The sequence below is a fragment of the Cyprinus carpio genome, chromosome A4, assembly GCF_018340385.1.
Source record: "Cyprinus carpio isolate SPL01 chromosome A4, ASM1834038v1, whole genome shotgun sequence".
NCBI lineage: Eukaryota > Metazoa > Chordata > Actinopteri > Cypriniformes > Cyprinidae > Cyprinus > Cyprinus carpio.
In genome coordinates, this window is record NC_056575.1 from 12771220 (window position 1) to 12915398 (window position 144179).

The window sequence follows — 144179 nt, forward strand, 5'->3', positions numbered from 1 at the left end:
CTGTCCATACATTGCACTTGAAAAAGAAGATATTATGGCTCTTGTTGGTGAATTAAATATATTTTTTGGAATATATTCTTTTTTGTATCTGTCAAAATAGTACAAGATTAGGCTAATTCAATATACAATATGTGATATCAAATTAGGGTTAGCACAAATGTAATCTAAATGTAATCCAAAAGTAATCAGATTACGTTACCAAAAATGTGTAATCTAAGAGATTATATTACTGACTACAAATTTTGTCATGTAATCTGTAATCAGTAACTGATTACAATTCATAAGTAATCTACCCAGCTCTGTATATATATATACACACACACACATATATACACACACATATACGTATGTGATGTATGAAAATGTTGCTCTGAATTTTTGCAAACTACATAGGTTTGTCAACAAATTAGACTTAACTAATCTTGTGCCTTGTAGGCTACATAATGTTTGTGTTTTTATTTTGAATGAATTGTAAATTGTTAGTGACATATGCTAGTAAATGATGGTGTATTCTGAAGTGATGTAAGGTCTGAAATCACAGGTTAGACAGCAGCCAGCATCTGAACATATCATCAGTGGATGAAGCACTGGAGTACAAGTATACAAGACCATTATTTTTCGTCTGCAGAAAACCATATTGCCAGAACCCTTCCATTATGTTTCTGGGAAGTGAAAGATACCAGTCATCCTGTTTTTTTTTTTTTTTTTTGTTTTTTTTTTCTTCCAGTTCCAGTTCTGATCAGTCTTAAACGGATAATACCTTTGCAGCAAACGTTCATCATGGTAGAGAACGGTTGAATGGTTTTGTTTTTTATTGGACTGACAGAAAATGCTGAAATGAGTCACAAAACATTCAAGTGGCAAAAACTGGCTTCTTGGGAGCCCTTGCATGGCAATCCAATTTATTAAACTACAGATGCTCGGTTATACAAAACTGCACCACTTTTAATTAAGGCTTTTAAGTTGACACTTGGCCACCCAAACCCACCCTCTTTCCACCCTTGCCCCGCCGCTCATTATAATCAGACGAAGTACTGCACCTCTGTCTCAATCCTGGTCCTCACAAGAAAGGTTTTTTGTTTTATTTTTTTATTCAGTTTTTTTTCTTCCCTCAAAACATAAAAAGCATCAAGGCATTTGCTTGCAGCAGTCAGAACAACACACGACTCGTAATGTTAACCTGTGTCCGCTGCTGCTCGGACACTCCCCAGGAGTCGTGTTCTTCACTTTACACAGTGCAAATCCTCAAAGCACTCATAAACAATTCATTATGTGTACATACCGCATGCTGCACCCTGTAAAGAGTCATTCCGATGTTTAAAGAGATCAGTATCAGATGCTACAACTGCTTTACAGAGTGCATTCGGCTCCTTTACGAACACTCTTTATGATTGCACTTGATGTACAATTTTTTTTTTTTAATCAATTCTTCTCATTTTTTCTCGCTTTACACAAAGTCCCCACACCCCCACATTCAGTTAATCCAACAGTAACGAAGACAGAAAACAGGGCAAATTATTACAAAGTCAAAACGGTCACTAACAGACATCTTTTCCTCACTCTTTACTGACAGGATCCAATATTTGGTTTTCATATCCTCAGTTTACACCAGATGCATCAGCAAGCAAGGGGAGAAGGGTTCAGTTTGAGTATATTGTTTGTACATTTTGTTGTTCCTGTGTATTAAAAAACCCAATTCTTTAAAATATAGTGTATATATATGTCCTCCATTTAATCAGGATCAACTTTGTCAAGCGGGATTTGACTATTTAATACCACACAAAACAAAAACACCAAATTCATACTAAAACTAAATCTAAAAACCCACACACGTACGTTTTGAATACCCCTTTTTGAAAAAAAGCCTGCTGTACAAAGTTCTTCGTCAACAAAACAAAGAAACCCGGCATGGCGTATGAGATCGTGGAAATGAATCCTCAGGAAAAATAAAGAAAAAAGAGACACAAAAAAGATATTAACACATATTTGAAGGCAACATCTGAGGCTAAGGACAATGATAAGTGACAGAAAAAAAAAAAATTATACTTTTTGAACTTTTTACATGTACATCACTGTATCCACAGGTATTTCCTACTGTAAAACCCATCAATAGATGTTGTGAATATAACATCTCCATTCAGCAAAAATCTAGTCATTTTATAAAAGAGAAAAAAGGCAAACAAAGATGAACAAATCATGTTTAGAATAAAAGCAAAACAAAAGTTACAAAATATTCATCAACAAAAAAGAAAAAAAAGGAGTGAAAGTTAGCTGTAAGAATGGTTTATATAGGAGTTCTTTGGACTTCCTCTCCTCTCTGGCTAAAATAGTGGTGCTTATAAATATCATTGTAATTGCCATGGCAACGTGCACAGCCTGGTTAGACATTCCCTCCTTACATTTACAACGGTGACTGTCTCCGTTAGCGATAACACTGCATGTAGGCTCTGTATTTTTTAAAATTCGTTTTGTCTAGCTCTGTATTCGTTGACTCATTTCGTTTTTTTTTTATTTAGTTGCATACAGTTAGAATATATATTTATATATTTATATGTAAAAATCTCTTTCTCGCGACATTGGAAAGTGATGATGGTTATCTATGTGCAAAAAACTGTCCTGGTACTGTAGCCTTGAATCCATTGGTTGGTTGGTTGGTTGGTTGGTTTGTTAAAGGGGCATCACCACATAGGAAAGTCCATTCGATGTTAAGTTTTAGTAACGTCGGAATGCTGGCACTGCTGAAAGACAGCAGTAAATCAGACCTGCAGGAAGACAGGAAGAAGAAAAAAAAAGGGTGGAATACTTTTAGATCTAAACATAAACAAAACCCATTACAGCTACAATAACCAAAACCTAAAAAAAAAAAAAAAGGGCTTTAGAACATTGATTGTGATGAGCTGTCAATCATTTCTGCTCAGCCAATCATAATTGAGAGCCTACCTGGCTCAGAGCAAAAGAACAGCTGTATATTAGAGCAGCTGGCAGGTAGACTTTTTGCGGGCCTTTCCAGGTACTGGAGTTTTCCTGTTGATTTGCCGGACCAGGTCATAGAAGATCTGCAGTCACACACAAAAAGCAATTGTCAGTGAATTCATACATGTGCCATCAGAATTCACCATTTTCATGTTTGGTAGTCAACCTCCATAACGGTTTCAACATGAAATCACTGACATTTTCGCTATTCAATGCATATTATGCAAAGTCATTTTACAGTTTAGACTATTATTTATAAAATAAAAACAAAACACAACCCATCCAAAATAATAAACCTGTCATATAGAGACCATGATCAAGTGACCCACATTTTTCATTAATTTCCCAATTGACCGAAAGATAAAATCAATGGCTGTCCTGCATTTGTGTAACTCAAATATGTAACATTCCTGAAGTAAAACAGCTTTCATGTTTTTATCTGAGGCTTTTCAGTTGTAATAACATTTACTATGATTCACCATGACACACCCCTACTAACCAATCTGAGTTAACTTCATACTAATTTTATTTGCATGCCTAATGATACATGGAAACCACATGTTGTTTGCTTTGTGGCAATAGAATAAGAATTATAACAAAAATGAAGCCAACTCAGACTCATCTTTTACAAATGAATGTAATGTATCTACTTGGCTCCCGAAATGGGTCGAGTACTATTGCCCTAGACTGAAACAGAGAGAAATCACTCAGTCGGAGGTGTGGACACTTCCTCACACAGATGTTCAGCTCCCAGAGGGAAAAATCAATCAGTTCCACACAACATCTGCAGCGTTTACACAATGACCAGAGAAAAACTATTGTAGCAGACAGAAACACAATGGCATGTTTGCTACTGATGTTAAACAACACTGGTAATAAAGCAGGATTTGTAATATTTCTGCTACCATGTGTTGTGCAGAGAGGCAGATTTGGGATGTGAGTTGAGAAGGATAAGCTCATAATCCATTCTTTGCTATACATAACAACGGATGATCTCAGTAACACCAGATAAACAAATTCAGAAGTACAGGATGCACCTTACTAAAAGGTATTGACAATCAGCACAAAGTAACAAACATGTGCAGTCTAACAGAGCAAATGGACTTGCCTAAATCCCTTCAACTCAATAAATGGCTTTTTTCTTTCATTCTTTGAATGGAAAACTGATAAACATAAAGATATAGATGCAAATCAAAGTCAGAGAGAGAGCCGTGCCAGCACCAAATTTCCTTTCTTATTCTGTAAATTACTGTCTAATTGTTTTTTGGTATTGTCTTGTCCATAAAAACTTAACTTTTATGCAATTAACGCAACTAAAATGTTGAAAATGTATTTTAATCCACCAATGAAAACAGGATCAACTGTTTTTGAATAATAATCTGGAACATGCTGAATAAAGAGATGTAAATCAAATTACCTAAAGAAATGAAATTAAATAAACATTTATTTTATATTTTACATTTATACCTTTATATTTTACTTAAAAAGTCACCACAATCACTCTTTGAACACACATATCTGTTTTTAGTTTTTTCACAATAGTAAAGTAAATCAGTTATTTTGAACTAAAATATTTAAAGATGTGCCATTTCCAACTGCTATTAATTGTATAGTGGTTATTAGTGGATTTTTTGTCATTTTGGGCTTTAAAAATAAGAAAAAGCCCCTGCTGGATCTTGTGACTGAGAAGAAACATGATAGCTGGTGAAAACTAAATCGCTCTGGCTGCATTAACTCAGAGTGATGAATCACTTCGACTGTGGTCAATCGCAACTGAAGTTCCTCATTATCTTATTGAAAGAGCTCCTACCGAAGATCCATTAAATCAGTATCTGGATTTCGCTTATGGGAGAGTCTGAGACTTTAATGATGTCTGCACTTTGACACAAGTAAATTAATAATCCCGGAGCAATGCCCAAGTGTGATAAAAAAAAAAGCTGAAGACTTCAAATCATCACCTTCTGCCCTCCGGTAACCTCTAATAAACTACAAGACTGACTCCAGACCAGTACAGGGCTCTCATATAACTCAGCTTGTAAGGAGAACTAAGTGAACACCAGTCATTCTGCTATAACCAACTGGATTTTCTAACTGACTGAACTCAAAGCAGCTCTATGTCATGTACGTAGGCAGAGTCGTGCTGCTCACAAAAGGAAGCTCTGTGTCCGACTGTTGCAGCTGACTGCCTGCTTCGCTAATGTGTGACTATGCTTTCTCGGAGAGATATCACTGGCTGACAATGGCACCGTTCTGAGACCTCAGCAGAGAAGAGCAGCTCCATGGTGATGCCAGAAGACAACCAAAGCCTGACCCCAACTGAAAAGACTGGGAAAAGGATCATGCCCATGCACAGCCTACTGAATGTAGCTTTACCTAAGATTAAAAAAACACCACTCTAGATTCACCTCTCAATTCCCGGATTTAAATATTTGAAATATTAAGACCGCAATAATGCAAAAACGTATATAAGAGGATTCTGCAGTAAACAAGTTACAGTAAGAAAAACAGATCTGTGTGTTCAGTGATCATGGTAATAAAAATAATTACATATTAGTCATAAACTAAAATATAAAACACTGCAAATTTCATTTTTTACATTAATTACATTACATTATTTGTATTTTTTTTTTAGGTTTATTAGATTTGTGACTTTTTGTAGCATAACAGGTAAAGAAAGGCCTTATTTTCCATCTCATGCTCACCTCATTGACGTTAATCTTGGACTTTGCAGAGGACTCCAGGAAAGCACAGCTGTTCCACTGACGGGCGAGATTCTGGCCCTGTTCCTTCCCGACCACCCTCTCGTCTTCCAGATCACACTTATTACCCACCAGGATCATCGGCACCTGAAAAAACAAAACAAACAAAAAAAACACTTCGATTGAGTTTTCTGATTTTCAGAGTCATTTAAGGGTCTCTTATAGAAATCAAGTGATAATACAATGGTTTAGGGATTAGAACAAATAAGTCATTGTCTGTTTGAGAAGAAGTGACAATTCATTTGCATTTTCAGCACACCACTAAGAAGTAATAAAGCAACTGATTAGATTATAATAAAAAAAACAACAACAGTTAAAAAAATAATCACCATTTCCATCAATCCCAATCATCTCTACATCTATTTAACCAATTAGAGGCATTAGCAGAAACTGTGTTGCTATATAAGCAGAAATCATTCTTAGGGGGCCACAGTTGTCGTGATTTCTTAACCGAAAAAGATACTGCATGTTAAAAGAGGGAGGGGAAAAAAAAGAGATGGACGAAACCCCTTTGGTCATTTTGAGGCTCTAGATGCATTCATATTTGCATACAACTCCATAAATGCAGCTAAAAACTCCCACACAACTCTCAGTTTTTCAACCGAGAGTCCAGATATGATAGCAGAAGTGAAACTAGGAGACACAGCATTTGCATTTATTTTCAGCAGATACTTTCAAACCAACAAGGAAACTGACATGTTGCGTAAACAAAAACCAAAGCCAGTAGCCCAGGCAGAATAAATAACTGAAACGTCCTGTGTTAAATCAGCTGAGCTGAGGAAGTGGACAGATACAGTGCGGGTCAACTGAGGTCGTCACACTATCATCTTTCTCAGAAACCGTTTAGAACGAGTTCTCACAAACACACACACCTTTCACACGGATTTACTTCCTCTCAACAAACTTGGCCGCAATTCAATACAAGCCTAGTGACAAAAGACACTATATCTTAAGGGAAGTTCTCATGTACTATAGTTATTTTTGCAATAGGAAGCCAATCATTTTCAATTCAAGTTGTTAATTCTGAGTGAGTATGATTATGATTGAGTATGATTAATGTTAGTTTCATATGGTTTTGATAACAAACAAAAAAACATATCATTATGCCCATTAGCGACCTCCAGCGATAACACTTCTAGAACATTTCTGTAATCAAAATAAACATTACGTAAACTGACAAAAAGAGAAAAACTCTGTTCTTATGTCAACAAAGACGAGCCTCTTGACAGCTGAAAGGTCACCCTTATTGACGATGGCAAGCATGAGGGCTCAGGGTGGGTGTGAGAAACCACAGGGTGAGATGAAAGCTAAAGGTAGGGCAGCAGACTCACGTCATCTGTGTCTTTGACCCGCAGAATCTGTTCCCTCAAGTCCTGCAGATCATTGAAGGTGGACTGTGCTGTTATGGAGTATACTAGTGCAAAGCCCTGGCCGTTCTTCATGTACAGGTCCCTCATAGCTGTGAATTGTTCCTGAGTGGGAGAGAAAGAGGAGGTGAAGTGAGGAAGAGAAGTGTTCAGATAGCGTATGGAGCGAAAATGCTTCAAAACATTCATAGTGAGCACAGAGCACTTTTTTGTGAAGTATTACTGTCGAAACATGAATAGTTTTTTTTTTTTTTTTTGTGGTTCTGAATGAACTTTGAGTCAGATATGAGCTGAACGTCAAGTGACCTGATAAGGTGTGAAGTTAATAAGGCCAGAGGCACAGCGGAAGTACAACTTTGTATAGTAGTGTGTTGAATGTGGTCAGAGCTTCTAAAACCCGTTGAGACTAAAGATGGCTGTCAAAGGTAACATGTGATATGTCTAGTAAAGGATGGCTACGGAGGAGAAATAATGATTTTTCTCTTTAGAGGACACAATAGTGTCTCATTAAATGTGCTAGCGAGTGGGCACGAGCTCAGGATTTGTGGGGGAGAAATCCACACAAACAAACTCAAAGAATTGTATAGTCTTTCTTTCTTCCATGAAGATATTTTTAGAATGTTTTGATCCTTTTTGGAGCTTGAAAGCTGCTGGTAACAATTTACTTTGATTACAAGAAAAAGAGCAGCATGAACATTCTTCGAAACCTCTGCTTTTGTGTTCTACAGATTAAACAAAGTCATATAGGCTCAATATGAAGGTGAGTGGATGTTCATTTGAACTATCCCATTAACAGCCGTAATACTTGTGTATGGCATTTGCAGGTTGTTCAACATTACACAACAAGTCATTGACTTTGTGGTTTCAACTCACTCACTTTCAGGATTCAATTGAGATTATGTTTTGGAGTCTAATTTTTGCAAATAGCACTAGATTAAATATCCATTTCAGAGCAAGTGCCAGTCCTACTGTACAAAAACTGTAGCCAATTTGTAGTTCACAACTCTGACAGGAATATTCTCAGCTTTTTTGGCTCCGTTTCATTTGACCGTGGCTCCATTCTGGGGCAGAGAGCCCAAGGACAACATTCACCATCTGTCACCACAACTCAAGAGCTGTAAAACAGGGGCTTGTGGAACTGGAAATATGTCCTTATCCCCCATAGGGGCTGAAATCGCTCTCTAATCTCCTGCACCTGTATGAGACGAGGATGACCATGCACACACTTACTTATCATTTAACTTTCAGATGGGGGAGACCGGGGTGCAAATGTAACACACTTAGCTGTGCTATGGTCAAGACACACAATCAGCACAGCACGCCGCTCACAAATGTGATTGATTTACATTGTGAGAAATTTTCAACAACTACAAAAAAATCTGAATTCAAACCATCCATTTAATCTCCAGGTTGATGGTTAGAAGTTAACACGGATGACTTACTGTATACTGATGCTGGCAGCTACCATACAAGATTATATCTTGGCTGTGACGTCAGGGGACATTTAAACACCAGTTGCTTTTAATGACTGGCTTGAAAAATCACTGAAGCTTTAAAATACATAGAAGCATGTATTACCGTTCCGGCAGTGTCCAGAATTTCCAACATACACTGCTGTCCATCCACCTCCACTTGCTGCAAAGACAGAGAAACAACAGAAAATCAATAACAAACTGACTTGCATCAGAAAACAGCCTTTATGGGGGTTTATTACACACAAAGACTATTCCACTCACTTTCAGACTGCAACACCATTTTGCCTTCATTTTTGTGACATCATTTGAATATCAAAATGGTTATATGTGCTTTCATGTACAGATTTTATTATTATAGATTATAAAAATAATGGTTCTCCAGTTTGCGTACATTGGAACCCAAAAAGTACACATAAGAAACATGTAAAATTCATGCAACTTAAGCATTTAAAAATGATCAAATATACGGGGCCAAACTATCCCAACTGATAGAGATTCTGTCATGATATACCCGCACTGCAAAAAAAAAAATATCTGATATAAGCAGAAATCTATATTATACACAGCAGACTGTGTCACAGATGGGTGTTTCCAGTTCATTGATTATAGACAGCTTCATTGATTATAATGGAAGCCATTTAGTTTTCCTTCAAAGCGCTGCACCATTTGGGGCTTGTGTAACTGTAGGTTGTTTAACAATTTGGGAAATAAATATAGAATTGAACTGATGTGCAGCTGTATATTGTTATATTATTATTATTTATTTCATGTGAGGGTGAAAGATTTTCCCACATAGGTTTCATAACTGGCTCAAGTTGGTTACAGAAAACTGCTTGGTTTAAAACTACTTCTGTGTGAGCTGTGCTTTAAACAGCATTGCAATACTAACAATAGACAATGGATCTTTTTGGTCTGTGAAATTTTGCAGAAATTTCAATAATGTGACCACACCTAGATACAGTATAAAGTGTCCGAATTGCAACTGTGGGATATAAAATGACTTTATTTGTCGTAACAGAAAACATTTACACATTGTGAGATAAGAGGTAGCAAATGTGAGATGTCAAATCATAGTCTCTATTACTTCTTTGCTTTTTCAGTCCAACTATAAATTGCAGTATGGCTTACTTCATGGTTCCTACTAAAAAAACCATACAGACTATATTTGGATAAGTTGTTTTTATGTGTTACTGTACAGAATGTGCTGGGCTAGGAAAAGGTCAGAAAACAATAAATTGGGTTTCGAGTCTGGAAACTATTAAAAATACACTGGTTTGACAACTTGTGCACAATAAAAATGATGCAGAACTTGCCTTTCTGTATGAGTCTTCTATTGTGGGGTCATACTTTTCCACAAAGATCCCTTGGACAAACTGAACAGTCTGGGGAGCGAGAGAGAAGGAAGAGAGGGAAAAACAAAGAGAAAAGACCATGTCCATTAAATGTTACGATACTCAAACATGAGCATGTTGACACAGTGCAAAATGACTTTCACTTCCAGGGGCTGACGGGGAATTCCATTTGAAAGGCTCCTAGTGGTTTTGCATCTGCTCATGACATAAACAAGCCACTGCATGTCATTATCGCTCTCCTTGCCGCGTAGTTGCTTGTATGAAAAGGGCAATGGCCACTTCACATAGAAAAAGACTAGAGTGAAACCTACACTCGCTGGTCAAGGATCAGAAAGCATTCCGATGTTGCGGGGGTAGCGGTTACCTAGCAGTTAACTACCGCTGTAAATATAGAACGATTTATAGATGACAACCAGGGGTTGGGAGAAAATCGCAGGGGTTTGAAGAACAATTGTGTTGAAACAAAAGGCTGAATTAAAGGCGATCGGCTCTGCAGTGACTTCATAGGAAGTGCAGGGGCGGCGGAGAGTATGAAAATCACGTGGCGCTGCCCACAGGTGCGGGGGCTTCAGGGCCTCTGTAGCTCGGGTGACCTTTGATCATCCTCTTTGATTCGCACTTCACCCAGCCTGGATTCATTAATGAGAGCTCTGTTTGGACAGGGATCCACATACAGGCATAAACAACAGAAAACCATTAAGATGCTGATCAACTGTGAGAGGAAGACAATAGCCTGATGAGAGTGAGAGGAGAAGACTGAGCAAAGGCAGGTGATGTCAGTCACGAGGTACGAGTGATCTCATTGTATGAGCACTCGTCACATACAGCAGGCTTTGTCCTGGTGAACGAGAGATCATTTGTTTACCTAATGCCTCTGTGTAAATGAAAAGAATCAAGCTAAATAAACAAGAGCCTCGATGAGTGAAGAAATAATCATGAATTTAGATTAGTGCCTGTGTGCTGTGAAATTATGGGCAGCTAATGCGGTCTCTTGTAAAAATCTGTTGAGATGAGACTAGTTAACAGAAAAGATTAGAGAGGATCTTAAAAGGATAGTTCATCCAAATTGCATATTCTGTCAAGACGTTCATTTTGTGTGTGTGTGTGTGTGTGTGTGTGTGTGTCTGGATCTATTGATTAATTTCAAAAATAAGTAAAAAGATAAATTGATGAGTAAAATATATAAACAGCAATAAATAAATGAGTGCATAAATGCATACATAAAAATGAATTCATTGACTTGAATATACCTCTTACAGGATGAGAATGCTTTTAATGTCTGAATGATGATATTTTTATTATGTGTGACGAGGTGGCATAAATATAAAAAAACTGTCCTTATTATAAAAAAAAACACCTTTAAAAACCCATTAATTTATATTATATAAAAACCTTGGTGGTTTGACATAATAGTTTATTACTATTTCTTACAAAAATAATGGCTTCAGTGCTTATATATATTTGAAAAAATAATATCAAGGTCATGTGGTGCAACCAACATGCAGACACGTGTAAAAAAAAGAAAAAAAGTCAACAGAAAATTATAACAAAGACGACTTCTAAAAGCCCTCAATAAGTCAAGAAGTCTCTTAAAGTTCTCTTAAGCCAAGGTTAGTTCAGGCTGTAAAATGTCATGTGCTATGTCAATGAAAGAATAAATGAATGAATTAAAAAAATATATATACATGTGTAAAATTCAAATGCTTTTTGCATTTTAAAAAGTAGTGAAAAAAATTATGCCGATTAATGTGCAAGCATGTCTCAGAAGTGAATGCCAAAGAAACACACAAACACCTTGTTCTCTTTACTCAAAAAGTGACGTGACATACAGCCAAGTATGGTGACCCATACTCAGAATTCGTGCTCTGCATTTAACCCCATCCAAAGTGCACACACACAGCAGTGAACACACACCCGGAGCAGTGGGCAGCCATTTATGCTGCGGCGCCCAGGGCGCAGTTGGGGGGTCGGTGCCTTGCTCAAGGGCAACTCAGTCATGGTATTGCCGGGCCGAGACTCAAACCCACAACCTTAGGTTTAGGAGTCAAACTCTCTAACCACTAGGTCACGACTTCCCCGTGAAGAGTATGTTGTTTTTACTAGTTTTCTGCTTAGCTATAAATCCACAAAGAATGTTTTTTTGCAAACCGAGGATTCAATCTGAGAATCCCAGTGGCAGTTATGATATCTTTGCATATGCAGTGAATCATCTCTTACTATTCCTGTGGTCTTCCTCACACTTCATCAGCCCTATGCACCTCAAGGCTGTTGCTGGGCCACATTGTGCATGTGTGCCTGTTTCAGAAGAGGGTTAGGGCATGAAGTCAGCGGTGAGGACGCCCGAGGTTTGTGAGCGGCCCAGGAGAGGTGATGTGTGCTGATGCAGCGGAGTTGAACTGATGTGCTTGAGACAGACCAGACCATGTGCACGAGTGTCAGCTGGCACATATGCTCTGAAGTCTTTTATCCTGCAGCTATGTTCCTCTTTCTCTCTGGCTGGTTTACACTAGTGCCTCTCTAATGCATGCACACACACACACACACACACACACACACACACACACACACACACACACATATCCTGGCTCCATTCCTTACAGCAGCTCTGAACTACGACCTACTCCACACACATACACACACACACACACACACACACACACACACAGAGAGAGAGGGCTAAAAATATTCCATATATGGAGAGAGATGTGGAAAAAAGGAATGTAAATTCGTGGAGGCCACTGATTACAATGTTCCACTAAAGAGCAGTGAGGATGTGTGAACGAGAGGAGTGTGTGTGTGTGTGTGTGTGTGTGTGTGTGTGTGTGTGTGTGTGTGTGTGTGTGTGTGCATTGCTCTGCTCTCAACGATTAGATCAAATGCACACAGGCATGCTCAGAATGCTGATATTTCAGCAGTCACTTCAAGTAAAAGCAACAAATATTGTGGAGATGATGGGTATCAAAGGATTAGTAAAGGTCATGCTTATTATTTTTTTTTTTTTGCTTATATTCTGTTATGATTAATAAACAGAAGGGTTTTGTTATTGCATTACACTACTTATTTGGGTATTGTGTCAAGTCCTTAAAGTACAGGGCATTTTATCATCTGAAAAAAAAAAAAAAAATTAGCTCTATATATACATATATGTGTGTGTATGTGTGTGTGTGTATACAGACTTGTACATAGTGTGTAAAAAATATTATGTGTGAGACTATAATGACTGCATTTTGTTAATAATTATTTTTAAATAAAAAAAAATATAATAAAACAAGAACATAAATCTTGTTTTTCATTTTTATTGTCCAAGGAAATTAAGAAAAATATTACCTGGAAATATAAGTTACGTTCTAGCCACTATCAGAGTAAATGTTAGATGTATAAACATAGCATTAAGTCACTTTCAATTTAATTCAAATTTATTTGTAAACCACTTCACAATAAATCCTTCCAAACAAACTTAAAAAAATGTATTGTTAAAAATAAATTAAACACACTGCCGTAAGGCTTTTTTGTAAGATTTTTTTTTTTTTAAAAAGACTTTATTTGTTGCACCATTATACATATCTTTAATATAATTTTTGATCAATTTAATGCTTCCTTGCTGAATAAAAGTTTACAAAAAAAATAAAATTAAAAATGAAACATGAACATTAGCATATCTTAAGTTGGCATGTTAACTTTAACGGCCCAGAAAAATTGTAAAATATTTGTATTTTCTCTCAAATTATCCATAGACCGCCTAGCACCCGCTTGCGAGCCGCTGAACCTAGTTTGAAAACTGTGTCTCTGATGTTAAGTTTGAAATGCGAATGAGATTTGAGGTGAAAGCTGGCTTTTGTTTTTAGGCTATCGATGAGTAACAACACATTAGCATGTGCAGCCTCTCTCAGACACACAGAAGTCAGCAGCACAATGGCCATCTGAGTGGATCCGCTCCTGCCTGCAGGCAGATGGGCTCTCTGTGTTAGCTCTGGCAATCCATCATTACAGCTCAAGCTGACCCTGTTGCTCCTGTCCCCCCCCGGACTACCACAACTCATCTGACAGATAAACTTACACGGTGTTGCTTGGTGATGCGACAGTTTCTCAAAGCAGACGGATCGAGTCAATGTTTGAGAACTGCCCAACTCGCTTTTGTTTTAGTTGCTGTAGTCAAGGGTGCAGTACAAGCATGTACACATACAAACCAGTAACCTCTAAACAAGAACGCAGAAATCAAACTCCATGGTGAGTCCACACCATCGGGCCATATGTCAACCCCATTACTTCCCATATAGCTACTGACTGACCACAGTGTGATTTCTTCCTGTGCTGTAACTGTGTAAATTGAGCCTACGCTAAATCACACTAATAGCTGTGCATTTCCATTGCAGAACTGTCTAAGAGCCCAAAATCACCAAAATATTGTTCTAGAAGTAAATGTCATTTAAATGTCATTTGATACATTCATTTGTAGTGATAAAGTATAACTTTTCCAAGTGGACCAACCATGGATTTTGATGATGAATAATAGTATTAAAAAATGTATTTAAAATGCAAGTGCATTAAAATGTTTACCATTGAGATCACATTTATCATATTTTATTTAGGAAACATGCATTAAATTGATCAAACGTTAAAGATATTTATAAAGGTACAAAAGATTCCCCATTTCAAATAAATAATATTCTTTTGAACTTTCTATTCATTAATCAATTATGAGAATAAAATGTATTAACAGTTTCCACAAAATTATTAAGCAACATAACTTTAGTCATTAAATGAATAATTGCATTTTTGTGTATTTCTGAATAAATTAATAGAAAAAAAGAAGTGTCATGATATTGAGCCTAAAATATGAGCCACTGGTGTCAGCAAACAGAATTAATGCAGGTTCCCTTAACACTTCCCCATCTACCATTGGTTGGCCCAACAGGAAGCCCCACCTCAAACTCACAGCATTAGTTGAGCCAGTGTTGCTGTGTGCATCTAGTCGAACAAACTCAAACTCAAGTGAATATCAATTTGAATACATAATATAGCATTCCTTAAAAGACGAGTAGCTCATTCATTCCTATAAGCCATGCATTTGTCTTTTCTGAAGATTTGCGGGGCCACTTATAAAATGCCTGGCCATTGTTGCAGTCTATACAGCTCTATTACAGGACACCAGGCTGACCCCACACAGTAATGATCTAATTTTACAGACCTGTCTCTTTCCCCCTGTCTGCATGGAGCAGGACAGGAACTTAATGTGAATGCACTTACAACACAATTAACTCTGCATGGCCATTTCATCCAGACCCATCCATAGTGGCCCAATTAGAGTTAATGGACAATAAAAGTCTACTCTGAGAGGGAAGAGGATGGAGCCGGACGGTTCTCACACCCTGTGGCACACATACAGCCAATGGGCTCTTTGTTGAGCCCTGAGGTGAGTGGGTCGGGCCATTGTGGCTGCTCTCCAATGGGTGAGCCATTTGAGTTCACTGGGATGGAACAAATTAGGTCAAAGTGGTGTCAGCGGGACGTACGGTATTACATGTGGTGTACTAGCGTCCTAATGAGCTAAGGAAGCAAACAGTGACCTCAATCATAAGATACAATTCATGAGGAAACCGCTCTGTTTTTAAACTTCAGGCTAAATGTGGAAACTTAAAGCCAATAGCATGCAGCAAAAATTTTCCACAGGGTTTTGTCGTTTTTGACCCACTGTAATTTTTGAAGAAGAGCTGCCGAAATACTTGTGGTTTCAAAATGCTTTTATGACATATATTATGCTGACTGAAAAGCAAATGCCAATGTACTGAGGCACAGTCATTTTGCTGTATCCGTGACTCAGCTATGTGGTTTTTGAGTGGCTCAGAAAGGGCACCGCAACCGGCCACAGGCCAGTTTGGTTCTCACAACCTTTATCGACCTGACTGAGGACAGATGTTCTCCAGAGATGATACTTGGTTGGACGGAGCAGAGCAGCGGCTCTTTCAAATGGGGAAACCAGTTTCTCTGCACTTTTTCCAAATATTGGATGTAATTTGTTATATATGTTGAGGGGGATTCCTAAAATGGAGAGGCCGTAAAAGACAAGACAAATTATTTTTTACAAAAAAAAGTAGTGCCCTATGAAATCCTTTTTATTTTTTCCCAAATTCTGTTTCATTATTTCAAAATTCCATTTTTTTAATGTTTACATTTTTCTGGATTCCACTTTTTTCCATTTAAACTTTTCTAGACTCTGTTTTAATGCTTAAATTAAAAAATATGAATAAAAAAATTAACTGAAATCATGAATCTTACACAGGATAACAGCAATTCATATTAAAAAAAATATTTTCTTTTTTCTTTTTCAGAAATACTGTGTTGTGTTATTAAATTTTTCTGGTGAATAAATCCTGGTAAATATTCCTTAAAAATATTTTTAATAATAATATTTTTATTATTAGTAGTAGTACTATCATTACATTTATCAGTATATTTCTCTCACAGTTTCTTCAAGTTAAACCAAACTGTTATTTTGATGGGTTGCTTTGTGGACCTTTAAGTTTCTGTTTGATATGACAGATTGTAAAATGCTCATGAAGTGACTATCAGATTTTGTTCATGCGTTCATGTACTCATATATTGAGGTGGCAGAGGCTACACAGTAGTGTGTAGTAAACGAAGCAGCACGTCTGCACCATTCATTCACACAGAGACACGCAGAACATGACGGATTCATGTTTAAATAGTATTTTTGCGGCTTAATATTTCACAGACACTAGTCCATATCACATTTTGATTTAAGTGTACTGACCTACGTTTGACTTATTCATCCAAAATTTGGCAAATTATTTGACATTACACTTTATACAGTAAATTCCATTTATATGACTGGATTCCGTGATTCTGTCCCCATTTCAGAAACTACAGGGCCCTATAAAAGAAAATAGGGTCCAAAACAACACAGGACCCCAATGAATTCTTAAAAAAAAAAACATTTTATGTTTGGAATGATCACAGAATTGTCAGGTAGACTTTAAACGTCTAAACCAATGACAAATAAAGATTTTCACTAAACTATCTTGGCTAAAATAATTTGTTAACAATATTATCACAATATCTATAGAAATCCTGGGGGGGAGGGAGCTGCCAAATAATCAAACTCATCTTTGACTTTATTTTGTTTTCTCTTTTTTTAGCCAATGAATCACACTCAAAATACAAGTGAAGTGAAGCAGAGAGAGAGATAGTAACCATAACTGTACAAAAAGGAATTACCGGTGATCAGCACTTCCTCCAGACAGGGATGTCTATCACCCTGCCTTTTTTTATGGAATCTAAAAAACTCCCACTCTGATGAGCAAACTTTTTTCAGGGTCAGCCAGTGTGTCTCGCCCATATCATCATCTCTGACATGATTTCTAACTACACACCGGGTCATCGTCTCTTTTCCACTTTAAAACAAGTGCCAACTGGCATTAAGTTGCTGTACTGTCACCTACTATGTTGAAATGTCAACAATATAGTTACAGCCACTGGATTATTTGTGATATTATCATACACATATTATTAACACAATATCAGCCTTTCATTTTTAAATTTAAAGGGGTCATATGATGTTGCTAAAAAGAACATTATGTTGTATATTTGGTGTAATGAAATGTGTTTATGTGGTTTAAGGTTAAAAAAAAACATTTTCCACATACTGTACATTATTGTTTCTCCTCTCTGGGTTATAATGACTTATACTGTGTTTTTATGCATTGCATCGAGCCTCGTAAACATAAAACAATGTCTGCATTTTTGATCTTTTGATATACAAACATGAAAATTGTATTTATGTAGAGAACGAAACGGCATGAAAAACTTACCAGCGCAGACTTGCCGACACCTCCTGATCCGAGGACTACTAATTTGTATTCACGCATTGTGCAGTGTGTCCGCTAACTACCTGAAGAAGAAACAGGAGAAAAAGATAAGTCTACATTTTGTCAGTCAGAATTTCATATAAGCAGCTAAGCTACTCAAAGGAAAATCAATACGGTTTTAATTAGTTGACTTTCTATAAAACTTTTAACACAACAAAAAGTTCATGAAAAGTACACTGTAGCACTTCAATGCATAACCTGAAGCTGAGAGCCGTAGTCAATCAAGCAACAAAAGGATTTAGACCTGTGGTCTGCCCTCAAGTTCTGAACTATCAAAAGGCCACCAGCGTGAAATTGCTATAAAGCCAAGTATCTAATCAGAACTGCACCCTTGCAAGACTCCTGCCCACTCATTAATTAGAAGTTTCCTTTGACATCACAATTATGTGTCAACTTCAGCTTTTGCGTTTATCACACCTCAAAAAGCTCATCCATCATTTGACACGTAAGGGTGCGCTGCCCACGAAGGTGTTTGGTTTGAGGTCTTGTAGTTGTGCATTCATGCCATTTCCTCTTTTGCAAGAAGAGAGTGGAACAAGAGCGGTGTGGTGGGGTTGACACAGATCTCAGATAAATGACACACATCATGCACACACACACAGATGTGAACTGCTCCACACCCTGTCTCTTGAGTCCTTCTGTCTCTCTCATGCAACACTCAGAGTAATAAAATTACTTACAGAGACATAGTATGTGAATGTGCAGTGGCTTGGGTCAAAAAAACACTTTATGTGCACAAAAGTTATGAATGCATGGTCCATGCACTGCAAGTGTGCTTTTTCAAAAGCTTTACGTGAACCTAACTAAGCCAGGCCTTCATTAGTCGATTCCCCCAAAAGGATAAACACTGTATACGAATTTTCAAAACAGTCTGCCATTGGTTGACCACACAGATAACTCCACCCCAAAGTGATGCTATTAGGGTCTAACTAGTTTGAAATAGTTTGCTCCATAAGAATCTCGTCAAAGTATTCTTGATCTAAAAAAACGGACAGTTTATGATAACATTCTCTATAGCGCCACTTGTGGCAACCATGAGAAACTGTACTTCGATTACATTATAAACTGAGTTTGAGTTTCAGAACACAACAACACACAAAATCAAGCTTGCATTTTTGGGTTCACCTGACCTCATTCGTTTCTTAAGGGGTGTTCACTTAAGACCCATGCACCTAAAAACAGTTTAACACAATTGATTAGAAACATAAAGCAGAGGTCATGGGACACGTTTATAAAACGCTGCTCAAAAACAGTGTGAAACACCTAAAATATAATAATCAACTTCATACAACAATAAAATAATATGAAATACTATCTATCTAAATATATAAATAAAATTCCAAACATCTGTCCATTTCATTTCCCTCATTCCAGCCAGGCTTGAGACCACAGAGCAATGAGTTTACAGGGGAAAACAGGAGGCCCATATCAGATCCAGCATGCTGGGTTTTAGTGGCCATGACGGCTGAATCTGGAGCCAGACTGACTGTGAGACCACGCTCTGATAAAAGAGATTACCACTTACTCACATCTAATGCAATAGACACGAGGGTATCTGAGCACTGCCCCAACCCACTGCACTCCCTTTCAGCAACAGATCAGTGCCAGCAGCTCCGTGCTGAAGAACAAATCCTCCGCTGTCATCGAATGCTCCGCTTTCCATTTACATTGGCAAAGTATAGAGGGAATGGGAGACAGAGCAGAAGGGAGAGGAGAATTGTGTGGAAAACATAAAATGTGTGAGAAATGTGAGGGTGACAGAATAAGACGCTCTATCAAATTGGAATATGCTGCATAAATGGAAAACATCTTTTAAACGGACGTATCAGTGCATGTGTCAGTCAAGAATGGATTCAGCACAGACGTGTGAAAGCAAATATAAAGGTGAATGTAACCTCTGAAGAGCTAATTCTTCTTCACATATGGTTCATATACACGATTAATGACTCTCACAGTTGGTAGCTGAAATAAGACCAACAAAGCCTAGAAGTAGCAAAAACAACAGCGGTTGATTAGGTCAAATTGATTATCTATGTGTGTCTTAACAAGAGTCTGAATTGGTCTCTTTTGAACAGAAATACACATTTTCTCAGGGAAAAGTCTGATTAGATCTTCACATATGCACTCCACATATGCTTCTGGTTGTCAATTAAGTCCTCAGTCACCAGGGGTTTACAGGCTTACATCACAGAAGCAGAGGAATCTGGGTTTGTGGGAATGAGACATCGCTGTGTGAAATCATCTTTATTGCAGCATTCAGGGCCATTCTGGAACATGTTCTGAATTGGTAATAGATGCGAGGGATTGAATGTGTGTGTGTGCGTGCATGTCTGCAGAAGTAATTTCATTATAAACCCACAATATTTTATTTAACACAAGAAGACCCAAGATAGTTTTCTTGCAGCGGCTATTATTTGATATTAACCAAAAAATGTGAAGAAAATGATCCTTTAGAGTGAGTCTACAAAATTTTGGGCCCCTTTTAAAGGGGACATTGGATGCCCATTTTCCACAAGTTGGTATGGTTGATATTTAGGGTCTCCATGAAATGTCTGTTACATCCTTTGTTAAAATTCCTCAATGGTTGTGTAAAACAACACCCTTTTTACTTGGTCAAAACAACTGTTCACAGCTACCCGTTTTGGTGCATGTCTCTTTAAATCATAATGAGCTACCGCTCACCTCACACCTCTCTTCCATGGGCCCTGTCGACACAAGACATGAATATATCCGCACATGGCTCTGAGCTGGTCTTTCTGAAATACCTAGCTATTCATGTAGAAATCAGCTGGAAATTGAAACAGCTGGCTGGATGACACAGTTTCAGACTCAACGTAATGGTCTGGCATTATTTGTACGACCTTTACCTGCTGCAAGGACTTTTGTTAATGAGAATTACAGCTTGAGTCATAAAATGCAAAACATTACTCAGGAAAAACAGTGGTAATACTGTATCTCAGTGCATCACACAAACGTTAAGGGCTGCCAAGGCCTGTGGTCAGTGTCACAATGACTGTGGGAGTTGGAGGTGTGTAGCTGAGCAGTTCTCGATGGTCATATTTAAGCAAGATTGCGGTGCACGTGACAGGGTGGATTATGACAGGAAATCGTACTTGATTTCTCAAACCATCCTCCTTTGACACACCACGCCTCTTCTGAGCTATAAAGCCAAGTGATGACAAGCTCAGCTCAAAATATCTCAGAGACTCCGAAGAAGACACAGGGTTGAAACAAATGTGTGACTTCAATCTTCTGTATGTGTGACCAAGCGGAAGACATGCAGCGTGACCCAAACTCAACCTGACCTCTGATGCACCCAAACCAAACACGATTCAGTAAGAAAGCCACTGAGTCATCTTAAAGCTGTTCTGATGGGAATCTTCACAAGATTCGAGAGTTTCCTAACACATCTGCTCTACAGCTTGTTAAAAAATTTACAGGCACATTGCGCTGCACAAGCCATTGCGCCTGTGACGTGATCTCTCTCCTAAAATGCTTCCCCTATAGTAATTAACCAAGCAAGATCACTTGATGCTGTGTAAGACGATTTTCATAGTGATGAAGAATCCAAAACAGAGCAAGCACGCTTCGGATCTTCCTCTCAAGGATGACTAAGGTCTGGAGTTTCTGCATGCTAATGACCTAGATAAACTTTTGACATCAAAACCTCTTTTGATGTCAACTTTAAAAGGAAAAAGTTCTTAAATGTACTAAATTTATATCTTTATTCACATCTTTAAAAGAGTTTTAAATGTTAGGATTACAATATTATAGTTAGCTGAAGTAAAGTACAACAGAAGGCCTTTAGGCTAGGTAAACAAGTGTATAGACGTGCATGTGAGAGTTTGTAAGTGAGAGGAAGTTCAAAGCTATATGTAAATGTGTTTATCCGTGTGGTTTGACAGCATTTTATGTGTGTTATGTTTACGCCCAAGTTAAGTACGCTTAAGTGGGCCACCTACACATACTTAAGCTGAGACCCGGTTTTATCCCAAACAAAGTTAAAGGAGCAGTTCACCCAAAAATTACAACTCATCATTAATTCATCCATACTCATTCCAAATCCATAACCATTCATCTTTGAGACACAAGAGCCATATCACGAGCTAATGTTATGCTCGATCCATATGGATTCGTTTCCGAAGTACAAAAACAAAAGAAGAATGAAAGTCTAACAGCGCAGAGCCAATCATCTCTTCCTCTTTACTAGTTATAAAGAGTAAAAATGGCATGTCTCAGTAGTTGGGCTTTTCTTCTCTGCATCGGTCTAATGCTGGGAAGTCAAAAACTAAAAGGAAACATTTCAGAGAAATCAGGAGCAGAACAGAAGGAAGTGCTCTCAAGGGCTTCAAAAGAGGTCCAGTGAAGCCACTTATCGTTTGGGCACCTGTCAGCTACAGACAAAAGCTGAGTAATATCTTAAGCGAGAGCTCTAAATGACGAAGAGAGAGAGGTCTTTCCGCCCATGTTTTGGCAAACCGTTCCTTCGGTCTGACTATATTACACACAGGGACAGTGGAGGACGAGCAGCACTTGGGCTAATGGCTGAGCAGGCTGTATTTGCTCAGCCTCAGGTTGTCCTCAAAAAAAGGTCAAGAGGGTGAGAGAGTCTCAGCAGCACCACAGCGAAAGTGATTCAGTGGTGAGTAGTTTCTGTCTCTAAGACCCTCAAACGTGGTGTTGAGCTACTTAAAGCCATGAAAAGGCCTTTGAGGATAAGCACAGCCTTCTGTTTAGATTCACACACAAGCTTGATAAAGAAAGGGTCCCAGCACATACATGAAACCAGGTCTCAAGACACCACTTAAATACTTAAATAAAAAAAATAAAAAAAGAATACGATTCAGGTCTCATCCAGCTGGAAAGCAGCATGTCATACTGTATTCTGAAGCTGTACTGTGTATATAATAGTGCATATAATCAATATTACGATTATGGCTTCCACACAGAAAATGTGTTAAAACAATCACGTAGAAATACTCCAAAATGCATACATAACAGAAGCAGGCATACATACAAAAAACAACAAGCAGGCAAACATACAAGTGTATATAATATATATACAAAATATATATATAGTGTATATATATATATATATATATATATATATATATGTATATATATATATAATATTTACTTTTCAACTGCAATTGCAGCTCTACAATGGGACATAATCATCAAAATAACACCAAAAACATTTTAATGGTACATTAACAGTATTATTTGAAATAAGTATTCAACGGCAATTGCAGCTCTAGTAAATAACGACCTTTTTCTGTGCAAGTTAAAGTGCTGGAACGCAAGGGGTTGGTCATCTAGAGAAGTCATTTTAATAGAGTTCAATTATCTTTTGACAAAAAGAGCATTTGGATCTCTGAATTAATCTGCAGAATGCTGTAAACACAAAATACAATGTATGCAGATAATATCTCTGCTATGCTTTGTTTATGACCTACAAAGCACTTGCATAACAATTCGTACTTCTTCATTTAAGATCTTTGCAAAGAGACTGTCGTTTTGGTTTATGATTATCGTACATGCTGTTAAAGGCGTGTTATCACGTATAAGGTCTGTTAAACCACACAGAAGGATAAAGAAAATGGAGAAAAGGGCTTATAGTCATCCTTCAGACATCAGCGTCTAACAGACAAGTGACAAATCAGCCTATTTGACCGTTGTTTTTGTGTGCTAAGGTAAGGGAGACTGAAATGTGCAACGGAACAAATCAACAGTCTTGCCCTCAACTTGCTGGCCATCCGTCAGGGCCAGATTCAGCTAAACGCTGGAGACTGTGCTGGAAAGACATGTATCAGCGTTACAACATGCTGCTGTTAGCCTTCTTTTAAAGCTGGCACACAAACCTTCTGGCAGCTGAGCACAAGAGGTTTATAAAGCAGAGCACAGGCCATCTGAAAGGGTGTGAAGCGCACAACAGAGGAAAAAAAGAGTGTTAAATGGAAGAAAAGAGTGATATTTAAAATTTGCTGATTAGGTCTTGTGACCATTACAGATGCTCTTCTTTAAGGAATATTTTACAAAAAATATGACTATATTGAAAATTCTGTCATCATCTCATCATGCTCCAAAAAAACAATATTCCATAATTACCATCAAACAAAAAAAGAAAATATAACAAAAACAATATAAAAACACAAACACCTAAAAATAACAAAAATAATCAACTAAAATAATGCTTTTATGTGAGGAACAAACATCAATAATAAAATAATAAATTATCATCAAACACACAAATACAAAAAGGAACCAAGACAAATAAAATAGTTTTAATACAAAAAATGGCCAGTATTACAATTCCGTATTATTCCACTATTTCATCTAATGGCTGAAAAACAACAGACTATGTATTAAAAGACCATAGTGAGTTCACTATGACATCAAACATAATCTACTAAAACAAACAAATAGTATTTTAATAATTTGCATGACACTGTACAGATATTCTGTGCATTTGAGTTTTTGGGTGAACTATCCTTTCATGAAGAACCTGTCAAAAAAATCTTCTTTAAAAAAAACATCAGCATTTAGGTTTGGGAACAACATTTGGGTAAACTATCCTTTCATGAAGAACCTGTCACATGACACATATAAAAAGTCACAAGATAAACATAACACAACATAAGGAAGATATCAAAAGCTCATTGCCATAGGAAGTGCAAAGGTCATGGACATGGAGTACATGAAGCAGATTACAAACCGAAAATGACTAACCAGCAGTGGAATAAGAGAAGAACCAGTTTATCTCCACTCGAAAGATGGTGGAATCTTTTGCCCGGAGGCAGGCTTAGGTGTAAACACAAACTGACAGGCTACAGACACCGGGGGATTGAGCGATAACAAAAATCTAGCAAACAGTCGACAAGCATCAGTAGTGCTGGATTTGACACTATGACACCGTTTCAACAGATCTAATGGCTGAATCCGAGTTTAACGAGACTAACACTACAAGACTACTGCTGCCTTGATGTCATGTTGGCATGATTGTATTTACTACATAAGTGCACACAACAGCAACACAACAAGTCATAATTACCAGTGGGAAACTGAAAATCTGGGCTTGAGTAAGAATCATGGCACAAGCAAATTGGCATTGGTCATAACATGTTGTAATGGTTAATATTCACTGCAAAGTTTAGATAAGAAGTTTGTGTTTTGTTGATGAAAAACAGCCATAAAGCTTGCTGAAAAATGTTTCCTATCATTTTCTTTGGTTGCACCAGAATGATGAAATAACAGCTTAAGCATCAAATTCTTCATTTAGTTGCACTAGCTTAAAAAAATGTTGTAAAGTAAAAATGTTGTAAAGTGGGGTTGGTTTTGGCTTTTATGTGTACCAAGGCTGCTTTTATTAAATCAAAAATAGAGTAAAAACTGTAATAATGTGAAATATTATTATATTTTAAAATAATTATATATTTCTACTTACTAAAATGTAATTTATTCCTGTAATGGAAAGCTGAATTTTAAGAAGTCATTACTCCAGTCTTTAGTCACATGATCTTTCAGAGATTTGGTTCATTATTAGAGTTATTATTATTAATGAATGAAATTATGATGAAAACAGTTGTGCTAGGTATTTATACACACTTACATATATATGTGTGTGTGTGCGTGCGTGTTCGGAACTTAGCCCCGCCCACTGGGAAATCCCATTGGTCCAAAACCCTGCCCTGTACAGCTGTATATCAATCATCAAATATGTTTCAAGTTCCTGTGACGTTGTTATTATCGCAGGATTTTGCTTTCAGTGTAGTATGAAACGTGTCATGTTGCGCCTTCTTAGGAACATGATGTTACAGATTTTTATTGCAAGTGTAAAATATTCTAACTTAAGCTGCATTGCAATGTCTCGTGATGTTGCTAAACAGGTTTCCATTTGTGAAATGCATCGCCTGACATTTGTTACACAGTGCAGAGTGATGCAACAGCTTTTGCATAGCAGTGTAAGGAAGCAGACATGAGCCGCGTTTCCACCGCTGGAATTTTACTCAGGAACTCTTTGGGCTGGTACTCGGTGTGTTTCCACTGCAGGAACCAGGATCTAAATAAAGTTCTGGATAAAAAAAATACCCCTCAGAAAGCCACTGCTCGCGAGGTAGTACTTTTTCAAAGGTCCGGAAGTTTTGGGGGTGGGACTTGGTCGCTAAACTTGCTGATTGGTTGAGTTCACGCATAGTTCCTGGGGAAAAATTTCCTGGTACAATTGTTCCGGGTAATTTCGGTGGAAACGCGGCAATGCAAACACACACGGTGACTCACAGCACAAATTATTGCAAGTTGGATGAGACATCGGCAAATCTCCGGATTTCATTGAGACAGGCCACAGAACACAAAACAGTGTCCTAAAGCAGGGTTAGCGATAGCATTAAAGCTCAAGCTAAGCCTGATAACTCCCTGGAAACGCCATCAACTCTGATCCTGAATCAATATCATCCTGGCTGGAACTCTCTTTTTCTCATTGCCCCTGCATCAATGGCTCAGGTTAGTCCATTTATATCAGCACCACTGTTCCATTTTTGTCTGACTTCTCCTCTCTCGTTTCTTGCCCCTTCAGAGGGTAGCCAATTAGTCAAAGTGAATCCCCACTGGGAAGAGGTACAATTAGTACGCCCATTTAAACAAACTCGTCCGCATCTCCACTGCCAAGTTGCACATGAACATAAAAAGACCCCCTTCTGTGCCATCCGGAGCCATTAACCCTCTCGTCCGCTCTCATAAAGGGTTACAGAACGCCCATTTAATGAAAGTCGGGTGGGCCCAGCTGTTAAACCAACACAGCTGCTTCACCCCAGGTGCGATGGCACTGCCTCTAGAGTGCCCTAGAAATCACAGTCATCAAGCAAAAAGAAGTGTCATATAATATCATGTAACATGCGCTTTTGAAAGCCACTGATAAGAAAAAGGAAGGAGAGAGTGACAATAGAGAAAGAGGGTTGGCAGCAGCGCAGGTACACTCCACAGCCACAAAATGTTTCCAATTAACAAATTATCTCCACTTCACAGCACAAAACCAATCCCACTGAAGTGTACAGGCTTTCTATGAAGGGAGCACATTGGTTAAAGGCCAGAAACATACTTTAAGCAAGCATTAAAACGTAAATATGAATGCTCATCCAACACATTGCAGGATTGTGATCCTGTTGTCCATAATAGGGTCACTGACAATTTACAATTAACTGAAAATGAACAAATTTAATTACTTAAAAATGTCACATGATGTGTGTCCTTAGACCTTATGTTTTTCTTAGACCTTAAATACATATGAATGTAAACATAGTTGAAAAAAAATAAAAATGCACTACAGTTCAAAAGTTTGGGGTCAGTATTTTTTTTCCCCTAAAGAACGTCATAGTTTTCCATAAAAAAAAAAAAAAAATTCTGTTCTTTCCATTCATCAAAGAAAAGAATCCTGAAAAAAATGTATCATGGTTACCACAGAAATATTAACTAACACAAAATCTTGAGCACCAAAATAAATAAATAAATAAAGAAAATTTAGCTTTGCCATCACAGGAATAAATTAATTTAAATATATATTACAACAAAAAATGGTCATTTTAATTAATAAAATAATTATTTGATCAAATAATTTTTTAAGTGTATTTTTAAAATGTCTTTTTTTTATATATTTTAACAAAACTACCAACTAAATATTATGATATTTATTTTATTTTTTTTTACCATTTTTGCCTTTATGATGAAAGGACAGGATGTTGACAGGAAGTAAAGTGGGGGAAAGAGAAAGGGGGGGAACTGGGTTGGGAGACTGGGTCTGGAAAGGTCCACGAGCTGGGACTCGAACTCAGGACGCCCGAAGCACTACGGTACTATGTCAGCCCACAAGGCTATCATCGCCAACATGCTAATTGCTATTTTTCCTTCTTTACAATTTCAGCAGTTAGCATGCATAGCTCAAACATTTGCGTTCACATACTTTCAGGATGTTTTACAAACAACCGTCACATGACAAGTCCAGGGCCATACAGACTCTCAGAACATCTTTAACTTGGATCATGAGTCTCAATGCAATGCGATCCAATGTGAAAGCGAAAGGATGAACAGAAACAAGCAAATCACTCACCTTGTACCTTCCCCATTAAAGACAAGAATCCAAGGTTGTGTCTATCACCTAAAAAAGGTCAGTCTCTGATTTCTGGTTCTGTGAAGACAGAGGTCATGACCTCTACAGCCCCGCTGGTGCTTTTAAAATGGGAATAGAGATGCAAAATCAACTGAACACTTTGGAACTAAATGGTATGGGTCAAGCCTGGTGTCAGAGAGAGATAATGCGCTCTGCTCATTCAGACAGAAACATATGGTTCAACGCTATGGGGTTTAGGGGAGTTTCAATGACCTGCGGCCCCATCACCCCATTCCCAGGACTCACCTCAACCTCTCACCCATCATTTGTCATTTCTCAATGAGGCACGATCAGGACACAGAGATCCTGGCATGATTCCCCGAGCCAGAGAGAAGAGGGGGAGGAATACACAGTATCCATAAATCATATGCAATGACAGGAAGATCTCTGACATCTATGACTCACAAATACTAAAACCCAAGAAGGGATGGTAATTTAACCCATGCACTGATGCAACATGTGCATTTAAAATTACTGTACTGTTGTAGCTTGTAGCAGTTTTAATGCGACTACTGTAGGGTTAGTTTGACATGTATTTTGTATTGCACATTTTTGTCTGGATTTATTAATGAGTTTAAAATACATTTAAAATGTGTTTCATAAATACAATGTCTTGACTACAGATATTTTATGATGAACATGTTAAATATTTTTGGGGGTGTAAAGTCAAAGGTGTCAGGGTGTTACCTTGTACCATAAATAAAGAAGAAAATAAAGGATGGATTCTGGATAAGAACTCTCTTTTCATAGTTATTCTTTGTTAAAATATTCATATTTGAAGAGAGAGAGAGAAAAAAAAAAGTCTGCCAAAACAGCAACTTGGTGCAATCAGTGTAGTTATTGTTAACTAAAATGATTCAAAATTGTATTGGATAATTAAAATAAGGCTGAAATAAAATAAAATTAAATTAAATAATAGATTAAAAATGTTAAAAACTGAAATTAATTAAAGCTTTGAAAACTAAAATAAAAAACTTTTTAGTTGAAGCACTAAAACTCAGTTTTGTGAAGAAAAAAAAGAAAGATAAATAAACAAAAAAAAAATGAAAAGCAAAGAATTACTCAAAAGTAAATTAAAATGAAAACTGAAAATATACAAATAAAATCTAATTCGATGTATTAATAATAATAATAATATAATAGTATATAGTTACACCGGGTGAAAACAACATGGAGAAACATCCAGGAAAAAACAAAAACAAAAACCAGACTCTCATGTTTATTAACTCATAACATCCTTGATATGATCTTTTTACGACAAGGCAGTGTTAGTTCAGGTTGTAAAGCGTCATGTGGTACATTCAGCTTGAACTGTATCTTTATCAGTCTCTGCTGGAGAGCTCTCATCGAAACTGAATGACTTGCATTTGCTTTATTGATGCAAATCGCTGTCAGTGCACATGCCCCAACCACTTCCCAGACTCCGTTCTTAAAAAAAAAAAATCTTTCTGATGACAGGGAATAACTCCAAACAGTCTAACAGGATTAAGGCACCAACAACTCATTGTTTGTGGACACCAGCAGCAGATGATTGAACAAGCTATGCTGGAAGTCACAATAATGAGCACAGAATCATGGACCCAAAGGCAAAATCATTTCCCGAACATGTTGCTTCAGATTCTAATAATGTGTGTTCAGCTCCAGAAAAACTTACAACCAAAAGACACATACCGAGTCATGGAGAGATACTGCTTTCAGTCTGACTGGATCAGATGTTAAATTACCATAAAAAAAGCACTTCACAGAAACGAACGTTTCCCAGGAGACATAAGGTCTAGAATTCCGATTATACCTGAAATAAGTCAGTTATCATATGGTTTTCTCCATGACTTAGCAGGGTTTCTGGCCACAAGATGATTTGAGGACTAAGTTCACTCCTCTGTCATTACTCAGATGGCATTTGTGAACATGGGTAATGTCAAAACGCACACCTCTAATGGGAGAATAATCCATTATAGGCAAATAAAAACCCACACTCATTAACCCAAATGAACCTGAACCACAGAGCAATGAATCCTCTCAGCTTACGTGTTATTAATTGATGCAATACAATGAGAGAGGCCACTATATGAGAACAAGACACGCTGGCAATAATAAACACCCAATTTATCACCCAACGCATACTTGTGTGTTCCAAGTAAGGCAGGGAAATATATATATATATAAAATATTTACAATATATTCACAATGATTTTGTTGCTGATATATAAGTAAACAACATCATGAATAATTGCTGTGACTTCAATGCTCATTAGTATGAGAGAGCTAAAAAAAAAGTCTGTTTTCACGTTTTCCAGGCTGTCCATTTCAATGAATCGATTGATTTAATGATTCATTTGCGTCATCACTCAAAAACTTGATTTTTTATGTTTTTTTTCATTAGCCAAACGCAATCAGAACAAATGTCTGCATTAATCACAAGAACATTATTACATAAACTGCCGCATTTAATTGAATTTGGTCAATGTATACAAGAATTTATCAACATTATGATTGATGTTTCATGAACAAGGCCCATAACCGTTTGGCCAAAATAGTAATTCATATTATCAAAGAAACAAATAAAAATACAGTAATTAACACATCTTTTCCAATCAAATACACCACTGTTCAAAAAGTCCTAGTTGCAACAGCGGCAATATTCAGCTGGTGTTTAATAAGATCCATGACCTCAAGGGTTCGAAATTCACAAAAGCTACTTTTAGCTTCTTTAAAAGCAGCAGCATTAAAGATAACCACTGAGCTAGATCTCCTTCGAACTCTGAAACATCCGAGACAACAAGCAATTAGCACACTATCTGCACTTCATTATGAAATGTGCTTCTGATGGATCTCAGCCACACGGTTGAACCCCCCCCCACGAGAAAGTCACAGCATTCACACAAAGCAAAGATAAACAAGCTAATGATGCCTACTGCACAAATCCCATTCCTGGAGAAAAGTAAACGTAAGAGTTCTTTACAACCACATAGACTGACAGTTAACAAGACACAGTCCAGATTCAGCTGATTATAGACCCTCTCCAATCCAGTGCAACGTGAGCACTTCCTGCTGCAGTTAAATCAAAGCAGGCCAGGAGGCAGGGCGGAACAATGGCTGAGAAGCTGCGTTTCTTTCTCTTCTCTTCTGCGTGTGGAATGTGGTTGTTTACACAGGCCGCTCGGCCAACCCGCTATCTTGTATCAAACGGTCCCTGAGCCCGAAGAGGAAGACCAGAGGGAATGGAATTGTGCTCACTGTAATTCCAAATTGGAATGTAGTGCAGGGGCGCTTCTTTTTTGTCCCGGGCTGGTACTCTGCAAGCAGTGATTTGGAGAGAGGTGCAGCGAGACCACCCCCCACCCCCCAAAACGTGAGCCTGGGCGTTGCCATTTCTGGCCTGAGGAAGCACTGAAATGCTTGAGAATGTTCTGGCTGTTTTTCCATCACACCAGAAATAACATCAATGCAAATACAGGGTGTTTGAACTGGAAAGGACTTGACTGTGAAACATTTCTATAGCTAAAGTATGTGACTCCAGTTGGGAAAATGGATAAAAATACATGTTCCTCTTGAGAACGGGTGTTCGAGTGAGTAAAAATAGTGAGAGAAAAAGATAAAAAGAGTACCATTGTTGGATTAAACCATTCAGTTCCGCATTATGAGGTCATTCTACGGGTGGATGAACTGTGTGTCATTCAGTAAAGTCACCCTTCATTCAGCTAACCATGTAGTTATGTAGAAATGAACAACAGCTGTCCACAAATGTACACATTAAAAACATCTATTCTATGCCACATAATGATGTAATAGATATAACAGACGTAATAGATACAACAGAAGTAAATTCTAGAACTAAAAATCTGTGGTGATTCTTTAAAAGTGCCACTAATAACTGCAGAAGTCAGCATGAAATGGAAATTTCCGCCCTGTTTATTTGTTAAATGCATTTTATTGATCCCATGTGAACCATTTATCCAGGTTTCCTTTTTTCCAGCTTGTAATCAAAAAGAATTACATCTTGTAATTAAATCAAAATGTCTTAACTCGATCTTCCATGACAGATTCTCCAATCATTTAGTCAGCTTAAACTCTACCATTTCTTACAATCAACTACAAGCTTACATTAATATCTGCCTCCAACCAATCAATAACCACTAGATAGAACCATTTTACTCACAGCATGGAAGAACAGATTGGTTGCTAGTCACATTACACCACAACTTTAAAATGTGGCTAATTGCAAACACTCTCCATGTTACTGATCGATTCTATTACCAGAACAAAGAAGGGAGTAGAACTGGCATCATATTTACAAGAACATTTAGCTAACTAAAATCACACCTTCCGACAATTTGCCAAAATATAATCATTTTTAGTGACCCAAACTGCTGAGCTTCATCCCCTTGTCACATTTTTATAAATTTTAATAGCGCTTTAACAGTGCACAGATAAGCAAGTAACAGAATATCTGAACTTTCTCATCCACTCTGGAGATGTTCATGTCTCTACATGCTCTCTGGAGGGAAGATGTCTTCGTTCAGATGTTTTACACTCACCCTAGATAGAGACTGAAGTGCTGCCACAGCTTACTTACATGCAGTCATCAGCAAGCCAATGCTCAGCACTAACAAGTCTGGGCATCAACAGTAATACAGAGTACCTATTAGTGAACACAACCCTACAATAAGGCTCCAGTGGTCCTCGCATTCTCGGGGAGATGAATACAATCATTAATGATTGCTGCATAAATTATTCAAAAACAAAAAAGGGACATAAAGATGCATTATCTAGTTTTAAATGTCATGTGCACTAATTAGGGCTGTCATTAAATTAAAAAAAACTGACCTGTTGCTGCAGTGCTTCCTTACTCATACTAATATAATCCATTCATTTCAATTTTCAGAAACCACAAAGAATACAACAAAACAGTTATAATGTCAAAACGAATGAATGCATTCATAAGTACACATGATATTAAAATAACTTGGCCTTCCCTTTGAACACAAACACACCCAAAAGAACAATATTATTTAGTGAGACTATACTCAAGACTATACGTAACATGACGCTATAGATTTTTGTGTTGAGAAACTTGCGCATTACATTTCAGACCCCTTCTTTAAGCCCCTAACCAAAAGCATGGGGTTGCCAGATGTGAAACACACATGCCGTTACACACCCACTAGAGCATTTGCTCTTACACTCCTGACGGCCTCATGCAGGAGAACAAAAAAAAGGTAGTGGTTTGGCGTAAGAAACTAAATACACACACATACACACTCGATCAACAGAGGGCGGGGAAAGCAGCAGCTGGTCTGAGGTCGATTTAAGGGCTTCATCTGAGCCTGACAGGAGAAGTTGCACTTCACGTTTTTTTTGACGTGGACGAGGGGAGCCAGGAAGCTCTTGCTGGTTGTGATTAGGCAGCAGGCCCTTCCATCTCCCAAGCCTCCCTGCAGCGACGGAAACCAGATAGCAGCGCCTAATAAACCACAAGCTGCGCCCTCTCAGAATCAAGGGGCGGCCCCATGCAACCGCTGTCTTGTGTCTTTATAAGGAAACTCACAGTCACTGATGTGTGATGTCAGCAGTCCAAAGCACAAATCAGATAACGCGTCTGCAGTCAACAGGCAGCTTTTATGGTTCATCTCCCGCGAGATGCACAGTAAGCTTGAGTGTGCTTTAAAAGGGACACATTCTACATTCTTACATAGCATTTCTTGTTCCCTGAAGTCCACTTATAATGTTAGTTAAGGTTTCTGAGACCAATAACTGCATTTGTTTAGCTTTACCTGATCATTTTAAACCCTGTCTGACCCAGTTTTAAATAATACCTTTAAGAGATCAATATGCAACTGGCTCACCTGCACTCCACTCTTAAAAATAATAATTATTGCCATCGGATGGAATTTAAACATCAGAAAATTAGAGGAGGGCGCCATTTAGGCCAAAAATTAAAACACTCACATAGAAAAATAAATCCATATATGGGCTTGGCAGACTGGAGCATCCCGTTTCCATGATATATCCCCTTAAAAATCCTCTGCAAGAACAAAATAGTCTGCAATGCTTCTGGATAGTAAAGAAATTGACACAGTAGCGAGAGGAGTGGGGGATTTAGGTTGTGGTTATTGTGTTTATTTTTCCCATTCCAGACTGCAAGAGCAGATCTATGAGTCTTTACCTTACCAACAGCTCTTGGCTGCAGGCCAGGCTGTCTAACACACTGACCTACAGAGTGTGTGACTGAAGACGGGGGGGGGGGGGGGGGGGGGCACAAGAGGAGGAGAAAGAGGGAGACAAAGACAATGTGTGGTGAACAATAAACAGGGAACGCTAGCACATTATTTCTCTGCACCGGTCTGTTCTTTTTGCTTTAATCTTTCTGACATACACGGGCATGCGTGTGTGAGCAGAATGCCAAACATAGCAGAGCGTGTGCATGCTCGACTCCCGCAGGTGATGTCATCAGAGGGGACATGACCACACATGAGACAGGAGCTGATTCACCGCCAGCATCTCTAGGTTCTTTGCATAAGAAAGCTTTCGTGAGTACTGATCACTCATCTGCTCTCGGATCTGGAACCCTGAAACCTGAATCCGCTCAGAAATTAGATGAACTCGGTAAGTGGATATGCTCCTGGAGGACTGGCACGCTCTACAAAACCCAGCCATCATGAGAAGAGCATGACGGCAACACAAATGATGCAAGATGGTGTGTAGGCCTATGTGGTGTGTTTGTGGATGAGGGAGAAAGACTTTAATGAGTTTTTAATGTCCGTACTGAAATTAGTCTCCTTAAGTTTCAAATGAAATGCTCAGGCTAATGGAGGCTTTATACATTAGCTTGCATTTCACACAACATTTCTCCCTTTACTCTTTTTTTTTTTTTTTTTTAAAGAGACAGTTGAACAAATGAACGTTTTGTCATTATTTACACCCCCTCACATTGATACAAGCCAGTATGAGTTTCTTCAGTGAAACACAAAACGAGAAGTTTAGCAGAATCATTCATATTGCCGTTTTGCATACAATGAGAGTTGATAAGGACTGTTAATAAGCATTGTTTTTTTTTTCTATGTAAACATGCACTAGACATGTCTTTTCTCATCTTTTGCAAGAAAAAAAAATGTGGTGCTCAAATTAAAATCTGTGAATTATATATATATATATAAATATAATAAAAATCATTTGAATTACCTCTTTTAGTCATTTTTGAAACTCCACAGAATCAGTGTGTGGAAAGAGCAGTCTGAACATTCTGCTAAACATCTACTTCTGTTACAGGTTTGGAAAAACATAAAGATGAGAAAATAATGACAGAATATTTATTTTTGGGTGAACAAAATTATTTTAAGCCCTTTTGAACATCCCAGCAAAAAGCTATGTGATGTTTATTAAAAATGTATCTGCATTTTAGCTTACTAGTATCACTGAGTCTCTAGACACAGTTTAAGATATCTGTCAGATATCTAAGTGCTTGTAGCTAAATCAAGTACTGGACAGAGGCTTATAAGAACACCACTCTACTCTCAGTTCCCTCTCTAGAGAAACTGTGTTAACAGCTTAAACCATTGTCACATACTGCAGGTGAACTGCAATGCCTCACAAAAGCAGCACAGCAAAAGGAAATGAACAAAGTCTCCATAAAATAAACACTGCAGCTGTGAGGAGGATGTGTGATATTAAGGATCTGGAAACACACCCACCTAATCTATGAACACGCCCACTTTGTCGCATAACACAAAGACCACAGCCACACTGCATCTCAGCACACAGACCACACCCACCCAATAGCAGACCCATCAGGCCACACCCCCATGTTAGAACCCAGGCCACGCCCACACCATCTCAAGGGACACAAAATACCCACCTCATTCCAGGAGACTGACATTCTTCAGTGGCATTTCCCTCCACTCTGATTAAGTGAACACCCACTGTGCAAGATGATGAAAAGATGCTGTCCAAGGCAGATGAAGAGGATTGAACTTTAATTCTACCCTGTCTGCCTGTTCCAACGGGGGAGATACTGCTGAAGAACTGTAAGACACACCACACTACCAAACAAACAACCTAAACTAAAAAAAAAAACAAAACAAAAAAAACAACAAAAACAAAAACCACCTAAAAATACCAAAATAAAAAAAATACACGTGAAACATCCAGTTAGTGGCACTAAAAGCAGTTTTATCTAAAACAAATGACAGCGAATCTGCCCAATGCTTTATTACATTGGTTGTTATACTTATCACAACAGTTCGGAAATTAATGGCAAAATTAATGGCGCAAACGTTTTAAAGCTATTTGAAAATAATGCACCACCTACACTAAACCCTGCCCTAAACCTACCAGATAGTGTTAAAAAAAAAAAAAAAAACACACACACACATTTGCTAAAGCAGCCATTTTTGCTTGTTCTTTCCTTTTTAGCATGTTTTATGCTTTACTGGACTCATACTCGAACTTGGGATGGAACGGTTCAACTTACGTTTCGGTTTGTATCACGTTTCGGTTTCGGTACCATTCGGTATGTGCTATGTTTAAGGGAAAACTATACTGTCAAATAAGAATAAAGAAAATAAGAATAATCCAACTACAAGCAACAGCACAAATAAATACAATAAATAAAGATACAAATAAAATAAACAGTGATTTTCAGGTCTAACATTAGTTTTTAGGTATAGAAATTGAATAAAGTAATGAAATGTAAAACTGCATTGCATTTTTGACTGTATCAATTTAATCTTTATTAAAGTTACAAAAGCTATTCAATCAAGAGCAGTGAGTGATTTATTTGTTGTTGCTGTTTGATTAATATTAAGAATGCTGTACCAGGTGAGCTATCGAGCAAGTTTACCACATCAGAAAAACTATACATATGGATCTGGTTATGCGATGCAAATATCAAATTGTGTTACTTTATAAATCATGCACTATGGTAAAAGTGTTTCGAAGTCATAACATAGTATGTGAAAATAAGTCCTTTATCTGCCCCTGTAATCATATTTCATGTGAAAAGGAATCATTTTTGTTGATGTCTTAATATCAATATAGTGTTAATTTTTAGCTGAAAACTGCAGTGAATTGTGAATACTGTAAATTTGGTAAATTTGTGGAGTTCTGCAATAACGTATGTAGAGACACATTTTTCCAGTGTGCGCATGTTGAAAATATTGGCACCTAAAACATCTTTCTCAATGGCTGTTAGAAAGTTTGAAATAAAACATGATAAACTGGAAGGAAAAAAACAGATAAACCTTACTAGGAACTTATGGGGATTTCCACACTCAACTCGTGGAGACTGAGAGTAACCCCTTAGTTCCCTAGTGTGCTTTAACCATTATGCTTTGACAATGAAACAAGAGAAGCATGTTCCAGAAGTTCCCAAAAACAACTTAATCAATTATGCGCCACTAATAATGAGATACTGAGATGATTCAGTGCTCAGCAGCCAATCAGAAGTAGAGATCTGGAGAGACCTACAGAACTCCACTTGACACTTAGTAGCAATACACCTCATCATGGTCTTTTTCAAGACAGATCTATGCCTAGAAAAAGGTAAGTGAAAACTATCAATCAGGTTAATACTGAAAAAATGTACAGTCCGCACTCTGCTCAGTAAAGTGTTGAGCAATCAATAAATGAATTAGCTGAAAAATGACACCATTTACGACAAACCAAGAGACGTCATTAGAGAATACGCATCAACAGGTCAATTCTGAAAAGTGGGTGGAACTCATAAGCTTGACTTCTGAATATTAATTAGCTGATTTAGCATTCACCAGTAGTACTTGCTTAAAGACAGGTAAGTCTGTGCTAGCACACAGTAGGCAACTTCTAAATGGAATCGTTGCATGTGGCCAGCTACAATTTGTTTGTCAAACGATGGTCAAAAGAACAAAAACAATTGAAAGGGCAGAAGAAAATATAAGTGTTCCCTCCAATTTTAATGGATGTTCTGCCCTGAAACATCAGTAAAAATCCACACCCAAAGGGAAATCCCTCAGCAAAATGAAGTGTTGTGTCAGCTATTGCATATAAAAGTGCAGTAATAAACAGCAATCATTAAGCTAATTATGGTCAAAATGCAGGTCCAAATCAATTACATTTATGGCCCCAGGAAGATGGATAATTAAACTGTAATTGCTTCCTGTTTGAATATATCAAGCTAAGAAAAACAACGTTTATAGCAAACAAAGTCATTTAGTCAATTCCAGTGCAAATGGAATTAGGAGGACAGCAGAGGAAAGACAGTCGGCCTGCCGGGATTGCTCGTGCCTACTGGTGCCTGGCGGCTTTCTTTTCTCGGAGCTGAACAGACTGCTGGGATCTGCAGGGGTGGTTAGCTTTGCTATTCTGAGGAGCATGGAGAGAAGCACCACGTTCTCCCACGGGATTCATCGGAGGGAGTCTGAACATGTCAATCCATAGAAAATTCAACTGATATTTCGGCAAGTGGGAGGTAAAACGTGGCGTGCGGCATTGTACAAATAGGTGAAAACTCATATGAAAATATGTGTGCGTCCCCGCATCCGAGAATAAACGAACTTCCCACTCATTAGATCTGAAAAAAACGCCTCAAAAAACAAAAAAGATTAGATTTCAAAACAAAAGAAAATCAAATGCAAAAACAAAAAATAATAAAAAAAACAATAATTCACCAGATACACACAGATGATACATGAGAGCTCTACAGTAGTGGGCTATACACAGTCCCTGAGTCTATCTGAAGATGTTGGGATTAATTTAAAATCCACAGAGCTGTTTAAGGACGTCTAATTGAGAGCCACACAAAACAACAACTGGCCTGAGCTGACAGCTACAAATCAGAGCAGCAGACTGGATTAACCCAACAACAAATCTACAAGTGTATGGCTTTCTAGATATCTATAATCAAGCCCACATTTTAAAGAGAACTGCTGCTATAAAATGTAATGTTGCTGTAACAAAACAAAGGCCCAACATAAAAAAAAAGTTTACATTTCATACAATTATAGACATTTTTTATACATACACACACACACACACACACACACACATATATAAAAATAAAAAAATGATAAAACAATCAACATCATCACAAAAATATAAAAATAACCAATACAAAAAAATTATAGTATAAGAAAATTATTAAAAAAAAATTCTAATTACACATTTTATATAGTTTAAGTTAAAATATATATTTTTGTATTATTAAAATATAAAATTATAGTAATTTTTTTAAATGACTATATATGAATAATAAAAATTTTTGAGAGTATTTATAATCCACTTTCATAATCCAAATTTATAATCCACTTGGGACACGACAAACTCAAAATGAATGTCTATGGATGTTGCACTGCATCTTTGAGTTTTGTGACAAGAAACTTTTATACTTTTTTATTGTTTAAACTGGCTAAAAGTCATCTCTTACACAGTCTAAAATCATATCTCAATATCCTGCGTTCTGATTTTCTCTTCCTGTTATTTAAAGTGAAGTGTGTCATTTCTGCACCACTAGCTTCTCCAGAATTGAAAAATGCTGCCACTTCTAAGTACTTCACTAATGCTATCATGTCTCTATGACTTGAATTTTTCAGTTTACTTCATTAAAAGGGTTGTAGTTAGCTGAGAACTCCATGAAGACTCTATTAAACCGTCCTTCAACATGGGAATTCTTCAACCCCTTCCTTACCAGATTTTAAATTTCCCACAATCTATTACTTTAATGAGGTTGTGTATACACGGCTCTATGACTCTATACCATGACCTGTAACCCCATAAACACAGGAGGCCCAAAGCCTGACCTCTGACCCTGATTTAGCTCTGGTCTCCTCCACATATGTCTATATCCACTGTGATCAAGGGGTCCTTGGGATCCTATAAGCTGGTCTTTATGTGCCAGGTTCCATTAAAGTGTTTCCCATGTCCCTGAAGACAAGCGCCCAAACGAAACCCATCAGGTGATCATACGGTCCGTGTTATCTTTTTCTCTGCAGTGGGTTCCTTTGAGCAAAATCTCTTCACTACGCTGCCATAAATAAAACACACTCTTGAAGCTTTCGTAGGTTTTCCTGTAGGAGTTACTTCTCTCAGTAAAGTGGTAACACACAAACATAACGCGCATTTTGATGTCTGTTTAAACATTAAGGCTAACTCGCAGCATTTCTAGAAAAGTGTGCAGCAGAAAGCAAAGATTTAGTGTATGTACTTCTAAGAGGTATAGGCCAAATCTAAGAGAATCCTAAAAGACAGAGGAAAAAAAAAAGGCATTTTTACTACTATGAACCAATTAATCAGACAATATATGATCACTAACATTGTCACTTTTTTTTTTGTGAATTTTGATGAAAACATTGAGTGAAGAAAAAGTCAATTACAATCATATTATGTATATATAAGCATTCTATCATTCAATTTGGTTCTAAAATTGGGATGAACAATATATACAAGTATCATATTGTTTATTGTATGATATTCAAGATTTTTTTTTTAAATATCGATGCTGAATATACATTTTCCTTATTTTTCCATTACATTGCCTTTGTCATCATCTGACACAAACTTAAATTTAATTGTTAAAAACTAATCGTTTAATTATATTGTTAAATTCCATTTGTCATAGTGTACCTTATAATATTGTGATGCCTAAAATCACTTGATTTTAGTTTGTTTTATTGTTTAGACAGACAAAATATTGTAGAATTTTTAACATCGTCCATAATATATAATTAGCAAAAGAGTAACATATGATAATGACAACAGCAGGAAGTTGTGTGGCCACTTAACAGGCTATGCCAAGTTTATGAAAGATAAATGCATGTTTAATTGCATTTGGAACCAGTCAGTAAAAACGGCCACAAGTATATCCGCCATGAAGTGAAACATCCCCATGCAGAATTGAACTCCAGTAGAGTTGTGGCAGATAAGGCTACAGGTGAGAGATACGCCAGACTTGGCTAAACTCAGAGCCGAAGGTGCTGTTGCAGTCAGGATGGAGCCAATAACCAGCCAGCAATGTTATTATCACCTCAGCTAGCAGCCGGCTACAGATGCACTACCAAAGCTCCAGTGAATTTAGCATGGCAAACTCATGGCCTGCAGTAAATCTGTGTCAAAGCAACACAGTCTGGTGGTAATGACTACATAAACTGGTCTCTTGTCTATAATTAACACAAACCACAGCAGGACTGAAAACAAACACCGTATTTGTTGTGTTTTTAACACGGCACTTTTTCTAACTCAAATCTTGATGAAAGCATGTAATCATCTCTAGAAACAAGCACAGCGCCGTAACATCAGAGACAGACTGAAATAAAACGTATAATAACATAGTATCTAACAGTAGTCTGGTTCAAAAGAAATCTAATTGGGTCAAATTATCTATCAGAACTTATAGGCTTACTAATACACACAAGGCTTATTATGAGCAATGTTTATGAATGAGACAACACTGCTGATGATCAAGAATGTAAAGGTTTAAAATGCTAGTATGTTAAACCTTTTGATCTGAGCAACAGCAGCATGAAAAAACAAGGTGAAAAGATTCAGTGACCCCGGGGCTCACGTAACAGATAGAAAAGGCTTTTGTTTTGATAAATGATGCCGTTTTAACTGGAACTGTCAAAATCTGTGTTGAATCTCAACATGTTATTTGCAAGTCAATCAACTCACCTAGGTTACAGGTTGTCAAGGAGAACCAGTGAAAACAAACACGGAGTAGCAATCACGGGTTCATGATCATGACGTTTCCTTCTTCCTACTCTGCTGAGAAAGCATCTAAAATGATTTACCAAACTGAACATTTGCTCTTTGTCTCACATCCTCTTAACCATTGCGTTCTCAATTTCTGGTCGCAGAAACAGAAAATGAAAATTCTGTCACCGTTTACTCACCCTCATGTCATTCTCCAAAACCTATATTCGTTCTTTCGCTGACCAGAAAAAGAGATGAGAGGCAGGATGTTCACGCTGCTCTTTTTCATACAATAACAGTGAATGGTAACCAAGCTTCAAAAATGAAAAAAAAAAAAAAGCACCATGAAAGCAAAACAGCAGTTCATACACTAAAAATAAATGTTCCAAAAGCGTGTTTAAGCAACGATGCAACAGAAGAACCACTTTAGTTCTCCAAAGAACCTTTTGTTTGAAGAACATTTTTAATACATATATATATAAATCATTTTGTGGAATCTAATGTTCTATGGATGTTAAAGGTTCTTCATTGAACCACAGATGTCAATACAGAACCTTTCTGACCAGTATGATCCATGCACTAAAGTAAACTACCTCTCATAGCTCTTAAATCTCATTTGTGACCCTGTACCAAAAAACCAGTTATAAGGGTCGATTTTTTCGAAATAGAGATTTGTTCATCATCTGAAAGTTGAATAAATAAGCTTTCCATTGATGTGTGGTTTATTAGGATCTGACAATATTTGGCTGAGATACAACTATTTGAAAATCTGAAATCTGAGGGTGCAAAAAAAAAAATCTAAATATTGAGAAAATTGCCTTTAAAGTAGTCCAAGTGAAGTTCTTAGCAATGCATATTACTAATCAAAAATTAAGTTTAATATATTTTCAGTAGGAAATTTACTAAATATCTTCCTGGAACATGATCTTTACTTAATGTCCTAATGATTTTTGGCATAAAAGAAAAATCTATAATTTTGACCCATACAATGTATTTTTGGCTATTGCTACAAATAGCAATATTGTGGTCCAGGGTCACATTTATGCAATTTAAATAATCACATATTCAATATTTATTCAATATACAACCTGGTGTGATGTTACTTTTTCTCATTTTTGGAGATTGACAAGTTTGTCATTTTTGGTCACCATTCACTTTCTTTGGATGTTAAAGAACAGTGTGAACATTCTGCAAAACATCTCCATTTGTTTTTCTCAGAAGAAAGTCATACGGGTTTGAGTGACTAACTACGAACTATTCCTTTAACACATAAACAAAGAGATCTGCACTGGCATTTACACCGAGGCAGAATTTCTGATCTAGTTACACTAAACTACAAGGCAACTGATGCCCTGAACAATTACGAACACTGGCTCAAAGAGCAGGGGTGTTAAACATCCCCTGTCAAAACAATGTCAATAAGACTAAGGCAATGGCATGATTTCTATTGCTATACCAGTAAGCTGCTTAGAGACTGGAAAACAACAAGTCGGGAGGCAGATTATGGAAGGAAAAGGAGCAACGGGAGACGAGATCAATGAAAACTCAGCCCAACCTCTAGTGTCAAATGTCAACACATGGCAGGGCATCTGACGTCTGACTGACTACAGCATACAGACCCCAGGGATGTGCTTACACACACATTATTCTCTGGAGAGAAATGAGAAATATCGCTTCATGAATTTTTGTGTGTGTCAATGTCTCAAATACCTCAATAGTAAAAACGCCACCAAAGCTGGGAATCAGTTCATGAGTTTTTTCAAACTGTACATTGCAATGCTCAAAATCACTCCTTTTAATTAGATTTTTACTCTTTTGGTAAAAACAATTGTGCCATGAAATGTAAAATAAATAAATAAATAATTTTAAATTGATACTTTATCAATGTAATGCATCCTTGCTGAATAAAAGTAGCATTTTCTTTCAAGAAATAAAAAAAAACATATTAGTGACACCACTTTTCATATATAATCTACATATATAAAGCAACAACAAATATCTGAACTTCAATTTGATCAGAAGCCTCGTTTTAATGTCTATTTCTGGATCATAGACTCAGAAAAGAAACCCCAATCTTGCAAGGCACAAATAGCTGCCACAGTCATCAGTCATGGCTTACATGCTTAAATGAGGAAAATGATGTGTGGGAATAGATGGAGGAATTGCTTTGATATCAGCATTAGAAAACGTGAGCGTCAAGCTGAGCTAAGCCACATTAGCTCAGTAACCCTTGGAAACAACTTGTGAGCCAATTCTGATTTCCTACACTGAGATCAAGTTGATATCTGCTAAAAACAAAGCATATTTACAGTATCAAACCTACAGCATTCATCAGCGATCTTTACACGCGCTTAGACTTGAACAACAATCACATGACTTTAAAGGAGGAAGGAAGGCTTGACAGGGCCACCAGGTTTCATTAGGCCCTTTGGCCTAAAGAGGAAGCGGTCCATTTTGCTGAGGGATGCCAACAGCCTTCTTTTTCCCGAACTGTCATGCTCTTCCTCTCCAGAGCATCTCCTTTCCTTTCTGCTCAGTTGGTTCCTCTAAAAGTCTCAAACAGTTACAGACAGCTGGCAGTTAATGTTTTGTCATCTCATTACCCACTGGCTTCAAAACGCTATTCCGTTTCCTAGTCACATGTCAAAGCCTTTGTGGGAAACCACAAGCGCTTACTAATGTCGTAGCTTTTCTCAATACTCAATATTCAATATCAGGGGCTCAAAAAGTCAACTTTAAGGATCTGAAATTGAAAAAACCCATAATCAAACATTAACCTAAATATATATCCATTTACAGACCCATAATACAGTGACACTAGAATACAGAGCGTAATTCAGACTAGCAGGCTGGGTATTCAGACACGGCCCTCCAGAGGAATCAGTCCCGACAGCTGTATTAGAACTGCCATTTACAAAGGCAAAGAGAGATTTGCTTCCCTGACAGACCCCGTGTTTGTTTGCATACAGTTTGACTCCTGTAATAGTGCTGGGAAGTTCTGATACTGCTCAAAGCAAGAACCACACTGTCAACTGCAACAATCATGACTATAATTATACAAAACAACTAGGAACTACATAAAGTGATACCTGAAATCGACACATCATAGCTGACGTGGCTCTAAATATAGACGGTTCTTCCAGATTTTTAAAGGGTGTTCAAACGGTGGGCAGCGTTCTTTGAAAGGAAGTCCACATCTCTTGATTTAGTTATTTTCAACAGAGCCTAAAGACCGGCATTCCTCTGTGCCCAAGAGGACACACTATCACAGGGATTTCCTTCCTCTTGCTCTAGGAGGGACAGGATCGGGGTCAGACCCCACTCCAAAAAATGTTAAGTACTGGTGTGGTAACAAGCTTGGTATCTCAATTTGAGAATTTGGACATCTATGTACACATGTATAAATTACACAGAATTTTTTTTTTTTTTAACTCAAACTTATTGACATTAGGACAAAAAAAAAAGAAGCAACAACATAGCTATGACTGCATTAAGTCATATTTCACATGAAGTTACAGTAGTGCACTGACAAAACAGTTTTGACACAGGAAATGTAAGGGTGCTATACACTTATCTGCCTTTGGCAGTGACAGATATATTGCTGCCTACTAGTCCGTGATTGGGAATGACAAGTGCTTGCTCAAGACCCCATCAAAAACAGGAAATGGTATTCACTCGGTTGGTGGTTGCACAATTTGTCATAAATATTGCAGCAAACATAAACCTATACAAATTCCACAAACCATAAATGGAGTTTTTAACTATTTTAACAATGTAAGGTGGCACAGAAGTTGCATATATATACCACAAAAAAGGTGTTTACACAATGCAGTGGTGGTATTAATGAATTAAACAAAAATAATGCAAAGCTTAAAATAATGCTAAAATAACGTGAATGATAAACAAACTATAAAAATATATACATTTATAGTATTTGCTTAAACGTGCAGTCACATTGGTAAATTTTCAGCAAAATTTCAAAGGCAAAAAAGGTCCATTGTCAATAGCAAAACCATGTATGAAGCACAGCCCACACTGAAGTCACTTTCAAACCAAGCAGTTTTCTTTTGGTGAGTGCGACCAACTTGACTTGACCAATTTGTGTGACCAACTTGAACATGAGTGAAATCTGTATTGGAAACGGTTCGCCATCACACAAAACTCCCAATCCCGTGGAATCCCATTGAAGCGGCTAGATTTCGGCCATAAAAATGACATACCAATAGTAAATGTGACCGCACCTTAAGGCTGCACTGATGCTGCATTTCATCAGATGCAGATACTATGTGCTTAAGGGCAATCTGGCATATTTTAGTAGTTATTTATGTGACATGGCATTTCTACACAGACACAAAGCCAGCTCAGAACAGCTTGTGTAAAGTCACCTTTGGAGAAAGGCTGTTATAATTTGACAAGAGCCCCGTCATTAAAGATCAAGCCATTAAAAATGCATGGAGAAGCAACACAGGATCTTCTTTAACAACCTCTTTGAGGGACTACAGCCTCATATCCCTTATCAAAGGACAATATTCAAAATGTCACATCCAACTAGAAGTCTATAAGGGCCCTGTGATGTTTTCTGGTCTATTAAGTGGAATGCAACATGATTTATTATTATTATTATTTATTATTTCCGTAAACCTTAAAAGCACGAGTGCAAATCATTCCTACGGTATCTGACAGACACTCAACCGTGAAAGAAAACCGAGTCTCATTTTCTCCAATTCTTCTTGAATGAACTAGTCATCTTCCCTCGACTGAGGAACAGAACAGAACTAGGCGGGGCCGGTAATCAGTCAAATCTAGAAGCAAAGACTGCATTAGAAGCGCTAAATGTGCCTTTTATCACATCGCCTGACACCCCTTATCTATCTCTTTACGTAAACCCTGTCGAAAAATGTATCTTTGACGGTTTGAAGCCGACAATCTGTGCTTCGTTAAACTACTCATTCGTACAACTTTTCCATTTCCGCTATAACTTCCACAGTGCCGTGGGCATGAGACAACAAAAAACGCCATTCTTCAAGCAACACAACACCGCAAACCTCGGGCGCTCCTACACAAAGTTGCCAGCGACCATTCCGGCCATAACGGGGAGTCTGGTAAATGTAAGGAGTTGAATTGTTTCACTCCAGCTCCGCCATATTCGAGCCATCTGAGCTGCTCTTCCGCAAACCCCTGTGCCGGTCTGCTCTGCAACATTGTAACATTCCGCCGTTCAGTCGCTACAATGTATCAATCTAACTGTGACATCATAATCCCCTCACAGTTTCCGCGCCGTTACTACTGTAATGCCCATAGAATATCGCGCAAATGCGATACTTACGGCAATCCGCTACAGCTCCAGCCAGTCAGTCCGTCTGCGCCTGTGCCTGTGAAAGAGCTGCTCGTCTCTGGGAGGGTGGGTGAGGTTTAGAGTCGAGCATGACGTTACAGCCTCGGTTTCAGCACCATACGCTCCTCAGCTCTGCCTACAATCGAGCGTAACGGGAAACGGGACTGTTTAAAGAACGGGGAACGAGCGCTGCTAAATGTGGCACATGGACATGACAGTGTTGATAGATATGTACAGTACCTACAGTACAAGATACAGAAAAAGCACTGTAGTGGTATTATGGTATAGTGATTGTATCCAACGGTAATACCATGCTGCTTGCAAACATACCATGGTATTCCAAGGTACTTCAACAATACTATGGTACATGTAAAAACAAAAAAACAACAACAAAAAACCCTGGTATTACAAGGATTGCATATAGCCAAAAAACATATTAGTAGTACCATGGTACTCTTAGTTACTGTTATTTATTTATTTTTATTTTTTTTCTGATTTTCACAAACATGTCACTTCCCTTCCACCAGCTGTCCATAGTGTCATATATATTTAAATTATGACCAGGAATTATCTCACATTATATATAAATACATGAGAGCACACACACACAAAAAAACATAGTGATATATAATATTATACACACACACTCACTTAAATATTCTTAAAGCAAGAATAATTGCATGTATATTTTAGAAAAGAAATGTTTAAGAAATTTTAGCATTATCTGACAGGTCCTTACAGGGTGATACTTTTAAAATAATTTATAGGAAATGGAATAAAACACATTTTGTGACAAAGAAAATTGATTTAACAAATTGCACACAAATACAGAGGAATATATATTTTCACTACTATTTTGTTAGTGTTTCTATATGTTTATGCAATACTGTGATAATCAAAAAAAATTATAAATACAAAATTTGAAAAATTATATATACACACACACACACACACACACACACACACACACACACACACACACAAACAAACACATAAAAATAAATAAATAAATATATATATATATATATATATATATATATAAAACTAAATCACACTGAATTAAGTCATAGCACTTTTCAACATTTTCCGTGGTGAATGCTATCATTCTAATCCCAGTATGGCATGAATGGTCTCCTATTCTCCCGAGCAGCAACTCTCATCCGTCAGAAGCTGACTCTGCCACTCTGGGGGGAAAAATCTTCAGTGGCAGTCAAATGGCTCATTGAGAGAAGCCAGGAATGCCAAGTATGCTCTCTGGCATCAGGAACGCAGGCCCACTCGCTGCTGTGGACTAGCATCCCCTCCCCTCTGCCAGCAGTCATGTGGCCCTGAGCTTCATGAGGGCTGAGATGTCTTCCATCGGTTGGGTCCTTAGATGCGGATCAGTGACAAGTGTGCGGTTTTGCTGGTTTCACTAAATGGGGCAACTGAGAGATGAGACAACATTAGTATGTCGCTGTTATATGAGCATTTGGTTCAGCTGGGCAATGACTGGGTGAAAGGGAGAACATATGAGACTGAATTGAGAAAGTCTGGGGGTGTTGAGGCGAATACACTTTAGTCAGAGTAGACAGCATATTTAATGTAACACAACGGAAAATGAGGCTGTGAAGGATAGAGTTACAGTCTGTTTAGTGGACAGTACTATTGAGAAGAAAAGATTTGGGGGGAAAATTAGATGTGATCACAGTTTCATTGTTTTTATTCAGGATTAATTAAATAAAATTAATAATAGTTATAATAACTACAATAAATAATTGTAATAATAATAATGATAAAATACATTATATAATTTACTTAACCTAATTTGTATTTTTTTTTTGTAAATAGAATAAATTTGAGTGCAATGTACCAAAACTTACATAATTAGTGTGCAATTCCAGTAAACACAGAGATAAATAGGGAAAAGAGGAACGTGAGCTATATATTTGCATTCAAAACTGTTGAAGTCTGTAAAAATGTAAGCAAATGTCAGTATTTAAAATATTTCTGTCATTTATCAGAAATTTTGAACATCCAAACTAGATGCACCAATGAACATGTTGGTTAAATAAACATTGTTACACGCTCAAATAAATCCGTTTTTTTTTAAAGCAAATTTAAAATGTACTAGATAATGATTTTGTAAAAATTATGATTTGTTACAGGAAAACTGCTAATTTAATAGCAAATAATATGCAAGCATAATTGCACCCACACAAGCTGCATGTTTATTGTAAAATAAAATTACACAATCTTATTGGGTTTATTTTCTTTAACTGAGCTGTTTTATTCATGTCTATTTTATTGTACTCTTCTACATCCATACATTATTTCTTTCCTAGCACACCTGACCTTTCTATTTTACTTTATTTTGTTATACTGCATCTTATTCGCAAACAGAGGGCACAAAGCCAGAGGAGGAAGCCACTGTAAGTGTGTGAATGCATTAATATGTTGTCCTGTTTTTGTAATGATATGTGTATTGTGTCATTTTCCATCTTGTAAGGTGGACCCAAAGACAAATTTCCAAGTTAGTGGAGAATTTTTCCAAACAACTGCTTCTAGATATTGTTTTACTGCACATGGCTATATTAAAGTAATAACACTAAATGAGCAGTACTGAGATGAGCCCCAGTAGGAGAGACTCTTTCTTCTAACATCGTTTAGAGGAACTCCTATCTGTGAGGGTGGAAACATAAGCACTATTCATAGCTACATCTTCCTCTCAGGGTGGACATTCAAAGTTTCTCTATGACAATTACATGCCATTAGATTCTTTGTTGTTGTCTAAGTGCTACATACGCAAAATAAAGGACAGTAACATGGAGTGAAAGTATCAACACTGAACATTCAGATAATTCAAAGTATTACTCAACTGTGTGTATGTGTGTACTTCTGTTCAAGTCTCCATATAGCCTACGGGCACAACTAATGTGCAAGTCTACATTACAAATACGGAAGTCTATAATATCTGGTGAAAGCTGTCTGTTAGCATTCCCATGCTGAAGTATATGGCCTGCATAGTCCTAAGAATAAAGTTTCTTAAAAAAAAACAAAAAAAAAAACACCTTTCTTGTGTCTCTGATGAGAAAATGGGGCTGTGGCTTTTACGGAAAGGCTTGGCTAGATCATATTGTTCAATCATCTACGTCACGGTTCTTTTCAAAGCTGCCAATTTGCAACTTCAGCTTTGCAAAGACATGTCACTATCCATGAAAGAATGACTCGGTAAAGACGAGAGGATTTAAAAGGAAAAATCAGGACCATAAACAACATTTTACCTATTAAAGCAATTATGGTCATAAAACACTCACCAAAAAAAAAAAAAAAAAAAAAAAAACCTGAAAGTTTTAACAAAAATAAGATTGCAAATAAGTAATCAAGGAACAGTTTAGCAAATGGAAATTTTTCTAATTAAACAAGAAAACTTTAGCGAAGTTTTAGAGCATAAAACCAGGCTGCTACAGTGATGTACAGTGCAACTGTATATATTTTTATTCAGTTCAATACATAAGTGAATTTCAGTAACATAACCTAACTTATCTAGTTGAAAGATATCTAGCAGATATTTTTTAGACACCCTTTACCTAAAAGGTAAAAAAAACAAAAACTAAAAAAAACAAAAAAAAACAAAGTGCAAGTTTTGTTGCCTAATGCCACAGTTTCTCATGATAAACACAGCATGTTACACAAATGTTAACATACTGAGTTGTACTGTTATCTTCATATAAACGGCATATAAAAAGGAACAAACATTACAAAAACAATTGGACCACTGACAGAGGGATTTCAATCTTTTAAGGCAGTCCAGCAAATTCATGTAGCATGTTTGTAGTAGGCTATTTTTACACTTTCAATCTCTCCTGAAGAATTTTTTCTCTTTATCGTATAAAGTCAGACAAGTTCTTTGCAGAAACCATAACAACAAAGCAAAAAACGTAACGAGTGTGAAGAGTTGGCACCTCACATGGCTGTGGAACGACTAGCCATTATTGATGTTCATGTCTCATATTTCACATAAAACACAGATCTCAGTAGTGAAAAGGAGAGAATTCCACAGTAGGCTTTAGTAGGTCAGTAACCATAATACACCGAGGCTATTGTTTCTCCTAGCCCCAGTAAAGACTCGCCCCCGACGGCAGTGCAGAAGATCATGTCGATCCGTCGCGCTTGCTGTTGCTGGCAGCAGCAGTCTGTGATGGAGACACGGTCGGGTGCTTCTCCGTCCAGCTGTCGTCTGCCCAGTCGGGTCCTTGAAGATACATCAGACCCCCGACTGAATCAACCAGTCCAAAAAGAGCCACCAGAAAGGAAAACGCGGTTCCAATGAAGTAGATCTTCAGAAAGCCGATTCCAGACATGTTTCACTACAGATGTCCAGGATTGTCTATTAAAAAATAAAATAAAAAATAAGCAAAAACAAAACAACCAAAGCACACAAGAGCCACGCCATCAATACCGGAAGTTAATACATATTGGCTTAAGATCACAATTATTGCTATTTCTTATTTATTTAATAAGACACTGAATAAGGAGAACGAATACTACCTTAAATGTTACTTTGAGAAGTCAGACAAAATGCCCCAAGTATGACCAAAATAGCCGAGACAAAAATTTAAATGCTCGTCTTTCTTACCAGGAGGACGGTGGTCTTGCTTGCGTGGGAATTTTTTTACAGCTGTGTCAGTGGATGTGCGCGTTTTGCCTTCTTTGCCTTCATGACATCACATAAAATCCCTCCGTGTGGAGTGGGAGTTTCCAGCATCTGTAGAAATTCCCGCAATGTGAAAGAATGGTTCTTTTAAGGTGAATCTTCTCGATGAATCACTTGAAGCGGTTCCCAAAAGCAGTCCGAACTATTCCTGGCTCAGCTAGTCGGTCCAAGCTGTTCTCGAATCAAAAGCTCGTGCTTGCAATTTTTTTTTTGTAAAAAAAAAGTTACATTAATGGCCAGAGAGCATGCATGTTACAAAAGAAATGTAGCCTACAGGAAATGTGTTTACGATTATTGTATGACAGTTTTATTAACACATATCCTAAATTACATTATGATTTTATGGTTTACTAAAACATCTATTTATGGCTTTATTGGAACATTTTAGACTACGCAAGGCAAGACGTACGGACGTTATTGCGTCAGGACGTAAAAGAAACACTGATTGTTCTTTTCCCCGAATTGTTCAAAAGAACCGATTCGCGGAAAAAAGTCAGACTGCCCACAACTAATTCCCAATCTGTTGCTATTTTAAATCTATGTATAAAATAAGCAGAAATAACCAACGTTTTATTAAAATCAGTCAGTGGTTAATAGCTACGAACGTATTGGTTATTCCAGCGAAACAGGATGTTCTTTGTGAGTCATCAAAGTAGGCTACAAACGAAATGCGTAAAGTGACTAAAATGTTAAGTAAAAAGTTAAGTAAAAGTGACTAATACGTGTTTGAATTCAGTATTAGCATTCTTTAACACTGATTTGTAATGTGCATAATATTAACAGTTGGTGACTTTGTATGGAATTCAAAAGCTGAATAAAATATCAGAGTGTAATCGCCTTCCATATGGACAATGGAGGAAGTATGAAGATGTAAAAATGGTCTATGCTGCTCTCTTCTGGTGGACGAAAGAGAGAAATTGATATCAAAATGACCATAAATGGTCGATAGGGGGAGTAGAAACCAAAGCCAAATACAAAAAGGTTTTTTTTGGACATCAAGGCTACAAAGACAAAACCATGTAAATAGCATACAGTAGTTATGAACATGGCAATTGACTAGTAAATATAGTGCTATGCTAATACATAAAGTTTTTGTAAGGGATGCAATGGACTGGAGGCAGAGTTGGATAATTAGTACATATAATGTATTGCAGTAATGAGGAAAGCTTTAGGTTTTATGAGCTGTCATTGCATTTAAAAAAGTAAAACTGAAATCAACTGCTCACCTGATGAGGGTCACACACAGACCAATTCCCTTACTAATCCACTGAATTGCTGCGCGCTAACACACAAACACAGACAGCAGAAGGTCAGAAGAGGACCTCTGCGTCATGTGCTTGAACAATAGACTGTCACACTGTTCACTGAATGGAATTCTCCACAAAATGTGCATGAGATTCATTATCATGGTCATGGTAACCACATGAGAGAATTAACTACATGATAAATGATATTGCATAGTTTCGAATGTCTTCCACACACTGGGGTCAGGTTTAGCACGTGTGATTTTGAAGACATTCGGCTACTGTTTTTCCATAAGGTCTAAGAGGATTTCAGCTTAAGCTACTGTCTCCCACCAGCAACCATCTGCTTTTGCTTGATATAAAATATACAGGAAAAGAATGTGTTTTGACACATAATCTGTGGCCTTCATTGGGAGGAATGCTTATTTATGGAGACTTTGTAATCTTGATTGTTTATGAATAAACCCCTAACCCTAAATCTTCTGCATGTGCTATAGACATGAAGGATACTTCAAAATAAGTAGGTTGTTAGGCAATTGGAGGACTTTTGTCTTGTAGATGAAAATATATATCAAAGGCTAAGTGATATAGGTACAAGAATATCATAGATACTGGAGGACTATTTTAACTTGGGTCAGTAAACACACCCTAGCAACATTTTTAATGTTTGTTTTGTCTGGTTGTTTTCTCTATATTGTTTTATCTAAATTTGCTTTGTTTTCTTTCATTTGTTTGCCTGTTTGGTTTTATCTGTTTGTTTTATAATCCTTTTTTTGGTCTGTTTGTCTGGTTGTTTACCTATTTAAAATGCGAATGGCAGGTTCTTGAAATTAAATATTTATAATTATTATTTTTTATCAATGTCTGGTTTTATCTGGTTCGTATTTTCTAGTTTGATTCATCTACTAGTTTGTTCTTTTTGCTTGATCTAATTTGTTTGTTTTATCTAGTTTATTTTGTTTGGCTGTTTTATTTTAGTTTGTTTGGTAATCTCATTTGTTTGCCCCTTTGTTTTATCTAGTCTTTTTTTTCTGGTTGCTTCATCCTCGTTTGTTTTTATTTAGTTTGTTTTGTTTGAATGTTTTATCTTGTTTGTCTATTTTATGTCTTCTATGCCAGCGGCTCCTGCCTCTGTGCACACTTATACACAAAGTCTGAGTCAATGAAGTGCCTATTTTCGTCTTAATGACCCCCAGGTCTATTTCTCCAATCCTCTTTGTGAGAGTGACGTGTACTCTTGACAGAACCACAGCTAAAGCCACCAAGAGAGAGAGAGCGAGTGCAAAACACTCCTTTCTGTATCCTCCCAGTATGTAACTCCCTCAGGCGTGAACATCCTCTAACTATCTCTAGTTTGTCAATCCCTCGTTCTCAGTCCTCCTATTATACCAGCGCTTGCACACGCAGGGGCCAGCGGGATTCAAAGGTGGGAATATCTCCACGGTGACACCCTGGTCTCCATGTGAGCAGGTGCGTAGAGCATGGATCCACAGTTCCTGGGAACTCGCTCTCCCTGGCTAAGAGCTTAGTCAAAGCAAAACTGACCGCTCACCTTGTCAAACACAAACAACCACTGGATCCTGGAGAAATGAGACTGCTTTTTAACTCTGGATTTACAGCTAGATAGATCACTTTAGCCTTAGTAGTTATATACTTATTTTCATTCAATTCTTGAATCTGAATCTAGGATCCATAATTGTTTTGAAAAGGATTCAGAGACCATCATTTGAATTTGCACAAGACTCAGCCACGAGACTGGCTTGAACTGGTTGGATCTGTTTTGGAAATGAACAGTGCACAGACTTCATCCCTTAACAGGACGGAGATGGGGGAGATTCCAGAAAACTTCCAAGAACAGGAGCTGAACCATGAGAACAACACCGAATGTTCTCCCAATGTCTTCCCAGGGGTTCCTCATGTGCGTGGACACGAGTCTGCAGCCCAGCGCTACACGGCAACACGCTTACAAGCAGGTTTTCCAGACAGGTGAGTCGAAGTTCACAAAGTCACTGAAATCTTATTGGGTCTTGATAACTGAGATTTGAGCAACACATATACTTCTGAGCCCGTTTCTTTTTTTTAAATGCATGCAACTAGAAATATAAATCCCTTCCTGTCATTCTATAATTAAATGTAAGACTCATTCTAATCTCTAATCTTCAAGACCATCAAGATTAGGGGTTAAAATAGGCTTATATAATTGAAGGGCTTAAAATCTGATGCAGGGTCAACAAAAGTTGACATTTAAAAGAGCTATTCTGGGCACAGCAGATTAGGTCTTCTCCAGCTATGTGGACGAGTGTGAAGTCCTGGCAAAATCCAAATGGGTCAGAATTACTGAAATAGCTGCTGGTGCAGAAGGATATTCTGACCCACATGTCCACTGACCCACATATGGTGAGGTACATATAACCGCTTCACCTCTCTGTTGTGATGGGAGGAGACAAGGATCAGGGCTTTTAATGGCTGCTGCCTCTGACACACACACATGCTACTATACTTTGCAAATAGAGCCATGCTTATTGTCTGTACTTCCTTTACACACACACGTTTAAATAAATGCTACAAACCCACATGTAATTCCCATCTCAACCCACTGGTCCAAAAGCAACCTGGATGATCATGGGATAAGTGTTCACATTAGCATTGCCTCTGACAATTTTGCCTGGGGGTGTCAGACTTAAAGTAAAAGATTAAGCTTTGCTTGCTTTAATGGAAAAAAAAAATAATAAAAAAAAAATAATCATAATGAGTTGTTGAAAGGCATGCCAACAAATTTGGAGAACAAATTGTTTTGTTTTTTTATGGTTGGCTACCCATGTTAATCACTGGAATGCAAAGCAAAACACACCAGGCTTGATCACGAGTTGCATTATAGTGCTATAATTGTTCAGTTTTTACAAGGAGCTACATTGCAGCGTCTAAACAATTGGAAGAGAAAATGAATAGAGGATATTTTTAACATGGTAGATATTGCAAGAACTTTCAAAGGAGGGCCGAAGATGCTACTCGCACCATATCACAACCTTTTTTTCCTCAAAAAAAAAAAAAAAAAAATGAGTTAATGCGCACATTAAACGACTACATTGATCAAAATTAGTTTGGGCTTTTGTATGGGCAAAGTGTTGGCCAGTCAATGGAGAGGATTTGGAATTTGCTTAAGCACTGTCATCCTTCAGCAATTGGCATCAGGTAATTGATTGTGGCTGACTTTTAAATCTAGCAGTGGTGCTAGACAATTACCAGAGCCACCATGTGTCTGGTCTCTGGTTATAACATTATGGAATCAGGTCATTAGTTTATTTTTGCATTTACTCAGGACTTCTCATGAGAAAAGAAAGATTTTAGAGAGAATATTATCCAAAAATTGATGTACTCATTTATTATGCTTAAAAATACATTAAAATGCAAATTAACAATGACTTGAATACAAATGTATAAATAGGTTTTCAATTTCTGAATTTGAAGTTATCTTGATATTTATGCTTCAAGTAAAAATGAGGTGTCACATTATAATAAAGAAAAGTCCCATTGAAATGTTAAAATTCTTAATATAAAAGTTCTGATATTCTTACAGACATAATATAGTTAAAAAGTAATTTGACAGCTTTTGTTGTCAGTGTGGCCTAACCAACATTGACAAGTGACAAAAGGGCCCCGGTTTAGACCGAGTGGAGGTTCAGTCTTCAGCTGGCTGGCAGAGCTGTCACTCACAGGTCACGTGACCAGCCACTATCCACTGGCAGGTCAGCAGGCCACTCCAACCATTGAGGCAACTCTATTTTTGTTATTCGCAATTTTTTTTCCCTTTTTGTAAATTACTTTGAATAAATGAATATATTCCAGCCAAACTTTAAGCTATACGAGTAGGCCTATGGTGTTCAAAAGGAAATGCAAAATTTGCATTTTAATGCATAACAATAAAATGCGGAATTTTGTTATTGTGAAGGTGTTCTTTTGAATCTATTTTTAATATGCTATAGGTTTTAAACAGTGCTTGAAGTGGGCCAGTATGCAGTACCGGCACTTCAATACTTTAGTCTTAAGTGTACTGGCACTTTTTCATGCGTACCGGCACTTCTTACATGTTACCGGTTCTGAGTCAAAGCATCAGTTTCTGGGTGTTTTATAATGAATGCCAGCTGAAGGGGTTTTAGATTATGCACTGGTCAGTGGTTTAGTTATTCTGAATGGATCCATATAGTAGCATGTAGCCTACAGTCTGGTTAAGGGAGCATGTTTAAATTTAGTGGTCTTTTAGCGTCTCCCTGTGGTCCTATTTGGTGTCACAGATTAACCGGTGCTTCTTTATATAAAAAAAGGATCTAAACAGTTTCCACTTTCGCCGGTAACTCAACATTACGTCAGCTAAGACGTATATGGGAACTCCTCCCTTCTCCACTTTCGCTGAAATCTTATGGGCTAACGCCAGCTGGGGACAGCTGGCCAATTGACGCGAAGCATGCAAATACTGACACGTCACCGGCAGTATAAAATGCATGGGCGCGAAAATTACGTCAGAATCTCTTTCTTCACGCTAGAAGTCTTTTCTAAGTCATCGTAGAAGTTGCATTAGAGGACTACTCACCCGTTTTTTCCTCTCGGCATCCAATGGCTGCTACATGCCAGATTTGCGCGGGTCCCATTGACCCGCCCGACCTTCACCAGTTCTGTGTCACCTGCCTGGGCCTCGCCCACGCCGAGGCGGCACTCACGGACGACACGTGCGCCCACTGCGCCCAGCTGCCAGTGCGCGCCCTCAGAGCCAGGACAGAAGTGGCTCAGGCAACAGCAGGGATGAGGCCCACTGCCGCCAGCGAGCCGCTGGTGGGCCCTCCCCCGCCCGAGGTCGAGTTCGACAACGTCAACTTCGCGGAAGTTAGCTTCCGCCCCCCCAACACCGTCGCGAACTTCGTCGCCTTCGAAGAAGCTGGCGAGGAAGACGACTACATGTCGCTCTCGGCGTCGGAAAAGGATTGGGGGTCTCAGTCGGACCGCCCCGACCAAAAGGGCCCTGCAGACCTCCAGGAGGAGCTCGTCAGGGTCCTCAGCAAGGCCGTCACGGAGCTGGACCTCGCTTGGAATGCACCTGACGGGCCTGTGAAATGTAAGCTGGACTCGTGGTTCCTCCAGTCAAGCCGCCGCCAGGCCACATCGAGGAGGAGAACCCCGTTCTTCCCATACGTGCACAAGCACGTGGTGAAGTCGTGGGCTGTACCCCAATCGGCGCGCACCCACTCTGCTACGCAGGCCATGTTCGCGCACGTGGACGGGGCGGAAGCCCACGGGTATGTGCGCATGCCCCCCGTCGAGGAGACTGTTGCCGCGCACCTGTGCCCGTCTTCCTCTGCGTTGTGTTCGGACCGCAGCCTGCCTTCCAAGCCGTGCAGATTCACGGCCCACCAGGCGGACAAAGCCTATGCTGCTGCAGGGGAGGCAGTTTCTGCTCTTCACGCTATGGCTATACTGCAGGTGTTCCAGGCGAAACTGCTTCAATCCCTCGACGGCGGCGCAGTCGGCGCTGACGTCATCAGGGATCTGCGCGCGGCAACTGATCTCGCGCTGATGGCTACTAAGCGCTCTGCTCAAGCCATCGGCCGTTCCATGGGGTTCATGGTCGTCCTTAACAGGCACCTGTGGCTTACCCTAGCTGACCTGAAGGATGCAGACCGCAAGAAGCTGTTAAACGCTCCAGTCACTCCCTCCGGCCTCTTTGGTGATGCCGTGGAGTCGGTCACGGAGCGTTTCTCCGAGACGCAGAAGCGCACAAGGCGATGAGCCACGTGATGCCCCGTCGCTCACTCCAGTCACCATCTGCGAGGTCCCGCTCTTCTTCTGCGCCTCGCCAGGCTCAGGGACCGGCTAGACAGCCCACCGTGGCGCCCCGCCCCGAACCGGACGCTCGTTTCGGCCGAAGCAAGCAGTGGTCAGGGCCTGGAAGGAAACGAGCGCCCCCGAGGAGGAGCCCGCGCCGCGAGAGAGAGCCAGCGCGCCATCCCCGGCTACCAAGCCATCTTCCTGACGGGCCGTTAAGGAGGAAGAGAGAGCGCGCTGGAGGCCCCGCCCCCAAGCGCCATGTTCAAGAGCATCATGTTCCCCATGTTCCTACGGGCGACGAATGCTATGTGGGTTTAAATGCTGTTTGTGTGAATTACACAATAAAAACATGTATCCGTCCACAAAAAGAGCTTTTTCTTCCTCTTGCACCCAACACTGTGTCACTCGCCCTGTCTCAGAGCAGCGCAGAGCCACAACCCATGATTATAATGGCCTCTCGAGGGCGCGAGAGTGCCAACACCACACAATGCCCACCGCGAGCCCCCCTCCCGCCAGTGGTTCTAGCCTCGCAGGGACGGGGCGCCGGTCAAAAACACACCATCAGTGGTTACGGTGGCCATAGAGCTAACGCGTCCGCTGTGTCACTTCCTGGACGCGTGGAGAGCTATCCCGGGCGTTTCACCGTGGATACTGGGAATTATTCAGCACGGATATTCTCTTCAGTTCAAACGCAGACCTCCCCGCTTCAATGGCGTGGTCCCGTCACTGACTATCCCCAAAAACCTTCCCGTTCTGAGACAGGAAGTTCTCAGTCTGCTCGAGAAAGGAGCGATAGAGCGCGTCCCTCCGAACGAGCAGGAAAGCAGCTTCTACAGCCGCTACTTTGTGGTGCCAAAGAAAGATGGTGGACTCCGTCCGATTCTGGATCTGAGACCCATCAACCGAGCACTTCACAAGCGCGCGTTCAGAATGACAACGCTGAAACAGATCTTGGCACAGATACGGCCCGGGGACTGGTTCGCCTCAGTGGATCTAAAAGACGCATACTTCCATATTCAAATAGCGACGCGCCACAGGCGCTTCCTGAGGTTTGCTTTAGAAGACACGGCTTATCAGTATTCAGCGCTCCCATTCGGCCTCGCGCCCTCGCCCCCCGCACATTTTCAAAGTGTGTGGACGCAGCGCTTTCTCCCCCTCAGATCGAGCGGAATGCGCATCTTGAATTATCTGGACGATTGGCTGATTTTAGCCCACTCAAGGGATGTGCTAATCAGTCACGTGGAAACACTGCTTCGCCATTTGGATACGCTGGGACTGCGTGTGAATATGCAGAAGAGCGTGTTTTTTACCGAGCCGGACTATAACATATCTGGGAGTATGTTTGGGACTCGATGGCGATGCGAGCTCATCTCTCTCAAGAGCGAATAGAGGCAATTTCATCGACTCTGCGTCGTTTCAGACCGGGCAGGTCGGTTTCACTGAGGGAATTTCAGAGGCTTTTGGGACTGATGGCGGCGGCTTCTTCAGTGTGCCATCTGGGTCTGCTGCATATGCGGCCGCTACAGTTTTGGCTGAAGACCCGAGTTCCGCCGAGGGCGTGGTATTTCAGGCCACAAGCGCATTACGGTCACTCACAGTTGCGTCAGCACTCTGAGACCGTGGAGCACCCCGGTTATGTTCAGCCCAGGAGTTCCTTTTGGGTATAGTGACGCAGCGCACCGTGGTCTCGACGGACGCGTCGACAGCAGGCTGGGGGAGCAGTATGCCTGGGCGTTCCTGCCTCAGGCCTGTGGTCGGAGTCACAGAGAAGGTGGCACATAAACCGTTTGGAATTGGAAGCGGTGTCCCTTAGCCCTACAAGCCTTTCGGTCGAAATTGGAGCGGCAACATGTACTGATTCGAACCGACAACACGTCTGTGGTCTCGTACATAAATCGCCAGGGCGGCGTGCGTTCCAGAGCTCTTTTCAAACAGGCAGCGAGTCTCCTGTTGTGGGCGGACCGACACTTTCTCTCCTTAAGAGCGGCGCACATCCCCGGTATCCTGAACCGTGGAGCAGACATGCTTTCGAGGAACGGGATTCCTCAAGGAGAGTGGAGGCTTCACCCAGGATCAGTTCAAATGATTTGGGATCGATTCGGGAGGGCGGAAGTGGATTTGTTTGCCACAAGCGAGAACACGCACTGTCAGGCGTTCTTCTCGCTATCTCACTCCCCGCTGCCGAGAGACACTCTGACATCGCGTTGGCCGGAAGCCAGACTTTACGCGTTCCCTCCGGTGAAGATTCTGCCTATGGTGTTGTGCAAAATCAGGAAGGAGAGAGCGTCAGTTATACTCGTGGCCCCGAAACTGGCCGAATCAGCCCTGGTTCGCGGACCTGAGAGAGTTAGTGGTGGTGGCCTCCCCCATGGCAAATTCCCCTCAAAAAGGACCTCCTGTCTCAGGCGAACGGCACGATATGGCACCCCCAGCCCCGGGCTGTGGAACCTTCATGTGTGGCCGCTGCGGGGACCCTAAATGAGCGGGACGCACTGCATTCACGAGTGCTGAGCACACTTACGGAGGCGCGCGCGCCGTCTACCAGGCGCCTGTACGCTCTGAAATGGGGAGTTTTCACAAAATGGTGTCAGGACATTGGTATTGACCAGGGGACCTGTTCCGTGTCGGATGTTTTGCGCTTTCTACAGCACAGATTGGATTGCGGAAGTTTGCCATCCACGCTGAAGGTGTATGTGGCCGCTATTGCTGCTTTTCGTTCCCCCGGTTGAAATCGATCGGTAAGCACGCTCTAGTTATCAGTTTTCTCAGGGGAGCGAGGAGATTGTGTCCTTCACGGCCGCCCTCCGTACCGCCGTGGGACCTAGCTCTAGTTTTGAGGGCTCTATCTCTACCACCGTTCGAGCCCTTAGCTTCGATTGCGGTTAAAGAGCTTTCCCTGAAGACGGCCTTGCTTCTTGCTCTCGCCTCGGCGAAGCGCATTGGAGACCTACACGCGTTTTCGGTGAACGACGATTGCATATGTTTCGGACCTGGCGACTGTAATGTCACTCTCCGGCCGAGACCAGGTTACGTGCCGAAGTCACTCAATACACCGTTCAGAGCACAGGTTGTTTCCCTGCCCGCCTTATCTGCTGAGCCGCCAGCCTCGCGTGACTCTGATGCTCAGAGCACTGTCTGCCCTGTTAGGGCTTTGCGGACATATGTGGATCGCTCGGCCGCCTTTCGTCAGTCGGACCAGCTGTTCGTGTGCTTTGGTGGATGTAATAAGGGACGTGCTGTTTCAAAACAGAGACTTTCTCACTGGATTGTGGACGCTATTACGTTGGCTTACGAATGCCAGGGGAAAGATTGTCCCCTCAACATCAAAGCTCATTCCGTGAGGGCAATTGCTTCCTCATGGGCCTGGGCTAGAGGTATGTCTATCCAGGATTTATGTCTTGCTGCTGGCTGGTCTTCCCAGAACACATTCGCCAGGTTTTACAAGCTGGATGTACCCTCTGTAGCGTCACATGTACTTTCGGTGAGTTAAGTTTCATTCATATGTTGTGAACTGTTATAACCAGCTATACAGTAGTTACCACAGCTGCTAACTCTGTGTTATGGTTTATAAGATTATGCAACTGTCACCGCAAACGCTGTCGACTCTGTGTTTAACTCTCATGCTTGAGTGCTCATTGTGTTGTGTCTGCCCTAGTCAGTGCAGCCTTCATGGTCATTGCATGAAGATATGCAAATTTTGCTAGGGTCGGAGCAGATGTTTCATTGGTCTAGTTCCGCCTATCAGATGCGAGTACTCTTAGCGACACGGCTATTGGCTGGAACTGTCTCGCTTACGTGTGGGTGTGATTGACCCCGTTCAGGGCTTATCTTCACTGCTCTCACGGCGGGATTTAATACGGTTCCCATATACGTCTTAGCTGACGTAATGTTGAGTTACCGCCTTGATAGGGAAACGCCTCCGGTTACTATCGTAACCTCGGTTCCCTGAGAGGCGGGAACGAGACATTACGTTAGCCGCCGTGGTTGCTGTTTGATCAGCTGTGCTAGCTTCAGTCGTGATTCTGACGTAATTTTCGCGCCCATGCATTTTATACTGCCGGTGACGTGTCAGTATTTGCATGCTTCGCGTCAATTGGCCAGCTGTACCCAGCTGGCGTTAGCCCATAAGATTTCAGCGAAAGTGGAGAAGGGAGGAGTTCCCATATACGTCTTAGCTGACGTAATGTCTCGTTCCCGCCTCTCAGGGAACCGAGGTTACGATAGTAACCGGAGGCTTTTTCCTTCTTTTGGCAATGTATTGACTATGTATTGTGTGTGTGTGTGTGTGTGTGTGTGTGTGTGTGTGTGTGTGTGGGGGGGGTTAAAATCTGCCATAAATCAATGGTCTCTGACAGTGGGCTACCAGCCGCACCAACCACTAAATCCCTAATGTTTAGAGTTTAGTCCCTCACTAAAATACTAAATACACGTTTTTATATGTTCTCTTGTACTCAAGAGAAAAGCGTTTTTGCAGTTATTATAGCGAATGCATCCAAAAATGTTGTAAACTTTAAGCCGAAATATTTAAAGATCTTGCCATATGTAATGGTTTCACCTTTTTTAATGTCTCGGGCATCCTTATTTGACACTAGCCCATATATTTGCATGATGTATGAATACAGAATATGGATATACAGACTGATTTGGCGGTAATGAAAGAGTTAACCATGCCGTAACCACGTGGATGTGGAGCTGTTAAGGATATGACGCGGCGCTCGCTCTGAGTCTGCCTCGCTTTCTATATAAAGCCAGACTCCTCACTTAAAAACCGAATTCAACGAGACCCTCTGAAGGACCCGAACACTGGGACAATAGTCTGTATAGATGAATTAACCGGTTTTCGATAGCACATTCTCCTACAGAAAGCCCATTTCATTTTCCCATCTGACACGCATCAGATAGCGCGTGCGCATCTACAGAAAAGGTTTGCATTTAAATTTACTCAAGCATCATGTTAAATGTGTTTATTTTAGTAACGTGTTGCAGGAGGAGCTCTAAACAAAGACAATCTTCACCAGGTGCGTGTTTGCTTTTGATTTCGATAGAGACTCCGGGTTTCCCTGACTTATATCTATTAATGCAACTTACTTAATGTAGGTCACCGGGCCAGTAGAGCGAGTCTGTAGATTACCGCATTCAAAGAGAAATACATGAGTTTACAAATGCAATATGTCTGTCTGTGGGCAGGTGTCAACATCGGTTCTTTTGTTTTTATATAGCGCATGCAGATGTTAGGAGATCACGGCGCTGTGATCTTCACATTATTATAGCCCCAGGACGTGTGCGTTTTGGTCATCAATTGAGTTTACATGGTGAAACCTAAACGCCTTGCATTGTTGATGCTCCATGCTTCGCGACATGTGGTTTAACACAGACTCAATCTGGCTTCCTGTTGACGCCAGCCTTCTGAATCAGTTTTTTTTTTAAAATAATTATTATTATTACTAAAAATCAGTAGTAATACTATTTTCTCCAAAGCAGAAAAATAAGTGCGAGGATTTAAAATGAAACTTAAGTTGAGTTTGATATTAATATGTAGAGACGGACAAATCGACCTTTATTTGGCCGTAATAAAACAATAATCATGGCGCGTGGCTGATTACCATCCGCATTGAGTAGATTAAAAACAACTGCGTATCAGCTGATATTCGGTCATTGAGATTATCGACCTCAGCCAGAGTCAATAAAAAACAGTGTCGTTCCCACTGGTACAGAGTCTATAAAAACAGCCACATTAAAATCAAATACAGTTTCAAATATCAGACATTTTTTTGGCATCAGCTAAAACAACGACAACCTCATTGGCTAAAAGTTCATAAAACTGACGCATTTCACAGTCAACAATATGGCCAAATATAAGCAGTCATCTATTAAAATAATATTTAAAAATCTAATTAATAATCAATTAAAATAGTTTCAAAAATCTACCAGTAACTGTCCAGGATTTCCAGATGTGCTTCCTGATGAGTTCATCTCCAAAACACTTCTCTGGAGGTTTTTAATAATTTCAAACATCTTGATTGATTAGTTAGTTCAGGTGTGGTTTGTTTATGGTTGGAGCTGAACTCTGCAGGAAGGTGGCCCTCCAGTGACCTGATTGGACACCATTTACCTGGTCAATGGATGTTTTTTTTAAAAAAATTTTTTAAAGAATAAATGTTGTGTAAAATACGTTTCATTTGCTGTTGCCCTCCTTCTCTCAGGTTATCATTATTTATATTAGTTGACGACTACTAATATTGCATGTTTTGATTATCTGATTGGCGGAGCTTTCTTTGTGGAATCATGGGTAATGTAGTTTTTCCTGGTGAAATTTAAATGACAGTGTCAATTCTATTTACTCTATAAACAGAATTCCAATATAAATACAGAGATGGTTGGACTTTGCTCGAAAGCGAGAACTATGACGAGAACTGTGCTATTTACAGCTTGTGTTTGTGTATTTCTCTTTCCAGTATGGCAGACTATCTGATAAGTGGAGGAACGGGGTACATCCCTGATGACGGACTGTCTGCCCAGCAGCTTTTTTCAGTTGGAGATGGTCTCACCTACAAGTAAGTACTTTCCATTGGGTTCCTCTCCCTACAGTGATACTCTGTGTGTATGTAATGTGCGTCCACATTACAGATCAGAACAGAAGTCAGTCCGAGATGGACTCACGGCGGAAGAGCTTTGCTCTATGGGGGACGGTATGACTTACAAGTGAGTAATATCGCCCTTTATTTAAGTCATCGTCTTCTAGTGAGCTCAATAAGGGCCGCAAACGTTCCAGCTGTATGGATGGACTATTTAGGGTCCTTGCTGTTGGGAGACAATCAAAAGATTCTGCTTTCAACTGCTGGTGGGGAGAGCAGGATTTTAACTGTAATCTATGCCATATGTTATATGAGCCTGGTTAAGCCAGGATATATTTATGTATATGTAATTTGCATGATGGATTTATACAAGCTCAAATTTTTTTTTTTTTTAAAGGGATAGTTCTGTAAAATATTAAAATTGTCATAATTTATGCTCCCTCACATTATTCTAAACCTGTATGGCTTGCTTTCTTCTTTGAAACACAACAGAATATATTTCTAAGAACATTGGGATTTAGAACAACATTGACTTTCACTTAACAGCCAAAAAACAACAAAATATTTACTTAAGAAAAAACGTCATACAGGTTTGGAATGATGTGAGGGAGAGTAAATGTTGACAGTTAAATGTGTGAAAACAAGTATATCGTGTGTGTGTATATCTCTTCATTCTTTGTACCCATAATGCATTGTAATGGTGGAGACTGTAAGGAGTCAAACTTTTGTTCTGAGGGGTGACATTAGGAAAGGGGGGGGGGTTCACGAACAGTCTCGCCTTTAAGATTGAGATTACAAGGTGAAAGGTCTTATCTGTAATGAAAAGCATGTAGGGATGCATTGTGGGCCGTATAACTATCCTCACGCTGGCATCATGTGAGGTGGGAGCACTTCTACACATACACACAGACAGGGATAGAGAGAACACAGTTATGTCTGAAATCCCCCATAAATCTGACACGGTGCGCATGTGGTGAATTGATTTGTGTAACACACGCATGAGTGAGTTTGAACAGTTTTTGTATGGCATGTGACACATGAGGCTCAGACCTCCGTTGTACTGATGTGAGATGGCTCATCCCTGTGTTACTTGGCAGGCTTGTATGTTTTTTGAAAAATTATTTTATCAGAGAGATAAATTAGATAAATTCTATGTTTCCAGAAATATTAAAAGAAATTCCTCCATTTATAACATTAGCTGACTTAGATGCTTTAACAGTGTTTTTTTTTTACTTTCTTTCTTTTTTTGCTGCTTTGAAATGCACGTGATCTGGAATTTATTTATTTATTCAAAATACATTAAAATGTTGCAACAGGCACCATTTAGATGTATATCAAATATAATTAAAAAACCTATTTCACACTTTGACATGCCACTGACATGCACTGATTAACTGAAAAGTATCTGATCCCATTGTTGCATTTTAAGTTGACAAGGATGGAGCTATTATTTCCTATTGGTGTATTTTGATGTTAAAAATATTCTTTAATGAGCCAACCTCTCTCGCAAGGCAAAAACCTCGCATTTCCACCATTTCCCTCCACTCAAGAATACGATCAATTGAAATGAAATTGCAGAACTTAAACTCTTGCAGGCTTTTTTTTAGTCCATGAAAGAAAAATGTTTGTATTTTGAGTGTTTCCCTTTAGCATGGTTCTTTTCGAAGTAATGAATGAATCTAAGAAGAGTGAGGCAGAATGGCTTCACTAATGTTATTGAATTAAAAGAAACATGAGTTATGCATTAGTCAGATGTCATTTCTCTACAAAGTATGGATATGGAGATACTGCACTCATATTGAAACCACAACTGGCTAATGGAACCTCTTCAGTCAGAGCAACTGCTCATTGCAACCATATAGCTGAACAAATTAGGAGACAGTATAAAATTCTATTAAAAATGTAATTTGTAAATGTAGGGTTTAGTGGATCACCGTGTTACCAGGATTTGTTCAGAGCTGGTTGGTATAAAGCTGTAGTCAGCGTGTCTGTGGTGATATTTGGCACCGTGCTCGTCTGCATATTTGGAGGTAGTCTGGCTTTCAGTCTGTACTGTCTTTGAGTCTAGTGAAGTTTACAGTCTGAGTCATCTAAAACAGACTTGTTGTTCCACCAGAGAGACTGTAGAGCTGAAAGTCAGCAAAGTCTGCTGTGAGTTTACTAATTGATTTTCGTAGATCCTAATATGTACATTTAAGACATTTAGATCTGTCAAATCAAAGCAGCAAAGCAACACGACTTACTCAATCACAATCATTCAGAACATATCTGATGGTTAATGTGACGTTATACAGAGCAGGATTCTAAACCAATCTAATTTCATGAGGGCGGAGCCATTGCATTCACTGGGCGGAGCTACCCAGCACTATACAACAAACCGAAACTAAATGACTGGAAAAAAAGTCCATTCATTATGGCTTGTTGGGACAAATAATCAGATTAACGTGGATAAGAGCTTTTATCTCTTGATGCTACTTTCACTTCTAGGACATTGTGTAACAAATATTGTTTCCCTGCAATATTCCTGGCAGTCTAAACAGTTCTTGGATTTGTCCAACTAAAGATCCAGACTCTAGCACATTTAATGAGGACAACTGTCTGTTTTGCCCTCATGGCCTCATTTATTTAGGCTTTTCCTGATGTTGACACCCAGTGTTGTTGATGTTTAGGGGTGTGTGGTCAGCTTATGTGGGCGCAGAGGAACCCCGCCCTGTTCCAGCTGACACAGACTCCTTTTTTAGCCCACCACAAGAGGAGAAAATATGTTTACGTCTTTTAGGTTCCCTCTGTCTCTCTCTTTATTTTTACATATATATGAACTTTTCAAAATTCATCTAATTTTTTTTTTGGCACTCACCTTCCAAGCAGTTACCTTTTCGTCTGTATGAGGAGTTTTTTTTTTTTCTCTCGTTCTTGCTAGTATATATGTCATCTAGTCAGCAGGATTTATATAGCACGAATCAGTGGATTTCAGTAGGCCGGTGAAAGGGTTTGTTTCATGTAAATGAGGACATGTCAGAATGTGCCTGGGCCTCAGACGATCCTCAAGCTCACCTCAAAAACCACACTTAATTTAGAGCTCATGATTTAAGGTGTCATAAATCCAGCAGTCAGCATCAGGTTTTCATTATGCTTGAATGTTTATCTAAAGCATAACTACCACAGGAGCGTCCTCCTCTCCCTTTAAAATAAAATGGAAGTTTCGCAACTGTTTGCTCATCTCTGGGAGCCTTGTCACTGTTTAAATGCTAAACAAAATGAACCTTTAGGAAAAACCCTTTGAAAGTTTGGGGTCAGTAGGAGGGATAATATTTTTTTTGGAAACAAAAAAGTACCTTTATTCAGTACGGACGCATTTAACGTATTAATTAATGTTTTTTGCTTTTGAATGCTTGTGAACAATTTAGAATACTACATAATAAAAAAAAATAAATCTCTATCAACAAACAAAACTGAAGGATCATGTGACACTGAAAACATGTTTATGTATATGTTTAAAATTGACTGTTTCTCTTAAAGGAGAATGACTACATTTTAAAATGAGAACATAAAAAAAAGTTTATGTATATGTTTAAAATTGACTGTTTCTCTTAAAGGAGAATGTAAATGATTTGATTCTTGGTGACTAATTGTTTTCTCTCTCTCTCTGTGTCTCAATTGCAGTGACTTCCTGATCTTGCCTGGCTTCATTGACTTCACCTCAGATGAAGTGGTGAGTCGTCTGGCCGGAGTCCTCCACACTTTCACTCACTCATTCAGTTTGTTTTTATAATGACGTGTTCCTTTAAACAGCCCGTCTGTGTTTTCTCTGCACTCCCTATTTTTAGCTAAACAGCTGTCTCCTTTGTGTCATTGCTCACTGGTTTTATTGCTCTTTTCTTTTCTTCATCATCACAACACATCTTCTCTAGATTTTGTTTAGCAATTAGAACCAATAGTTTTTTTCTTGAGAACATTGTTTTACTATTTTATTTACTTTAATAATTTAAACATAAAACAGTGTCATAATTTTGACGGTCTGTTAAATTATGTATTTTAATCATTGTGGTAAACATGTTTCAAATGTTTACAAAAAAAAACTAATGTTCAGTGTCACACATTTTGCATGTGACCACAAGGACTTTCCATAATTGTGAAAGAAGAACTTCATTTATGTGACCTTATTTGATTTCTGTAATGCTTGATTTAGCAGTTTTAAATTTGGTACAAATCACTCGTGAACCAGTGGCTTTTTCACCCTTTAATTTGAATTGTGTTCTATTTTGCACACATTAACAGTTAATGAACTTTGAGCATTCTTCTCTATTATCTTTTGTTGTCTTTTTTTCTTTTTATTGCCTTTGACGACAGTATAGTGTTTTAAAGATCCCTGTATTGAATATAATAATGAATAAAATGAGGTCGAAGCTCAAAACACAAAACGTGTGACTGATATTGAAACTGAAACTCCTGTTTGGGTTTGCGTAGGCAGGTTTAATAACAGCTTTAATGTCTGTGTCTGACTTCACAATCAGGTCTTCATTGAACCATAGATTTGGGAAATTTCCCACTGTGGTGTCTGTTTTCCCATGAAGCCACTCTTCCCCAGTGCTGTGAATGCAAAAACTTATTTTGGGAACTTTGGCTGTTGGTATTGACCAGGTGAAGGCTGTGAAGGGAATGGTTGCGAGCTTATCTGTGTTAGAGAAACATTCTCAGTGCTGGTGTACAAATGAAGGTCACGGCCTTCACTGCCACCCCATCTTAACCACTTCCACCCACCTATTTTTATTTATATGCACTTTTACACATGTTTAGGTGTATATGTGGTATTCTTTGAATTATTTCTTTGACCTTTTAGTGTATATCGTTTAAAAGTTTGGTGTCTGTACATTTTTTTTAAGTGTATCTGAATGAAGTCTTTTATGATTACCAAGGCTGCTTGTTTTTTTTTTTTAATCAAAATAAAGTAAACAGTAATATTGTAAAATATTATTCTAAGTTAAAATAACTGTTTTCTATTTTACATTGTAATTTATTCCTGTGATGCAATGCTGAATTTTGCAGCATCATTACTCCAGTCTTCAGTGTCACATGATCCTTCAGAAATCAGGCTAATATATTGATTTGCTGCTTAATAAACTTTTGTTATCATGAATGTTGTAAACAGTTCTGCTTTATTTTTGTGGAATCTGTAATTCTTGGGATTATTTAATGAATTTAAAGTTCAAAAGAACACCATTTATTTAAAATGCAAAAAACAAAAAAACAAAACAAAAAAAAAACTAAATTGATATGATAAGAGCATCAATAACTGCTGTACCTCTGTTTCTATTGGCCACACATGGAACTACATAGTCAAATTACAGTCACTTTTGTCCTTAATTTAAGAGATCATAATTCTTTTATTCACAGAAATAATGTTTTGCATACCTGTGATTTATTTTATGTAGGACCTGACCTCAGCATTGACCAAGAAGATCACACTGAAGACCCCACTCATCTCCTCTCCTATGGATACTGTTACCGAATCCTCAATGGCCATTGCCATGGCAGTGAGTACCTCTTAAATCCTTTTTATGATTAGACTGAACATCTGTCAATCATTAATTTGAATTTTCTGACTTGTTGCTCAGCTGATGGGAGGAATTGGCATCATTCATCATAATTGCACACCGGAGTTTCAGGCCAACGAGGTGCGCAAAGTAAAGGTAAGACTGTCACCCTTCATAAATGTTTAATGTAAGGTCAGTGTCTTCTGTGTGTGTGTGCTTGTACCTGTTAATATTTGATGTCAAGGTCTCTGTGTTTGTGCCTGCAGAGGTTTGAACAGGGTTTCATCACTGATCCAGTGGTCCTGAGTCCTCGTCACACTGTAGGTGATGTACTTGAAGCAAAAGTTCGACACGGATTCTCTGGAATCCCCATAACTGAGACGGGCAAGATGGGCAGCAAACTAGTCGGCATCGTCACCTCACGGGACATTGATTTCCTGTCTGAGAAAGATCATAACAAACCCCTTGAGGAAGTAAGGCTTGCCTGTGTGATCATGTGTGCAACTTGCAAAAAAATAAATAAAAGTTTTCTATTTCAAAATGTATTTTACTCATTTGATATGCTGATTTGGTGCTCTAGAACTATTAACTATTATTAATGTAGAAAACAGCTGTCCTGCTTGATATTTTTGTGGAAACCGATATTAATATTTATAACCGATATTAAATTTTTTAATTTATATATATATATGTATGTATATATTTATATGTGTAATATGTGTATATGATATATTGTTATAATAAAAAATGAATAAAAAAAAAAAACGCATTTAGCTGAAATGCTCTTTGTCTTTACTGTCACTTTTGATCAATGTAATGCATCTTGCTGAATAAATTTTTTATTTCAAACTTACTGACCCCAGTATGTTTGAATGTGTATATATGCATATACAGTATTATGTATACAGTAGCACACAATATATCATATCATATCATATATCTATCCATCCCTCATGGTTGTGCATCTGTAATTGTTTTCCAGGCCATGACTAAAAGAGAGGATCTTGTAGTCGCTCCTGCTGGTGTCACACTAAAAGAGGCCAATGATATCCTGCAACGCAGCAAAAAAGGTGAGAGCCCAAAAACATAGAATACAGTGCAATATTACCATCACAGCCACAGCCTGAATATCAAATTCATTTTATCCACCCACAAGAAACACTATAAAATACAGGGTTTAACCATTTTAAATGGTCTCAATAAATGATATTCATTTACTTGAACAGGTAAACTGCCTATTGTAAATGACAAGGATGAATTGGTGGCCATAATAGCCCGTACAGACCTGAAGAAGAACAGGGACTATCCTTTGGCCTCCAAAGACACCCGCAAACAGCTGCTGTGTGGCGCCGCCATCGGCACCCGTGATGACGACAAATACCGTCTGGACTTGCTCACGCAGTCTGGGGTGGATGTAGTGGTTCTGGTAGGTCAAAGCCACTGCAGTTACAATCTTTCAGTCACTAGTTTTGAAAACTGAAATGAAACAGGTGCTGCCTGTTGGTTTATTTAATGCTTGAGGGAGCATATATTCAAGATCAGTTTCACAATCAAGTGTGAAGTCCCTCTAGAGTCACAAATATTGAGATGTTTATTTGTTTTTCAGGATTCGTCACAAGGCAATTCCGTATACCAGATAAATATGATCCATTACATTAAGCAGAAGTACCCAGAGCTGCAGGTTGTGGGAGGAAATGGTAAATATCGGATTAAAATACTGTCATGACCACATACTTCACAGTTGCTCTCTCTTGTTCTCTCAAACCGCAGTCTCTGTCTCTCTCTGTAGTGGTTACAGCTGCTCAGGCGAAGAACCTGATAGATGCAGGGGTGGATGCTTTGAGAGTGGGAATGGGCTGTGGTTCTATCTGCATCACACAGGAAGGTTAGGACTCAGTCTTACACACATGCAATCAATAAATTACCTACATATCGCCAGGGATGCAAACTCTCAGGGTGGTCCGCGAGCATAATTTTTAAAATATCAGCTTTAGAATGGGGATTTACAGTCAAAATAAAAGGATATAAAAGAATGTGTGTGTAAATGAACAAAGTGTCACACTTCAAGCGTTCATCTACACAAATTAACTAAATGGTGATTTTTTTTTTTTTGCCAAAAGGTGGCAAGTTTGCATCCCTGTGTTTCACAACACAATATACAGTTATATACTCACTGTTATATGTTGCACTATTTCTTTCACATGTCAGCCAATCATAAAGCCTGACGTGTGTTTATTTCTGATTCCTGTAGTCATGGCATGTGGGCGGCCTCAGGGCACCTCCGTGTATAAGGTGGCAGAGTATGCTCGGAGGTTTGGGGTGCCGGTCATCGCAGATGGGGGCATCCAGACGGTCGGCCATGTGGTGAAAGCACTGTCTCTTGGGGCATCAACAGGTAATTGTTGTTATAATTCACTTTAATTGAAGACTTTAATTTGTCTGTTTACATGAAACATGTGCATTCTGTCTGCAGTGATGATGGGGTCTCTGCTGGCTGCCACCACAGAAGCTCCAGGCGAGTATTTCTTTTCTGATGGGGTGCGACTGAAGAAATACAGAGGCATGGGCTCACTAGATGCCATGGAGAAAAATGCCAGCAGCCAGAAACGATACTTCAGGTATGCGGTAGTGTGTGTTTGTGTACTACACTATTCCCTGAAGATAAATTATTCAGCAATAGGAAGCCCATTGCTATGTTCAAAATGAAAGTCTATATTACTGAATAGTGTGTGCTGCATATATTTTATTCTGTCTGCTGTTCTTAAAAATGGTATGTGACTCAGTATGCAGTATATAATGATATATTATCATTACATGACCGCGTTTTCTGTGTTGATTGGCTCTCTTGGCAGCGAGGGCGATAAGGTGAAGGTGGCTCAGGGAGTGTCTGGCTCAGTGCAGGACAAAGGCTCCATCCATAAATTTATCCCATACCTCATAGCTGGAATCCAACACGGCTGCCAAGACATTGGTGCAAAAAGCCTCTCAGTGCTTCGGTAAGTACGTGTCTGTGTTTTAATACACGTTCAGTTTGTGTTTAAGCACTATGAAAATTCCTACACCATTTTTATGTACGCATTCAGGTCCATGATGTATTCTGGAGAGCTGAAGTTTGAGAAGCGGACCATGTCTGCTCAGGTGGAGGGTGGAGTACATGGACTTCACTCGTAAGTCACTAGAGGGCACCAGTGCTCAACACTACCTTTAAATGTCAAAGCTAGGATTGGTATCACTATCTCAAACTCATGTTTCCACAGTTACGAGAAACGTCTCTACTAATGGAGCAGGCAGAACATGGATGAGAAGCAGCGACCAAACACCTCAGACAAATCCTAGAACTTACCCCTCTCTGCCAGCACCCATTCTCCACTCTTCACCGTTCCTCTGGCACGACCACCACAGTGAGAGATGGAGAAAAGAAGTATTAAATGAGTTTGAGAACAGGATCACAAACTAATTCAGTACCCAAAAAACACGGCAGTTGCACTCAAGGGAGCATCAGGGTTCGCAAAGAGCTGCTTGTTTGTGTTTTTGCATCTACGTTTATGAGCAGACTGGCAAAAACAAGGTGGCATTTGCAGTGAATACTCTCAAAACACAAGATTCTGCAACCATGTTGATGTCTTTAAGTTTCTTTTGAGGCAGCATCATTTTCTATATCACCACCTGCAAAATGATGACTGCCTTCAAACCAAGTTCTCCAACTATACTCGAGGCAATCTTTTCTTTAGTAGATTTGTAACTATTGAAGATGCTGTAAGATTATATTTTTTATTTTAGAAGGCAGAGGCACATAGAAAATTGATGTCAATTTTATGATAGTTAAATGTCTATTGTATTATCGGTGGAACAGTTTTCTCTACATCCACCATCCTGCGTCCTGTAACTGTGGGTACGATTCATACTGAAAATAATTATACCAAAACCGATATGTCTGTAGATATACGTAGTTGCTCTGAGAGTCATGATAATGTGTCCGGGGCTATATTTTTGACCCAAAAGCTGGAACTTGTACTGAAGGGTTTGATGATTATCAAGGTCAATGATGACTTTTAATGCAGTCTTTGAGGAATTTTAACAAAGGACAGTAATTATGGGATCTGTGTTAATGCAGTTGTGAATCTGAGTGCTGTACAGGTATGAAGAGTTTTAATTTGCATGCTGCGGTTTTCTTTTTTTTAAGTAATGGTATTGTTTATATTATATACATAACTGCCAAGCGCATTTTTGTTAAGTTTGACTATTTAATCTTCTATAAAAGCCAAATAAATGCTGTGCGTATCCTGGTCTTCTCTCAGGATTTGTTTGTCCATGTCATCTAAATGTCCCCTACAGCTTTGCGTGTTGGGTTAACCTGTGACATGCCTTGAATTGTTTAGTAAATGAAGGACACATTTGTCTTAACCCAAAACATGTCACTCATTCTCGACAGATCCTGTGGCTTCATAAAACTATCACTGCCAATTAAAACATGACACCCATATGAATTTAAACAAGTGTTTTTGTAATACATTTTCAGTACTGTTTGTTTAGCTTTTTGCTGTTAATGCCATTTTTTTTTTTTTGTAAAAATCCTGCATTCTTTATCTCCGCATTAAATATTTGGACACAATTTTCCCAGCTATACAAAATCCTCAGTGTAACGATGTACAAAGACATACTTTGCATTCTTTACATCAGCTGGATGTTGTTTGTATGTTGCTTTGCCCACAGTCACAGTCTGACAACTCGAGCCAAGTTTGTTTACCGCGGTGTACTCAACTGAGGCTGCATATCCTGTTTAATTCTGATTAATAAAAATACTTTATCAGTTTTTTTTTGGTTTGCCTTATGTGTGTGAAATATTTGTGCATAAAACAATTGTCAGTTTTCAGTATATTTATTGGAGATCTCCAACAGCCTCTAATGACAAACATTAGATCTATCAGCAGTTTCTCACACGTTTTCAGAACATGCACACTATAAAATGTACAAAGTAATTTTTCTTATTTTGAATATGTATTGAGTAACAGTGTATAGAGTTTTTGAAAACATGACATAAGACCTGGCAGATAAATAAATGATTAATTGTAGTTTATATCAAATATACACTATGAAAAGAACAAAATTGCAGGCTATAGTTCAGTTCGTTAAGTGCTACAGAACAGCTGAACTGCAGCTATCAGCATGGTGCGCTGAAGAATACTTGCATCCTTCTCTTATCTTCTTGTCTCCCTCTCAGTTGATAAAACAGTTAGGCCCTTCAACAATGCATTGTTGTAAAAAACAAGTTAACTGTAAAACTAAAGACCAGAAGCACAATGGACTTTTCTAAAGGTTTACACAATTGGATTGCCAGGTTATACTATATTTTATTTGAAAATATTTTAGATTGCCTAGTATTTGTTTAACAGTATGGTTATCAGTAGTTCGCACTCTCACAGTATTAATCATATAGACCAAAAAGGGATTTTGTACAAATTCATACAAACATCAATTGTTAGCATTATAAAGAAATTTTCAAACAAATGTTTTACACTTACAAATTTATCAATCATCAAAGAACCTTTGTACAAAATCTGCCTAAGCTTCTGGCAACTGGTAGCACTTCTTAAACCTTTACAAGGATGTTGACTTCAGAATACATCTCTTTGGAGAACTTACCTGACAGAAACAAACCAACCCTTACAAAATGAAACATCTGGCACAGTTCTAGTCCACGAAACATTTACCTGTGTCTACACAGAGCAAATGTTTTGACGCCCTGGCAAACAGACTCACCAAATCACCTGATCTGTCCATTATCTGTTAATCATATCTCTGAAACGCTTTTGGTTTCTTCATATTACATAATTTTTTGTTTTGTTTTGTTGAAAGTAGAGATCCCCCCAGAAGACAACAATATCACCACAGAAGATCATAACATCAACCATCCTTCACAAAACAATAAAAAATTCTTCTTCTTGGACAGATTGGTCAAACTCTGACTGCTGTTCCATACTCTCCTCTGACTTTAATGTTCTGTAGGGTCTCTGTAAGCTTCCCCTTTGGTGGCCAGAGCTGGAAGTGTTGCTGGAACCCCCACTGAGGGTAGAGGGTGGTGGATGGTGTCCTTCCGGACTAGAGCACAAAACCAAAGAAGAGCCACCCAGAGACTGTCTATAGAGGGAACAGGAGCTGGAGCTGCCTCTCCAGTGCTCAGGAGATGAGCAGCCAGTAGATGACGACAGTGAGGGAGATGGGGATGGAGGAAAACCTAATGACGGACCATCTGGTTGGACTTGAGAAGTAAGGGGAACTTGGGGTAGCACTTCCACACATGAAGATGTTCGGTATAGGCCTGGATCAAGAGTTAGGGTGTCTCTCAGGGTTTGGGCACCGCTGGAGTTGGTCTCTCTACCATTCAGCGAGTGGTCACTAGAGGTGAAGGGCCGTAAGGGGCTAAAGATACTCATGGGAAACAGAGATTCACTAAACAGTGCTTCATCAATGCTTCGACGCAGATTTATGGGTGAAGGAGGGCGCAGGTCTGCTGTGGAGTCGCTGGTACAGGATGAACCCACAGAAGGGGCACCAGTGTTGGCTTGAGTGTTGGGCAAGTCCAGGTCAAGGTCACGATAGGCCAATGCCCGGTTGCTGTGGTATAAAAGGTCAAGGCCATTCAAGCTGCCGAGACGGTCATCCACCAATGTGTACAAGGGTAGGCACTCTGTCTCTCCATGCCCAATTGGATCACAGATGGCCAGCTTCTCCTGGTGAGACAGAGTCCACTGGTAGCTCCCAGGAATGATAGGTGACTTTGCTGCAAGGAGTTCTGTCCAGCAACTGCCTGGCTGGGGAAGGTGATCAGAGCAGTAAACTGGTTGAGCAACTACCAGAACCAGTGTGAGGCAAATCACTGCTTCACAAACTCGGCAGCTGAACTGAAAAGTCCACCACGGCCAAGGCCGAAAGGACTCAGCGCTTCCAGCAATTCCGAGAGCATGCAGCATGGCATAGAGTTGCAGCCCTGCACAAGCCAAAGAAAAGACAGCACAGAGAAGCACTGCAGCTGATGCCCGATTCCAATCTCGGCTCTCTGCAAAGGGGCAACGGTTGTAGCGTTCAGCTGGTGTTGGTGATGTGTTGTTCAGATGATAAATATGCTTGGAGTCAGCACGAACATAGCAGTAGAACACAAAATATGCAGCTGATAAGAAAGTTGCCAGAGCCACAAAGGCACCTCTAGAGATTAAGGACAGAGACAGGTAGACCTGCTGGTCAACATGGAATAATGCAACAGGGCCAAAGGCAGCAGCAAAGTGCAGAAGCACCAAGCAGGCCAGGAAACAAGGTCTCTGAAAGGCGGAATAAGAGAGCTGCATACGAGAGCGCATTGACAGAAGCAGGAATACTAGACCAAAGGCAGCAGTCATGCAGGGAAATGGTGCCTCATAAAGTAACAGTGAAGCCTCTGTTGATGCCAGGCGGTCCTGGTATCCGTATGCATCGTACGCTAGGGCAAAGGCCCTAGTGCAGCCAGCGGCCACCAGGCAGAGACTAACCAGAGCAAAGTAGCCACAGCCTGAAGGATACTGTAGGGGCAGGCACAGAAGGTTTAGGGTGGAGGCCAAAGCGACTAGACAGAACACAGTGCCCATGCCATATATGTGTGCTTCCCACGCTGAACCCCATGTTGCCAGGGCATTGTTCCAATCAGAATTTAGTGCCACAAACAAAGGTGGGGCTGGAAATGGGTTGGGACTTTGAGAGAGGTTGGTGGAGATGGTGGTTGTACTGTCATTTTTGCTGCTGTTGCTCAGGACAGTGGTGGTGGGCCAAGTGTCACTAGAACTGCAGATTCCAGAACGTTCCGCATTGCAGTCAGGGAGTGCAGATTCTTGGGTAAGGTCTGTCAGCCAGTCCTCAGATGTAGTGGTGGGCATTTCTAAAAGGAAAAACAAACATGTTACATTATTAGTACAGAAGACTTGATAGGATAAGATATGATGAATATGCTACCGATACTGGTTCTCAGGAGATTATTCATAATTTAATGATTTAATGACTCTCATTTAAATGTAAAAGCTGAATGGAAAGCTAGTTACAAAATAAATTACACAAACACATTGTAAGAAAAAAAAATAGAAGAAAAACAGAAAAGGTAATGGTAATTTTCTACCAGAAAACTTTCCATTATGGACATTTTCTTTAACCCTAAAACACAACACAATGCGATGGCTAATTTAAAATATGGGTAAAACACCTGTGAAAAATCAATATGGAAAATTAGCATGGTACATTGGGCCCTATTTTTGGGAACTTTTCTCAGAGTGTATAGAAAATGGATATTCCAAAACAGACAACCAAGGCAGTCATTACTGTCACCAACTTCTCTGGCAATCTATGATTTGTTTTTCTGCAATAGACATCACCACTAGAGGGCTTTTTTGAGGTGTCTGCCTAGCTGAGCATGTTTCACAGTGGAAAACCATGGTTTAAATGTAGAGATTCCTAAATTTGGGAAATGTCTTGTGTAAAAGCTCTCAATATGACATTTCTACAAGGGGGAGAAAAACGGAAGTGGGTATATTTGCTTTGCTATGAAAGGTGGAGATACAACATCAGTTGTTTGTATATAAATGTAATTGTGATTGTATTGTTTGATTCGCAGATTGCTCAGGGAGGAAGCTGCTGTTTTAGATTTTGGATTCTGTGGCTTGGCTCTGGTGCTGAGAAGTGTTACATACATTAGAGTTTCTTAGCCTAACAGAGTTGGAACAGCATGTGAAGTTCCATGTGACCGCCATTTCCAAATCTGGAACTGCTTCCTAATGCTTACAAAACATTTTATTTAAAAGTGATGTATACGCAATCCAAAAGCAAGTCCTCAGATGAACTAGAGCATGTGCATGTTATGAAAACCCACACAGGTCTGTTTGTGGCATCTAATGTGCCACTGTAAAATGTGATATGACATTCAAAAAATGTAAATCCCCCTGCACTAGAAGGATCGCCCTGCTGTGCATTTAAATCTGATGTGCAAATCCATATAAGATGGATGATATTAACTTCCACAGCCATATCAGTCCTATGCATAACAGCGTGGAGATATACGTCAGCTCTTCAGAGACTGACACATCTAATAACACCCTTTAAAGAGCAGATCAGAGTCATAACTCATCTTAGCTGCCACAATCAAGCTTTCTAAAAATGCAGGTGAGTTTACTGAAGGCTTGAGACAGAAACCATGGAGCTTTATCGGCTAACAAAGACTAACAAATTGTAGCTAATGCCAACATTTTACTGTGTGTCAATGTAGACATTTTTCAAAACAAATCAACAAAATTCCAATATGTTTTAGATATTTTTATTTTCTTTCATAAGTACTGTATGCCATTGTTGGCAAGTCCCCATCCCTGTTTCCAATTTCACTTTGTTATATTCACAAATATATACTGATAAAAGCTTAAATTAAATCGCTGAATTGCCAGTCCTGTTACATTTCTGAATGAATATTTATGTGTTTTTATATTTAAAATCTGAATATTAAATTGATTAGATTAAATATTAAAAATCTCATCTCAGAATGTTTAAAATCTTGAAAATTAAACAGTATCATTTTGAAATGTCCATTTCATAGAGTAACCCTCAAAGAGTAACTGCAGCGTGAAACAATTACAAGACAAAAGACGTATTTTTCACACTAAGCTTGACCTCAACCCACCTCCACATTGTGAAGGGTTGAATACATCATGTCTGGAGCTTGTCGAGTGCTGGTAAGACCCTGCCTCATTTTGGGTTGCTTCTGTACACTTTCATGTTTGTAGTGACAGACAATTTCCTGTTACACCCAGAGCCAAATTAACTACTTGTTTATGACCTTCCTCCTTTTAAAAAAGCAGAGGCCAGCACAGAAACATGGGTCACTCCCAAAGGTGGGTCTGGTATTTTTTGCACTGGTTTTGGCCTCTTTGGCTGATAACCACCACTGTGGCTAAATATACTCATCATGCACAGTCAGTGGGGAGCCTTGGTTTCCATTTTAATGTCAAAAACCTATCTAGTGTTTTTTTCTGATGGTGGGGGTTGATATCAAACCTAGCTGCTCTTGATTACTGGTAGCGTGTGTGTGCCACAATCTGCTCATTAGATGCTTCCCTTTTATCAACACAACCACAACATTAACCACCAAGCAGTGCTCATTAGATCTATAGCTTGACATCAAGATTGCTGTTTATCCACTTACATTAAATACAGGTCACAGTTGAGTCCTTCTGTTCGCCGCAAACTTTGGCTCATAGCAATACACTGACCTGATTTCTTTTCAATATAACTGTCTGAATGGATGTTCATCTCTTATTTCCTTCAATCCTTTATGTTGTTCATTCATGAAAAATATCCATTCTTAATGTGCTCTATTCAGACCAAAGGCGGGAACGAGCAGAATGAGCTGAACATATTTCTGTGTAAATCCTACAAAAGCATTCTTATGCAAATTTCAGAACTGATTTCAATGCGACGTACTTACAAAAAAAGATTTATGAATGATTTATACAGAAATTTGTTCCGGATGAGTTTTATGAATAAAATGAAAGACCCAAATGAGTTTAATATATTGCTTCTGCTGCATTCTTAAAGATTAATTCAATGACTTTAATTCAGTCTCCTGTTTTGCTATTTGTGTTTCCGTCTTCATTTATGAATGTTTTAATCTAAGATGTTTTTGTGTCATTCTTTCTGTTAATTGTAAAAAGTGTCAAATTAATACTTCTACTTAGAAAGGATGCATTAAATTGATCAAACCTATCAGTAAAGACTTTTACATTATTAAAAAAAATTCTCTATTCATCATTGCCATTACAGGAATACATTCCTTTTTAAAATATATTACACTACGGGGCCACTGAATGCTTGAATCTGATTGGCTGACGAAGGTTCTAAGGTGTGCAATTATTTTCAGGGAAACGCACAGAGAACGTAGTTCCAGGCAGATCTGGACCGCATTACATGTCCATATCACTTCACCAAATGATTTCTGCTATTTCAAAGGTCTTAAGCTGATGATAACTGGGCCAACATTTTGAGCAATGTTGCTTTGGCACTTTCACATTAAGAATTGATAACAAATGTCTATCTGGATACTTTAGATCGGTCATGGGCCCTGTGTCTCATCTGGTTGCCCTTTGACGGCAACATAGGTCAAAGTTGCCTGGCAACATTGCTCAAAAAGTTGCCCCTGTATCACCAGCCTGATACCTTTGAAATAACAGAAATCATTTGGCGTACAATTTGCCAAAATCATTTGGCTGCTGCCAAACAATTTTGAGGGATACAAAGACTCAGAGAGGTAATATACATGCTCTCTCTCTCTCTCTCTCTCTCTCTCTCTCTCTCTCTCTCTCTCTCTCTCTCTCTCTCTCTCTCTCTCTCTCTCATAACTTCATTAATATCTGCATTAGTTTGCTATCAGGACCTAGTAACTAGGTCTAAAATTACGTTTTGGAATTACCAACGGAGGCGTTGGATAGGGTTGCCACCTTCAGCGAGGCAAAATAAGGGACACCCCCTAGATGGCATGAAAAACAGCTTTAGAAAGTGTCCAGCTGTCTTGATGAGAATTAGTGTTTGATTAACTAAAGGGTGTTAGCAGTGTGTCACTCTGAGGAGAAAGTGTATGGTAGGCAGACACAGGAAGAGGGTGGCGAGAAGGCTGGGCACTGATAAGAGAGATTGCTGTGGCAGGAGCTTCACACGTCCTCCCTCTTCATTTCCTTTCGCCTGCTTGGGCCCTCCACCCTCAGGGGTGTGGAAAATATGACTAGGTTCTGGACGCGAGCCAGAGTTTCAGTCCAGGAATCAATCAAATCTCAATGACCCTGATTCCCTGCACACACTGGATGGCACTCTATTTGTTTCACAGTATCATCCCATGCGGTTTTCCATAATGTTGTTGTTATGGCCATACATTGTAATTGTACTGAATGGAAGTTCAGGAGGAGGGGACAGGAAGCAGACCAAAGGCAAACAATTCACTGATCCACATGGGGTTAAATGGATAGTTTACCCAAAAATCACCCTTAACCCATCCTAGGTGTATATGACTTTCTTCTTTTAGATGAATACAACAGGAGTTATATTAAAAATGTCTTCCCAGCTTTATAATGGCAGTGAATGGGTGATATTCAATAGTTCAACAGAAGTCCAATAAACCGTGTACATCCATCATAAAAGTTAATGAGGGTTTATGAAGTTTTAAATATGTGTATTATTTCTTACAAAAACACATTGATTTGCTTCAGGAGGCCTTTATTAACCACCCGTTTATACCTAATTTTAACTACCAATAAAAATAGTTCAATCTAATAAAAATTTTTTTACCCAGTATGTGTGTGCTATGCATTTTTGTAGTCAAGTTGAACTGATTCCATTGTGTTTATCAAGTTTTTCAATATCTTAGTGACACGCTAACCAAATTCTATTGGAATTAATTGCTAGTATCTCTGCTATGGAGCAATTTTTTTTTTCTGTATTTTGTTACCATACACTGATGTGTCTTAGCTGATCGAATCACTCAAGGTGAATATTAATACCATCTGTAAAGAGGACCTGAGAGTTTCCACAGGTTGTCAGAATGTGAACCAGCAACAGGTATTTTAGAATTAGGACATTAACCCCTGATTCGATAATGACAACACCCTCTGCTTAATTAAGAATAGACAGCTGTGCTGTTACTTCGTCACAAGTACTCATGCAGATTTCATCTATGCTGCCTCACTTTTAGTTTCTGCTGTCTCTAATAATAGATGAGTGGACAACAGGGTAGGATGATCCCATTCATATTGATGAGGCCTGTGTATGCTGACTTACAGAAGAGGGCAGTGAAGGAGACAGGAAGACCATCTGATCTACTTCGTTCCCCCAAGACATTACATTTTCGGGTGAGGTGAATGTGTGTGATAGAATTTGAAACCTTTTGCATCTTTAATTTGAGATACGGCAGCTGCAGTTTTGTGGGTCGGATCTCTGCATGCAGTTTACTTTCTGAGACAGCCCATAAACACAGATATTCTCGCAACCTGGTTCTTTGATCATCGTGGCATATTTTGTCCATCTATTAATGGAATTTAGGTTATCCCATTGAATGCAGTGGGACGAAAGTAGGTTAGGTGCCACAGAAGAGAAGCTGGGTCTAAGATGTATCTCTAAGATGATCAACAGGGAAGGTGACGTAAAATGGCACACTTAACACCATATGCTGATAGATCTGCTGTACTGAGACACATAGTGTAACTGAACTCTCATGGGCAGCTTAGTGGTCAGCTTGTTTCTCATGGTAATATAAACCAACAACAAAATACCTTCTAGCAGCAAACAAAACTATAAAATAAAAGTGCTCCTATAACTAGTTTCTCCTCCTTCTGGAAGCAATTACTGGCAGGTAACAGACAGTTGGACATGGTGCACTCGGCTATACCATACAAAAAGATATCTTCCAAATCACGTGGAGGAGGTGGAAGATTTTGGCTTTAACAAGTGAGCTGAATGTTGAGGCTCCCTTAGTGAAAAATTACCATGTTTGGTAAACATATAAATCTTTCCAGCTGATGTGCGTATTATTTAATAAATGTAATTATTTACCTTGATCTTCATCGAGCATTATTGGATCTTTACGCAGAGTCACCCAATATAATGACAACACTCTCTCCTAACCCAATATAATGTGCATAAACAAGTAAGCCATTTCAAGGTTGATTTCCTTGGAAAATGTATCAAAACATTTATCTTTTTGTTTGTTTGTATTCATTTATCTTTTTGTTTGGACATCCAAAACGATCAAAAACTGGTATGACATTTTTAAAGGGATGTTTTACACAAATGAACAAATTGAACATCTTATTCATAAATTTTTTGAAAAATTTCACAAAAACACCACTTAACCACTCTACATGATTCACAAATTAAACTAAACTAGTTGAACCAGTTCACTCAACCACTCTAAATGATTCACAAATTAGACTGATCTGGTTCTTGAGACTCGATGGGGCTGCTCCAATACCCACACTTGTGGTCTTGCTACTTGAGCACTTGTTTACTTACATGATGCATTCCTGTATTTGGCTGGCTCAATTGTTCAAGTGGGCATTTACTTTTATGGACTGATACTTTTGTGATAAATACTGGTTTGGAATGACATGAGTAAACTATGGCGATTTTTAATTTTGTCTGAACTATACCTTTAACAAATTAGTCTGGGCAGCTTGAATGTAGTGCTATTTACTCAAGTTGAAGGTTTCTCAATTATACTTGTATTTTGAAAACTGGTTCATGTCCCAAGATAAAAATCAGAGTATAATCAGGTGTATTTTACATTAAGGGGTGTATTGCATCGGACCGTTTTATTAATTACCTGTGTTCCTGAGAGTCGTCGCGCTAGCTGATGTTGTCAGTTCATCGTTTTGCTCTTGTGTTGTCAGATCAGCACTCTTTCCCATTTCCTTTTCGCTTTTCTCCCATACAAAGCCTACCGGGAAAACAGAGCACACAAGTCTGAGAATGTGGTGCTAAATGAAAGTTATGACTGAAAGAACAGAGAAACAGGAACATTATCTAACCTAGTTATGTCAAACAGATTTCTGTGGTATTCCAGGCCAGGCTTCAGTGGCACTGGAGTTGGCATCTCATTGTTTAATTACAATAACTTGACTTTCATGTTTGCATGTGTGCAGCCCACTCTACTGTGACTGAGCTTCATTACGGATCTGAAACGGAAACCTTATCTTTGTGACCAAGCAGGATTAGCGGACTAATCCCAAGCGAAACTTTCCTATGAGAAAAAGCTACAAACAGACACTGGGTTTTGTGTGGCTATGCACAAAATAGACTTTACGATGGAATATTCACATTCCCAAATGTGAAACTATGTAGATGTTTAGGCATGTGTGTGTGTGTGTATGGACTCTATATGGATGTGTAGCGTCAATGTGCCCAAATAAGTATACAGAATTGTGTGCACCTTAGGCTGAGTGTAAAAAGCTTTCATTGCTTATAGAGACACAGACATGACCTTTAGGGTGACCTGAAGACTGTTTGTGTGTCTACAATAGTTTGTGGTAACTGCTTAAGACCTGTATGTTGCTCTTATTTGTATATTGCCAGGATGCACATTTCAACTCTGATCACAGCAGATCTTGGTTCTAGTGCTGATACTGTCTCTCATTAGCATGAATAATGAGCTCTGCACCAAACCGAGTAAGGAGCCTATAAAAGGACAGTATGTGTGTGTGATTGAGCGCAGCTCTCATCCTCTCTTGGCATGGGTTCACTCATGCTAAACCATCATGAGTGAACATCAAGCATCACTTGGCCACCACTTGATTCCATGATTCTCTGTAAGAGAAAAACTAGATCGATCTCTCTTTCTGTCTATCCCTCCATCTGTCTAATCCATCTATATCTATCCATCCATTTACATTTTTTATATATCCATCTATATCAATCCATCCAGCAATATCTATCTAATCCATCTACTGTATCTATCCATCTCCATCAATATCTATCCATCCATCTATATATCTACTGTATCCATTATCCATTCATCCAACCAACTTTCCATACTTGTAATGAGAAGCACTTAACAAAGGAGAACCTTTAAGGGCTCCCTGTGGATTCTTGTCAGCATAAAATAAATTCAGCATTAGAATTTTATAGTTGATTTAGAATTTTTATTTTACAGTGATATATTTGAAGAGTGTTTTTTCTTTTGCTTCAATAACAACAAAAATAACAACAATTAGTTAGTATTATTTTTAATGATAGCCGTTTTGATATATAATCACAACATTTTGGCCAAATTGTGCAGCCCTACAAACAAGCACGATCATTATTTTAATCACATTTTGAATCACAATATTAATGATTTTTATTAGATTTTTTTTATTTTTATTTTTATATTTATCTATCCATTTACATATCCTTTCATGTATCTATGCATTTCTCCAGCATCAGCCTTGTACTGAATTACTCTCCGCTGTCTCCTGATGGGTGATTTAGAGATTCTGACTTTTACACCAGCTGTGTTCAAATGAAGCGCCAAACGTCCCCCTTCACTCTCTGCCAGAACCACTTTGATCACCAGTCTTCATTAGATGATGAGAAATGCTCTCTCAGAGCTAGTTATTAATCTAAGCAACCTTTTTGCCTTCATCTTCCTGTCTTGTTCTCTTCTACCCCTCCTCCTCCTCTCTCCCTGGTCACCATTAATAAAGAGGGAATTAGATCAGAATTTGTAATTTTGACCCCTGCACAGTGTGACATACATCATCTCCCTCATGCTGAATGTGTGTGTGTGTGTTTGTCTGTGAGATTATGAACACAATTCAGCATGCTCAAGTTAAAAGGTCAGTCTCTATTTCATTTAAAAAGGATTTTTAGGGTAAAAAACATCAGTAAATTTCCTTCTGTTTGGATTCAGTAAAGTCACACATAATCTCCACACAGGCAGTAATGATTTGGTGAGTCTAGACGCTTTAAGAGAGAGCCTAATCATAGGATGAACCTGCTATGAAATGACAGTGAGGTAAATACTTTAAGTGTATTGTTTGTGAGTGTGTATGTTCCAGTGACAGCCTGCACATGCCTCTGTCCTCAGTTTACCCAAAACACACCATCAACAATATACTACATAGCACTTTTCAACAGTGTTGCCGTGACGACAATCTCATTGTAACCAGTTTGAGAGCTGTAACCTTGACAACCATTTAGTTTATGATCTAGCATATAAATAACCCTAGAGTTCAGCAATGTTTCATCCCCAAGAAAATAAATATATTTTCCAACCTAATTCTCATTCTCCCATAAGAAACAAATTTTTCATAACTATAATTCTATGATTGTCTGGACACAACTTTCACTTTAATTCACATAAATAGAATGTGAAATCAGTTTGAAAGATTCTGCCTCGTTTCGCTTTCCAGTCAATCATTATTTCAACACTCCTTGCTTTCCTGTTTAGTGCTCTCTCCTCTTTCCCAGTTTCCCCTCCTCCTCTCAGTTCCAGTGTGGTAATTGACCTTGCTCTCAGCTCCAACGTATTTTTGAGGTGGGGGATAAGCAATTTGTGGCTGCCTGCACCTCCAGAAGACAAGGTGAGCCAAACATTAGTCAATAATTTGCTGTTTTACACACTCATACACACACACACACACACACACACACACACACACACACACACACACACACACACACACACACACACACACACACACACACTATTTAGTGCTTTCTAGAGGTGCAGGGTTAAATAGCCTCACAATACTAAAATGTATTTATGTTTCTGAAATTTTGCTGTAGAATCAGTTATTTGACTCATTATGTCTGTCAGATGTTTATTGATTTGCTAAAAGGGATAGTCCACCCCCCAAAAAATCTTTCTTCTCTGGAGGATAAAAAAATTGAAGAAAATTGGAAAAAAATACAATGGAAGTCAATGGGGACCAGGAACTGTTTAGTTACCAACATTCTTCAAAATATCTTCTTTTATATTGCACAAAAGAAATAAACTCATACAGGTTTGGGACAACTTGAGGGTGAGTAAATTATGACAATTTTCATTTCAATTTTCACATACATAATGTTCTTAAAGGGATAGTTCACCCAAAATTACAATTCTGTCTTCATGCCATTCCAAACCTGAACTGAACGCAAAAGATGATATTGTAAAGAATTTTGAGAACCAAACAACACTGACTTCCAATGTATGGACAAAAACATTAAGAGATTTCTCAAAGCATCTTCTTTTGGGGTCCACAGAATGCAGAAAGCCACGTAGTTTTGTAACATTAGGTCAATGAAGACAGAATTTTCATTTTTGGTGAACTATCCCTTTAAAATGTAACTCTCTAGGTCTGAATACAGCATGAACAATACAAAATATAAAGTAAGTATGGAAGTGAAGGCTAAATTGTTTCCATCAGCGATCTGAAAGTATTCTACAAGTTCGGATGGAAAGGAAAAGAAGAGAAGGACATGAAAAACACATCTCTGGGAGCCAGGAGAGGTTGAAAGAAAACATAAGACTGAAGGGCTAAATGAGACTTATGGCTGGAAAAAAAAGAGAGATGCCCAACAAACGTCACTGTGAGAGAGGATGGATAGAGCGAATTGAGAAAAGGAGACTAAATGTTGAGAGAGGCATGCTCAGCATCTACGAACAGGCGGTGCAGAAAAACATCGACATCGTCCCTGAGGATTCACTGGCTCTGCCGTTGGAATACTGATCACATACCGCCCAACTGGCTGCTTCTCCAGTGCAAATCCCATGCTCACTGTACACATACATGCATGTCTTACCTCTCCCTTAGCTCTAGATATCAAACAGAGTCATGTCAATACTGTTTAACATGCTTGGCTACCTCACATATACTATATCTAGGCGCCTGGCACACTATTTACACAGATATCTGGAGCGTTTTAGTGTATGATCACCTCAAAGGAGGTCTGTATTGATTCGTCTGGCCGGTATCTTGATCTAAGGTCTAGATCTTCTTTTTAACGATTAGAAGTACAGTAAGTGTCTTTGCGAAAAGGTGTCCCTCCAGTGGGTTATACACACCAAATTTGACCTTAAATGATGCCAGTGTTTGTAATGAAAATATTACTTACGGCATTTTTTTTAAACTGTATGCAAAATAGTATGCATTTTTTGCAACAACATTCCAAAATATGCAACAAACATTTTAAACAGTAGTATACTACAGTATGTTGATATCATTGCTGACCTCATAACATTAGGTATGGTCAGAAATACATATGTAAATAACCACATTTGGATTTTTAATGCAGTTTTCTGTAAAAAATATTTTAACTCTATGCGGTCTGATCAAATATGCCAAGAATAAGATTACGGATAATATTACAGTATTTGTAGTTGGTCAAGTGGAGCACAATGCATTATTCAGTGCAAGATTTTTGTACAATGTGTTTTGTTTTGTTTTTTGACAGTTTTTTTTCCATTAAATTGTAATTACTGTGATACAGAATAAAAATCAAATTTTCATTACTGTAATGATTGTCTGGACACTATTTAATTTTTATTAAAATCTGCATAGATTAAATCCCCTAAAACAACCTTCCATTATTGCTTAGTAACTGTACTTTAAAAAAAATTTACTTAAACCTTTTTCCTGTATTACGGTAATGAGAATGGGATTTATTTGCACTATATAATAATCGTAGAAAAAAATCATGCAAAATCAAATTTGTCTTTTGATTATTGGGGTAACATATGTCTCGCAGTATACATATTGTAATAGTATGAGTAGTATTATATTCTAAATATAACCTATGTCTCCTTGCCAGGAACAAAGCTCACAGACTAACTATATAAACAGACATCAGCAATGATGGGGCGGTTCCTATTCTTACTATCAAATGAAACTCATTCCTTTCACTAATTATTGACCACAGTTTATATGTTTCAGGGACTCTGGGGCTATTAATCAATTCATCAGCCTCATTGATTCCACTGATAACCCTTGACTGGTAATCAGTGAGGGCTCTGCAATTCATTAAATACTCATTTTCACCTTAAATAAAGGTATAACAATGAAACAAAAGAACAAATGGAACACACCCATGCCAGCTATGGAGGGGTCAAATTGGGTTAATTTTTGGTTATTTTAGATCATATGCTTGGGTTGGAAATGAAAAGAAAGGATGGGGTTGACTTACCTCCTGCTGGCAGGGTGGGAGTAGAATCTGGGCCAAAACTTTGCACTCCTCCCCATTCTGATGGGCCTGCGGTCTGCTCCAACCATGTAAATCCATCCAGAGCCTTGTCGGTGGTTTTAAAAGGTGTCCAATCTGGTTTCGAGGCTGTGTTTGTTATCCCCAATGTGTTTTGGCCAGTGCTGACAGTGGTCAAAGGTTCGGTAGATACTTCTGGCATAGGGCCTGCTGGTGTGATAAAATGTGTGGTGTGAAATGAAGCTATCGTTAGTTCTGACGTTGTTGCCTGAGTGTCTGTTGGTATGGTTTGGTCATTATAAGGGCTCATGGTTTCCGTAATCAGTCTCAGTGTTATAGTTTGCTTGGTGCTGGTATTCTGAGCAGTGGATACAGTGTATGTTTGCGTTGTTAGTTCTGACGTTGTTGACGGAGTGTCTGTGGGTACAGTTTGGTCACTGTAAGGGCTCATGGTTTCCGTAATCAATCTCAGTGATGTAGTGTGCGTGGTGCTGGTTCTCTGGGCAGTAGATACAGTGTATGTTTGTGTTTCTGGTCTAGATATTTGAGATGTCGTCATTTGTGGGGTTTTCGCTGTGGTTGGACCATTATTGGGGGGCCAGTGGTCGAGATCATAGTTTTGATCGAGTTTAGTAGGTTCTGGTCTGTTTAATTGGGATAAGTCAATTATTGGCAGTTTAGCTGATTTTAAAGGCAGCAGGGTGCCTATCTGGACAGTGCTGCTTTTAAGTTCCTTAAACGTGGTTGCAGTCGGCTGGTATTTTAGGCTCAAGTCCTCTGAAGACAGATTATAGTCTTGTGTGGTTGCTTCTGGGAAAGTCGTGCTCACCTTTGTCATAGCAGAGCCTTTAGTCTCACCGAAGAAACCCCATGATCCAAAACCCAACGATGGAATTTTAGGTTTCCATTTTTCAATGTAGGACATGCCCCATGTTTTAGAGTCTGCCTTGGTTTGGGTCGTTGGTTTTGGCCCATGCCCACTGAAAAACCCATAGACAGAGCTGAAGAGAGAGAAGACCACAAGAGTCCCGCGCAGAAGAAGCATTCTGCCCCTCTAATGTCGTCACGGACCACTGCTCACATGGTGTCTGAATTTCCGAGGAACGCCCACCAGGTGCACCAGGCTTCTGCAGCAATAAACAATTATATCGTGTCAGTTCACTTCAAGTAAGTTATATTATAGATCTTTTCCCATTACACCTGTATGAGGACCTCTTTCAGTTTAAACCTTTGAGTTTAGTAGTCTCATACCAAACTCACTTCTTCCTGCTGTCACAGAGGTGGCCTCAACTCTCCATTGACAGAGCAATTATAGAAGCAGGGCTCTTTAAGAATACTAATGGGAGACTTGAGGTCTCTTTGTGGCCATGTATGTGTGGTGTAGTAGGACGTATGGAGGCCCAGTTTCTTTGTGGAGCTGTGGGCTAATTTTGGAGTATAAAGCTGATGGCCTGTAGCCTCAGTGAGAGGAGTTGAATTTGATGGAATTTCTCTTGGTGAGACTTGGACTCTTTTTTTTCTTTCTTCGCCACCTCCGCGTCCTTCGTTCTCACTCTCTCTCTCTCTTTCGCTCACTTTCTCTCCCCCTCACACAATTGATTTGTTCTCAAAACTGCAATAAACTCTCTACTCTCCGACTGGGAATAAAATCAGTTGTTTTTGGTCAGTAAATAGTGGGATAAGTATTTTGAAATTCTATCATTTCATTTCTTTTTTTAACCCCATTGTGTTTCATCAGTCTCTCAATGCCATCTGTATCGCAGAAATGGCCTCCCTCAAGAGACTTTTTAAAGACCGGACCCTTTCTCACAACTTAATGAGGTTTGCTTACTAGATTAAACCAACTAACTGGCTCTGGTCTAATGGGTTTAAAAAAGATTGATGGATCTCAGATTTGTCTTTGTGAGAAAATGCTAAACATCAGCCACAATCTAAAGATGCACATTGACCTTTTTGATCATTTATGGTTTATTGGTTAATGGCCAACTGAATAATCGAGAGTTGATATGCATCTAAACAAGCTTTTCATAAAAGTTTATTAGCTTCACAACAGCTAATAACAAATTTACAAACATCAATACATTATCTAAAGATTTTTAAGCTATTAAAAGCCTGTAAAGTGTGTTGTATTTTGTTATTTAGGTATATTGCTGTAAAGTTTAGTGTCAGTAAGATACTATTTTATTAAAAAATTCTAAAAAATCACCAAAACTGCATCTAACCAAACAAAAATACATCTAAACAAAAATAAAACTAAAAAATAATATTGTGACATTATTACAATTTAATTAATTTGTCTATTTGAATATATTTATACATTTAAATAAATTAGTTTCACAACTTTCACATGATCCTTCAGAAATCATTCTAATATGCTGATTTGAACAGAATTTATTTTATTATTATTATTATTTTTAGCAATGTTTTCTAAAAAAGAATCCAATCAAATAAAACATACAGAATATACAGTATGCTGATAATATCCTAGTTAATACTGCTTCCAGGTCACATTGAAAATGAAAGGTCAAGGTCAACACACTGCATTATGGGATGCAGTACCCTGTAAAATATATTCTGGCTGTACACTATTCTTTGCACCTCTCACCATTTCTGTAGCTTTTATAGCGTAATCTTTCCACAGGAGGTGCAGTTAAAGCCTGGCTGAGTCATAATCATTACCGTCATCACTAGTCAGACTGTTTACTCATTACCCCACACCATCTGCTTTGAGCGAATAGAGTCCCGTCTTCTACAACCTCACTATTAAAGACTGCATTACTACAGGCCAGATTTATCAAAACATTTATCAAAGGCTTTGATAAATGTTTTGCTTTCTCAGCCCCTGCTTTTGTCTTTCACACCATCTGAAACATTTTAGGAACAGTTTTATCTGTGCTAAATGCCTCAGTAAATCAGACCCCACAGGAGCTTGTTAAACAGCATCAAAAGCGCTGCTGTGTGAGTTTGTCAGAGTCGGTGCCTAACAGGAAACATAAATGACTGTATAGCACTGAGCTTTACTATTAGACCCCCTCTCTCTTTTCTTCTTTGCCTGTCTCTATCCATTTCTCTCTCTCCCTTCCCTCTTTCATTGTCATTTTGTTCCACCGTGCATGGCAAAGAAAGGGCCTGGATGTAATCACTCAAGCACAAAAAGGGAAAAAAGCGAGTACTTGAGAGCTACTCCAGATTTAACATCACATATTTATTCCTCGCCTGAAATCCCTCCCTTGTTGCGTTTTTTATATTTCGAAAGTGATCCTTCACCAAAGAGCGTCTTGTAACTCACAACCCCCTGTTAAAACTTTATTCCTACACTCACAATCATCATAATATGGATTGCAGTTATCAAACTGTCACATTTTTCATTTCAATTTGGTGGTTCTCAGATGGTTTTGTTTCAAGATCCAGATTTTGGATCGGATATCTAGTAGAGGCCAAACAATCATTCAAAATCTATTTTTAAAAATGTTCGTTCAGCCTGTTCATGTTGGCATCTCTTTCAGTTCTTTCAACAAGTGACAGATTAATTTTATTTGTCAAAATACAGTACATTGCAATTGGATGTGCGACAGATTTGTCTTTGTGAGAAAACGCAGAAAGTCGGCCATGATCTAAAGATGCACATTGACCTTTGTGATCATTTATGGATTATTGGTGCCTGGGTAGCTGAACAATTAAGAGTCAATATAATACCTGAATGACCCGAACGTTTTATAGCTGCTGCGAAAATCATAAGCTAACAGCAAATTTACAAACATAAATATATAAAGATTTCAAGAGATTAAAAGTCTGTAAGATTGTAAAGCCTGTGTGGTGTATTTTGCTATGAGTGGAATAAATAAATGAAGTTTATTTTATAATGTCATTCAGCATTGTTTTTTTCTTTTTTCTAGCTGTCCACAACCCTGTCTAACCCTGTCTAACCCAACCCTATTTAAATGGACCAGGACCCTCCAGTTGAGAACAACTAAACTATATGATGTTTTATTAACAAGGTTCGGGAGGAGCGCGTCAGATAATTAGCCTAATCAACACCGGTGGACCACAATCAAGTAATCAATACCACAGTATAAATACCGCTGACTTACCTCTATCCATTGACGGTTTATCAGCATCCCTCCTCCACCCCAACTCCTCACTTCAAGTTCACCTTACAACTAGACGGGGAAGGGGGGGTACTCCAGTTTGGGCCATTCCCGAGCTCGGAGCCCTTCCCCGGACAGCACGTCAAATACGCATTTCATACCTCAGCTAATAATATGTAAGTGTGAACTAGTGAAATATGCACTTTTTCCATCAACATCTTTTGTAAACTGAATTTTTGATCCAATGTATTACTTAACCAATGAAAGGCAAAATGGTGATTCCAGTTAATCATAATAAGGAGGACTTGAATGAACCCATTAGGGAACTAAGAGAAGGCTGTAAGATTAGAGTTAGGGTCAAAATGTCCTTCTCGCAAATGTATGTGTGTTTAAAGTAGATCTAGCACTGAGGACTTTCTTAAGTGGTGACAGATCGACTCATCATGATATCAATTATTTTAACAGGCCTCTAGACGTGCATGACGGCTGTGGGAATCATTGGTTTCACGCCTTCATGAAATCAAATGATATATTCACTGAGCCTTTCTGGTTCTTATCCACTAGACAAGATGGGGGAGGGGATATTTATGACCTGCAGCCACAAAAACACACAGATAGCCATAAAGGAGTTTTCCTTTAAACACAGTCTAAAGGTTTTTAGAGACAGCAAAAGCCATTAGCCTATCCTTAACCTCAAATTAACCCAACCATGAACCAGAGCAGCCATGGTCTAAACACAGCTTAGTCCTGAACAAAGAATATTTAGGGATGGTTCACCAAAAACACAGAAGTACAAAATCAAACTTAATCCTAGACTACAAATAATTTTAGTAGTAAAATAGCTTAAACCAGGATTTAAGACATTTAAGTCTAATTATAGATATTTTAAAGAAGTTTTTGTACTAATTAGTGTATTTAAAGTTGATGTGCTTAAAAAACATCTGTCAGCATTTGTAGGCTAGGTGTATTAGATACATTTATCCATGTTGTCATTAATTCACAGGTGCAAAAATCGGTAGATTTGACGTCATTTTGAACACCCATTAATGTACAGTACAGTACAGTAGTCAACTGGACACAATAACATCGAACCAAGGGCAATGTCCAGTTACACAGAACCCCCTAAATCACCTCAGTTGACCGGTTTGATGGAGCATTGAATGTGTCCTTATTTTACACAATGTTTCTCCTCCCATTCCCTCACACTCCATGTACACAATCATTTTCCACATCAATGGCTCTCTGCATCCTCACGGTTGTCAGTCGCAACAGTGTTCATTAACAGAATGTTATCATGTTGCAGGCCTGAATGGATCAGTTTATGTTTAGCCTGTATGTGCGTGTAAATTAATGAATTATATGTTCTGATCATAGTTTTTGCTCCCAGCCATCAGCTCTGGGTGTTTCATTGTACCCCCTGCAAGCAATATCGCAATATACACTCCCAAACATGATATCTGATGCATCTGTCAGTCAAATTATTTAAGATGTTTTTAAAGACAATGTGGTCCAAACAACCTGTTGACATCTGTGGCTCTTCGGCAAATTTACTGTAATTTCCAAATGTTGCATTTGTCTGTGCATGTCTTAGCACATGCACAGTGCTGTTTCTCACGAGTCGTCGATTACACTTGCCTGTAAGAACATGATAAATGACCTGTCACGTTAATGCTTTTATGGGCTTTTCTCTTGAAGTATCTGATTCTGGATCACCTGATTATTTGAAAACGCACAGGCTGCTACACCGGCTGCCTTCGCCATGGTTACCGGAGGAGCAAAATACGCTTGCAACCCAGAGCTTTTCCCACACTGCACATAAGTGAATAGGTGTGAGATGGTACACAACCATCCATTTAGCACAATCAAGAGCATGAGCCGTGTTTATCAAGCAAATAAAGATGTTAATGGACCTGACACACGCATTTCTAACTGACATTGTCACATACATATACCTAAATCAGGAGATTCAGCCATCTGCAACAAGGCTGTAGCTTCTGCAATGAAACATTTCTTGAGAGACAGAGGACAGAAAGAGAAACTTACCTTTCTCCCAGTGGAAGAGGGCAAACAGAGAATCCAGAGGAGCCACCAGCACTCCACTGCAGGAGAGCGAGATCTGTCTCTCTGTGCGTGTGGGAGAGAAATCGTTTTTGGTTGCACACTCTCCCTCCCTCTCTCTCTCTCTCTCTCTCTCTCTCTCTCTCTCTCTCTCTCTCCCTCTCTCTCTCTCTCTCTTCCTCTCTCCTCCCCTCTCCTGCTGCATCAGTAGTCTAGTGTAAGATTCAGATGCACAATATCTGGTCACACCTCGCTGAGCAGATTGTTAGAGAGCAAGCACCATACAGCAGGCAACCGTCAAGGAATTAAGCATCCTACACAGATGAAAAACACAAATGCTCAAACACATACAGTACCTTGAATACATAAGCACACTAGCATTTACACTATCATTACCAGTATCTATTTTTTTTCCTCACAATTTTTAAACTAGCTTTTAGACATTCCTGGAAGTGCAAAATAGTTGTGTACAAAGTAGTCTCATTTAATATTACAGTATGTCATACAAACTGCATGTATAATACCCATATACAGCAAATTACATAGAAAATGCTTTAACACTGTAATTTTTAAATTGTGATTTTATTTAAAATAACTTTTATACATTTAAAATATAATTTTAATTAGTAAATTAATATACTTTTAAATATAGTAGTTTTCTAATAAATTATCATCAACATTTATTTTAATTATTTGGAATCAGCTTTTAAAGTGCATAAATAGTTCTGCAGTGTGAGAAATTCATTTTGAAAATGTACAAATATTGCATGTGGTCTCTCAGTGAATCCTAGGTAATACAAACTGCAAGTAGGATAAGAGTTAGAAAATATTTAAATATTTCAGTATTTAAAAAGAGATTGTATACATTTACAAATATTTTAAAAAGTAGAAATATTCCATGTATTCTATCAATTATAATTAGGTAATAAAAACCTGCATGCACAATTTCACAAGAATTTGAAAAAACTGAAATTTTAATATTTAATAGTAATACTTTAATAAAATCCATACCCTTTAAATAAATTAATATGGTTTTGTTTAATTAGAAATTTAATTATATTCATATAAACTTAGTATGTTTTAATGAATTATAAACTTAATTTTTTAAGTTTTACCTAAGTGTGTGTGTCAAATACCCTAACACAATTTAAAGAAACTCTGTCTCGGACAATCATAACAAAATGTAGCATCACACTTCAGCCCACACATATTATCGTCACACTTTTGAGTTGACCTTAGCCACACTTTGGCTTCTTGTCAATAGAATGATCCTAATCAGAGGAGGAGATAGAGAAGGCATATTCTGGGATATGATTGCATCTCTGATCCAAAGGAATTCACCAAATTTAGAAACAATCAGAATTGTCTCATCCCAAGGAAACATAATTTCCTGACTGAAAGCTCAACTCTGTCCGAATGGATGGAACCAGTAAGTCTTAATGCCAGGTTGACCTTACATACAGTACACGTGCACACATACATTCTACTATTTTTACCATTTCACTTTTGCTCCAGATCAGTATATCCCATGAGAGCGGGCAACAAAGATATTATTTTTGAGGACAGAATGCTTTAATAAGAGTGTAATGTTTAGGTGTTTCTCAAATTTACTGAGGTTTGGGAAACGTTTGGGTTATCTAGCTGTTTTGTTGATCATCATGTAGGGATGAGGATATATTTGAGCATGACCAAACAGCAAAAAAAAAAAAAAATTAAAAAAAAATCTGTCATTGTTTACTCATGCGCATGTTGCTCCAAACCTATATGACTTTCTATCTTCTGAGGTAGGTTTTTAGTACATAATATATACAAAAAATTTAAAAGTAAATCCCCTTGATGTAATGACATCACATTCTGACTGTGAGCAAAAATGTTGTTGCAAAAGGCCCTGTGTTATTAATACATAGCGCTGTAATCTCTTTGTCTTCCTGGTTTTACGTAAAAAAAGTTCAACAATTGTATTATAAGACACTTGCCAGAAGCAAGACACCACTGTCCACTTTTCATATTGCTGCAAAAAGCCACTTGCTCTCGAGGCCTCTTCAAAGGAAATCCATTTTTAAAATGAGATAAACCCATAACCCAACTGCACAGATGAAAAATGTGTAGTCATTAAGCCCAGCTCGGCAAACAGAGGCTCACTCAATGCCTACAGTTATAGAAAATAAATGTTTTCCATTTAGTGTAATGTTCTTTTACTGTATCTATTTTCCTCCACCAATGCATAGTTAAATATTTGATTAAAATTTTAATGGTTGTATTACACTGAGTATCACATTATCAAATACTAGGATGGTACATAAGCCTACCCTATGCTCACACTCCATATTGTTGCGTCTGACTGCTTGAGCTGCTCACTGAATAGACTATATAAGGTGGGCAGGGTTCCCCCTCTGACCCTGTGTGCTTTATGTTCACCCACCCCCAGCATCCGGAGGAGCGCACAAAGGCTGGCTCTGATAGAGATAAGTACCTTTGTCTCCAGGGAACAATGAATCCTAACGGTCTACATTTAACAAAGCTAAAAGACACAACTTGCCTTTTATGTGCAGTTTTACTTCCTAGGCTGTCCAGTTAACAGATGGATGTGGATATGAATTGATCAGACACACAGCCAGATATATCTCTCTTCTAAAACCTACACTGCAAAAGGGGGAAAACGATAAATGGTTACCTTAAAAGTGATTTGTAACGGATTTAAACCATAAAAATGAATTTTGTTGGTACAACTTCATGTTAATTTAAAAACTAGTTCATTTAATGGTTACTATTTTTTCAGTGTATAATGAACTGACTATAGACACAGCATTCAAGGCATCGTATAAACACTCAACATCAAAATACAATAGTTCCAACTTAATTATATGCTGGCTTCTGAGACACTTTTTTCACCAAATTCAAGGCAAAATGTTGCAGCACACAAATATGCAACTACTGTGTAAAATACAGTATATGAAAAGAGAAGTGATAGTATGTGACTTATATCTGCGTTTTCTTGCAATTCTGAAAAAACTCAGAATTGCGAGATATAAACTTGCAAATGCTAAAAAAAGTCAGAATTGTTAGACAAAAAGTCACAATTACCTTTTTTTATTTTTTATCCTCTGGCAGAAACAAAATGAAGCGTATACAGACATCCCAACCTGCAAAAAGTCATTTCAGGGAGGTATCCCGAAGACCCCCCCCCCCCCCCCCCCCCCCCAGAAATGATGATAATTTCACCACAGAACATGACTTTACTAAAAGATATCAAAGCATAAAATATTATTTCTATAAGCTATAGGCCTATGCAATTATTCGTTAATTATGTTTTAAAATATGTAGATTACTTTTACTATTTATATAAGCTGCTTATACTATTTATGTAAACTACTTTTATTTATTTTCCATTGAAACTTTAAACAGGTCTAAGGAGTTTGTTGTTTTCATGTAGCCTTGGCAACTAGCCTGAATAATATGCACATGAAATTAAACATGTCAACTCACCTCAACATGCCTTTTGCAATCATTTAACCCGCCATGTGCAATGTTGAAGTCGCTGTTACAAATAGTGCAGCGAGCAAGACTGTCATTATGTTTGACACTACAATACACTACTACTTTCGTGTAGTCTGCCGTAAAATGTGTCTTATACTTGGTTTTGTAAGGTTTTTTTTTTGGAAAATTTTTTATTTTTACATTTTTTTATTTTTTTTTTGTGGCACTCTCCCTCTGCCATGGTGCTCCTGTTTCTAGATAGACATAACTGACTAATTTGGTTCGGGAGAAGAGATAAAAGCCCGCCCACACTGACAATTGATTGGTTGATTTGCCGAAACAGGCCAATCAGGATGCTCTATGTCTTACATGCGCTTCGCACTCACGCACACTAGCACACACACGCAAGGTCTCTCTCTCCCTCTCGCTCTCTGCCGTGCCCGTGCGCGCGCTACACGATTTGAAACACAGTCTCTGTCTCGCATGTGCTTTTGCTCGCTCGCTCTAGGTTCCGGGAGATTTTACTAATTTGCGGGCATCAGGGAGCCGCTATCCTTATGCGGGAGACTCCCGGGACCCCCGAGACACTTGATATCTGCTGTTATTACTTCCAGCACACCACATTAAAAAATACAACACAACATCAGCTGACTCTCAGATGATCCACATCTATCTAATACGACGCCTATCACAGAATTCGGTCTATTCAGTATTATTCAGCAGCTTTATCGCTTCTTTGCTATTACCCTCCTCCATCCCCAACTCCACCTTTCGTCAGGCTTTCTGATATTCATTGTTGAATCAGACTCCTTTTAATCTTGGTTGGGTTTACTGCTGCTCTCCCTGCTCATTCATGACAGGCTGCATAGATGGGCAGGGAGTTTTTGCCCAGAACAGAACCATTCAGCCAAATCCAAACTGTATGCTAAGTGTAAATCATTTTGACGATAGTGGTCCTGACAGAACTCCCAAAGATATCAACCAGCAGCGTGAAGAAATATTAAGCAACCCGTTAGTTAGTCCACACATGGATCTATTTGAAGGAGGCAAATGCTGCACGTGTGGGCACTTTAAATGCATGCATGATTAATGGCTATGTAGGTGTATCTGTTTTAAAAGTTTTCCTTTTGAAGTTATATGATATATGGCCCATACGCTTCTTCCATTATGCCCATCTGACATGGATGTTGCATTACATGTGGTTCTAAGATGCAAAGAGGTTGTAGTGACCTAAGCGCAGCTGACACACACACTGAGAACAGTAAAGCTCCTTCTGTATTTGAAGAAGTAATTTGCCAATAAGAGTTCATTAAGCATGTTGAACACACTGTGAATAGGAGGGCTGTGGGAGAGTGTAACGCATTGGTTTCGGATCAGCAGCGGTTGCTGGCACGCAGGCAGATTAAACCGGATCGATGTGCACATGTTTAATGTATCAAGCCATTTACCCAGTGGGCAAAACATACAGTGCAATTATCCTGAACTTGTACTGGTACAATCAATGCAAAAATAGAGCCAAAGCTGCATGGGTGAGAGGGGAGAAAGGGGAAGAAACAAAAAAGGAAACTGTGAACCTTGCACAGAGGAAGGCTGACACTACCCTGTCTCGCTGGTCCCCAACTCTGAACAATACTTGTCTACTGAGAAACAATAGAGGGGGAGGGTCTACTGGACACAGAATGTCCACCCAGTCTAGCTTTTTACAGTTTGAATGAAACTTTTATCTCCAGCACTTTTTTTTAAATGGTTATTTTTTAAGAGTGACACAGACTATGAGGGACATACTGGCATTGAGATTGTTTCGATGCGTGAAACATTTTAAAATAACAAAGAAACAAAATATACCACGAAATATATGTATGTATATAATAACTCATCTGATATACGTAAGACAATGTGTTTTATGTTAACTACAAGAAGGAAGATCTGGCTATTAAAAAAACTGGAGCACAAACGTGAGCTTTGGCTGCCACCTTGTGGGACAGAATGGAGGTTACTACTTAAAGATTGATTGACGGCTTCACGTTTTTGTTTTTAACAGATGAGAAATCAACGAGTTCATAGTCAGTATTTTCAGTTGTTGCCTATTTTCCATAATATTCATAACTTTTTCAAACATCAAAGTTATTATAAATAGGCAAATAACGAGACACGTGTAATTTAAACTACTGTAAATATTATTTTAATTGTGAAGCTCTCACAACTACGTTTGAATGGTTTGTGATGTTTATTAAATCATATATCACTTATTTAACTGGAAAGTGCCGAAAACGGCTGGACGTAGCGACGTTTGGATGAAATTATGATCACCTTTGTATACGTGAGCCGTTTCGATACCTGCTTAAACACCTGCAGACTAAACTCTCCGCCGTGACTGAACCGGCGTTTGGAAACTCAAACCTGCGCGCTTGGACAGATATCTCTGCAGCCCAGACTGCTGCTGCTAATCAACCAGTTTTGAATAAGCAGAAATGCAACTAAAACTGATAGCCCAAATGAGAGCAAACTTATGAATTAGCCAATGAATGCGCCTTCATTTGCCGAGTTTAAAAACATACAGTAAAGGTTAATAATCTCTAATAATTTTTTTGGTTTTTTTTTTTTTTTTTTGAATGTATTATCATTGATTATTTAGTAGTTATAATTTTTGTTGTATATATATATATTATATATATATATATATATATATATATATATATATATATATATATATATATATATATATATATATATATATATACACACACACACACACACACAGTGTCCAAAAACTACATGGCATTGTGTGAAAAAGTGTTTGCCCCCTAAACCTAATAACTGGTTGGGCCACCCTTAGCAGCAACAATTGCAATCAAGCGTTTGCGATAACTTGCAATGAGTCTGTTACAGTGCTGTGGAGGAATTTTGGTCCACTCATCTATGTAGAATTGTTGTAATTCAGCCACACTGGAGGGTTTGGTATGATGTTCTTTTTCTGAAATGCGGTGTTACTTTTACGCCAGACGTAATGGGACACGCACCTTCCAAAAAGTTCAACTTTTGTCTCGTCAGTCCACAGAGTATTTTCCCAAAAGTCTTGAGGATCATCAAGATGTTTTCTGGCAAAACTGAGACGAGCCTTTATGTTCTTTTTACTCAGCAGCAGTTGTCTTGGAACTCTGCCATGCAGACCATTTTTGCCCAGTCTCTTTCTTATAGTGGAGTCATGAACACTGACCTTAACTGAGGCAAGTGAGGCTTGCAGTTCTTTGGATGTTGTTGTGGGGTCTTTTGTGACCTCTTGGATGAGTTGTCGCTGTGCTCTTGAGGTAATTCTGGTCAGCCGGTCACTCCTGGGAAGGTTCTCCACTGTTCCATGTTTTTGCCATTTGTGAATAATGGCTCTCGCTGTGGTTCGCTGGAGTCCCAAAGCTTTAGAAATGGCTTTAAAACCTTTTCCAGACTGATAGATCTCAATTACTTTCTTTCTCATTTGTTTCTGAATTTCTTTGGATCTTGGCATTATGTCTAGCTTTTGAGGATCTTTTGGTCTACTTCACTTTGTCAGGAAGGTCCTATTTAAGAGATTTCTTGATTGCGAACAGTGTGGCAGTAATCAGGCCTGGGTGTGGCTAGAGAAACTGAACTCAGGTGTGTTAAACCACAGTTTTAACAGGGGGCAAACACTTCTTCACACAGGGCCATGTAGTTTTGGATTTTGTTTTCCCTAATAATAAAAACCTTCATTTAAAAACTGCATGTTGTGTTTACTTGTGTTATCTTTGACTAATATTAAAATTAGTTTGATGATCTGAAACAAAGTGTGACAAACATGCAAAAAAAAAAAAAAAAAGAAATCAGGAAGGGGGCCAACACCTCTCACACACACACACACACACACACACACACACACACACACACACACACACATACACACAATACATACATACACATATATAATATATATATATATATATATATATACAGTATTAAAACATTACAAGTCTTACAGATCCCAAACTTTTAACCGGTAGTGTGTGTGTGTGTGTGTGTGTGTGTGTGTGTATATATAGTTTTATTGCATCTTTGTGAGCATCCTCACCTAGGCTAATATAAATTCATCTTTTAAATAGCAAGAATATAAATCGTATCAGGGTACATTTAATTTAGGCCTATCTGTTGATCTTAAAATTCTTAAAAGACACCACAAGTCAATAAGGTCAACATTTTACAGATATAAGCATACCTCATGGTGATTATTCACAAGACATTAGGGCAGCTGCTCTCTGTTAGCCTATGAGTTTCTGAAATGTGGTTTAATATGCAAATGAGGCGTTATCTAATTATATATGAACTAATTATGCATAAAGGTTCAGAAAAGAAATCTGCAAAAAATAATAATAATAATAATAATAAAAATAAATAAATTCAAAATTTTCATTTTGTCAGGGGGATTTTGGATGTCTCTTTTTATGACTATTTTTTTAATATATTTGAAAAATATTTTTTCCAAAAAACATTTTGAGAAAACGACCTTTAAAGATATGTATTGCAACTGAAATACAGAAACAGATGTGTAATAAAATAAATACTTAAATGTGTAGCCACTTTTGTATGTAGGCTATAGTCTAAAAAAAGACAATGGAAAACAAAGCAATGGTGTTTCCTGTAGTTTCTCGTCTTAAAATTCAAGCCAGTGTCATCACCAGTTTCTAGACAAATAGTGTCTTTTGGAAGTCCTGATGTTACTTGTCCTAACTACACGCGACGTGACGCCGCGACGCGCGATAAAGGGTATCTTTTGGGAGTTTTTGTCCTAACCATGCAGTCGCGACGGCGACACGCTAAGTTTCTGTTTTAGAAACGGTTTATATTTCTGCGGAACAAAAACATACAAACTATGACTACAATAAACTCAGGTATACTGATTGTGTGCTTTTTTCAACTTTAAGGTTGTCTAAGTGAGTGAATATCATATTTCGTGACATTTAGCCTATAGCCACACTGAAAGCAACAACAGATTACTCAGGTATGAGTCACTCGGTATGCACTTTTAAAAATGTTAAAAATGGTTTTATATGTATAAATTAGATTATAAACTTGTCCATTTAAATAGGGAGTTGGGAGTGCAGTGCGCTGTTTTGAGTGATTCTGTCGCGTCGCGTGTCGCCAGCCATAGTATTGCTTTTCGCTGGAATCTTGTCGCTTCGCGTTTGGTTAACACGTCATCACAAATAACCCAAGAAGATTGACTTCAAATAATTTGCTGTGAATAATAATAATTTTCCACTCATGAGTTGTCACTTTTACATTTAAAGCAATACAAGAAGTAGGCTTATTTAATGCGAAATCCATTGAAGTAAATACTCTCGCTCTGTATTTTCTGCACATTTCAAAAATATGAAAAGGAAATGTAGAGTTTTTGTAAAGATAATTTATTGTCTTAAAAATTCTTTTACAAAACGCAGGTGCATACCATCACAGTCCTTCTGCAATAATGTCTAACTGACATAGTAAATAACACTAAATAAACAACTGCTGGCAAGTTCAAATTTCTCAGTGCTTAAAAATAGAAAATAGAAAGCTGTGGTGTAAAAGACAGCACTAACAAATGGAAAAATCCAAGAGAACTAATCAAGTGTAATAAGTTAAATAATTTAGAGACTAGTCCTTGCATGTGCATTTCTGAGAGTGATGCATGGAAGTAAGGAAGCATGGCTTACACATTTCAGAATATAAACATCTGAGTCACGTCTGCATCTTTGCACCATTTTAGTTTGTCCATATTCATGCAGAGCTTCTCGAGGTACCTCTGGAGCTCCAGGAGGTACAGGTAGTTGGAGGTGACAGGGAAGGCTGCTTCATCTTTGTGCTCTGGAGTCTCAGGGTTGGGCAGGGGGCATCCCTGTGAAAGGGCCATTCTCTCCAGTGTTCTTAGGAGAGTTTCCAGGTCCACTTGGACCTGCTGTAGGTGCTGAGCTGGAGGCACCCACAGCCTCAACTGCAGGAAGCTCAAATGAACGAAGACAGAAGTGAGACCATCAATGGGGGTGTCAGTGTCAGGGCCAAAATCAATCTCTGGAGACATCTGGAAGTTCTGTGGAGACAGATTTACAATCAGAAAGGTGCTGAATTTACAAATAAGTTTGTTCTTTTCTAAAGTTTAATTTCTCACTGTCCAAGTTAAGCTCTTAATTGTCATGTACAAAAAGATTAATAAATAATAATTTAAAATTAATAAATGGAATTTAAAATTAAATAAAAATAAATATTTATTTATAATAGATTTAAATAAATGTATTGTAATTGTGCAGTAATATTGGACAGCTTGACTTGGATTTCCCACTGTGCAAGTAAGTTTCTTTGTTCACAAAAGACAAAGATAAAGTTATAGCTTGTTAGCTTGTGGTCATATGCAACCAAAATTATGTTGAAGTGATTGCCATAAATTAAAAACTCGTAGCCCAATAAATAAAGAAATGTTCTACAAATTAAGCTATGAAATATTGCATTCAAATTTTTTTTTTTACATTGCTGAGAATTCATTTAAAACCGTGTTTAAATCAAGCAACATGTTAGAATTAGCTCCTGTTTGAATTATAGTGCACCCAAAAGTCATGACTGTCATTGTTTAATCACCCTCAAGTCATTCCAAACCTGTATGACTTTCTTTCTTCTGTGGAACACAGGACATTTGTATCAGTAAAAAAAAAAAAAAAAAACCTAATTAATTTAATTTACTCCAACATGTTTAAAATAAATTATTTTGTGTTCCACAGAAGAAAGAAAATCATACAGGTTTGGAAAGGCATGAGGGTGAGTAAATGATTATTAAACATTTACCTCATCCTTGATTTTTTTAATTCTGGTAATTGTAGTTTGGGCCATGATTCGGATCCTCTCCTCTGTAGCTGTGGGTCGGCTGATGCTAACAGCCACAACGGCTGTTATTAAAAAGCAAAAGATCAGAGAAGACTGCATCTTTCTGCAAAGAAACAAATCATATTGTCACGTCATGTGTTTATTTGAGTGCAGAATTAGATTGCAAAAGTGTCTCAAAATCTTTCACTGTATATATATATTTAAAAAATCTAAATGAACCTGTTGAGGATAACAGAATAAAAAAATTAACTATAACAAAAATAAATTTTTTTTACAAGTCTCATTGATATAAAGGTCATATTGTGACGTTTTATGTCAGTGTCTGTGTGAAAGAGTGAATGCTTACCTCTGGTGTGTTGACGTGCATATTGAGAAACTCAAGCAGGAATCTCCCTTTTATAGCTGGATGATTGACTCACTGCCCCAGTGAATCACCCCGCTCCAGTCTAGTCTGGTTTGCCATTGTCGTCCACCATCGGCTTAAATCCTGTAGAAGACCCTTTCCACATGTTCTGGTCCGAGACACCAAGGCTCCAGGTAAGGACACTTCCAGTAAAACTGTGGTTAATTTATCTTGATAAATGACAATTAGGTCCCATGTTCATGTGTATTATAGGAAGTTTTTCTCTTGTTTTGATGGTTATACATTTATACATAGACCTTTATAGGGTGTCACCTTTGGTTCTGCTTGATATTTACATGCGTACAGTAAATATCGGAAACTTATGGGTCATAAATTACATTTAAACAAGTGTTTGTCCTATACTTTCAGCACACTTGACACATACAATTTTTTTTTTCATTTATGTTTGACATCTTGTTCACTGAAGCCTCAGTTTTCACCACTATTTGTCGCTGTAAGTTAGACATATAGGCAGATATAGGCACCCAATAGAATCTAGCAGAAACTTAGGTAGCATTCATTATGGTTTAAGTCATTTATAGATGAACTAACACATTTAAATTAATGAACGTAGTTATTCAACATTCATTTGTAAAAACAATTGCATGTAAAGACTGTCTTTGTAATGGACTGTCCTACCTGAAATATACCTCATATTCAATCAATTTACAATCAATGTTGTTTTGATATTCTATATTCACTCATTTTCCATTTATTTACAATGTGACCCCAAGTAGGATAATGTTTTAAAACACTTTTTTTTCTATGAAAGGTGCTACAGTTATACAAGGGGGGAAAAGGATCTAAAAGTACATATTACAACATTAAATTGCAAATCTGAGTTAATATTAACTGCTTATGAAATATTGATGTACTTTTGTGTATATAAGTCACTAAACTATTCACTGTAGATAAAAGGATGTGTGATAATGACCACAAATTAGATAAATTGAAAAGAAAGGAAAATCTCTCATCTTATTTGTTTTGGTATTTATGTAAAAGTGTTGTTAAAAGGCCTAGTTAAAAACATGCAGTACTGTACTTCAAATGAATCTGCAGTGCTTGAGGAAAAACTAGGCCTTGTGACTTCCTTGTGTTGTAAACATGGACAATAATCAAGGCTGCATCCGAAAGCTTAGGCAGCTGACTTGTTGCCTCGTTGCCTTATCAGTCAATGACTTCGCAGGCAGCATTATTAGATGAAGGTTCCTTCTGAAACTAATTTCAGACAGGCTTCTGGGGCAGCATAACAGTCTAATGGTCTTTGTCTTTCCTGATCTTTCAGTCTAATTACTTGCTAGAAATGAAATCAGAAGTTAAAAAAGTCTATGATGCATTTTAAAATCAAATGAAGGTATCTCAGTAGATGGGATGTGATAATCATAAATAGCTTTCAGATGCAGACAATATAGAAAAAATAGATTGAGATTATTACACAAGGTGAAGATAATATTGCTAATTGGTGACTAACACACAGTATTACAAATCAAAACTGTAACTTATTTGGCGCACTGTCGCCTGTTAAATGTAGGCACGTTTTTATGCTCATAATGTCAGTCAGAATGTGTTATTTGTGACTTAGTTTAAAAAGATTAATTTTTTTTACTCAGTGAGTCTTTTTGTATCACTAAATAAGAGGTAGCTGGATTGCCAAGGGTCTCAGTAGAGAATTTTTTTATTTATTTGATGCCAAAATATTAAAAAAGACAACGATCTTTTGGTTGAAGGCAAAAGTTGATAAAGCACTTTATGGATTCTCTGGATGAAACTGGTTTAAAGGCTGGAATACTCTTACATTCTTGTGTTCTCTGAACTGTGTGTTCATGCTCATGCGTGTTTCCTGTCTCTCATCTGTGTGTGAATACTTTTACTTTTGTGTGTGTGTGTGAATGAGTGTATGCGTGTCAGTGATGTAATTCCCTAAGGCTTTCAGTGTTAGTTCCTGGAAATTATGTTCCATTGACTCCAACATCTACACATTTATCCTAATGCTAAATGAAATTTAAAAGTTTTTCAAGTTATTATAACAAACATAAAAAACGGTAGATATTTACTACCTCAATATTGTGTAGCTGCAATCTTAATTTTTAGTCTGAAGGTGGTGTTTCTGGTTTTAGTCACAGGTGGCTTTCAGTTTTGCATGACACACCAGAATAATGAGTGTGTAGTCTTAATGTATGAAATATTCCCAGCAGGTTTCATGTAACAGTATTTGAATCCTGAGTTAAAGCCAGAATTAAACCTCAAGTAAAACTAGTTTACATTAATAATCCAATGAAAACTGCTGGACGAGCAGTTTTCTTCCCTTTGTTGACATATTTCCTATTTTTCACTTTTTGTACACACACAAGCATATATTTGTTCACACAATATATAAGATATTTAATTTTTTTGTATAAAATATAAAATAGTATAAAATATTTTACATACTTATTTCATTTTTTATTTAACCCAATTTTAATATTTTTTTATTTTTATTTTTTTTACTTAGTCATGTTTTATGAGTACATTAGTATATTAGATGACCTCAAGGCTACCAGATATGTATCAAAAGTCCAATTTTGATTCTATGGGGTTTTGATTATCAGAGCAATGTGACTCTAGTTGGGACCCAATGTGATTCAGCCGATCATCTCCCATGGAAAACACTGACTTGACAGTTTTTTTTTTCTTTTGCCAAACAAAAGGCTTTGGGTCATTTCCGGCACTGTTACCGTAAACCCTAATTGGTTTTGTTTGTTGCAATATCTACCTTTTCTCTTTACAGATTTTTCTGTGAGCCAGGAAAATTTAGGGATAAAATGTTTGTTTGGACTGTTTTTCCCCAAACAGAAATAAGTTTAATAGGATTTGATAGTATAATGCCAATTCATGTTTTAAACACAAACACATAAACACACTCACACATAAATGCATGCCCTGTGCTTTTAGAGTCGGTGTGCGCGATAATGAGGATTTTTTTGTTTTCACTTACTGGTAGTCCAGTTGGCCCTTTTATTCTCTCAGACACTGTCCGTTTGACCACACATTAATTCACGCTACACTGAGATCCAGTAATGTGTAAGAGATGGAAGCAATGAATGTGAAACATACAAATGCAGTCAAATGTATTAAAGCAAATGAATGTATCTTAAAACATTTTGATGTGTATGCAAATATAGACAAATGAATTTATTTACAAAAACTAAGATTTTGTTCCTAAATGGATAAGAGAAAGGAAAAGCAGGCCACACATCAATATTTTATTTATTTATTTATTTATTTAGATGATTCTTTGGATGCTACATAATTCCCATGCTTTCACTCCACTTATTTAATAGTCAATTATTTTATTCTAAAATATGTTTTAATTCTAATATTCTAAAATGAGTTGATGTGGATTTAATTTTGACTGGTGAAGTACGTATTCCAGTATTTAACTCTGGCTGACATTTGACAACATTGAATGTCTGATGGTGATGTGCTCTTCCCGTAAACTGACCATTCATAAAACCTCTGCTTGTTTGTTTTTTTCTTCCTTTTTTCTTTTCTGACGCATATTCAATTCCTGTCCTTTTTCTCAGTTTACTGTCAGAGGTTAGAGTTTAATCCTAGATATCCAATCTCACTGCAGTTCAGCAGACTGATACAGTTCTATAGCATCATTCATAAAAGCCTGAGGATTTAAATCATCTGTCACAGCTTCCTTTAGTTTCATTACTGTGCAAATAACCCATCAGAGCATGATCCAGCAAAAACAGTGGGAAAAACAGCAATTTCCTGTATTTAATAGTCTGTTAGATATGCTTTAATGAGAAGAAATGAAAGCAAAGGGAATCATTAGAAAGGTATTCACATAAAATTCACTGATGCTTGTTTCCTCCTTCTTGAGTGTTTTTGTACACCAGAAATGTTCATTATGTCATTAAGGAAAAATGGTGGCATAATTCATGAGAATGTAGCATTTGGTTTTCATAAATCATGTGGTCTTGTGGATCATGTGATTTTGTTTCTTTAGAAATTGAGAGTCTGATTCTGCTTGGATACGGGTATCTTCCATCTGTTTATGATTAAGTGGCAGACAGAGAAATATTTCTTTGTAATTTCCATTTGTGCAAATCTGTGGCTTTAGCCCACACTGATCTTTTAGATGGGATCCAGTCTGCTTTTGTCCCAAACAAACATTCAAAACTGACGTACTGCTGGGGGTGGGGAGTGAAGGAGGGTCCTATCTGGAAATCATGTGCTGCATGATGGAGGCAGGATATGTACAGTAAATCTCTCCAAATATGGACACCTATGTGTGCATGGGGTAAGTGTGCATGAAGGAGGCAACCTTCAATTAATAAACATTAGCTCATAGAAAGACTGCATGTACTGATTTCATAGCATTTGTTAAATATGACAGAAAGACACTGCTAGAGAATAGGTCGATGTACAGTACAAAAACAAAAAACAAACAAAAATACATAAAAGGTAAAAACTATATAATTGTTGCCATGCTATTTGTCTGTTTTTGTGATTCAGTTTTCAGATCAGGTTAAATTGTATGACAATTTTCTGTAGAAATACAGGTGGTTACACACTTTTTCATGCGATTGTAACCTTGATAGGTAAACACTTATTTATGGTATGGTATACTGTTTTTTCCCGCCTGTAGATATGTTACTGAGATATGAAAAGCTATACAAGTAAAATGCCATTAAAATTAGCTTTAGTTTCTTTTTAATTTAAGTTATACTTCCAACTCTTAGACCAAACTCTCTCTCTCTGTACACACACACACACACACACACACACACACACACTTTTCTTTTCTTCTTTTATAATTAGATCAAAAACATTTTTTACTCAGAAATTGAGAGTAAATGTCAAAGAAGAAGAAATGGCAAGGAACACATTTAAATAAACATGAAATTTTGAAGCAAAAAAAAATCAATAGTATTTTAAATACTTATAAATGTACTTTAATGATCTTTATTTCATTTGCAACTTTTAAAAATGTTTTTACAGTGCAGTTGGCTCATTTTAAAAACAAGACGTCACTGTTTAATGAGAAGACAAAAGCTTTCGGTTGATACAAATGGCCAGAAAGCTCTGTGTTAGCCTCACTCTTGCGGTCTGAGCTCGTGAGTGCACTGCTCAGTTTGACCTGTAGGAGGTTTCACTGAGTCAGCTTTCAAGTATAAGAGGGAAACCAGAAGATCAGGGTAACCATAAACTGGGCAAGAGGAGACGAAACAATAGCAGAACAGACAGAAAGGATATTCCCTCACATAAAAGAAAATCTAGATTAGATTGAATTGTCTCTCCATTTTTGTTCATACACTCACAGAAATAAAAAAAATAAAAAAAGAGTTCAAACCTTGTCACGCTTTCAAAAATTACTAATACTTTGGGTACTAATATGCACATTTAAGGTACTTATATGTTCCATTTATGGGTAAATATGGTACAAAGATATAACTTTTAGCTTTTGTACCTTATGGTAACTGCTTCTTGTCTAAAGTATTTAGTGCCTGATTTACAGACTCCTTTCCATACACTCCCTACTGTACAGACCTCTCCCAACACTCCCTTGCATCTTATTGGGCTGTGCTTAAATGATTTTATCATTTTAAAAAGATGCACAATGACAGTCACTAGCTGCTGTCCTTGTGCCTGCAAAGTCATCACTTTACATTAATTTTGCAGCACTCTTGAATGAAGTTTTGCTTGCTATTCATTTGCATTTATTTATTCAGCAGTTGTTCCAAGACAAATTCCAAAAAAAGTGAACACAGTGTAATGACAGTGTGATCGTCATCTGTATAAGCACACATATTAGTTATTAATTTCTATCAAGAACCATTGTTATAACATAACATCTCTCATGTATGTTTTATTAAAATTATTATTATTTTATATCACACTCATTTAATTTCAGAATTTCTCTTTTAAAAAGTCAACAGTGTACTTGACACAGTTAGACAGAGATACGGATGCAGGAAAAATTCACACAGCTTTGAAAATACACCAAACTTCAATGTTTTAATTAAAAGGTTGGGTAAATTGTTTCTAACAAAATACTGTTAATAAGGAATAATTAAATAACTGATTAAATGGAAACCTTTATTTGAGAACCAGAACTCTTTCACTCCTAACAGCATCTACAGTAGTGACTTCATTAGGTTGGTTACAACATGGAGACCCAAAAAGTGGTTCCACAACAGTACGTCCTATGCTGATGACATCGGCAGAGCACTGCTCCATTTCCCAAGGCTAAATGGTGACACAAATTGTGTGCCATGTTTTTGGATCATAATTCAAAGGGACTAACCCTGTCTCAAATATGAGGGTCACATTGCCATTAGAGTGAGTGAGAGCGGGACAGGAAATACTTTAAATAATCTGATTACATTCTCTAAGCTATCAGTTTGATGTAATATTATAAGCCTTGTCTTTATGAGTTAGGCTGTTAAACAGAGACCTCATTTGTTGATATTTATTGATTCTTAGTTTGCGCAAACCTTATTTATACTTAATACCTCATTTATACCTTATTTATTTTTAACTGTCAAGCATATGGTCTCCCTTTTTGTAAAGAGCATGATCTCCCAGAGAAGAATGGAGACAACGGAAAGGCCTGCGGACAGTAGAGTCACATGATTAAAGCACTCAGCTGGTGTCCCAGTGAATGGGCAGGAAGTTATGGGGATAAATGCTCTGGGCGAGAAAGCACAATAGCAAAATGCCTATGGACCTGGCTGAATACACAACTCTCATATCTTACGGCTGTTATAAGCACCAAAAAGGAGAATGGATGCCATTCATATACAGTCTTTATGACCCATTTAAGCTTCTTCTTCTATATGTTTCTTCTATATAATGCATTAAAAGAATGACAGTCTATCGTGTTGACTGAAATATTTTTTTTTTTTTTAAGTTTATTGGGATAATTGACAATGCGATCAGTTCTTCTATTTTTCTTTATCCTTGAAAACAGACAAAATGAATTTAAAATGGACTAAACACTTATTAATCTTCTCAAAGGTTTTATAGGCTTTATTTTTTTTTTTTACATAAACCCACAAACACTTAAATGTAACCTATAAATATGTCACATACTGTGTATATTAATGCATAGACTGTATAAATCAATATTGATGGAATGGTCCATTAATTTTATTACACTTCTTAAGATGGATATTTTCCCCCTTTATTTATTTATTTTACACTTCATTTACCTCAGGTATGTAATTCAAAATTGACATTTTATTGACATATATATAATTCAAAATATTAAAAGTAAACTGCTGTGAAATTATGTAAAGAATAAAAATGTTATCATAAAACATTTTTCATAAACAATTATTGGCATCCCTATATGATTCCTCTATGCAAAATCTCTCCATTCAGGTTTCAGTTATTATATATTAATTTAATCTATTTCAGCAGTATCAGTTATTCAGGCCAACAAGTAAAAGTTATGATCCACTTGCTTTCAGATTGAGGTTGCTAAGTGCATTGTCACGGTTCATCTTGTGCGTCACACGTGTGGTGAGGGCTGTGCCTTAATTTCTGCGCAGATGTAAATGTAGGTTTTGTTTCAGTTCTCCTCCACCTACTGTGTTTTTACTTGATTTGAGACAGGATTTGAGTGTATTTTTAGACACAGGAAGTCAAATCATATTAAAATGTAAAATTTTCCACACATTGTGTGCCACTGGATTTATGTGAAATGCTGTACTAGGAGGTGTACGGCTGTTTTAGAAATCCTTATGGTTAATTTGCTATTAAACATAAATACTTAGATGACCAAACTGTTTGTTTAACAAAATGAAAAACGAAAAACAACATTTATGAGTGTGTTATGCAAAAGAACACTTTTCTTTTCAGTAGTCTGGGTTTTGATGGAGATTTTGAGAGCTTGATATGTCTGTTAGGATGTTTTGGTCCTCTGCAGATACTTTCCAAAGTAAACACCACCCATCCAATGGTTCAAGGAACAGCAAGCCCAGACCGCAAAAAGACCTGAAAAGGACAAGACGGGGACCTGGAAATCAGCTTCGTGTATCTGAACAGAGAAAGGGAGGGAGAGAGAATGAAAGGTGAATGTCAGCCTTCTTTCATTAAGAAAATATTTATTTAAAAAAAAAAACATATGAACACACATACACACATTTATCCGTCCAAGAAATGTCTCGAAATCAAGAAAGGCCTTAATTTAAACTACTACAATTACACAACATAAATGATTCAGTTACATAAAACGAGAATCATTATTTTACTGTTTCTTATTGTGCCGCAAGAGCTCTTTCCTGCGAAAATTGACAATAATGTTTGTTTCTATGACGTGCAGCCTAAACTTCACGCGTCACAGGTAAGTCCACTTAAACCAACTTCACGCCACGTTCTCGCGCAAAGTGTGAGAAGCCAATTCTTGGAGCCCATATGCGTCACTGTCACTTTTTCCCGTTTGCGCAAGTTCAAATATAATTTTAACTGTGTAATTCTGCCAAAATGCACCCTGAGACCGCCAGGTGCCGGATGTGTAACGCCCTTTAATCCGACCCTTTAACAGCATTGTGTTCTGCGTCTATTTGTTACCCGGGCCAAAGATGGTTGGGGTCCAGCGGAGTAGATGACGTAGGCATCCGTTAGGTTTACCTCACTAAATGCGTCATATGTATGAAAGTGTCGCCCTCCCATGCGCGCTCTCCTCCCTGATTGACGACTTTAGCGGGTTTCAATCTTCCAAAATGCCTAAAACTAATAAATACAATTATTTAAGCACAAATATTTCACCACGTATATATCTCCATTATATCATAACTAAATATCGTGTCTTGTGTTTAAATGACCATCACTGGGAGATAAAACACTACATAGGTGTGCATGGAGAAACGCATAGACAAACGTACTGGAACCGCCGATGTGGTGCATTCGGGTTGATTGAAGAAGGCGTGTTAATTAAACGGGTGCTGTCCATTGTGCTGAACGGGCTGCTGTCCACTGTGCTGAAACCCACCCGCCGCGGTGAACGCCCTGTACTGCACACACCCACAGTTTGTGGAAGAGATGGGGAAAGAAGGGGTTTTCGTCACAGCGATGATACAGACACAGGTGCTTGTAATCTGGAACATAAAATTGGACATTCAAATATGAATATTAAAATTATTATTTTTTTTTTTTTAATTGGGTGTCCCTTTTAAGAACCCCCTTTCTCCTCTCATTTGAGTGTAGTTGTTTAGGGGTGTGTGCATGTGTGTAATATTCCATTTTATTGCGGGGGTGTTTGCTTCCCATGAATATTTGTAAAAAGGTTCATTGGTTAAATTTTAGTCCACTATGTTGCATAAAATGGGAACGTTTATAATACAATCCTTCTAGTACTTGTTGCTAATGCTTTTGCGCTACCCCGGTGTAGTATTGGACATAAATCGTGTTTCTGGAAACAGATATGGCTGTCTAATTATTGCAATTCTAAACATGCCACTGGCCCACACCTTTAGCTGTTTTAAAAGACACTTATGAATCGGACGGTTAACATATAAGGCATACTCGTAGGCGCCTGTTCCACACCACGAAGTTAAAGCCAAATATTCAGTCACGAGTCAGTATTTGAAAAACATAATTCATTATTTAAAGTAATTTCAAATTATTCCTAGCAAGACTACGAAATGATGCACATTTCAACAGTTGTAACAACACTAAATGGGCTTTAAAAGCCCGCAAATGGACGCAGGGCGAAGCACGCACGTTATAGCTCATTTATAGGCGCTTATAACCGCTGCTCACCTACCCGCTCCATAGAGACCATCTGAAACAGGGTGTTTTCTCCATGTGTTGAGTCCACAGATGAAGACAGAACATGCATCAGACTGTCTGTCTGAAAGTAAGAAATACATTATCAATGCTTCTACCAAGCCCCATTAAAGAAGACGAGACAAGACAACGCGGATCCGTGAGCGTTAAAGAAAATCCATGTCAGACTTACCGTGTGAGCGATGCTTCAAGCAAGACGAGATCTTTTTTTTCCTTTTGGTTTTATAATAATTCCATAAAATGCAAATGTGCTCCTCTCAAATGGATATGTGAGAAACACATACTGGTGTTTTGGTACATTTTAAACTAATCCATTTTGTCCTTTCCGCGTTTCTGGAAAATACTGCAAAATCTAATGGAAGCGCTCAATTCCTCCAGTCTGCTGTTGACCTGCATTGACGTCATTGCGTCATTAGGTTTCCCCTGGAAACACAGGCGTTCCAAAAATAGTAACACATTAATTCAACTCTGGCTGAGGGTTGGCGCGAGCGACTATTTGTATCAATCCATAATATTCTGATTCGCGCCCTCCCCCCTACATTGTCTTCTTCTTTTTTATTATTCTTCCTCCTCTTTTTCTCCATCCTCCTTTTCTTCTTCAGAGCTTTAAAGCTCCCAAGGACGAGTGGCGCACGAGCATGCACGACTTTACGACTATTTTAAGGAGCTGGCAAGGTTACATAAATATCAAAGTGAGGGACAGAGCAGAGGAGAGGGTTTGTTTTATTCCCGTCCGCAATCAAAAAAGGGTAGTAAGAGCAGAAACAGCGCCACGAGGACAAAAATAGAAAGTGCCGAGCGCGAGCAGTCATCTGTCTGGGGAGCTCTACTAAAGAAAGCGTACAGAACAGAAACAAAGGAAATGGTGGTGCTAATATTGCTACATGTATCTTGATTAAACGCATTCCCCCCCGCAAACAAACACTTGATATTAAAATTTTTATCGGGTTTGCAATGGTTTGATCACCATTACATTATTTTCCATATCCGCAACCATCATCGACTGAGTGTTGTATAGAGAGAACGCAGCCATTCACTTACTCCATATTCATTCATTTATTCATTCATTCATTCAACTGCTCCATTGTAACGCATATCTGATGCTATCGCTGTGGATTCACACCAAATCAGATATAAAATCTGTTTGTCCGTGACCGAAACGCAGCAGGCTGCACTTGAGCGCTGTGTTCTGCCCATGAGCAACCATTTGCTCCGCACGAAGCATTAATTCATTAATGAAATGCATCGGCCACTCCCTTTTTGAAATGATATCTTTCACTGTGTGTACGTGTTGATGCTGACAGAAGCTTATGCCCGTGAGCGTACGCGTAAGCTGCAATAAAACAACGGAGAGATGCAGAGCTGCACAGGCGCTTAAGTCTTATGGTCTGTGTCACTGCTCACGACTACAGAAAAGACTTAAAAACGAGTCTGAACATAATCATGTTTGAATTGAGTGTGTGTGTGGCTGTGGATTGATTAGTGATTAGATGGAAAAACTGAAAACAAATGTTCATTCCACTGCAAAAATAAAATTCATTAATTCAATGCAAAGTGAAACATTTTATATACATTATTTGTAATAATGTGAATGGCTGCTCTAAAATGTGGGTTTAATAATGTGAAAGAGACATCTCTCGTGCGTGTTTTAGGCAAAGATGTCTAATGATATATATATATATATATATATATATATATATATATATATATATATATATATATATATATATATGATATGGGTGCAGAAAAGCTAATGTTTATAAGGTGTTTTTTAGGTGAAGAGAACATTTTATATGCTGTTGCTCTGCTAACAGATTTAGTTTTCAGCTTGATGGTTGGAAGGAAAATGTTGCAGTTTTATATTGAGTAAAAATGGCCACGGGAAAAAGTATTTGGATATTTATGACACACTTAATTTGTAATCTGTGCAATGATGCATTTTAATCAAACAAAATAGAATAAAAAAAAGAAAAAGAAGAAGAAAAAATATATAGCACAAGCATACTTTTAAAGCAACAGTTTACAAAAAATAAATTTTCTTTAAACTATAAACCAATACATATACTGTTCAGAATTAAGACATTATTATTATTATTATTATTATTATTAGTAGTAGTAGTTGTAGTGTTCTTTTGATTTGTTAAACTCTTTTTATTGCAGTTTTTTCTTTAGCAACCTAGTACAATCTCTTCAGTAAAAAATGTTTAAATTAAAATTTAAATTTAAAATTTAAAATTTAAATTTAAATGTATGCATTTAGCAGACGCTTTTATCCAAAGCGACTTACAGTGTATTCAATTTTTACCTATCATGTAAAAAAATGCTAAATTACAATCATGTAACAAACATGTAGTGGAGGTAGCCTATATAAAAATAATTTTGCTTAATGCTTTAACCTGCAGTTACAAACGCATAAATAATGTTTTGATATTTTAATCCTAAAACCTTGAATACCGATATTTGAAATTATTTTTAAATGTATATAAAATGTACTTTAAAATGTGAAATTAAAACCGCCAGTAGGTGGCAGCAAGTCACTGCTAATAAGTGAGTCATTGCGATTGAACCGAATCATTCAAACGGTTGATTCATTCAGGAACGAATCAACATCATGTTTTTCAGAGACGCAAAACAGTGCTGTGGCTTTGTTTGGAACCATTTTTGTTGGCGAAATAGAGCAAAACATAGGCAATATGGTGACTAAAACGTAAGTCTCTTAATATTAACTTCTTGTTTATTGAACTGTTGTATAAAATCAATATCACATTTGTGATTTTTTTGCGAAAAAAAAATGGCACTCTTCGTGTGATATTGATCAACTATATGAAATGATATAAATATATAGCCTACATTTTCTGCCCCATATCTTGAGTTTTGGGAGCTTTCTAAATACATTTTATTATACTGAATCATGCAATGAAAGAACACTCTAAATGCGCATTCAGTCTATAGTGTTTAAGCACTCATAACTCCTCCTATAATCAATGAAGCGGTCCATACACGGTATAATAAATGAATCTCTAACTTACATCATACGGTCATCGGCACTTTGTTGCTTTAGATGAGAGAATTCGCGAGTTTCAGTCTGAACAAAACTCTGGGGTTACAGCGATGACTAATCTCAACGCCTCTGATTGGCTACTGCATTCCTAAGCTCAACAGAGTCGTGTGTGATTGGTTATAATAAGCAACGCTGCAAAAACGCGTAAAAATAAAATATGTAACATAAGCAGGTCAAATTTTAATTCAGCAATCAAAACTTAATTTTAAGTATTAACGTTTTATTGAAAAACCAGGGGACCCCCTCCAAGTATATATTTTTTTGGGTGTTATGGGGGTCCCTCAATGCTTATGGGAGGTCTGGGACCCCTCCATGCCCCCCACCTCCAAACGTCAATTCGAACACTGCTCTTTACATTAGGGGTTCCCAACCACATTCCTGGAGCCCCCTAAAAGTTGTGGCTGAATCCGAAATCGCCCCTATACCCTTATTCACTATTATGCCACTAATACAGTTCACTTGGAGTAAATGAAAACGAGTGAGTGAATTCAGACATGTAGTTGTTTAATAATCATTTGAAACTGGCAAACTGGCAGCTCCAGTAGCAAGAAGGATCTATCTTTGAACTCCATCATGGAAATTATGTAAAACGCTAATTAAACAATTTAATAATCAATTTACACAGGTTGGGAACCACTGCTTTACATGATAGTCAGTGTCAGTAGGTTCTTCTCTTTTAACTTTAATGCCATCTACTGGTAAAAGAGAGCAACTGCAGATGTAGATAACTGCAAAAGAACTCCCCAAAAGAGCATGCCAGAAACAAACTCTTGTAAAATGTGACGATGCGGCAAAGGATAGGAAGGATCAGAATAAATTACAGACTTCCTCTAATTTCAGTTTAGAGTTTTGATTGGTGTTAGTCAATAAAATCTGCTGTTTGAACTTTTTGTATTGACAACACTCTAATTAAAGTTTCAGGCAACTGCTTACTTGACTACGGTTTAATGTAAATATGTTACTAAGTTACTTTGACAAATACTTTTGATGAATTTGAATGTTTGTTAGCTCAACAATACGACATTCAGTGATATTAATGGAATAGCGCCACCCAAAACTGTAAATTATTTTATTTACTTCAGTATTTAGTTTTTTTGAAACATGTACGACTGACTTTTTTTTTTTTTTGTGGAACACAAAAGTAGATGTTTAGCAGAATATCCAAGCTGCTCTTTTCTGTAAAGTGAGAGGAGCAAACTGTGACCAAGACTGCAAGATTTTCATGGCCAGATTTTCATTTAATAATGACTAAAATTCACTCCTCACTCAATTAGGCTTCAGAAGGCTTGGAATATAGTGCATAAGCACGGACTACTTATATGCTGCTTTCTCTGAGCTTGCCATCACTCATCCTCATTCACTTTCACTGTTTGGAAGAAAGACGTTTAGGAATTCTGCTCAGAAAGATAGCCATAGGGGTTTGGTATAACATGAGGGTAAGTAAATGATGGTAGAGCATTCATTTCTCATTTGGTAACTATATCCTTTCAGTGTCATTTCAACTCCACACATCAGCTGTTGTCTGCAGTATTTGTTCATTTATGATGGGCACTGAAGTTAGAGATTAGTAATGTCTATTCCCAACATCATCTGCTGCTTAGATACACTGAAAAACAGATTTTTTTTTTTTTTTTTTGGTGAAATACTGACTTTGTTTAACGAGATGGAGAAAGCCGAAATCCAACTTGCTCACAGTGCTGCTATGCAAAGGCTAAACGTAGTAACTACACAGTCAAAATTCACTTATATCTGGTCTTTTAGATTATATTATATTATATAATAATTATAGATTACATTATATTTATTATATTATTTTTTACACACATTATATATATATATATTTAAAAAATTTAGATGAACAAATTTTCTTTTATAGTGGTCCTAGATCAGTAGTAATTAGTAACATTAACTGTGCCTGTGTATGAAAAGGAAAGGGACCCTATTTACCAATATGTTTAAGGTGAAAAGGGGAACTAAGGATAAATTCAGTTCAAAGGAGTTAGTATGAGTTTTAGTTATGCCTATTTGGCAATGCTATGAGACTGAATTGGTCAGAGCCAATTCTCGGCTGAACTCCAGTTGAACTCGGTCAAAATGTTATATTCATCCAATAAAAGTATTTAAATTAAGGGCACATGGAATGTGAATGTTCTGCATCCATTAAGTGTTCTCATGGAAATCAAATGTGAAAAAAGAAGGAAAAAAGAAAAATGTGAATCTCTCTTTAAAACAGAATCTTTCTTCAGTCACTCTCCAGCAGTCAGATGTTATTTGAACACCAGGGGGCAGAAGAGGTCATTAAGCAATGAGAATGCATTTTTTTCTTTTTTTTTTTTTTTACCGTTAATGCCAACTTAGTCTTCTCTTCACCGACCCTGTACTTTTTCTGCTTCAGTGCATGGAGGCATCAATGTGTGTGTGTGTGTGTCTGTGTAAGAGAGAGCTACATGCCTGCACATGCAACTATTATTAGCAGCATATTTTGCAAACCAATAAACAAAAATATAAAAAATGTGTTTACACAGAATTTGCTAATTAATGATCAATACAATGAATAGTTTGTAGTGTGCAAGTATATATACCTTGTTTCTTTCTCTTTTGCAACTGCTTTGTGGTTGTTAGTTGCTTTAGTAACACCATTATTTATGTTGCCATTTATTTGAGCAAAATCCATTTATGTATAGAAAAATTCAAGAGACTCACAAACAACTTGAAAGGAAAATAAATCTCAGTTGATCACTTCTGATTGCATTAGGGTTTGAGTGGGACTGTTATCAAAAACCTCTGTAGAAAAACCTTCAAAGATGCTTCATGAAAGCAGAGAAAGCAAGTGAAATTGAGAGAATGAGATATGGGTTTGAGAGCATTAGAAGAAAAAAAAAACAGTGAAGGAGGAAAATACAGAGAGTGAGAATGCTAGCTTAACAGTTCTGTTATAGCGTTCCTCAGCTCTAAGATCTGTGCAGGCTAATGATCTTGCTGGTCTTCAGGTGAAATCAGAACACTTACGACACAGAACAGCATCTTCAAGGTCTGCTTTGGCCTCTCTTTTATCATTTATTTATTAATGTTAGTTGCTGGATTAGAGAGAAAAGGTCTCAGGGAACCAAAGACTGCAGCGCATCTGCCCTTGATATGACATTGAAGGGAAAGGTGAAGCAATGTGATCAGGATTGTTTGCTTCTGATAAAAGTGTTATTTGTTTCTTAACCTCTTTACAACGTGATTAAATCAAGATGAAAAACAAACTAATGCATAATTTCAAAACTTTTCTGTTTAGAATAAAGATTCAACAATTTAAAAATATGTAAAAAAAAAAAAATCAGCATACACTAAAGGCAATACTAATGATATTATACACTAATAAATATTATAATAATAATAATTCTGATAATTTTATTTAGTCTATCAATAATTATATTCTTGTCATGAAATGTGATCCATACATGTTTTTGACAAGTGAGATTTACTATAAATCATAATACTACTGATTACTGATGATTATTTTGTTAATATGGCAGAAGGGATGTGGTTTAGTATTAAACCAGGGGAATAGTCATGTTTGGTGTCATTATAAATGTTTTACATTCAGTAATTATTCAGTCCAACACATCTTACAAATGCCTCGTTATTTAGAGCACACAGCTTTTCTCGTATGAAGTATTGATTACCCAGCATGTGTGTTACAGAGGTGTGTACAGTAATCCTCCAGGGCTCTCCGTGCACAGCTGAACACTCGGTGTGTGAGTCAAGTCAACCCTGTGTAACACACACTCTGCCCTGAGTAACACACCCGCTATGCGAGACCTGATGTGACATATTCAGAGGCTGTGGCAGCAAAGAACTTGTGTGTGTGTGTATTCATGAAACTCTGCAAGTTTGGGCATTTGTGATGCAGTGCGTATACGTGTGCGCGTACAAAGGAGACACAGGGAGTCTATGATCTGAGCTTGCGGGTTGAAGTGTGAGAGTGTGTGTGATGGAGAGAGAGATTGCTTTAGACAGGTATTAAAGTGTAATAGGTTACGTCACGTCGCCTGCTCTGTCTCCTGTTGTTAGTGTCAGCTTTGCCCTCTTTGGTGGCAGTCGTCGCAGGCAACCCCGTCTCCCCTGCGGGCCTTCTGAAAAAATTTACATCTAATGGAAATGTCAGCGTGTCCTGACTGCCACTCCAAACTAAACAAGCCTTCTCCTCCTTTGCACCTATATAACAGCAGCTCTCTCTTTTTGCATATTACGTACATTTATGGCTACCCGGCTCTTCCCAAACTTTTCAGGCCTCTGTCCAAGCTGTTGGGCTGGTGTACGGTTCATCTGTGTTTTCTCTGCAGTGATGCAGTCGGCCGTTATGTATATTTACAAGCTTGTGTTTGGATGCGTGCAGCCCACAATACTTCATTAACTCAATCTAAATGGGTTTGTCTCCTTTAATCCCATATTATGACTGTTGATGGTTATAATTTGTTTTTTCATCATTTCCTCACCGCTGCATTCCAGATCTCTCCATTAGTGTGCGCTCCATTATAAATTGTATTTATAAAATTTCACATTTAATTCAATGTGTTACCATATCTTTGTAATTGTTTGTTAAATTAGTTGCAATTTCCAAGAGTATAGGATGTACTTTTTTTGAACAATTTCTACTCAGAAATTATTAGTAAATTTATACTAAGTTTATACTGTTTAGTATTCATTAAAAAAAGAACTTCCAAAATTCTATGTTTGAAAATAAATCTGCATTCAATCAAGAGCTACAGAGCTGCTGTTGGTCAAACCGTCCATCCATCCATCTATCTTTCTGTTCTTTCTTTCATTAATTCGTTCATTTTTTTTAATTGACAATGACAACGTTTACAGCAGAGGCACTCAGTTCTGCTCCTGTGGAGATTTATCCTTCCTGCAGCATTTAAATCCAGCTCTAATCAAACATGCTTGAATCAGCTAATCAGTGTCTTTGGGTTCACTTGTAAATTACCGCCAGGTGTGTTTGAGTGACGTTAAAACTAAACTTTATTGCAGTTGATTTTAAAGAACAGGGTCCCTGCATCAGACTTTGCAACACATTCAAACTTAAAGTCTTACTGTTAACCAGGAGGAATCTGATGAAACTGCCTGAAGGCGTCTGCATCAAAATGAAGACTGATGGTAGCATACAGGACAACCTCTATTTGTGCACCTTTTTACCTCAACACTTAAGCTCTTTCTCGTCCCCTGTGGTCAGTGAATGAATGGAGTCTGGTGGTTCAATTACAGTGCAGTACAAGGTCACTTTCTGAAACCTTCACATTCACTGTCACTCAGTACTCAAGTTCATTCAAAACATTCACCTGAACTGAAAAATCCATTGCGATGTTCAAAAATTTGAAGGATTTTTGAAGGAGTATTGTGTTCTCACTATGGCTTGCATAAATTGATTTTTTAAAATTATTGTTTCCACTTGTATTATTCTCATTAAAAGTAATTTGGATAAAAGCATCAGCCAACTGAAAAAATGCAAATTTATGTAGAATCCTGCTTTCAGTATGAACAGAAAATTTACCTGTCACTGTAATCTTGTTCCATCACACCTTGTTAGGACACAATATTAGTTTGGGTGGAAGATTTAGGTTTGAAAAAAAGAGTTGACATTTTGGCTTAATGAGCTGAAGGTGCAACACTCACTCTTCAAAGGCTTAATGAAATAATGAGAATTGTATGGGTAGTTTGAGATTAGATCTTGTGCAGTGATGGATATTTTACATAAAAAGGTTCAGAATAGATTTTTTTAAAAACACATTTATATGCTAACCATGAAAAGCCTCTGCCCACACTGCGTCATCTATATACATATTCCGGACTCTGCAGAACCATATCTGTCCTTAAATGCTCAGGCATTCATTGTTTATATACAGCGAAGATATACTAGATGCTTCAAATCCTGAAAAGTCCAAAAATTCTTCAGATTGTAACATGAGCCGCAGAGAGCAGCCAGAACCACAGAATAACATCTTGACTGCTCAAATCATAAGACTTTCAGCATTTTCAAATAGATTTAGTGATGCTATTAGATAATATTGCCATTAAAATCTTAAATATGACTCCTTTCTTCATGTAATGTTTGTAATTATTCTCAAGGGGCAACTCCTGATGACCATTTTTAAACATATAATATTATAATAAAAGGAAATATTTAATGTAGCACTCCCAAAATCACTTTTTCTTCATAGAGTTGCATGTGGGCCTGCAGTTTTATTTACAGCAAGCTTATGCATAAGAGTACCCATATATTTAATTCTTGTCTTCCTTTGACTGTCAAGGATATGATTAAAGGTAGACCTGCAGAAATAATGATCTTCTATGAGATCCACAGAAAAGCAAATATACCTCACTAGTAGCTGATGGAAAAGAGCGCTAGAACATAATCAAAGAGAAAGTTATTCATCTCTTTATCAGCTCTAATGATCAATGGTTTGTAATAGCCTGGATTTGCACATCGGCTGAAGATCTTTTTTTTATCGCTCCTCTTTAATGTGTAAAAATAATTACAGCATGGAGAAGAAGAAGAAAAAAAGGCTTTACTTTCAATTAGCCATGATCTCATTCAAACCAACAGTTGGTCAGGAGAGAATGAGAGAGTAAGAAAGACTGGTGGTATGCTGTGCTTGCTGATCTTTCACTCTGAAAATACTCATCCAATGAGAAAGAGAATAAGCAATTGCATCATCTCAGGAGTTGAGAAGGGGAAACTGAGGAACATGGACCTAGTTTTGGCCTTCCATAATGTGTCTTATCATACAAATATGTAAAGCAAGATAACTTGTGCTTGGGTAGTTGACATGATGTCAAGTGACAGTTTGCTGTGTGAATAACAATGCTATGCAATGCTTTATCTAAAACCAGTGCAATTTTTTTTTTATTATATATGTAGTGTAATAATAACATAAAATGTAATTTTAAAAAATAGAATTAGATTGTAAAATAGAAGCATATATAACCATTTTTATAACTGATATATTATAGAATTAAACTTTGTAATAATTTAAAAGAAATAGTTATTTATAGCATTTATGTTATTTGTTAATTAACATATCTGATCGACTGCAGAAAATGGACAAGACTAATGTGTTCTAGTTCAGGCGTCTCATATGTTCATAATATTATAATATACAGTGAGTACTTTTAATGTGACAAACTGGGCATATTTTGAGAAATTGTTTAGCTGTGTTAAGTAGTGGGTGAAATAAGATTTACAAGGTATTTATTTCTACTAATTCCTGAAGAGTCCAGACGCTCACATTCATTTCAATCTATATGCATACAGTTAACACATAAGCACCTATCCCCGTTCCTGTAGCAACCCACAATGTCACAGCCCATGGTCTCTGCAGTGGGTCCATTTCTAAAGTCTGAAGTCAGCCTCCCCCCCAACCCACCCTCTCTCCTTTTACTTTCTCTTCTTTTGTAGCTGAGCCAGGATCCTTCACATTGCATTTCTCTCGACTTTATATAAAGAGGTTTTCTTTCTCTTGGGTTTTTAGATGTGTGCTGTTCATTTCCTCTCCCTCTCTTTCTCTCTCCCTCACTCTTCCACTCTCTTCAGCTGTAAGCATAAATATTTTGGGCCTTTGCAGTCAGATATAAATGTTAGACTGTCAGCTGAATCATTTCAATGCTAATTTCCTTGGCATCTGAGCAAAGCACCTAATACACACACACACTTTGAGGGATAAACACACAAGTGCGGTCGACACCAATGTGTTCACACATCACACACACTTACACAGGGTGCAAGCTCTGATTTGAATTCACATGTTACATAAGATGGATATCCGTACACTTGTGCACTGCCAGATTTTTACCCTTTTTTATGCAGTTATTTTTTATTCATGCATTCAGAGATGAAGAGACTCTAAAGTGCTATGCAGTCCTACTGTAAAGCAAAGGGTCCTACAGACATAAGTGTACACAAATACACACAGTGCATTAAATTCTATTCTTTTGCAGGCTTTTGTTTTTTCGATTACAGCTCAAGTAATTCGGTTCGGTTAAGAATGCTACAGCAAAGCTAACCCACTGATCCGCAAAATTCAAGATACTGGCTTCGTTGCCAATAAGTCTCGGCGCGTAACTGCTATTCCTGCGGGGACAGAGTCATCGGTCCATATCACGCGGCCACAGCCTTGAACTTCTGGGTGAATTCTGCCGCATAAATATTAAACAAACACCTGCTCATATGCTCTCTGGTTTGATGCGCACACACTCTGCTTGTACATACAGTCACCTTGACCAATGGCCTGCGTGTGTGTTTCTGTACTGTACATGTGCGCCTGCTGCTTAGACATGTGAAAGTTGCCTGTGTGTGCAGGTTAGTTCCAGCGGTCGGGTGGGTGTTGTGTAAACCCTGCAGGTTGGTGCAGCTCTAATGCTGACCAGATGATGGCAGATACACAGGGGAGAAAGACCAAGGCTTCTGGCTATACTTCTTGTGCACTGAGTGCTCGAATTGGCTTTATGAGACCTGCATGAGGTCAGCAGAGAAAGGGAATTTAAAGACTCTGAATTAAAATGAGAAGGGAATAAAAAATTAAAGGATAGCAGTGGATTGCGGCAAAAGGGATGCTGGGTAACTGAAATTAAATCAGTACAAATAAATTTCAGTTAAGTACCGCATGTACTTTTTACCATATATATTAGTCTTCCTAACAGAAATATTATATGTAATTAATCTAAAAATGAAATGCAGCACTGCTACTGCAGGGGGTCTGCCAATTATTGTTTGACCTCTGAAACATAACTAAAGCATGCGCTTAGAATAAACATAACATTATTGGGTTGGTAAGATATTTTTAATGTTTTTTGTAAAAAATCTCTAAGGCTGCATTTATTTGATTAAAATGCAGTAAAAAGAGTAACATTTTTAAATAAAAATGTAATTTATTCCTGTGATGGTAAAGCTGAATTTTTCGACAGCAGTTGCTCCAGTCCAATATTTCTCTCTAATATTTTTCCCATTTATTCTTTGATAAATATATTCTTTGATAAATAGGAATTTCACCATTTATTCTTTGATAAATAGGAAGTTCAAAATAATAGCATATATTTTAAATAGAAATCTTTTGTTACAATATAAATATCACTGTACTGTCACTTTTGATAAAAATTTTTTCATAAATAAATAAATAAAATAAAATAAAATTCATAAATACAACAAACTTTTAAACATTAATACAAAACTAATAAATAAATAAATAAATAAATAAATAAAATAAAATAAAATTCATACAGACCCCTAACTTTTAAACAGTAGTATAAATGGAATATGGTGTGCACTTTGTATTCAGTACTTGTGGGGTTTTATGCCACTATTATCCACCTTTTTCTTCAATGCAGAAGTGAGCCTACGGGTGAGACTTCCAGATCATTAACCATTAAATAACGAGCAGAATAACAATGTGCAGTAAACAGTAAAACTGTTTGCACTACAAACAAGTGTGTTCATAATTAAAATAATACATTAAAATAATATAAGACACACCAATTTTCAATATCAAGCAGTAAAACAAACTGTTTTTTACAGCTAAAAAGAGGTGGACGCAGATGAGACCAGAAGCCACACCCATAGAATAAAAAAAAAATTTAATAAAAAAATATTTACGACAAAGAAAGGTGGATAAAATGGATAGTTCTGGTCCTTGATTCTGATTGGTTAAGCCGCATTCGAAGCTGTTGTAAATTACACTACAAACATACACCTTTGTTTACTTCTGTGTGTTGCTTGGCAACCACTTGCCAAGCTAAGGGGGTTTTAGGCACCCTGCTTCACATCGTGCTTAACAACGCCCCCTTAGCTGTTATAAATTCACTGTAAACCACGGCTTCTTGGGGCTAATTGCTTTATTTTAACACTAAGGTTGTTCCTTTAAGAAACAAACACATTATCTAAAAAGTTTCTCTGTAATACCATGTGTCTCATCACGGCCTCTAATTTGTAAGCCTTGTTTAGTTGAGTCTTTTAAACTGAGTCGAGTGGAGTTAATTTGGTGATGAGCTCAGAATGTCTTGATTTAATTGAGAGTTTTTGACAGGTTTCTTTTTTTTTTTGGGAAACAGCTCTCTGTTTTGTTTTTGTTGTTGTTTTTTTCTACTCCTTGCCGTCTGGCTTTGTCAGAATTTCTCTGTGGAGCGGTTCTGCCCACGTCCTCTAATCCCTAAATGTGGTTACTTTGTTGAGTGCTCTCTTTTGCCTTTCCCCTCTATATTTGTGTACAAGTGTGTGTCTGTGCGAGCTCTTAGCGTTGTTCTGCTCGTCTAAGCCAGTGTGAAGCTGCAGGATGTATCCGCTGCCCAGAAAACTGCTGCAGGCTTTCAGTGCCACACCACATCAGTGTCAGAGAGGGAAACTTTGTGTCTCTCACACAAATACACACACTTATCTGTGTTTGCTGACTACGTTCTTTGTTTTGGAGCTACCATATAATAAGTGAAATATGGAAATCTCTCTGTTGCTGTGTCAACATTTAATGCCTGTACTCCACTGGACCAGTTATATAAACATAGCCACTTTGTTAAGACTGTGTCTTAAAAACTAGCAATCTTTCTTTTCATATTCAAATGAGACCTACTTTCTTTTGTAACCGACTTAAATAAAAAAATCATTACTAACTTGTAAGTCAATCACCAACTCGTAGTATAAGTTTATGCAGCTGGTTACAGCAGGTCTGTGATGTTGGGTTTGTCTCTTAAAGAGAAGATTTGCCCCAAATTTAACGTTGTCATCATTTACCAACCCATTTGACAACAGGAGAGATTCTGAAGAATATCTATGCCACTATTTTCAATATAATGCAACTGAAAAGAGGACTGGGGCTGCCAAGCTCCAAAAAGACTAAAAAGCTCCACAAAATATCAATAAAGTGGTCCACATGATTCGCCCACAATAAGTCTTTTGAAGTCAGACAATAATTTTATGTGAAAAACAATTCATCAACTTCTGAAATATTCATTAATAAGAGAACTAAATGGATCCAATTCATTTAGAAAGGCTTTGTGAATTGCATAATCAGATTCATTGAAAAGATTAGACTAAAAAGAATGATTCATTCATTAATCACTCATCATTATTCACTCGTCTGGGGTACATGGCAAAATTTTCAGTGAATAATGACTTGTATTCCAGTCTTATTTACTGGTTCAAAAGAGTTTTCATATAGTGCACAAGGCATACAGACAACTTTTATGGTGTTTTTGAAGTTTTAAAGCTACCGCAGTTGCATGGAAATGATTTTTCTAAATTTCTCTCTGTTCCAAAAAAGAAAGTCACACATGTTTGGAACATCAGGGTGAGTTTTGGGTGAACTATTTCTTTAATAACAGTTTTATTAAACAACAAGCAGCAAAAGCAGTAGGAGTCAAACAGTTTGATGGAATGATGTGGAGTTTGATTCAGTTGCACTATTTTTATCAGACGTTTATACACCCAGCGAAGGGATGGGGGGAAGGAAAGTGCTGACTGCAGATTTGGAGCTAAGCAGTGATTTCTGTGTGAAAAATGGGTTTAATGAGCCACTTTAACTGTGCACATTATCAGCTTGAGAGAATCTGCAGTCCTACACTTGCCTTTTCAAAAAAACACCACAAAAAAGACTGCATCAATTTAGAAATAGAAATGAAGTGAAAGAGGAATAAAAGAGATGGGGCAAGGAATAAACGAGAGAAAATTGAAAGAGATGAAATCTAGTGAAAGGCTGATTTTAATCTTAATCCCACAGTTATTGGCCTCCAGATGTCTGCTCTGATCCAGGGATCCCTTTAGAGGCCCCTTTGATCCGTGGTCGCAGACAGACCGTGAGCGTGTTCCACGGTCGTTTTGGGTTTTACCTGTCGGCACAAGCGTGATGAGTGAGCAGCTCTTCAAACATGGCTCCTGTTTACAGAAGCAGATGGGTGATGTGGAAACGCCGTTTACGTACACGTGCGAGTTTATATCGATCCCTCAGCATGCTGCCAACACCACTCTCAGAGAGTTTGCCATTGTGATCCCGATGGGAGGCCGATGCTTCAGCTGGGACGAGGAGTAAGATTACTTTCACACACAGCAGCTAAATCAAAACTTTTCACCATTCAAATGATAGAGCTCACTGTTATTGTATTTTAGACAAGTTAACTTTCATTGGTTTAACTTAACTTCATCTGATTTGAAAGAGATCAGAAGTGAGTCTCCGCTGCAGCGATCTCCATTAAAGATCCCTGCGGGGTCAGTCAGAAGGTGTGCAAGGGGTTGACATGCAGAGAAATGCAAGGAGATAAGAGGCCCCAGAGTTGCAGGAGGGTGAATAATGAACTCATTGAATAGTAAGATGACAATACAGCTAATAGAACCAGACACATCATTAAAGCCCTACCTCACTGTGTGTGTGTGTGGTTGGGGTCTATTTTGAGCAAACACAAGGTCTGTCTTCTGTTTTTTGTGATATTGAGTATTTCAAAACTTATAAGGGTTGAACAAGAGATGAATAGAATCAAAAAATGGAATGACAGCGATATACTGCTAAGTGAACTATAAGAGAGAAGATAATGATGAGAAATGATATTAAACACAAGAGAAATGAGTTTGAGAAAAAAAAGTGCTTTTCTGTGCCGTCTGAGGATAAAAGTGGAAAGTATCTAAAAGAGAGAAGTGAAGACAGCATTAGAGAGATTCAGACTTCTTTTGTAGGGCTTTTAAATGAATTCGACTGAACTCAGAAGATACAGTTTTCAACCCCTTTTAATCAAAAAGGAACAGTTCAGTCAAAAACTAAAATTCTGTCACCATTTACTTACCCTCATGTCATTTAAAACCCATATTACTTTCTTGTGTAGAACAAAAACGTAGCCATTTAGAGAACTGTGGTAGTTATTCTTTTCCACGCAATTAGATTTTCAAGCTTTCATGCTTCAGAAACGGACACAAAAGCACCATAAAAGTGATCCGTACAGAGTACTGTATTCTGCTGATCTTATCTGAAGCAGTACAGCTTTGTATAAGAAACAGACCAAATTTAAGTAAATTCAATTAAGTTATAATGAGTTGCAATCACATGAAATATACCAGTAAGAGTTCTCATTGTGATGTCTACAGTAGAAAGAAACATGGGTTCTAAGTGAATAATGGTTCTGTTTTTGGCAGAGCTATTCATTCAGAACCAAAGTTCTGTAATGTACTGCATAACCCAACAAAGTGGCAAAATTTAGGTTTCAAACAGGTTTTTATGATTAACCAGCAAGAATGACTGACCAAAGCAAACTCAAGACAAAGTCAAAAGACAAGAAACTATTTCAATTTATATTTGAAAGTTTTTGCAGTTTCCTTCCTTAGCCCAGAGAGCCAACAAAAGACAACATGGATACATAAAACACAGGGTTACTGAAGGGAAAAGAGTGTAGGATGTAGGAACAGAGCGAGAGGAAGAGGTTTTTTTTTTTTTTTTTTTTTTTTTGATATGTGGCTAAATCACTCCCTGTAGAGTGAGCCTGAGGATATTGAAACAACCAAAGCAGGAACTTTCTCTCCCCCTTTTTCTCTCTTCCGGTTTCTTTCTCTATCTCTTATGCTCAGAGATTACTTAAATCAACATATACAAACAGTTGTTTCAGTGTACGAGTATGTTTCCTTTTCATAATATATAAAAAATATATAAAATGTAATGTGTGTGTTTTATTAGTAGTAGTAGTAGTAGTAATAATACTAGTAGTATTTGTTAATATATTTAATATTTTTTAATAATTTATATATTTAATAGAAAAATTATTTTGTAATTGACTGCACAGTATATGTGCCATTTTAGTTGTGTGTTAAGCAAATGCAGATGTGAATGCTTAAAGAGTACTTTCATAGCTTGGTTCTGTTGAGCATAATAATTGATAACTGACTGATAATTAATATGATATATGTTATTATTTATTCCGTCACTTGAACTATTTGTTTGTTTATTTGTAGTGAATATATTCCCTAATGACCAGCGTAACCCTACTAGGGGTGCAGGGTTTTAAGTCTTTTTTAGAGAGAGGAGGGTGATCAGCGCTTTGCTTGAGGTGTTCTGTGAACAGACGTGGGAAGTGATTAAGATTAAGTCTGTGTGTCTTTACACGTGAGTAGAAGGGTGTTTGGAGGAATGGGGCATTGCACATCTGGCAGGGTGGTTTGAGAAAGTCCATGCAGCTGTCTCATAGGACACACAAACACACAAAAACACTCATGTGATTAATCAGGAGTGCATCAGCACATCTGAGTGCTGACCTGCTTATGTAATCCAGATAATGGAAGGCAATGTGCCATGTCAGTCTACTCATAATGAGCTAGTACAGTAACTTTAAAGACACACAGCCCTCTGAGTCATGGGGATCAGGAAGCAATGTGCCATACTTAGCTGTTAGAACTGCATGATGGGATGGTATTACAAAGGCAAGCTTCTTTCACAGAGTTTCACCACTGTGACCTCCAAATGAAAAGCTTTGCAGATAGTGTCAACAAAGGGTGATTTTATGAGGTTTCTAGCTGACAAGTCAGTGGTAAGTGTACATATTAAAGAGTAAAAATATAGGGAAAGCAAACAAAAGAGGAACTTAAGAATATATATAAGCCAGAGGCTGTGCATTAATCAATAAAGATTAATAAATACATAATGATGAAATAAGATAAATAATTAAGTCAAAATGGTGAGATGTAGTTGCAATTTTCTAGCAATAGTCACACTTGTAGAATTCAACCTGCTCTCTGTAGCTTGACACTTCTTAAGAATAAGAAAAGTCACAGTAGTGAGATGTAGTTGCAATTAAAACAAATGTGCTGTAGTTTGACAATTCTTAAGAATAGGAAATAGTGAAATTACGAGATATAAAATCACAAAATGATACAATTACAAGAAATAAAGTCGTTACAACTGTGAGAGTTGCAATTACAAGAATACATTTATAATTGTTATTAGACTTGCATTGTAGCTTTGACATTTCTTAAGAATACGAAAAAGTGAATTTGAGATATTAATTCACGTAATTATGCAATTACAAAAAAATTAAAGTCACAATGGTGAGACAGTTGCAATTACAAGAAAAAGTCGTAGCTGTGACCTGCGCTGTAGCTTGATGCTTCTGAAGAATAAGAATAATGTTACAGTGACAAGAAATAAAACATTGCAATGGTGAGATGTTGTCAATTGTATTTAGTTGCAATTGTGATTATTGGACATGTGCTATAGCTTGATGCTTCACTCCACAGGGATCAAAGCAATACGGAACACTGACATGAACCATGTGAAAAGGCTTTCAGACTATTTTATGATCCTAGAAACAATGCAGTGGGTCAGACTCAACCAATCAGAGCTGCTATTTAAACTGGTGATTACACACCGTTAAGGGATTAGTGACTGATGTGGAAGAATTGTCCTCCATGTCTCCTTCCCTCCATCCTTCTGTCCTCTACTCTCCCCACCCCCCTTCTCGTCATAAATTTTCTCCCTTTCTTCTCTCTCACTTTCCATCCCATCTGTGTATCATTCTTTAGCTCTCTCTTACACAAGCTTTCTCTTACTGTCATTCACATCTCTGTCTTTCTTTCAGTTTCTCTTGTTCTTTTTGTGCCTCATGGTCCCTCTAACAAAGAAAAATTAACAGTGTAGGGTCAAAAATGATCTTCTGTTTTCCTGTCCCAAACCTTTCTTGAGCAACAAAAGGGCCATTTGGCATTGCTGAAGGCATAGAAGTGTTGATATCGATCAAGGCCTGTAGGCCAACATGTGTATACATCGGGGGTCTGCTAATTGTCACACCTTTTGCCAAGTGGGTGATCTGAACATGTTAACAACAGAAGGATGGAGGACACTGTGATCGGAGCTGTGTTTTTGTTGTGTCTCGCGGGTTTCACAATAATGGATATGAAATGTTGATATATAAATAAAGCGACTGAAAGAAAGGAAAGGAGGACTAAGAATCTCCAATGACAGCTGGCAGTGCTACATTTGCTACAAGTGCCTGCACTTCAGCATCCGTATATATTTATGTGAAATAAGTTGAAACAATGTTTACAGTATGTTTACACAATGTTTTAAATCATGGCGGGTGAGGGTGTTTTCGAACGCGTCTGGCCAATCAATGTCTACTTACGTCATGGGTAGTACCAGTTGTACTGGTTAGACCCTGCTCTAGAGTAGGTCCGGTACTAAAATCGCACCCAGTTCCTGCGGTGTGAAAACGCCCAAAAGTGGATAGTTCTACAATTAGTTCTAGTACTATGAAAAGGTTCCTGTGGTGCGAAAGGCTCTATGGTCAAGGAAGGGATAAAAGAAAACTGTAACTGTTGCTCTGGCTCTTTCTCTTTGCTGACTCTTTTTTTTTCCGCTGGAGCTCTCTTCTTGAGGCTCTGCCTTCTCTCCCTTTTTTTCTCCCTCTCTCTAAGACTTTTCTCCCACCATTGCAGATCTTAAGGCTAAGCTAAATACACACAAGTCCATGTCTCCCAAAAATGCTTAACAGCGATGGGGCTAAAAAGCATGTTCACTTCTTAGAGGATGTGACTTGCTGTGCTGACTCTGGGATGATTTGTTCAGAGGAAGCATGTGCCACTGCTCAAGAAAGTGTGCCGATTTCAGTTCTAACGGTGATGCAGCACCATAATAGCGCAGAGTCGTGGACCAGAATGCATGGTGTAAAGGAAACATTAGAGAGTCATGGAAATCCTCAAACTTCAGGAGAATAAAGCAAACAACCCTGTGGCAAAAATAGCAGGTTTTGTAGTTCCTGTCACAAAATAGGCCATACAGAGGAAAAATGCTGGTCACTGGGTAGGAGTAGACCTCCACCATATTTTCAGAAAGATAGGAAACCACTTTCTAAAGGCAGATATCAATGCTAATTTGTAGGTAAAACTCTTAGTGAGTTGACTGCATTGTTCATCCAAGGGCTCCAGCTACTGACTTCACTTGCTAGTGCGTTAGCAGCTTAATAGCAATAAGTTTAATATGGAAACATCCAATTTTCAATGATCCTGTTTGTATTTTCAAATTTGTAATTGTGCTAAACACATTGTGCGCATAGAGCACATAGTTGTTTGTGTAACTACATGTGCACAAAGACTATTTGAGTTTATTATTTTAAAACGCATGACTGCTTTACTGTAAAGCCCCTTTCACACTGCGATTCCGGAAAATACACGGGTAATGTGTCCCGGCAATTGTACCCGGGTCGCTTGATTTTGTACTTTTACACTGCCAGTGTTTACCCGGAATATGTGCGTGCTTTCACACACACCCCGTAAAGGTCCCGTGAAGACACGTGATATCAGGGGGTGACGTGTAATGTACGAGTCGAAAATGCTAGGCACGATAACTTTCACTTAAGCTGGTGAACGATCTCTGCTTCAGCACGGAAAGTGAGGAACTAACTGATCTCTGCTTCGTTACAGTTTGCACATATTTGTTTCGTCGCGAACGTTGATCTGCCTTCAAAACACGCTAAAAGAGTCGCGCGATAACGTGCGTCATCACTACGACACTGCCATTAGTTCTGGCTTTTGTTCACACAGTGCTCGTTCTGGGACTGAACCCGGCAATGTTACAAGGTCCCCAACCCAGGATCAATCCCGGAATCAATCCTGGGACGTGTTTGCGTTCACACAGAAGGCGACCCGGCAATGTTCCGGCAATTTTCCGGGTCCAACGTGCAGTGTGAAAGGGGCTTAAGTGTGTGAAACACTTAGGTTGAAGGTTGTAGATGCTATGCATCTAGACCATGTGTCTTCTGTAAAATTTGAAAAACTGTAATACTGGAATTGTATAGCAATTTCAAGTTGCATGTGTGTCTGTGTTGAATTTGTTTGTCTCCTGGTTGGTACACACTGCTATTTTACATATAGCTGCAGTTGAGCCGTGTACAGGAGTATAGAATTGCCATGTGGCCACAGTGTGATTCACAATTGTCTTAACATGGAAAAGCTTTCCTCACAACAGGATTCAATGCCTCTGAACTTTGCACTATATCATGCTCCTTAACAAAAAAGCATGGGTATGGAAACATTTTGAGCCAGATCACGCCTCATACTCACATTCTCAGGCTGGCTCCCTGTTAATACAGGACTAAATTTGCATCGCAATTGTAAAACTTCCTGGTCTTCGTTTGGAGCATGATTACACTGACACATAGCCACAGCTAAATACAGACACAAAGATAACACCATTTGATCTTCACACACAGGATCAAATCTGTCTGATACTGCCTCAAAAATGTATGCATAAAAAAAGTTAAGTCTATACATCCAGACTAATTTTGGATTTCATCCCATTATCGTTTGTTTTGGTTTCTTTGGGTTTACCTAATCACTTAGCTATCATCTCACCAAGTTTCAAATGTAAATTAGTATTTCTCATGTTTGCCTAAGTATAAAAAATTGCATTGACATATCACGTATGCTTTTGAAACTTTTCTGAAACTAATTTGATTGCTGTTTCTTTGTATGTTGTCTATTTAAGTTGAAATTGTTTTGGATAATTGAAGTTCTGTATTTGGTTACACTGAACATTTTGCTGATACTCTTACTGATGAAGGGGGTGTTGAAACCAATAATTGTTGATTGTGTTATAATGCAATTTATTTTAATGTTTCCTAAAACAGTGTAAGAGCTTTTCAGATCATCTTTTGTTCTCATCTGATCATCTTTTTAAGTACATCGATTTAAGGGCTTTTTTCCAGAGACAAATTCAATCTGACCAATGACAAATGCCATGTATTCATTTGCTGTTTGTTGTGCCATATAAACTTTTAAAATCACAGGATCCCAGGTGCACAAGTTCATATCCTGTGTTCTGCCTCAGAAAGAGGGACATTGGGGTTCTACCCCACTTCAGTGCCTGCTCTTGTGGAGGTGTGAAGTATTTAATGGACAATTTGCATATGAAGGGTGCAACACCATCTGAGGAAGATCTATCACACAGGGCTGAAAGGAGAACAAAGAATCCTGAATTCCGGAGATGACATCTGCACAGTACAGAAATCATGTTTTCATGGACTTTGTCACCTTTTGCCCCTTTAGGTGTGGCCAACGATGCCAAGGGGGGACTTTGTAGGGTCAAAAATTATCAAAGACTTCTGTTTTACTGTCCCAAACCTTTCTTGAGCAACAAAAGGGCCATTTGGCATTCCTGAAGGCACAGAAGTGTTGATATCGATCAAGGCCTGTAGGCCAACATATGTATACATCAGAGATGGGCACTCGGGTTAGTGACTCGGCCTCGAGTTGCATTTTTTTAGACTTCTGACTTGACTCAGACTCGACCTGAAGTGACTCCAGACTTGACTCAACTCGAAGAAAAGGACTCGTGAATATTTTAAAAGCAACTTGAGTCTTTTATCCTTAAATGCTTATATAAATGATTTTAAAAAGGCAGACCGCATCCTCACAGCTGCATCCATCCGGACCGTGAGCTGTAGCATCACCATTTTAAGTGAGCAGAGCGTCAAAACAGTGGAGCGGATCATAAGTGGAGCGGTATCACATAACAAGCGCCTTTAGGGCCTCTGTGCACTTTCTTTATGGTAAAATAACTTACAGTGGTAAGCAGCAAAATATACTATGCTGCAAATATAGTATTTTTCCTTACTATACATCTATAACCTAACTGCACTTTATGCAAGCCCTTTTCTGCTCTGTGTGCTTTCTCTCTCTCTCTCTTACGCGTGGAATTTAAACGGCGCCAAGTTCAAGTGCTGCGGATACCGCGGTTTATTTTAACAAACAACAGAAAACTAAACAGAAAATTTTTGTATGTGGCTATATATGCGCCTATATCTAAATGTAAAAATACAATACATGTAATTTTTTTTGTCCCGACCTTTGCTTGGAAGAAAATATAGAGGACGTGCCTCTTGGAACTTAAATTGAATACCCCTGACTTATATCATAAAGAATTACTTTATTTGTATGGTTTTGTAATATCTGTGTCATGATATGGACAACATGGTAATGGATTAAAACAAGTAATGTACATGGATTCATTAATCTGAACACCTCTTTTTTTTTAACAAAGCAGATCATAGATTATATATTTTGTCTATAGCCTATAAAACAGCTTTGTAAATAGGAAGATTTCAGTTCATGAGGATTCTGAACAGGATTTTTTTAGTGAGTGAGTGACATGACATACAGCCAAGTATGGTGACCCATACTCAGAATTCGTGCTCTGCATTTAATCCATCTAAAGTGCACACACACAGCAGTGAAAACACACACACACACACCACACACACAGTGACACACACACACACCGGAGCAGTGGGCACACACACATTTACAGTATGCTGCGGCGCCCGGGGAGCGGCAGTTGGGGGTCGGTGCCTTGCTTAAGGGCACACCTCAGTCATGGTATTGCCGGCCCGAGACTCAAACCCACAACCTTAGGGTTAGGAGTCAAACTCTCTAACCATTAGGCCACGACTCCCCCATAGTGAGCCATCGACTTGGACTCGTGAACAAAGACTCGAGACTTGACTCAGACTCCAGCGACAAAGACTTCACTCGGACTCCATGTTAAAGACTTCAGACTTGACTCAGACTCTAAGTTAAAGACTTGTGAACATCTCTGGTATACATCGGGGGTCTTCTAATTGTCACAGCTTTTTCACAGTGGGCGAATCTGTAATCTGCAGATTGTTCAGTCTGAATGTTTCACATTTGGTTTTTTAGTCACATGGTCAAGAAAGGGATAAAAGAAGACTGTAACTGTTGCTCGGGCTCTTTCTCTTTGCTGACTCTTTTCTTCGCTGGAGCTCTCTTCTTGAGACTCTGCCTTCTCTCCTTCTCTCTACCTCCCCACCCTCTCTCTCAGGTAATATTTTACATACATGCTGGGTTTTACCAACCTTCATCTATTTTGTAACCAATTCAAGCGTAACCATAACAAAATACTGTTATTAAAACACTCTGATTATTATGATTATTAAATTATGTGCTAACTAATCTTGATTCAATTTTAAATTTAAAGTGCTACCTATTGCAGTACAATATAGTCACTTAATAGCAATGCTCTCCCACATATTTACCTATTGTAACTGCGCTTATTTCCGTTGTTGGTTTAAATGGCAGTGGGTGGTAACAGACAAGAAATGTACAGTTTTATACCATCGTACTGATAAACTTTCTTTAGTCCTTTGGCAATTCTACAGCCTGAACCACTGTAGGGAAACCACCCTTACAACAGCATAACGATGACAAATTAAAGCACAGCCTCAGTAAACAAACACAGCTTCAGCTGAGCGAGTAATAAACTGCAGCTTTGCTTCTTATCATTAGCATGGAGTCACTAATCTCTGATGTGCTGTTTTTCATATTAAAGATAATATATCTGATCACAGACCAGTTTATGGGAAATGAGGTTAACAATCTAAACTCCGATGAGTGTGTGTGTGAATGCACCTCCTGGTGTTTTGGAAAAGTTGCTGATGTCTTGGCTCTTTTCTTTAGCAGACTGGGGCTGTGTTTGTGTATTTGTTAGTCTGTCATAGCCAGACCTTTTAATAAACAGCATAAGGTCTAGTCCACATTGCGAATTGTTTTGGCCAAGAGCTGCCCAGGGAGGGAGGAAGTAAATTTATACTTTTATTTAACATGAATGCATTAAATTTATTAAAAGTGACAGAAAAGACATTTATAATGCTACAAAAAGTTTCTATTTCAAATAAATGTGGTTCTTTTGAACTTTCTCTTCATCAAAGAATCCCTTACCATGGTTTTCTTTAAGAGAGCAGCTTCTTTAAGAGAGCAGCTTGCAAGCTTAAACCAGAGCAGATCTCAGTGCAGACACATGCACGAGCCTCAGCGTGCATCTGCAGTGCTTAGAGAATACTTAGAGAATCATAGATTATCATAGTGGGATTAATGCTAGAAAACCTGACAGTGGTGCTTTAAAATGTATTTGAGTAAAAACCGGAATAGAGAAAAGAACAAAAGAGGCTACTGGTAAAGAAGGCACAAAATAACTGAATGCTCTGGCTGTTGTTAGTGTGTACAGGTCATTTCACTAAAGCTCTTTCACACTGACCGAAACAAAAAGTCATTAATTTTTAATGAGAGCTGGCTAAAGTTAGAGCTTGTGCAAATAAGCAGTGACTACTAAAGGAAATTAAGAAATTGGAGCACTGTTAGCAATTCACTGTTGTATACGATTTGTCTTCGCCCACATAAAGAGATGTTAAAAATTGATGCATAGAAAACCACGTCGGCATTCTGATTAGTTTGATTCATTCATTCAGAGTCGTTCATCTTTTTCATGATGTGATGTATTGTGCACTGCTGCTGCGATTTATACACAAATGCTTTGCCCTGCAGGTTGTTCATTTTTAGCAGCCAGAAAACTGATACATATAAATATAAAATACAAATACATATTAATGTACAACTATCTAATGGGCAAAATTGCCTTTAATCGGGTTTCAATGTGGACCCTATTAAATGCTTCACTCTATCGCAAAATTATGATGTCTTTTAATTATCTTCATTTAAAGGATTTTGTCATCAAAAATTGATTAACATGAATATGTGATACATTTTGTAGAGGATAACCTCCTTTTGACAGTGATTTTTAATTTTCCAGTCCATTCCTCACAGGTACCTCATGTCTCTTAAATTGATCTTTTACTCCTGAACTCTCTCTCTTCCTCTTCCATGCCCTTTCGTCTCCCTTTTTCTTCATTCTGTTTTGCTGCAGTGGGTAGATTATGTGTTCTCAGTCTTAGAGGAAACAGCAGGAGGGCAAGCCCTGGGCTCACTCTGTATTTCCAAATAAAAGAACAACAGAAAGAGAAAGACCTGGATGGGCTGGAGATGGCAAATGGAAGACAGATGGAAGGGGTAAAGGGGTGAGAGATAAAGGGAAAGAGAGGGAGATGAGAAAAGAGTAACTATTGCTTGCAGTTACATACTCTCACCTGAGAAGGGCAGCAGAGATACAGCTCAGTCACAACTTAAACACAAAGAGGGAGGACTGCAGTGAGAACAGATATTCAAGAAATCTGTGTAGAAATAGCAAGCTTACATGTATGCAGAAATGCAATTAGTATCTTGTTTGCATATTAGGAGTGGCTGTAATATGATTTCTATAGAAACAAACATTTCAATGTCTTGATGAAGCACGTATCAATATTATCCATTTCATATTTGCCAAGTTGTTTAATTATAAAGTGAATGACTCACACACATTATTAGGGCTTGCTAGTTCAGTGTGTTCACACATGGGATCGCTAATAATCCACCTAGACTGTTTCATATTTCGCACCCTATTCAGGTAAGGCTGTTGGTCATTAACAAACAAAACTGCAAATTGTTCTCAAGGAAAGCAAGATGCTTACATAAATCACAAACCAATTAACAAACATGACTAACTCTTTGGTAAGCTAAATGCTAATCATGGGAATTCACAGCAGAGAAGTCTGCTGGAAGTGTATGTGTTTAATTTTAAAACAAAGAAACCACCTGGATCGCCATTAATGTCTCTGAGCTGCTATTGAAGCATTAGAGAGCAGCATTTAGACTGAACGTTAAGCACTTCTGCAGTCAACATGTAGTAGCGCCTGTTGCTTTACACAGAGCCAGCGAAGCGTGAATGATCACAATCATTTTAGGACCACAGGATATGACATTTAATGTAATGATTTTGCATTGTCCATGGCAGTTACTATGGCTTTATCAGTGATGTCCGCTTGTTGCATTAGCCTTTTTAGATTTTTTCAGGTCAGCGAACACACAGAAACATACATGCACATACAGGTACATGTACATGACTCACTGACTTATTCTGCAGGTTTTTGATGGAATTAGTCAAGCTAAGGCTTCATAATAACATTATCTGCACTGCAGTAATGCTAACATTTAGTCTTGTTTTCCAATATAAATTATTTAAAAAACTTTAA

The 144179-nt window shown here is 38.1% G+C and overlaps 3 protein-coding genes and 2 long non-coding RNA genes across 9 annotated transcripts; 1 reads left to right on the forward strand and 4 right to left on the reverse strand.

Moving 5' to 3' along the window:
- Positions 1–1968: 1968 nt before the first annotated feature.
- On the reverse strand, positions 1969–47094 carry LOC109067672 (ras-related protein Rap-1b-like). Its single transcript, XM_042741435.1, has 8 exons — positions 46957–47094; positions 17756–17835; positions 9888–9956; positions 8678–8734; positions 7064–7204; positions 5676–5819; positions 2941–3056; positions 1969–2762 (listed from the first exon to the last, which is right to left on the reverse strand). Exons 2-7 carry the CDS (start codon positions 17810–17812, stop codon positions 2970–2972), a joined length of 555 nt encoding a protein of 184 aa, XP_042597369.1. The 5' UTR covers positions 17813–17835; positions 46957–47094; the 3' UTR covers positions 1969–2762; positions 2941–2969.
- A 3325-nt stretch (positions 47095–50419) lies between these two features.
- Positions 50420–64744, reverse strand: LOC109071340. Of its 2 annotated transcripts, none has more exons than XR_002014534.2 (3): positions 64651–64744; positions 51584–51856; positions 50420–51334 (listed from the first exon to the last, which is right to left on the reverse strand). It is a non-coding gene; the product is annotated as an uncharacterized LOC109071340 (long non-coding RNA). The 2 variants fall into 2 exon arrangements; XR_006156744.1 differs by lacking the exon at positions 64651–64744 and adding an exon at positions 52888–53534.
- LOC109071337 (inosine-5'-monophosphate dehydrogenase 1b) lies at positions 54553–75632 on the forward strand. 3 transcript variants are annotated; one of them, XM_042741447.1, is made up of 16 exons: positions 54553–54891; positions 65178–65276; positions 65350–65424; positions 68961–69009; positions 70730–70831; positions 70913–70987; positions 71098–71304; positions 71814–71901; positions 72058–72257; positions 72438–72528; positions 72621–72716; positions 73083–73226; positions 73305–73449; positions 73684–73827; positions 73915–73998; positions 74089–75632. In XM_042741447.1, exons 1-16 carry the CDS (start codon positions 54692–54694, stop codon positions 74108–74110), a joined length of 1821 nt encoding a protein of 606 aa, XP_042597381.1. In that variant the 5' UTR covers positions 54553–54691; the 3' UTR covers positions 74111–75632. The 3 variants fall into 3 exon arrangements, with proteins under 3 accessions (XP_042597381.1, XP_042597389.1, XP_042597400.1); XM_042741466.1 differs by lacking the exon at positions 54553–54891 and adding an exon at positions 63411–63646; XM_042741455.1 differs by lacking the exon at positions 65350–65424 and having other exon boundaries at positions 54569–54891.
- Positions 75633–76746: 1114 nt separating this feature from the next.
- On the reverse strand, positions 76747–96823 carry LOC109071338 (proline-rich transmembrane protein 4-like). Its single transcript, XM_019087798.2, has 4 exons — positions 96667–96823; positions 90521–91662; positions 85200–85313; positions 76747–78737 (listed from the first exon to the last, which is right to left on the reverse strand). Exons 2-4 carry the CDS (start codon positions 91578–91580, stop codon positions 76747–76749), a joined length of 3165 nt encoding a protein of 1054 aa, XP_018943343.2. The 5' UTR covers positions 91581–91662; positions 96667–96823.
- Positions 96824–115378: 18555 nt separating this feature from the next.
- LOC122140019 lies at positions 115379–118793 on the reverse strand. 2 transcript variants are annotated; one of them, XR_006156746.1, is made up of 4 exons: positions 117381–118791; positions 117186–117272; positions 116305–116517; positions 115379–115457 (listed from the first exon to the last, which is right to left on the reverse strand). It is a non-coding gene; the product is annotated as an uncharacterized LOC122140019 (long non-coding RNA). The 2 variants fall into 2 exon arrangements; XR_006156745.1 differs by lacking the exon at positions 115379–115457 and having other exon boundaries at positions 116223–116517; positions 117381–118793.
- Positions 118794–144179: the final 25386 nt, after the last annotated feature.

What these genes read in the sequence shown, in the direction of transcription:
- LOC109071337 (XM_042741447.1), top strand. Translation starts at nt 54,692, where the DNA reads ATGAACAGTGCACAGACTTCATCCCTTAACAGGACGGAGATGGGGGAG. An exon ending in GGGGACGGTATGACTTACAA is followed by an intron (nt 65,425 to 68,960) that starts GTGAGTAATATC and finishes TCTCAATTGCAG; the next exon opens with TGACTTCCTGATCTTGCCTG. An exon ending in GGGTGGATGTAGTGGTTCTG is followed by an intron (nt 72,258 to 72,437) that starts GTAGGTCAAAGC and finishes TTTGTTTTTCAG; the next exon opens with GATTCGTCACAAGGCAATTC.
- LOC109067672 (XM_042741435.1), bottom strand. Translation starts at nt 17,812, where the DNA reads ATGCGTGAATACAAATTAGTAGTCCTCGGATCAGGAGGTGTCGGCAAG. An exon ending in GTGTCGGCAAGTCTGCGCTG is followed by an intron (nt 9,957 to 17,755) that starts GTAAGTTTTTCA and finishes CTCGCTCCCCAG; the next exon opens with ACTGTTCAGTTTGTCCAAGG. An exon ending in CCAAGATTAACGTCAATGAG is followed by an intron (nt 3,057 to 5,675) that starts GTGAGCATGAGA and finishes GTGTGACTGCAG; the next exon opens with ATCTTCTATGACCTGGTCCG.
- LOC109071338 (XM_019087798.2), bottom strand. Translation starts at nt 91,580, where the DNA reads ATGCTTCTTCTGCGCGGGACTCTTGTGGTCTTCTCTCTCTTCAGCTCT. An exon ending in TCCCACCCTGCCAGCAGGAG is followed by an intron (nt 85,314 to 90,520) that starts GTAAGTCAACCC and finishes TTTTCCCGGTAG; the next exon opens with GCTTTGTATGGGAGAAAAGC. An exon ending in GACGACTCTCAGGAACACAG is followed by an intron (nt 78,738 to 85,199) that starts GTAATTAATAAA and finishes TTTTCCTTTTAG; the next exon opens with AAATGCCCACCACTACATCT.